Consider the following 144,179-nt stretch of genomic DNA (forward strand, 5'->3'; position numbering starts at 1 on the left):
TACTGTTTTTTTTTTACTGTACATACGGTAAAACTAGGAAATGAACAATAGAGGGTTCACATTAAGTCCACATTCGGTACTGATGGAAAGGGAAGTAATGCGATAAGTTACAAAATTAACCAGTCACGTCACCCTACACGCAGCACAGGGAGCGGAGCGCTTCCGTACCATGCCTGCAGCGAGTCCAACTGAAGTGAACCCTGCTCCATTGATTTAAAATCACCTGTGATCAGTACTCTGGACCACTCCCAGGTTTGAAAGCATCTTCCACATATTTGATTAAATGTACTGAACCCGCAGAGAAAGCCCACTCAGGTCCAGAAGTAAGGCTAGTGTGAAAATCCTATCCAGATGGGATTAGTTTCTCAAGGGGTTCTGGGGCAATTTTCTCTTTTATGGGGGTTTTTATCCTCTGTAATTTTTATATGTCCTCTGAGAAAATTACTGAACTCCGTGCTCCTCCGGTAATTTTAGTCCCGTCCGGACGCAAATCTCTGAGTTTCGTCTCCTCACGTTTAATAAAATAGCTATTTATACACTTTGGGCGCACCACAGTTTCCACGGAGATCCACGTTAAAAAAAACACAACAGCAAGTGGAAATGGAGGAGCTACTGAACGTGATGTCGTGACCGAGAAATCCTAAAAACTTACTGTACCTCCTGTTTTTTCAATTGCAGGAGTTTTATCACTGAGTAGACGTGTGAAATACTTTAATTTAGTCTTTTTTTGTATTATCTTTGTTTTTGTATTATTGATACTCTCACCCAATTCTGAAAATAAACGATTTACTTCTTGTGCTGTTTGTACTGCTTGTGTTTAGATGCTGAGTGGGGTGATAAATGTGGGCACTGTGGACTGTCAGAAGCATCACTCGCTGTGTCAGAGTGAGAACGTGCGAGCCTATCCCGAGATCCGCCTCTTTCCCCAGAACAGCAACCGCAGAGACCAGTACCAGTACGAGCACCAGTAACACATTACAGCATTTTACACAAACACCTCTTACACTTTTTACTACATCTACGGCCCATGCTGAAACGTATAGATTCACGGAGTTGAGGAATAGAAGCGGAATTCAGATATAAACAAGGAATACACACAGAATTATCAAAATTTCGCCTGGCGCTGGTGTTCTGACCTTTATAACTGAAGAGGAGAGTAATGTAGAGACATCATACACGCATCATATCAATCAGAGGAGTAACATCATACTGATATCAAAGATTAGCCAATACTTAATCTCTGAAAACAGTTACCATTCAAGCTTTAATTCTCCAAACCGTACATTGTTATATTATTCTATTATAGTTATGTCAGTGGCGTTTAATTGGTCTTAAAATGACAGTTTTTGTAATTTATTGCAATCCATCCATCCATCCATCCATCCATCCATCCATACATACTTTCATATATACATACATAATTGTTACCATGACAGGCCTAATTATCACCACTGAATGTTTCAGTTACAGGTTTTGTTTAAATTTAGGAGAACTACCGTTGTAATTTTACAAGAAACACTCAACCTACCATTATATTAAACATATTAGTTTTTACATGGAGAACTAACTTTTAAAGATTGTTACATTAATGTTTTAATATTATTATTAAACATTTGTCAGAGATTGAGGGCTTTCATTTGACGTGCTCATTAGATTATTTGATTAGTGCGTTTTTGATTGATGAACATTTTATCCTATTTGTGCTTTTTTTTAAAAATATAAAACAACTATAACTATGTTTAACTTATCATACAATATATGGACATTAGCTCAGTCATTTTAACTGACCTCAATATTGCTCATAATATGTGCTTATTCAGACCAGCCCATTAGTGTGATTGAGGTGGTATTAGGGTTGCAGCGGTAACCGGTTTCACGGTATACCGTGGTATTAAAATGCACGGTTATCATACCGTGTGTGTTTGCTTATTACCGGTAAAACGCAAGCCAGCGGAGAAAGTCACTCGCGCATGCGCAACTCTGCTCCGCTTCAGCTACTCAGCACACAGCGGTGAGAACGGCAGAAAGTGCATCAGACTAGAGCTTAGATTCTCTGCCCGAACCAGACCTGACCCGAGGACCGACCCGAAATCGGGTCCGTTCGGGCCGAGATTTCCCACCACATTCCTCGGGCCGGGTCGGGTTGGGCTCCAGAAAATAGTCTGAGATGTAGGCATCTGTTTTTTAATTATATATTTTATTTTTAAATAAAGCTCTGGTGTGATAATCACAATGTTAATGATAAGTAACCAATTATTATTGTTAATGAAAACGAACCAAATAACGAAAACTGAAACTTAACTAACTTAATTATAAGCGCTGTTTTCACTCCCGCAGTTCTACAGCGGGAGGTGTTGTGCCGATTCTGTCCGCGAAGCGGGAGTCGGATTGAGCAGGGAGTCGGATTCGGCATAACAGCGGCAGCGCGGCTGCACCTCGCGGTCCGCGGTGTTAGTTTTAAGCGCTCGCGCTAGCCGCAAAATACGACAGAAAACACTGAGAAACTGCAGAATTATGAATTGGCCTAAAATGAGCACGAGGAGATAAAAGAGAACCTTTACCTGTGAGTAGCTCATATCAGAACACGCAAATCTCTCTCTCTCTCTCTCTCTCGCACGTGAACTTCTCCGCACTGTGTTTAGCTGTTCTTAAAAGTCATTTTTATTAAATAATAGTTCTATGCTTCTATGTTAGTGTTAATTAACATAATTCTGATCATATTTCGCTCATTCAAACAGCCTGAAAACAGACTTGTAATCAACAAGCTTGTAATCAATGTGGCCGTAGTCACAGCTAAAGGAGGAAATACATCAAACCTGTTCTCCCATCTCCGAGAACACCACCCCGCTGTGCAGCGCAAAGTATGTGTTCAGTTTATAATTTTACCTAAATAACCTAAATAAAACTTCTTTGTAGTCGTGCACAACCCATGCGGTAAGCGCCCGCAAAAGCGCTGAGTTATCCGAAATTTGGGCACGCAGGTACAGGCGTGAAGTGCGTGCTACGATGGATTCACGTGTCCGTGTAAAGGTCCTGGCCGGACTGGATGTGAAAGACGCCATTCATTTACATGCGTTAATTTTCAAATTCTGACGTGCCTGTTTTTCATATGTTGAAGGTTTTAAGGTGTGAAAGCCTTAAAATAGAAATCTCTATTGTGAGGATCATGTCAGAAATAAATCCCCTCTTTCTGCAGTATCTGTTTATATACCAACTTTATATATATATATATATACACTCTTAATGCCCTTAAGAGTAGTGGAAAAACATGGTTTCCTTCACCTGATGGTGTAGTTTCTACAATAAATAGTTAATTGAACAAAAAACCTTTGTTGTAATTTCTTTAAGGGTCAGTTTAATAATATATGTAACAAACTGTGATACCGTGATACCGCGGTATTTTCCGAGACGGTTATCATACCGTGAAAATCTCATACCGTTGCAACCCTAGGTGGTATATAGTCAGTTTAAAACTGTAGTTTTAGGCTAAATTTGATAAAAATAAATGTTCCTTGTTCTTTAAAAGTATATTCATCATTATTCTATTATATTATCATGATATCTGTGGCAGTAAATGTTCAAATGTTAAATTACTGTTTTTTATCGCAACAATTTCTGAGCTAATGTACTATCCAAAAAAATATTATTGTAACAATTCTTCTATTTCAACATTGCTAAATACTTTACCTTAAAGCTCACCTTCCGCGAAAATCCGATTTTTCTTGTTTTTTGTGGAATACAGTAGGTCTCTCCGAGTTGAATGTGTACACCTGCACATTAAACTGTTTTGCAGCCCCCATTGTCTGCAGGAGCTAAGCAAAGAAATCCCCCCTCCCCCCCCTCCGAAAAACGGGTGAATTTTGAATTATCTTTCTGCCTACGTAGGCAGAAACTCACAGACCAGCCCACCTTGGCTCGAGAAACTCCCAGAGGCGGAGCTGAAGCGACGCAACATCACCGCTCATCAGTTAGGAGGTGGGAGGCAGTGAGCGGCAGAGCGGTGGAGGGGCGTCGCAGTGCTCCTAGCCAATCAGAGGAGAGATATTTGCATGCTGTTTGCATGTATGAATATTCATGAGCAAAGCTGGAATCCGGTCATTTTGGACACACCCCTAAAACAGTCCATTAAAAAAGAGCTATACAGAGACACCTGAGCACTTTTTTTTTTACAAAAACGGCTCACATGTCATTCATTCATACTAGAGACCACAACTAGACATTTTAAAATGAAAGAAAAAACGACGGAAGGTGAGCTTTAACTATGAAAAAATCCTGTGCATCAAAATGTCTTTCCAGGGAAGTAGAATATGCCATTATTATACATTTCACTCAACAAAAATAAAAAATGACTAGCTACATTAAACCACACACTTTCACTCTTTACTCAGCCACAGTAACCAGAGTGTACATTCAAAACCACTTTACATTACAACACACACTCTTCCTCCTTCAGTATTACCCAATCTACACATGTCTACACTGACCTTCAACTGTGTTTGTCTGTGCTGGCTATGAACACACTGTGTATGCAGTGTGTAATGTTACTCTTGTTATCACAGCTAAAGCATCATGCTTTTCTTTGTGTTCGTCCTACAGTAGCTATAATGGCTGGCACAGAGACGCTCAGTCCCTCAAGACCTGGGCTCTCAGGTAAGCTTCAGAAAATAAAAGGTGTACAAAAAAATCCTTTATACCTTGCCCCAGATTTCAATCAGCTAGGACATGTTTGCCGTCTTATGTTGGATTTATTTGTTTAGAGTACTGCTATGTAGTAACTTTGCCATTAATGTTTGGGTTTTGAATAAATTGTTCTTTTCGGCCCTAAATAGTTTGTAATAGCCATTAAATCCCATTCAGTAAATAAAATGTTCTAAAATTCTGAAACTGTACAAAATACACACATTTTTATTATTTATGCATGTCTACTGTATGTATAGTACAAGTGAAAAGTTTGGACACACCTTAATTTCAGTGCTTTTTCATTCTTTTAAAATTATTTGAATTGTAGATTAATACTACAAATACTACAATACTACTAAACTTGTCCAAACTATGAAGAAAAACATGTGGAATTATTAAGTAACTAAAAACAAACCGGAATATGTTATATTTTACATTCTTCAAAGTAGCTCCTCTTGTTTAGATGATCAGTTTTGAACATCTCTGCTGGATTTTCTCAGTCAGCTTTATGAGGTAGAGTCTCCTGGAATTCAGGCTTTCAGTTAACAGCTGTGCTGAACTCATCAAGAGTTAATTACTTGAATTTCTTGTCTCTTAATAAAGTGTTTGAGAGCATCAGTTACAGTAAAGTAGTGAAGAGGTAGAGTTACAGGTATACAGTGAATAGTGAATATTTGTTCTAATCCAGATTATGAGAAGCAACAACTACTCAACTAAATATAGAAAGTATCCTCAAGTGCAGACACAAAAAAGGCCATCAAAAACATTATGATGATGAAACTGGCACTCATCAGGACTGCCCCAGGAAAGGAAGAGTAAGAGTTTCCTCTGTTGCACAGGATACGTTCATCATTACCAGCACTTGAGAGCACCTAAATGCTTCTTCACAGAGTATTTCGGTTTGATTAACACTTTTAAGTTACTACATGTAGGACTCTTTGGAACAGATACAGTTGTGGTCAAAAGTTTACATACACTTGTAAAAAAACATAATGTTATGGCTGTCTTGAGTTTTCAATAAGTTCTACAACTCTTATTTTTCTGTGATAGAGTGATCGGAACACATACATGTTTGTCACAAAAAACAGTCATAAAATTTGGTTCTTTCATAAATTTATTATGGGTCTGCTGAAAATGTCACCAAATCTGCTGGGTCAAAAATATACATACAGCAACAAAATTTGTCAATTTTGGTGATGTAGCGAGTTGTGTCAATCAAATTAGCTTCATGTCATGGCCTCTTCACTTCTTGTAAGTGATTCTGATTGACTACAGCTGTTGACTTCTCATGAGCCCATTTAAATAGGGCTCATTTGACCCAGTGATTAGACTCAGCTACAAAAGCTACAATGGGAAAGTCAAAGGAACTCAGTGTGGATCTGAAAAAGCGAATTATTGACTTGAACAAGTCAGGGAAGTCACTTGGAGCCATTTCAAAGCAGCTACAGGTCCCAAGAGCAACTGTGCAGACAATTATACGCAAGTATAAAGTGCATGGAACAGTTGTGTCACTGCCACGATCAGGAAGAAAACGCAAGCTATCACATGCTGCCGAGAGGAGATTGGTCAGGATGGTCAAGAGTCAACCAAGAATCACCAAGAAGCAGGTCTGCAAGGATTTGGAAGCTGATGGAACACAGGTGTCAGTCTCCACAGTCAAGCGTGTTTTACATCGCCATGGACTGAGAGGCTGCCGTGCAAGAAAGAAGCCCTTGCTCCAGAAAAGGCACCTTAATACTCGGCTGAAGTTTGCTGCTGATCACATGGACAAAGATAAAACCTTCTGGAGGAAAGTTCTCTGGTCAGACGAAACAAAAATTGAGCTGTTTGGCCACAACACCCAGCAATATGTTTGGAGGAGAAAAGGTGAGGCCTTTAATCCCAGGAACACCATGCCTACTGTCAAGCATGGTGGTGGTAGTATTATGCTCTGGGGATGTTTTGCTGCCAGTGGAACTGGTTCTTTGCAGAAAGTAAATGGGATAATGAAGAAGGAGGATTACCTCCAAATTCTGCAGGAAAACTTAAAACCATCAGCCCGAAGGTTGGGTCTTGGGCGCAGTTGGGTGTTCCAACAAGACAATGACCCAAAACACACATCAAAAGTGGTAAAGGAATGGCTAAACCAGGCTAGAATTAAGGTTTTAGAATGGCCTTCCCAAAGTCCTGACTTAAACCCCATTGAGAACATGTGGACAGTGCTAAAGAAACGGGTTCATGCAAGAAAACCATCACATTTAGCTGAACTGCACCAATTCGGTCAAGAAAAGTGGTCAAACATTCGACCTGAAGCTTGCCAGGAACTTGTGGATGGCTACCAAAAGCGCCTAGTTGCCGTGAAAATGGCCAAGGGACATGTAACCAAATACTAATGTTGCTGTATGTATATTTTTGACCCAGCAGATTTGGTGACATTTTCAGCAGACCCATAATAAATTTATGAAAGAACCAAATTTTATGACTGTTTTTTGTGACAAACATGTATGTGTTCCGATCACTCTATCACAGAAAAATAAGAGTTGTAGAACTTATTGAAAACTCAAGACAGCCATAACATTATGTTTTTTTACAAGTGTATGTAAACTTTTGACCACAACTGTACATCTAATGTCAGGCAGGGTTAGGAACTGTGTTGTCTGGAACGATGGAGCTTCTTCCAATACTTTAAATACTGAATACATTGTGATTCTCTGTTTCCTCAGCTCTCTGCCTCGTGCCTCGGTGGATTTGACGCCTGAAGATTTTAAGAGGAAGATTCTAGAAGGGAAGGAGCACTGGGTGCTGGATTTTTATGCTCCGTGGTGTGGACCCTGTCAGCACTTTGCACCCGAGTTTGAAATCCTTGCTCGGGTACGTCTGTGTTTAACTTTACTACAACTTTACTACATCCTGTCATCATCACATGTGGGCGGTGTCTCCCTCTACATCATACTGATTGGTTTGTAGAATTGTCTATCCAGGTGTTGTGCCGAATTCTGCCTCCTTGCTGGAATCCGATTCACTTGGAGTGCAGGTTTGTCCTGCCGTAAAATGAGTGTGACAGATTCTCCTCAGATTCCTTTTATATCTGTTTGTAACGGAGGGTTATTCTACAGTTACAGTAGATACAGCAGTAGATAAAGAATACTCTTTTGTTTCTGGAATAAAAGTTTGTTCTGTGACTTTTGGCTCAGTCTGGACAGTAGCCTGACTTATAGCCTACCTTAACTTTTTGAAACTGGTCTAAAAGTCCGAACAGTTTATAAAAGAGCGTTCACTGCAAACAAACTGGACTGTGATTGAGTAGACCCGGACAGAGTCCACCACTTTTTGTCGGACCATGTTTTGTTTTTTGTTGTTTTTTTGTCTGTACTGTGGTTCATGGAACCTTTCGCGTTTGCATTTTTGCTTTGCACCAACCTGAAAAGCCAAAAAGTCCAGAAGAAACTTGGTAAAGGTGAACGAACCCCATAGCTATTTTCGACCAAAAGAACTACGTTCAGGATTATAAGAATCTTTGTGCTTTTCAGCAAACCAGTGCATGTTTGCACCAGTTTAAGTGGAACCTAGAATACTTTACAGAATACATTATCAACAGAGGGAATTGGCAAACCAAACCAAAAACATCCATCCATTCAATTTCTCTGAGTTTTGTGTCAGGAATCATATGCTTTTATGAGCTATTTGGATGCTCCTCCCACATTATGACATCACAATAAGGAAACCTTACCCTGCATAGAACCACTTTGGCTCCACCCCCTCATCCGTCAACCCCCACCAGAACCCCGCCCACTAGATCAGTTAAAGAAATGACATTTGAGTCATTTTGGTTGAGCAACAGCTTATTTGCATAAAAGTGTCAGAGCCCTTAAATGGCTCATTCTGAACCATTTTATCTTTTTGTTGGAGTGATTGTGTGTAAAGAACTTCATGAACATGTTTTGTTGTATAGCTCCAACACCTATTCTAACCTGTGTAAAAAGAGGTATATTATGTCCCCTTTAAAGGATCTGCTGTCATTCTGAAAGCATTAAATTCTGCATTCTGCAGTTTGTGAAACGGCATTGCGTCTGTTGGCCAGTGGTTACTGATTGATGGTATCAGTGTCACGTTTCCTCAGCGGCTCAGTGACTGTCAGATTGAGCAATACTGTGGGTTCAGACAGACGCCGAGGGGACAGTACTGTTTCTTCACCAAGTGCTGAAGTACTGATGCACATTCTGTTCAGACAACATTCATAATATTTACAGTCTCCTTCCAACAGATTGTAAATTTGATTTGTTATTCTGTTTTTATTTATTAAGTTATTTATTTGTTTGCCATAAAAAGAAAAAAAAAGTCAGATTAATGACATCTGAATCTTGTAATTAATCTGTATTAACCTTTAAACCTATTAAACTTTTTCTTATCCATAAGCCTAAGCTTTTCATAATGGGTGTTTTAAATGCAAAGGGAAGAATATGCTATTTTTATTAGGGGTGGCTATCACTTTAATGATTAGTTGTATTAACTGTATTAATTTTGTCATTAATCATGATTACATTGAACATTTAAATGCTTGCATTTTATCGTATTTTTAAGAAACATAGACAAAACTAATTGTGTAATGTGGTGCCTGGCAAACAGACCTTTAGTTTTTTTTTTATTATAATTATAATATCTCTGGGTAGTTTTTATGCTTTTTAAATTTGGAAATTTTAAATGTCTGTTTATAGTTGTAGATTATATTTTCTTTTTAATAGAGAATATCCATTTTAAATGCTGTGTAGTTCAGGACTAGGTCTGGGAAACTGCCACAAAAAGCTTAACAGAGATCTTTAATGCAGAAAATAAATGCAGTGTAGCTCCATATTCCACAATTTACAACTTTGAAAGAGAAACGTACCATCAGCTCTCTTTGTCTCTTTGTCTATCTTTCTTTTGTTGACTCTCTGCTTTATCCTTCAGATGCTAAAGGGAACAGTCAGGGCAGGAAAGGTGGATTGCCAGGCTCACTACCAGACCTGCCAGAGCGCGGGCATCACTGCGTATCCTACTGTCCGCTTCTACCCCTACCTGGGCACACAGCGGGTAAGGGTCCTCACACTATATTAAATATCAGGATTTAAAAAATACAGTCTAATTTGTATTTGTTTTACTGTTTAAAAGCAAAGCTTTATGGTTTTATATATTTTGGTATAATTATTTATGTTTACAGTTTATATTACAGTTTCAATGTCTGTCCAGGGACAATGGATGAAAAATAGCCTTTAGGCTAATTCTGGTGCATTTACAGTAATGTTAATTAATGTACACTGTCCCTGTTAAATAAACTATTAAATAAATAAATATGCATGTACTTAATAATACTTGAATTCTGCATTTTAGTATTTCAGTATTTTTTTAGTATTTCGGCTATATTAGTTTTTACTTTTACATTATGGAACTAATGTAATGAATGTTTCTAATTGAATGCTTGAAAATGTGATTTTTTTTTCATTAAATAAAAAATGCAAAATTTTTCTTTTTTTTGTAATATCTCTTAATAATATCTTTATCATAAAAATACCATGAAATATTTAAGGGTTTTAGAGCCATACTGGGAATATTATAAATAATTAATACACTCAATATGTATATCTCTCTCTCTCTCTGCACAGAGACAGCAGGGTGGAGAGTACATTAACAGTCGGGACTCCAATGTCATCTCTGACGTCATCCATCAGAGACTGCAGCAGCTCGCTCTAAAGAACAAATCCAAACTCAAGGTACAGATATTAAAGTTCCGTTCACACTGTATTCAGTATTTTTCATTTTTATAATAAATAATAACTACAAGAATACACAAAAATTCATGTATTTTAAAAGAAAATTTCACTTTGTGTTGGCTTGCAATTTAACGTTACTATCCTAGTCCTGTACAGCTCTTATTTTTCAGCTAGAAAACTTTGTGTAGAGGTAGTAAACTGATACCAAGCATGATTACTAAATCTAATGTTGAAGGAAAATACTGCAGTATGACCTATTATAAGATATTAGTAATTATTTGGTATTTATTTGTCCAGTTGCCCATTATTGGTTAATATTGGTTCTCCTATAAATGGTTAGGAGAGTATCTACAAGGCATCTACTATAATGGACCATCAAAATAAAGCTTTAATGTATTATTCTTTCAAAATAATTTTCTTTTTCTTCTTTCTTCTTTTCAGGATGAACTATGAGGGTGTTACGCTGCTTTTAACCCAAATATCCACTGAATCCTCCGGCCTGTAGGAATATTGAGATGGACTGGGGAGGTTGGCTCACACACAGAGGACACTGAGAAAATTTTAGATTGAGGTTCGATGCCTGTGTGGAAAAAGTTAACCTCAGATTTGTGTCAAAACATACCTGATGAAGACGTCAGAGTGGACAGTCAAACTCCAGGACTTGTAAGCACCTCCAGCATAAGCATAACTGAACTGTTTCTGATTTTTTTTTTGTTATGATATGATGATTGTATCGACTGTACAGGTTGGTTGTGAATAAGGTGTCTATTACAGCAACTCTTATTTTTTTATTCGGTTTTGTTTGTTTTTGTTGTTTATTTTTGGTTTTCGTTTCGGTAGGTTTTTGTTAATTTTGTTTTCTCTTGTTTTGTTATGATAAATGTTTTTATTTATCTGCTGGGGGCACGGTTTGGAAAGACACTTCTGTGTTTTTGACAGATTTATTTTTCCTGTGTTTCTAAGAAGCACTGTGAGTATTTTAATACAGTACAGTTTCTATGGTATTGCATATTGTAATAATACTGTAAAATTGCCTTAGCCTGATAATGAACAGACTACAAAGGGTATAATGGACTATTCTATTCAAAACTGCTGGTTAAAGTTACTTAAGATAGGGTTCATAAGGCTACACAACACTGACATTAAAGCTGACATTAGTCTACATAAGCATTTACTTGTTTTTGCAAGGAACTACAACTGTAGGATCTGTCCCATGACATTTGCCATGTGGAGTCGCTTCGAGTCTATTCACACGGACAATTCTAGCCAGACATTGCTGTCCACCACTGTCCATGTCACTCCCGGGCTTTACCATGTGCGCACTGACCAGTTTTATCAATCTCAATCTTTATCAATCTCATTCACAAGATATCAGCTCACAACTTATACAGGTGGGGGTGTTCTCAAGCCATCTCTTGAGGTAACACTTTAGGATCAATTTGCATATTTTTGTCACATGACCATTAGCATGCTAGTCTACATGTTAGCAATGTCAACAAAATCTCAATTTTTAATGGAAGTCAGTGTAAAAATGCTTTTGGATCAATTCTGTTTGTCCATTCATTGTTAAATTTGGACCCATTGTAAAGAACAACTGCTAGATACATATTTTTTATGAAAAAAAAAATGACCCAGAAACTGGACAAAGTTATGACAGCTAACTACAACTACTACTTTTTGGAATAAGCCTTTACAGAAATATGGCATGAAAGGTGCCATGTAGCCTTATGATCACTGCCCCAGTGTTACTATAATGTTTAAATTCCAGTATTGTTAAACTTGAACCTTTTTATTCAAGAGTAATCTAATTTATAAGATTCTTCAGTGTGAAAAAACACAGATTTGGCTCCTTTATGTTAAAGAGTGAGGTAAAAACTCCATGCAGTACTGGGACTGGCAGATATCTGGGTTTCCTTATGTATTCACTTCTATTCTCTCGTCCTTCATGTGCTCATGGAGTGCTGTTTTGCACAAATACTGTACCTGTTGTAGAATAAAAACTTTTTGTTTTGTTTTTTAAAGAAAACTTTTCCTTCTGACTTTGTTGTGTGTTTGTAATTCCAGTACTGTCCAGACAGCCCTTAGGAAGTTTGTGTTCTTATTACTACAATTACAAAAACTTTGATACCTTACTTAAGTATAAATGTTGATTATTTATACTTAAATAGAGTATTTATTTTTTTTTCTACTACTACTACTACTACTACTTTTTCATTTTACTTCTACATCTACTTGGTATGGCTGTAGTCTCAATAGCTCTCGTGCTACTGTAATACAGGCTTATTTTGGGTGTGCTCATCTCATTTCTGAATGTTGTCCTATTTATTTCCACAAAATTCACCAGAATCTAATTAAAGGGGCATTTTTTTAACAATTCTTATTGGGGAGCATATGTATAAACAGGCTGTTTTATATCTGGGCCCAGGGGAAAACAAATTATGTTACCCCTCCTACTATCTGCGGGGTCAGTTTGACCTCGGTCAGTGTTTAATGTTTCTAAAATATTTATTTGTGCTTCATATTTTAAGATTTTTCATAATTGAACAAGGAAGTAAACTAATGTTGGTTCACTGTTATATCAAGTCCAAAGTCATTGCAGTGTTTTCCCTTCACCTTATGCTCCCCTCTGCTGACAACCTTTAAGGAGATGTGGTTTTATATAATATTCTAGTTTTCTGAGACACTGATTTTTGGGATTTTATTGGCTGTGAGCCATAATCATCAACAATAAAAGAAGTAAAGACTTAAAACTCGGTGTAATACATCTATATAATATATGAGTTACTGAAATAAAGTAACTTTTCAATGATATCCTATTTTTTTTAGATGCACTAGTATATACATAAATATATAATCTCCCAGTTTTTTCATTATATAAAGCTGTATCTTATGGAAGCCCATTTCCGCCACCTGAAGAAAAAAAAAAACGTCCTCAACTAAGTCATAATTATGAGATAGAAAAGTCATAATTATGGGATAGTAAGTCATAATTATGAGATACTAAGTCATATTTATGAGATAAAAAGTCATCTCATAATTATGACTTTCTATCTCATGATTATGACTTTCTATCTCATGATTATGACTTTCTATCTCATAATTATGACTTACTATCTCATAATTATGACTTTTTATCTCATAATTATGACTTTTTATCTCATAATTATGACTTACTATCTCATAATTATGACTTTTCTATCTCATAATTATGACTTTTCTATCTCATAATTATGACTTAGTTGAGGACGTTTTTTTTTCTTCAGGTGGCGGAAATGGGCTTCCATAGTATCTCCTAGGGCCAGTTGTTCAAAGGTAATCTGATCGGATTTTGGTTATCGGATTGGATCAAATCTGGAAAACGGGTTGTTCAAAAGGGAAAGAAGCATTCTGAAATCGGATCAGATCACGTAATCCAATCCTAGTTTGTAAATGGATCAAACCTTCAGTTTCTGTTGTTCAAAACTTTTCAGTAGGATTTGGATAACTTTGATCCAAAAAAACAGGATTACCCTGATCCCAACAAGGGGTAGGATTTCAAGGGGGATTTCAGGAAGTAAATGTGGTTAAACTTTAAAATCAAAGTTTTAAAGTAAAAAAATATATATTTGTACAATTTAGCGTATATACATTTACTTCTATTTTGCACTTGACCTGTTTAACCGTTACAGTAATAAAGTAGACATTGGCTACCAATTAAGCCTTTTACTATAGTAACGTAAAAATAAAAACAATCTTGACCCCATTAAATAAACCCCCCAAAAGATTTCAATAACAAACAAAAATAATATATTCATTTTTTCATCTACGTCACTGTCTTTCATCACTGTATATTAATGTCAAAGAAACATTTATCAGATATGAAGCTGTCAAAAATTATTTCGAACAATTGCAAAGAACTCCAGAGTTTGTTCTGGTTCTTCAACAGGCTCAGGTGCATCGTGAACATCACAGAGAGGGACATTGCGTCTGGTAGCAACATTGGGCAGGACAATACATGTAAGTGTTATGTTGCATGCTCCCTGTGGTTCGACTCGCAAATAGTTAAGTCATGCAAAGCGTCTCTGCAGAACTCCATTTAAACGCTCAATTGCTCGTATTGTTTTGCAATAAGCAGTATCTTGTTACTGCAAGAAAAGGAGTCATCAACCCATGTTGGTTCTTCTATCTGTTTTTTACATAGCTGGTAATCCGGATTAGGTAATCCTGAAAACTGTGTTTCTGGATCAGGTTGATCCAATCCAATATTGCTTTGAAAAACTGGCTTAAAAGTAAGACAGATCACCTGATCCTGGATAGCAAAAAATCTGATTACCAAATCTGGATAATTTTGATCCGGATTACATTTTTTGAACAACTGGCCCCTAAAGCTGTATCTCTTTGGGCCAGTTGTTCAAAAAATTTACAATTTACACTAAATTTATAATTTGCCCGCACGCATGAAGAGTCTGTTAATGCAGAGTTAATAAATCCCTCATATTCAGTATAAATACCCGTTAATTAGTAGAAACTCTGGAGGATCATCTACAGTAGTGAATATATATCTATAATATATATAAGTTTCAACTTCAGGATCATAGAGAACCACTGGGTGGCACTAGATGAGCACCAGTTCTGTCTGCGGCCTATATATACTGTAAATAGACACAGCATAAGTTCAGTTTAGTATTTTCATGCTACTTGGAGGTTACCTGAATCTATTTGATTTTCAACATGGAATAATTGAGATTGTATATATTTACATATAGAAGCTGCAGAGTGTATCTCACTAGATAGACATTAGCTCCCATCAGAAACATATAAAGAACTATTTTATGTGGCAGTAAATGCAACTGAAACTAATGATTGTTTTGGTAGTCAACCACCTATTAATTCACTAATCGATAAGTCAATTGGCCAACAATTGTTTTTGCCATGCTCTCCATCTCTGCTTTCTGTGGGTCTGGCTAACTTCTAACTTTCTCTATCACTTTCAAACAATAAAATAGTTTTAGTTAAATGCCCTTCAAATGTACAGAAGAGTGTCCACATGTGGAATGTGTGGAAAGCACTGCTATTTAGTGAGGAAATGTGTAATCTGTTGTGTTTGGACACTTTTAGAGATTAGTGTAAACTGTGTGAGTGAGTCCATTACCCTTCCACACTCAACAGATCTACTAACCATATTGTGCTTGATTCTCTAGACTGAGCAAAGTCTGGTTGAGGAGTCAAGGCCCAGCAAAATCAGATGACATGAGAAGGACCCAGTAAAGTGCAGAAGAAGAACTGCGCAGGAAGGTGGACAGACAACAAGGCAGGATACAGGTAGGGTTGAAGAATTATCAAATGTGATGCCGTTTTATAATCAGGACATAAAAAACTGTATTTCATGCTTAGATACAATTGTACTTAGTGAGGTCAGGGTATTGGATTCATCTGCATCTTTTTTTTTTCAATCTACTACATTATCCAAAATATAATGCTACTTTTGTGTGATTGGCTTCAGTCTAAGATGATTGACCTGTCCGTCGCCTTTTGCTTACACCCACTGGTTCACCGGCCTGCGTTACTGGTGTTTAAACAGTCCAACTGCATTATATTATTATGAAAACAGAATGTGGACCACCTGTTCCTGCGATGCACTTTGTCAGATTTTTCCACCGCGATGCATCATGCCATGTTACACCTCTACCAATTACATCATATGATAAAATATAGTGGGATAAGTGTTGGGATTAGAAAGAAAGGAGAAGGTGATGAGATCTTCTACGTGTTACAGAGCACATAGCGATGCTGGAGTAGTGGAGGTGGTCTGAGAGCTCTGTGGCAGAAGATCAGACTCTCTCTGCCTGCTCTCTTTTTCCTCCTCTGCTTCACATGAGCGCTTCACACACACTCAGTGTGTGTCCTGGCCCGAGCGCTGGAACTGGACACACCCCATGGCCTCCACGCTGACACCGAGGGCACAGTGCTTAGTCAGGACGAGGGCTTGTTCAACAGCTCACACGCACACATGGTCTAGCTTGAGATCTCGCAGTGGTATGACCTCATTGTACCCCACTGGCCAGCTCTAACCACCTGAACGCAAGCCACACACTCCAGCGGCCTCCAAATTACACCACCACTGGCCAATAACCTTTCCGGGTCAATCTGCCCCGTAGAGAGGCTTGGGAAAAAGATCAGGAGGAGTATATGGTGTGTGTGTGTGTGTGGCTGGGCTCCAGTAGCTGTGGTTCCCTGGTAAAGGCGGTCTTCGGGGCGACTCTGAGAGATTGGTGTGTGTTTATTTTCCTGCACGCTGAGGTGGAAAACACTGACCACGTTCCAGGTCTGGCGTCAGTGGGTTGTAACACCTTGTAACCACCGTGCGGCTTTTACGAGGGGAACACTAGAGTTCACGGAAAACACACAATATACTTTTAAAAAGCGCACGTCATTTCAAACAATCATAAAAGACAAGTTTTGAAATTTATGTCGTAATTAAAGTTTTATACTTTTTTTTATTATAAGTCGCACTACAAGGCCTACTTCTGAGAGAATTGAGAGTGCGCTGCTGTGGGTGGAAAGTCAGCAGATTATATTAAAGTGATAGTTTGGCGCAAAATATAATTTATATATTTTTTTTTCCCCACTAATTTACCCTAAAGTTTTGGCCCGCAGATATTGACATCCTTTCAGCTTTTGATTTTTGGGTCTGATCATGTGGCAACCACAAGGGGGGGTAGAAGTATTGCCAGTAGAATAGGACTCTGCAGCAGACAAACGTTGCAGCTCCAACAGTGCATAGGAGTTGGCTTATGCAATCAAGTCCTCACAGCAATGCTCCAAAATCTAGACAAAACCGTTTTTTGGTCAGTAGAGACACTGCTACTCCAACAAAAAAAGGGCAAACACTTTTGTTTAGGGCGTTATATAAAGTATAATTGAATAGATTTATAATGATTATTTTTGTTGTTTTGGGTATGCACACAGACAGTAACTACTTTTTAACTACATGAACTATGTATATTGGTACTTCTATTGCCTGTGTAAAACCCAAGCAGTAACTATTTTGAGTCAAGGTTAAATTGTGTTTATTTTTATTTTACAGAAATCTATTGCTTTAAAAGTGTTGCAGAAGCAGATAAATGATGGGAAAAATCAGGGAGTGTAGGCGCAGGCAGCTCCTACTGCTCATTTCACTGCCTGCTCCCCTAAGAGCCTTATACAAAACCTAATGATTTTCCTCTGACAGGTGCTTGACTCGTAGCCTCCTTTTTAAAGGGCTGTAAAACCTCCTCGCAAACATTAAAGGGGCAGTTCACCCAAAATCCTGTCTGATCACAGTTAAGATTTATCCATAGTGTTGCAATTCTGAAGATGGAAAGAAAGTATAGAGGAGAATAAAGTGATGGCTGTTTTGTCATTGAAACATTTGAAGATTGGCAGCGACGCATCTTCAGCAGAGGCGATAGACTTGTGGTCAGTTCACTTTTGAGAGACTTTGTGCTCTCAAAAGTGTGCGTGTTTTGGAGAGTAAATTAGGATAATTTACGAACTGGCGTTTTTTAAGCAACTAACATAAAAATGATCTTAATCTGAAATAAGGGGAACTCCCTTTAAGCTCATGCTGGAGTGCTTCAGCTATAAAGTTCTTACTGCAGGAACCCTGGAGTTGTTTTCTATGGCTGTAAAGTTCCTCATTAACAGTAGCTTCTGGTTCTGGGGAAAGTCCTGCTTTTGGCTTTGGTCTGCTGGATTGTGCTGAGAGGTTCTATTTGTTGCAGTAATAATCTCTATTATGGATGCACCCAAATTATTTGTTTTGGCTCAAAACTGAACAAAATGAAATGTTAGGCTGAGAGCTGAATACCAAATACCAATATATATATATATATATATATATATATATATTTATATAGAAATTGCCTTTTTCTATCGTGACTATGGGAAGTATGACTTTCGCAATTCGAATCATATAAAAAGAATATACTACTTCTTTTAATTAATCATATTAATGTTTGTTTTGGGCATAATGCGAAATAAACCAATTGCCATTCTCAGTTTTAAAGTGTTGATAAAAACTCTGGCACATTTTATAGAAGTGTTTCTTTTGTGGTATCACTCTAAGAACAGTCAAAAGAATCTGTTTTTTTAAGAATATTATGATGTGCCCATGTTATTTTAAAACGTAAAATAAAAATCCTCCTTTTAAAATGATATGTCCAAAATTCAGACTGGTACATTATACCGTCTCTCTCTACTTCTTAATATGCAGATTGCCCTGGACGTGCCTCCAGCCCGTGCCATTAACGACCGTGCCTTCGGCCCGGAGGCCAAGCGTTTGCACAGGGGCTGAAATGTTTCTGTAAGCCCCGAGACGGCAGACCCCAGTAAACACTGTAATTAGTGCTAGGTAAACAACCAAGGCCACAGAAGCTCACTGTTTCCCCGAGTCACTCCACAGGGTCCTCCATTAGCGCCCACGCCTGTTTATCTGACTCCACGGTCTTATCTCACACACAACAAGCCTGCAACAATGCACAATACACAAAGCCTCACGGCTGGGTCCCGCTTGCAGTCAGCGAGGGTCTGAGGGAGCCCAAGCTCATTTCCAGCTAAACAATCAATTAGTACACAAAGGACAGCGCTCAGACAGAGCGATAGCTTAAAGATAAAGCCACAGGGTCAGCATTAGTGGGCCGGTGGGAGAGGGAGGAGGAGAAGGAGACGAGAGTCTGGGTCTGAGGGACCATGACCAATCATTTAGAGAAGCGGTTTGGACCTGCAGCCAGTTTGACTGTCCTGGGACAGTTCCTTACTGCGGCCCAGAGTTCAGTTACTGGCCAGCAGCATCTCACGTTGGGAAGCAGGGATTTTAGTAAAGCCAGTCTAGTTGCTGAAACGTGAATATAATGATTTTATTCTAACAGTTCTGTTTATAATGTGCAACGAACCTACAGTGCCGGTCAAGTGTTTGGACACATTGTCATTAATGTGTGTTACTTATTTCTATTGTTTACTACATTGTAGATTAATATTAAAGGTAGTGGTAGGTGGTTTGGGAGGTGGTTTTTATATAAATTTATATTTTGATCAGGTTTATTAAACAATCTAGCACTTTCCCCACCCCCAAGGTTACCATTCCACCTTAAATGCAGTGGCAGTTGCATTCAGAATGAAAGTAAATCAACCCAAACAGAAGTTGTGTAGAAGTGTGTAAGACTCTGAAGTCTTATATAAGTATATTAATGTAACTGTAATTTTGAGTTAGGTTGAATGTTCCTTGTACAATTACAATTACAATAACATTAGCTCTCTAAAAATCTCCTTCATATCTGATCTAAACCTGTAATTGTGTCTAAAAACAAAAATCCTAATTGAATTGATATCGAATTGATTCAAATTGATTCTGTGAGTCAGTGGTGATACCAAATGTGGAGGCTGCATGTGTATAGACTTTTGCGTTTGAGCTTATCAGCGATGTTGCTCAGGTGTTTTTAGGCCTGGAGCATGGTGTGTAGCCCCAACCCTGTAGGTGCGTTACTAAAAAGAGGCTTCTGTCCTCCAGAACTCAGGAAGCCCCCACTTGTCCGCCGTTCGCTAAAGGGCATGGGTGTTTCTATCTGTGGTGGAGGAGGAACAGGGGAGCATTAATGCAGCTGTACAGCTGTTCTAACACTGCAGCCTCGCTACAGTACACAGCTGGGATGGATTTCAGCCCAAAAGCACACACATACACATGCGTACACACAGCACCTGCAGAAAAGTGAACGCTCTCACACAGCTGTACATTCACTTACACACACACTCTCATATAAACACACACATTCAGTAGTCATCAGCAGCTAAGTATACTGACACGCTGACCAATTTGAGCTTGCTGGGAACAGAGAAGCTATTTTGGACTCTTGGTGTGTGTGTATATATAGTGTACAGCAGTGGCAGTGTTGTAACTGGTGCATTTTAGGCCTGCAACATGTTCCAAAAAAATAGGAAAGTAAAGTGTTTACCACTTGCAATCCCTTACAGCACTTGAATGATGCTTTGGCACAGAGGATACCAATGAAGCAATGTAGTGTTTCATGTGTTATTTTGTCAAATTCTTCCTGAAAACACATCTTAATATGTTCAATACTGTATCCCATTTGTAGTTTTAAAATTCTCTACATATTTTTCATCTTATGCAGTCATGCCTTTTGTAATGTACAGTGGCTTGCAAAAGTATTCAACTATTCAAAGTTCAAATTAAACTTTTTCCACATTTTCAGCTTATAGTCACAAACCTAAATGTATTTTATAGACCAAATGAGACTACCATAAGTGGAACGAAAATCTTCAAATAAATAAAATTTCAAATTTAAAAAATCCAGTGCGATCAGTTGCATTCAAAAGTCACTGAATTAGTTAATAGCTGTGTAATTTAGTCTTAGTATAAATACACCTGCCTCAGTAGGGACACAGCAGACATGTGGAAGACGGTTCTGTGGTCAGATTACCCCAAAGTTGAAAATTTTGTCCTAAATGCAAAGCGCTGTGTTTGACGGAAAACTGCTCATCATCCTGAACACACCATCCCCACTATGAATCGTGGTGGTGGCAGCATCATGCTGTGGGGATGCTTTTTCATCAGCAGGGACAGGGAAGCTGGTCAGAGTTGATGGGAAGACGGATGGAGATAAATACAGTACAATCCTGGAAGAAAACCTGTTGGAAGCTGCAAAAGACTTGAGACTGGGAAGAAGATTTACCTTCCGGCAAGACGATGACCCTAATCATACAGCTAGAGCTACAGTGGAATGGTTTAGATCAAATAATATTCATGTGTTAGAAGTCCGGACCTAATTCTCATTGGTCTTCTGTGGAGAGACATGAAAACTGCTTTTCACAAACGCTTTTCATCCAACCTGTCAGAGCTTCAGCTGTTTTATAAAGAAGAATGAGGGAAAAAAATCTCAGTCTCTAGATGCGCAATGCTGGTAGAGACAAATCACAAAAGACTTGCAACAAAAGGTGTCTGAATACTTTTCAGATTTTTGTTTGGTTAAAATTTTTAAAACCTTGTATCATTTCATTCCACTTTACAATTAAAGTCTAAAAGTTTGTGGTTGTAAGGAGACAAAATGTAAAAAAAGTTCAGGGGGTATAAATACTTTTGCAATCCACTGTATATACTGCATATTAACGACTTAACATGAATTAATATTTATCCAAATGTTTCCAAAAACATTTCCTAGTCCTGTAAATATGCCCAATATGCTGATTGTGTTTACAGTGCGTTGCTGTGGTGGAAAAATGAGGTCAGCTTGCCGAGCTTGACTGCTGGCTTTTCCCGCACTTTGGGCAACGCTGTGCGTGCAAAGCTTAATTAGCATGAGCTGCAGTATCTGTGCCCTCATTCACACAAACTGGAGAAACAGATGAACTAAAGACGGGAGTCCAAACTGAGCCAGAGAAGCCACTGGAGAGTTTCTTTAAAAACACAACAGTGCTGTCCAGTGTGAGAGCCTGTACGGTCCTGTGAAAGCTATGAAACGACTGGAACACCTAGAGGTGGGCAATATGATCATAATTTATTGGGATACATTTGTTCTTAACATATCAACAATATTAAGTATATCATTCATGCTTAAAGAAATCATACCCAACTGTATGTCACCATACAAATGTAGTGTAATTAGTCCGTCCTGATTAATGAATATAAATCGCTGTGCTCTGCAAGAGTGAGTTTTTATACAGCAGTTTTATGAATCTGACACTGCTGATTTGCAATAAATAGTATCATTTTCAAAAATGTCTAAATATTGTAAAAGTAAAGTTGGTCATTTAAAAAAATAAGGCATTAATAAAAAATATTTAAGGTCTTAAAACAGTAAACACAAATTTGTGTTTATTTTTGAGCGTTGCATTTCACAGTTAACAAATTTTATTTTCAATTTAGCTTACTGAAAAAAGTGAACTAAGCCAAATCAAAAGGATTGATAATGCCCCTGGGGGCATTAGTTTCAGTTACGTTTACTAGCTTTTTGTTAGAGTAGACTGTACTCTTGAGATACCCTGCCTGTCCTAACAGCAGTTTTGAACATTCAGTGGAACACCATGCCTGAAATATCATTATCAAGCAATTCTAGATTTGGGCTCTATTCAGATCCTGAACCGCAGCCCTGATTCTCATACACATCTCACCATGTGTTTCTGATCACGGGGCATATACAGAGTGGCAGGAACTGAACAGAACTGAGGAGGGAGACCCAGAGGGTCATTTTATTCCTGTCAACAGTTTTTCACGGTGTGATATATTCTTTTAAACACATTCTCAGCAACACTTTTCATTCAAATTTGCTTATACAATTATTGTATATGTGCTGACAACTGTGGGTAATACTAACCAAGGGTCATAAAGAATGAATCCGGTGCACCTTTAAACTGGCTTCAGACAATAGCTGTCAAAACCGAGAAATAATCTCTGCAAATAGCGATTATTTTAATAATCAATTAATCTGCAGATTATTTTTTCAATTAATTGATTATTAATCAAATTAAAAGTGGAAAAAAGATCAATTTGATTTCTTGCATTTTATTTATTTATGTTTATTTATGCCAGCATGCATTAGCTTCAGGTGCTCAAGTATTGATGTGCTTTACTGCCATAGCTTTGGTTGGCTTACTGCCCCACATTAGTGGTTAGCAACTGTAATTATGTATATAATAAAGTAGATCCAACTAATCGATTGTTAAATTAGTTGCCAACATTTTTAATAGCCGATTTTAATTAATTTACAGATTAAGACTCTCTCTTTTGGACCCAATATTCATTACAATAAAAAGGAGGTTAATGCTGGCCTGGTGCTGCTGTGGCATGGGCTGACCTGCATACCAGTGTTCAGAACATAACTTAAGCTGGAGATCAGCTGTGCTGTTTTTTTTTTTTATCAGAGCTGTGAACTGGAGCAAACTTTAGACACCAAACATGTCCAGGCTGATTGATTACACCGGGGGTAAGAGGTGGGGTGAAGGGAGGAAACCGTGTACATTTGTATTCCTTTAAGTGCTTACAACAGGGGTGTAGCATTACCCCCTGAACTTTAATGACCTGGTTATGCATCTTACTGCTGGCTCGATTAAGTCCTATGAAGTCAGTTAGCTTTGCTGAAGTGTAAATGTAGCGTTCATTGGCTGCATGGAGTGGTTGGATTAAAGAAAGAGAGAGAGAGAGAGAGAGAGAGAGAGAGAGAGAGAGAGAGAGAGAGTGTGTGTAACACTGATGGAAGGAATAACAGGACACTTTCTTTGCAGATGCGTCATTTGGTTTGTCCCCCAGGCCGCATAATTTGTGGAATTAGCCTTTTTAATGTGTTTTATGAAGAGTTTAGGATCCTTATCCTGCACTAGAAGCTCCTTTTTATATATATGGTGTAGTTGCATCCAGAGTTTGCTGGAATTTATTGATCTTTTATTTTTCTATTTTTCCCTCAGCCAGTAAAATGCTTTCTTTTGCCACTGGCTGCAGCACAACCCAAAGCATGATCCAACCACCCCCGTGTTTTTTACAATACATCAAAATTAGTGCACTTGTGATTAATTAAACTTTTTCTTCTTCTTCTTGAGACTGGATATTTAAATATAAATAAAAGAATCCGTGTTGGATCATATTTATATTAGTGGTGTCTGTCGAGCTTTTACTTTTTACTGAATAATAATATCTCATGGTAGTTTTACTGCTTTTTAAATTAGAATATTGTGATGTGCTTGGCTACTTGAGTTTAATTGAGAGTTTTCTGGAGAAAATACATGCTTGTGTAGCTCCATATTCCACACACAACAACCTGGAAAGAGTGTGGCTGTGTGTAAGAAAGAGAAAGAAAGAGAGTCATAAATAAAAATGTAATCTACCTTCTGAATTTAACAGTAGTGACACTGTGTTATATCACTTAATAAAACTGGTAATGTATGGCCAGGCACTGTAAACTTTGTCACTTGATTAATTCATGTTTAAACAGTATTAACCTGTTAAACGTTTACGTTGGCAATGTTGAAACACTAATGAAAAATGTGTAAATGTTCCTTTAAAAGCTTTAGAAAAGATTTTCCTAAAGACTCTTCAGTGATTGTTATATTAGTGCAGGAGTCGCTGCACAGTAGAACGGTGCTCCACCACCCTAGTAAGTGTCTGAAAAATCTTTCTGAAGGTGTTTTACAAGTACTTAAAACAGAGGTGTAGCATTACCTCCTGAACTTTAACGACCTGAAGGTGCTCTTTACTGCTGGGCGTCTGGCTGAGCGAAGTCAGTTAGCTTTTTTGCATGTAGCGTTCTTGCATGTAGAGTGACTCCTGATGGAAGGAAAAACAGGAGATTTTCTTTGCCGACGCGTCATTTGGTCTGTCCCCCCGGCCGCATAATTTTAGTGAGTTAAAAGCACGAAAGGTGGCAGGACAGATTGATGGAAGGGGCGTTTCATTCGCTGTATTGAAGCGCAGTAAAGCACAGGCTGACTGCCTTTACCAGGGGAACCGCGGGCCAAGGCAGGCGGGTCAATTTGTCCCCATAAATCCTCCGTTTTGTGTTAATTCTCCCATAAACTCCCCAGCTCATGATTGTGCTGACTCCCCTGGTGCATAAATCAGGTCAGGAGTAATTTCCGAGCTCCATCTCTCTCTGGGCAGATAAATATGAAGCGTTAAAACCACAGCTCGATGGCACTGGCGTCACACACGCTTCCACAGGTCGTGGGAAATACCGGACAAGAAGGGGTAAAAAATTAATGAAAGAAAGAAAACAGCATTTAGTGATCAGAGAAGGTAGAAAACCTTTGTTTCTTTGTTGTTTTAAAATGGGAAGGAATTTGGCGTAGTGTGTAAACATGGCTCAAATTTCAGAACTGTTCACATAGTTCATAAGGTTCAGCAAAATCAGCTTACAGCGTGTGTAATATTTAGAGTGTAACAGTAACTATTGTAAATTGATTTATATCTAATATAAATCTACAAAGTAAATCTGAAATAAATCTACAAAGTAATAATTGGAATATATTTACCTGTGTTTGTATACGTCTAAAAATAATCCAGTATGAATCTTCAGTGTGTGTAAACTTTACAGTCTAACAATGATCCAGTATGAATTTGTCCTGTGCAGATTTAGAGTAATAACTGTGGTAAAGGTTATTATACTTTTAATCCTGTATGAATCTGCAGTGTGTACATTTTTGAAAAGTCTGACCAGTAAAACTTGTGGAATGTGGAGTTTTCAAGCAATAACTGAGTGGTGATTTCAAATCCAGTATGAATCTGCAGTCTGTGAGGCTTTACAGTCTAAAAGTATTCTATAAGCAAGCTTGCTGTGTCGTTTTATTTTTTACAATGTAACATTAATGCTTGTATATTTATTTAAATCAGAGAAAAATCTACAGTTTGAAAGTAATAATTATGGAGTGTCTGTAATCTAGTATGTATCTGCATGTTGACAGTTATATTCAGTCATTTAAATCCAGTATGAATCTGGTGTGTTTACACTTTTTCAGTGAATTATTTTAATCCAGTATAAATATTAAGTGTCTGAGTCATTTTTAGGCAGTAATGTGATGTCGTTCAGTCTGAAATAATAATTTGGAAGTAATTTAAATCCACTATGAATCTGCAGTGTGTGCGTGCGTGCAGTGTTTCCAGTCTAAAAGTAATCACTGTGGAGTTACGTATATCCAGTATGTATTTGTCCTGTGCACATTTAGAGTATTAATTGTGATAAAGGTTATTAGATATCAGTTATGACTGTGAAGTGAGTTTATTCCAGTATGAATCTGCAGTGTGTGCAGTCTTTGCAGTCTAATAGTAATTATAGAGGAGTGCTAGTATAAATCTACTTATAAATCTCACATATTAAATCACACAGCCTGTTCTGGGAAAAGTAATCCATCTCTAATAGTGTTTAAGGTGCTTGATTAGTGTTATTAGGCAGACAAATGGTATTTTAATGTGGACTGTGTTACTCATAAATGTGACCCCAATGACTCTGAACTCACAGTACACACACACACACACAGTCAGCTGCGAGTCAGTCACTTAACCAGGCAGATATGTTTAATAGTGGATGTAAATGTGCTAACAGGCAGAGTGAGTAATGGTCTGAAGTGGGTTTGGAGCAGTGTTGAGTCATCTTGTACTGATCAGTCCAGTAAAAACACTGCTTTAAAACAAAACAGCTGCTGCGCAGCACGCATTCTTACATAAACAGCTTCCTAGGAATGGCTTACGATCAAGCGTATTGAACATGTGTTAAAGAGTAACAAAAAAACAGGACTACAGAAATATTATGCAGAAAAAATAACAGAGTTCCTTTTAAATGAAGATCAGCATTTGTTTTTGTTGTCCTCAATAACATTTCCCTCTCAGCGCTGGATCTTCCTCTGTTCTCTTTGTGTTTCCTGCCAAAAGATGCGCTCCCCCTCTGCTCTTCGCCTCTCCTTTGAAGAGCGTTTAATCCAGCGAAGAAAAACTCGCTGCAGCTGCGGCTGCTGACGGAGATCATTGGAACGCATTAAAGCCTGATGGAGTCAAATCCAAACACTCGGATTTCTCTTCCCACCGCGGCTGGACCACGCTTTAGAATCCGCTGCTCCCGTTAAAGCGAAAATGTGCTGAATAATCAGATTTACACAGTTTTTACACCCTGAACCCTTTTACCCCAGTTACCCTAGATACCAAATCTATGGATGATCAACCAGGACATGCCTGGTGTCTGAAGATTGCTTCTTTATACAGTTTATACTGGAGTCATGAGGATAATGTAGTTAGTTAACCTAAGTAATGGTAAAGGGGTTTATACACCACCAATTAGCAAATTATGACTACACTGACATGGCAAAAGTCATGGGACAGCAGTGCGTAAACTGTTGTAATGTAGGAAGATATAAGGAGTCACTTGAACAGCATTCTTGTGCCAAAGTCATATAATTAAGGCTGGGACAATATATCGATATCGATAGATGCATCTATTGAACCATCTAGGTGCCCTAAACTCCCTAATACTCGCCCCTCAATTAGACTTACTAAAGTTACTGCTTTATTACTCCACATGGTGGTGCTATAATGAAATGAACAGGGTTAATAATCCTGAGGTGAAGAATATTGTTTTTGAAATTAGGGGTAACTAAAACACCAATAAAACAGTTATTCTTGGTATTTGATTATTTAGGAGTATTTTATTCTCTTCAGTAATACAGATGCTGTGAAGTATCGTAGAAAATTGACTTGTGATATATCTAGTGTTAAAAGTGTTGTTTGCAATGGAAAACGTCATAGAAAGCGTTAATTATCACCCACAGTGGACACAGTTCAGTGGGTGGTAAGGATGGTGACCGGCAGTGTCTGCCTTAAATTGTCCGTGTGAACAGACGAGTGACAAGCTCAGTGCAGCACTCTTTAGCTTTAATGGGACAGGGCATATTTGATGGGAGATGATACTAGTTCTTGATGCGGACAGCAGCAGCAGCTGCGATTGGTCAGTCAAGCCTATACTTATTTATACTGCTTTATACTTCTGTGGATCCACAAGCGCATAAGTATTAATATGGGCAGATGAGTACAACAAGTGGACATGTACAGCTGTCCATGAGAGGCTACTCAAAGCATGATTTGTATTTATTGCAGTGTGGTAAAATTACACTACTTACTAACTGTAGGAGCAAAACATGCTAATCCTTGCCACCAGCTTGAGGCAAGTTTGCACAATTCAGGCACTTGCATTTCATTTATATGTCTAAATGTTTGTGGACACCTTTTCGAATGAATGCAGCATTTAGAGACTTTGAGTTGTCCTTGCTAAAAGAGTTGTGTACATGCTCAAGCTCTTGCCACTGAATGCAGTCAAATCCTCACAGAAGTTTTCCATCCAAATCTGGTAGAAATCCTATCATTGAACAGTAGAGACAGTTGCAGGTGCCCCAATACTTTTGTTCATACATTGTACTTAAAACAGTGCTAACTGATGGATTATTAGCTTTGCCTGTAGTGCAGCACATATGTCTCAGTTGTCTAAGTAAGAAAAACTGTGTAAGTTTGATTTTTCAGAACTATCGCTTTAAGCTCCCTCGTCATTGTCTCTTTAATTCCTCCACATCTCCCCTTTCAGGGAGTCTCATATGAACCCGCCCCCCCCAAACACACACACACACACACACACACACTCATCCTCACTTATCACTCACGCTCACACAGCAATGTCAATTGAACATTTTGTTCGTGCAAATAACGACAAAAAATAAAGTATATAAAAACAATGTCATAAAAGCCAAAACAAAATATAAGAAACACGTCTCTGCTACAAACTCGCCGACATTGGAGAAGAACGTACAATAGTGCAATTTCTTTCAGTTTTCTGGGGTACATCCTGGTGTCTGGAGTTTGTCCGTGTGGGAGTGTGTGTGGGGTCCGGTTAGTAGCGGCTGGGTCTTCCTGAACGATTTCCCGGACTTCTGCTGCTCTCCCAACGCTGGAAAAACAACAGCAACAAAACTGAATCACTCACAGGATCAGCACAAGGGGTAGAGCTAAAGTTTTAGAAGTGTGTACTTGTTTCTGACACTTTCCTGATGAATAGTTATTAATATTACAAACTATATATATTAAATAAGTGTAACATCGTATAAGAAAAATAAATGTAACCCAGTTGTGCACCTCTGGGGCATCCTCAAACAGAAGGTGGAGAAGCACAAGGTCTCTAACATCCACCAGCTCCATGATTTTGTTAAGGAGAGGTGGAAGAGGATTCCAGTGGAAACCTGGGAAGCTCTAGCAAATTTGATCCCCAAGAGACTTTAAGGCAGTGCTGGAAAATATTGACACTTTGGGCAAAATTTGGCCATTTTTAATTGTACTTGTTTAGATGTACTCACTTTTGTTGCCAGTGGTTTAGCTGCACAAGCTGTACACTGACTACACTGTATGAAAGTGTCTTATCTTCAATGAGGTACTCACTTTTGTGAGATATGATATATTTCAATGACCTATATATTCATACACCTACTAGATATATACACCCACTGGACACACATATTTTGCAAACATGTGAAATGTGTATCTTGGAATACCTTCACTTTGCGTCCTAACCGGTCCTTCCACTTCTGTGCAATAGAGTTATCAATGAGCAGCAACCTGTGGAGGAGTTCATAACCTTTAGAAAAGTGTTCACTTACTCACAATTCACAAAATAAATTCACAAAGGTTTTATTCTATAAACTACTGACATTTCTCCCAAATTCCAAATAAAAATATTTATTTAGAGATTTTATTTGCAGAAAATTAAAAAAACTGTCCATAAAATTAAAGATGCAATGAAAACAAGTTCATATTCATTTAGAAATAACAATACTAATTTTAAAACACTAATGTTTTTAAAAATCAATATTTGGTGCAGTAACCCTGATTTTTAACTTTAATGTATCTTGGCATCATGTTCTCCTCCACCAGTCTTACACCATGCTTTTGGGTGACCTTATGCCACTCCTGGTGCAAATATCCAAGCAGTTCAGTTTGGTGGTTTGATGGCTTGTGATCATCCATCATCCCCTTGATTATATTCCAGAGGTTTTTTAATGAGGTTCAGGTCTGAAGATTGGGCTGGGCATAAAAGGGTCTTAATCTAATTCTTTATATAATTCCTTATTCTTTCATAATTCTACTCATTAATCCATGATTGACCTAGCTGTGTAGCACAGAGCATTGTCCAGCTGAAAAAAAACAGTCCTCAGACTCAGGGAACATTGCCAGATAAGTTTGTATGTGGATAAGGATAAGTTTGTATGTGGGCTTTACATGCATTCTTTTCAAAGACAAATCTGCTGAAGCATCCCCAAATCATCACTGATCCTCCACTGTATTTGACCGTCTGACCATTAGCTGACCAGGTGTTGGGCAAAGCTGAAAGTGTTGTCAGTAGTTTAAAGAATAAAACAGAAATGCATACACCTTTTTAAATAGTAAAATCAGAGAAACTAATGTGTTAAAGTCAAAAAGTCCCGGTAGATTAAATCAGATGTTACCTGGAGCGTTCCTCGTTCTCGTAGCCCATGATGAGATATTCCTCGTTAGCGGTGAGAGGGGGGCAGGGGCAGCCTGAGCTGTAGTGCAGAGTGACCGTGTCCCGAGGAATGTTGACCAAAGATGATTTCAGGACATCTTTCACTTCCACGATGGCGCTGAGGTCATGATTACGGCTCTTTATCTCTTTCACTCGGGCTCTTATGACTTAAAAAACACAAAAACAAAGTTAATTTGCTTAAAACCACAGAACTATTCATTAATTCCTTTATATCTGCTATGAATTAAGTAAGTATTATGGATTATTCATGATCTACTATGTATTATTCAGTGAATTGCATAAGTATCTACTATGAATTATGTGAAGTGCACTATTCAGGAACTAGTATTAATAAATTATCCTCTACAAATGATGTATCTACTGTAAATTATTTAGTTTTCACTATGAACTGTTCAGTATCCAGAGTGAGATTTTCAGTATCTACTCTAAATAATTCAGTGTCTGATGTATTAGTCAGCAATTATTATTAATTATTCATATCTTCTCTGAATGACTTAAAATCTAAGAATTATTCAGTAACTATGAACAGTATATAGTACTGAATTATTCATTATACCCTATTATTTATTTAGCATATACTAGATATTCACAGTATGAATTCATTTAGATTCTCTTATAATGCCAGATATTAATCTTGCCTAATGACTTACCATAATTATAGTTGTTCTTCATGTAGGTTTTTTGGGCGGGTCTCACAGACTTGCACTTGCAACGTTCTGGAAATAAATTTAAAAAGTGCTTTTAACAAATATTAACAAACACATTGGGCCTTATTTATCAATAAATGCACTGATAAATATGTTAATAAATATAAATATGTTTGATAAATATGGGCCAGTGAATCTATATTAGTGAACAAAGTTATTTTCTAATGTCTAATATATTCAGGCACACAATAGGAAACATAATGCCTCATAATGTGTAATACATGAATATGCAATACAGTTTTTTTCATGTGTAATTAATGTCAATTTTTGATTATTCACAATTTGTATTATTTGTTATAGTTCATATTGTTAATACTTTTCTCTATAAATATATTTTCTTTAATAAATCTGTAGAGGATGAAGATCAAGCATACTATTATATACTTATTTAAAAAAAAAAGATAAAAATCTGTTTTGAAAGGTATGAAGTTAAAATAAACAGTAATGCTCTGTTGGTAAGCTGCAGTATTATACAATACTCTCGCGCCGGTGACCCGGTCAGACTCTGGGTGTGTTACATAACTCCTGCATGTACAGTACGTGTACAGTACAGCCTGAGTGCTGTGTAGATCTGGTGAGGATTGAGGAGTAGAGAGTGTGTAAGTACCACTGACTCCTTTACAGTTTCCGTTGTTGGAGTCTGAGGGGAAGTCCGGGTTCGACTCTGTAATGGATGAGAAGAGTGTTTTAGAGTTTCACCCAAAAGAACTTTGACCATTTGACACCCCACCCCCACACCCCCCTTATTCAAGACCCCGTTTATCCAGTCCCACGGGACGGAGATCGTCTTACGTTTTTAAAGCTCATGATTCATCTTCAGGCCGCATTGGTTTTGGCAAGTTTACCAACCCCCACAAACCCAACATCCACCTCCTCTTTTTCCCTGTTTCTCTTAGAAACTCAAGCCTCAATTATTAATGACCCTCATCATAAACTCACTCGATCAATCAACCTTTATTTAAACTCTGAGTACAACTGAGGGTGGACCTTGTTTACAGTGTATCAAAATAATATAGATTAATAAACATAATTCTTATCATTATAAAAGCCTTAAAAAGACAAAGAGCAAATAAAGTAAATAAAACTGTAAAATATATGTAAGCAGTAACTAAAAACAATAAAGGAAAGAACCAATGAACAGTAAAAGAAAGTTTAAAAATTTTAAAGTTTAAGTTCTCCCTGTGTCTGTGTGGGAATTTCTGGGGACTCCGGTTTCTTCCCACAGTCCAAAAACATGTCAATCAGGTGAACTGGACACTATAAATTAGCAGCAGCTAGGCATGCTGGGACTGCTTCTACAAACATTAGTGAAAAAATGGGTCTCAGGCTCTCAGGAGCTCAGTGAACTCCAGCACTGTGGTACAGTGATAGGATGCAGCACCTGTACAACAAGTCCAGTCATGAAATTTCTCTACTCACTACTAAATATTCCACAGCCAACTGTCAGTGATATTATAACACAGTGACAGAGACTGGGAACGACAGCGACTCTGTGCTCCATCAGTGTAAAATAACAGAGTGGGCCAGCGGATGCTGAGGAGCATAGTGCACAGAGTTCACCAACTTTCTGCAGAGTCACTACATCACTACGCACCTCCAAACTTCATGTAGCTTCAGAGTTCATCACTACACACCTCTAAACTTCATGTAGCTTCAGAGTTCATCACTACACACCTCTAAACTTCATGTAGCTTCAGAGTTCATCATCACTACACACCTCCAAACTTCATGTAGCTTCAGAGTTCATCACTACATACCTCCAAACTTCATGTAGCTTCAGAGTTCATCACTACACACCTCCAAACTTCATGTAGCTTCAGAGTTCATCACTACACACCTCCAAACTTCATGTAGCTTCAGAGTTCATCATCACTACACACCTCCAAACTTCATGTAGCTTCAGAGTTCATCACTACACACCTCCAAACTTCATGTAGCTTCAGAGTTCATCACTACACACCTCCAAACTTCATGTAGCTTCAGAGTTCATCACTACATACCTCCAAACTTCATGTAGCTTCAGAGTTCATCACTACACACCTCCAAACTTCATGTAGCTTCAGAGTTCATCACTACACACCTCCAAACTTCATGTAGCTTCAGATTAGTTCATCACTACACACCTCCAAACTTCATGTAGCTTCAGATTAGATCATCACTACACACTTCCAAACTTCATGTAGCTTCAGAGTTCATCACTACACACCTCCAAACTTCATGTAGCTTCAGATTAGATCATCACTACACACCTCCAAACTTCATGTAGCTTCAGATTAGATCATCACTACACACCTCCAAACTTCATGTAGCTTCAGAGTTCATCACTACACACCTCCAAACTTCATGTAGCTTCAGAGTTCATCACTACACGCCTCCAAACTTCATGTAGCTTCAGAGTTCATCACTACACGCCTCCAAACTTCATGTAGCTTCAGAGTTCATCATTACACACCTCCAAACTTCATGTAGCTTCAGATTAGATCAACAACAGTGTAGAGGACTCATGGAATGGAGAGAGCTGAGCTGCTCCATCCAAATCTCACATGACTAAACACGGCAGTGAAGACCAGTGGAGGACACTTTTGGCAATATAGTTTATTAAAATACTAAAACATACCAAAATGCTAAAACATAAACTGACCAGCAGAACAACCCAACCCAACTCGGCACAATACTGGGGCCAAATATAAACTGAATACGGGGGGAAAAGCTGTTCTCTTACCGGGGTTGCATTTGGATGGGTCTTGATTGTAGGGATTATCTTTAGAATAAAGACAGGTTTTAATTAAATCAACAATTTAATCAACGATTAAGCATAACATTATGACCCTTTACCTATTTGTTTCCACACATTAACAGCATATCTGTTTTGCACTGATTTTGCTATTTACTTTTAATTGCTTGTTTTTGTTACATTTTTATTTTGTTGCACCATTATTAATTACATGGTAAATTACTGTTTGTGTTACTTTAAATTGGAGAAAGTAGATTTATTTGTTGCTACTGAATATATGAATCTGTTCATTTTAGACGAAATAAAATTTTTACATTTTAATTTTGTTGCAGTAGTTTACTCCTAAAATTAACTTTCAAGAATTCAGTGTTTTTTATTCAGGCACGAATATCATTAACACAAAAATATTTGTAGTATTTGTAATCTATTCCTTTACAAGTACCTGTACCTGTACAATGCAGTAATACACAGAAGTGAAGTCAAATAAATGTCAATTATAACAGTTTCATACATCCAGTAGGAACAAATACATCTATAAATGTTTGTCAATCACAGAAAAATCTACACAAAAGTGCAGCATATTTGGATGCTATTTGATGTAGCATATAAACTGCAATGATTTAATGAATTTGCTTTCAAGTGTCCTGCTGCTATCGCTATATGGAGTATTTTTGGAGATATTATAGAGTACAATATATCATAGTACTCTACAATACTTTACGACATCTTTGTTACTTTGAGTAAAAGTACAAGTGCTCTATCAAAGTGACTTGAGTGGAAGATGAAGTGTTCTTTAAGCACCACACTTGAGTAGAAGTACTGAAGTGTTTTGGTACTTAAGTGCTGCAAGTTTATTTTAAAATGTAATACTAAAGTAGTGAAAGTAAATGTACAGTACTCTGTTGTGAAGTTAATTACCGTAAGCAGTGGAAAGTTCTCAGAGTGAAAGGCAGAAGCTTGATTTACTCAGTGATGAGCAGCTTAATCAAACCTGGTGACAGTGCAGAGCATCTACAGCTTTGGCTTTAGTGATAATGTGGGTTTGGAATGATTCCTAACATTTTTGTAATTGTAACGAGTAATGATGCAGCACATAAAAAAGTATCAAAAAGTAAAAGAATTAAATTAATTCAAAATATGTAGTGAAGTAAAAAAAAAAAAAAATACTCCAGTAGATACTGATACAGCATTTTAGTACTTAAGTGTACAGTATGTAGTGAAGTACTTCTACTTCTAGTTTAGAGTTAAGGGTTTAGAGTGACAGTGACTGGCTGTACATACCTGGTCCCTCCACCTTGACTATGGCCTCAGGTGAGATGCAGACCCCGCGGTCATACACAGGCAGCTCCTCGCACGCCAGGCTCTCGGGCCAAGTGTGGTTGTAGCGTTTCATGACTGGCTCGCAGCCGCACTTGGCACGCTCGCACACGGCCTTGCAGGGCTTGATGGGGTCGTGCTGGAAGTCGATGGTGCAGATGGGCGCGTACATGGCGCACAGGAAGAACAGCAGCTCGGGGCTGCAGCGCGTGCCCAGCAGACCCTCGAACTGCTCGATGGCCAGCACGGCGTTGGCCTGCGTGCTGTGGTGCAGGTGGTTGGGCATCTTGGTCATGTTCCAGGGCATGGACTTGCACATGGGGATGCGCACGGGCTCGCAGGATGCGGCAGCTGCGCGTCGGGCGCCACACAGCACGCTCACCACGGCCAGCAGGCGCACGAGGGTCTCGTGAGGTGACGAAGACGACGGCGACAACATGGTGAAAGACGAAGAACACAGGAGCACGCACTCACAGTCCAGGTGATCAGAATGCCAATAGGTTGGATGGGTGATGGAGAGAGTCTCTTTATAGAGCGTGCATGAAGCAACCGTGCCAAACACAACCCAACCAACTGGACCTTCTCCAACTGTGTGTCTATCTATCTACCTATCTATCTACACGCTTGTGCGTCATGGAGAGCACGGAGAGACGGTGTCATCGCCTTCACTCCTCATCGACACAGTGACGGAATGCACACACACACACACAGAGTGAGAGAGAGAGAAAGAGAGAGAGAGAGAGGGAGGAATAGAGGACACACAGATCCAACCGGTGACGCACAACAGCCTCGCGCCTCTCCACACTCCAGGACTGCGCTCCTCTCCGCTGCCTCGCGCCGAGGAAAGTGAGATCACCGCGCGCTCCACCTCCAGCAGAAAAGGCAGGAGGGGCCGTGGCCGGTGGGGGGTTTGAGGGAGGGATGGAGGGGGGTGGGTTTGGAGGGTGGGGTGGTTAGAGCTGGAGGGGAACGGGAAAGAATGGGGGAGGGGGGTGAAAGAAGCACAGGGACCTTGTGCGTAAAAACGGTACACACTACCCTACTCACTACTCAGCCCAGAACCCAGAGCTGCTGCACTTATTGCATATAGACTCTAAATTACACCTACAAATCAAGACAGACTCATGCTCATGTGTAATAATCTGGAATATACAGTACCAGTCATGAGGTTTGACAAACCTTCTCATATTTAAATTATCTTCTACATTGTAGATTAATATTGAATACATGAAAAATGATTAAGGGACACATATCGTCACTGTCCAATGAAAAACACTCATCTCCATTTTTGTCGATTTTTAGTTTACTACATAATTTAAACAACTGTCCCTCACACTGTGCCATAATTTCTTGATGAAAGGACCAATAGAAACTCTTCAAAATTACCTAAAATAAATCCTTTTTACATTGACTACTATTGAGAAAGTTTACAAGTTTTTTTTCTCTCTCCTGTAAAGTTGCTGTTTTGGAAAGAAGTGTTTTTCATTGGACAGCGACGATATGGAGTTGCGTAGTTAACAGTAAAAAAAAGTTTTTTTTTTGTTAGTCCTCCACAATCCCCTGAACAAAACCCACCTAGGATGGCTGATTTGGGATGAGCAGGAAGGAAAAGCAGCAACTATTGTTCAGCACCTCCAGGAACTTTATTCCAGGTGACTCTACCTCCTGAGAAAAATTAGAAAATACCAAGAGTTTGCAGATCTGTCCTCAAAGATAAATGTGTCACTAACAAGAATTTTAAGTATAAAACATATTCTGGAAGTAAAATCCAGTAAACCTAAATGATACAAAAGTTAACAGTAAACTACAAGTGCTTTTAATCAACAAATTAACTAAAAGTATTGTTTGAAGATGCTCAGAAAAACACAAATCCACCCAAACTCTATCTATGGATGTTGGTATAAAGATTTATATAGTATAGTGAGTATAACTAGTTAGTTCATAATTACATTTCTAATTTGTTCTGTTTGTGAACAGTACTGCATGTGTCTGTGTTTATCTGCTGTGGTTCCCTAGAGAACGAGGCCTGCGGTTCAGCGAGACTCGACTCCTAAAGATGAATAAATCCTGTAGGACAAACCTGAGGTTAGCTGTGAAACATCAGGTCAACAAAGCTGTAGGCCAATACACATGTTCATTTAAAGCAACCACCATGACAGCTGCTCTAATTACCGTCAATTAGTGGCAGTCGGCTTTAATGGGGTGTTAACTGTTTGCTGAGGGGGGTTTTGGCTCGTGAGAAAACCAAAGCGGAGGCCTAGAGATCACACAGTCAGGACTAACAGGAACTCAAATACACTGAAATTATACAAAAAACACTCAACCTTCCATTATTAAAACTTTTAAAGTTGACTAGATCTGGGGTTTGGTAACAGATGGACGGTGCTAGGATGGTCAGATTAGTAGGTTCTGGGCTTTGATATGAATGACGTGGATTATGGCTATATTTTATTCCAGTTTTTAGTTATTAAACTCAGAACACTGGAATACAGCTGGCAGCTTAATACTAGATGGTTTAACAGACTGATGGTATCAATGAAAATGGCTAACAGATACTGAATTAATGGCTGATGTTTTATATTATAATGATGATACTGTGCTGAGTAGATAAAGTAAGTTCTGCTGTTTGATATGATGTGTGAATCTGTACATTACTCTCTGGTCTTCAGTTATAAATGTCCAAACACCAGCATGTAGTTACAGCCTCAGTGCAGCTTTTGGGCAGGTTCTGAGTGATTGACGTTGTTGAAATATTTTGTATGGCGATAAATATTGATATCCAATGTGTCCAGCCATATGTGTAAAAAAAATATATTTAGAGTAAATCTTGAAAAATTGTTGTTTGAAAAGACAATTGCTATTAACCCATTAAATGTTAAAATTGGCTTATTCTGGACATGAATCAATCTGTATATGCTCGAGTTGCTGATGGCGGTGAACACTCAGGCAGGCCGTGCCTAACTCTGGTATGTGAGGTATGAACGTAACGGGCACCGGGTCCTCTCCTCCATTATTCAGGAGTGTAAATTTCTGTCCACACTGACAAATACAACCTGCTGGAGCTTTGAACTGAAGCAGATTTGGTGTAAATCTTCCAACTGCAGCTCAGCCAAGCACCACCATGAGGCTGTTTTCTGGGTTGTGCTTTGTTTCAAATGAGTTGTATTTTATCTGCGGTGAAGAGTATTGGTTGTTAAATTCTGTGAAACTGACACCAATAAATCCATAATTGCTGGTATTTCCTTATTTAGTATTTTACTAGTATCTTCAGTATCACAGATGCTGTGAAGTATTGTAGAGTATTGTCTTGTTATCTATCGAGTATCCCAGAAGCACAGAATTGTGATATTACCTTTATCATGAGCAACATATCGTGATTATATTGTACCGTGAGATCGCCTTGTGTGATTCACACTCCTAATGTACAAATACATTAATACCTTACTTAAGTAGAAATTAGTTTATCCTGCTTACTCTCTACTGTCCAGAGAATTTGAACAGAGAAGATTATCTTTTAGATTTAGGAGCACTGCTGTGAGGATTTGATTGTATTGTGTAATACAGAGTTATGGATTTTACAACTAACATTGTACTTGAGGCTGAATCAAGGTTAATGTTTGTTCTATATTCTACAATTACAGTAGGTACAGACTCACCAGCATAATCTATGCTGTGACGCACCTTATTGGGAGTCAGATTTAGGCACAACACCGCTTCCTTTCCTTTTCTACTACTATTGTTTAATGGGTGATTATAGCCTGGCTAAAGTTCCTGTAATTGGTCTGAAACATCTAGAAAAATGTTTCACACTGCAGACAAGCTGGACCATGGTTCAGTAGATCTTGTCGCTGAATGCAATCAAATCTTTGCAGAAATTTTCTAAAATAAAATCTAGATGAAGTTAATTCCTTCGAGCTGCAGAAACGATGAATGAACAGGTGTTCCAATAATTCTGTTGATAATTATAACACAAGACCACACACTGTGCATATGACCCGATGTTTATTTAATGTTATGGAAGATACATGGTCATTTCCAAAAATTCAAAACATATAAAATTGATACGGGGTCAAAGAGGGGGAGAACAACTTATAAACATTCAATAAATATGTAAGAATGTTTATCATCATCATCATCATCATCATCATCATCATCATACCACACAGAAAGTTACAATGGAACCTAAATGCCCACGGGCATCATGAAAGTTAGTTAAAAAATTATACTATGCTTTATACAAACAACACTATAGGTTGCTTTTATAACATGTAGTTACCCCACAATTCTGCTGTTTCAAATGAGATGCTATATCATATCATTATTTTGGCAAATGTGTCAAAGGAACACAAAAAGGTGTGATCATAAAAAAAAGCAAAAGAATTCACAGAGCTAGAGAAAGAATGCACGCGGTAACCCACAAAGATTAGAGCTAGAACGACATCGAAAAGAAGAACCACTGTGTTTCATAGAGGCATCTGTTATGTTAACGAGCATTTTAGAGTCATGTAGTTATCTCTGTAATACTTCCCCCCATCCCACCCTCCCCTCTACCCGACCCCATTCCATCAAACCAACACACACAGCCAAGTACTTTAGTGTTTCTTTTTTTTTTTCTTGTTGTTCTTCTTCTTTTTCCCCAAAATCATCACAAATCACACCCACCCTTCCCTCCCCCCTAAAGAAAATAAACAAAACGATCCCGAACCAAAAAAGAAAACACAAAATCTGGTCAAAATTATACTTAGTGTTACTCGTCCCTGACAACCAAACTTAGTGTATTATAACTGCTCAATAAACAACCGTCTCTCTCTCTCCTCTCTCTGTAACTTTCTCCTCCACCTCTCTTCTCTTTCTCTCTCTTTTCTATTTAGTGTCTTACAGTTTTGAAGAAGGTTTGATCCCAAATGAAGTCTTGCACTGGTCAGGCTGCAGGACCGGCGGGTCCCGGAGGAGTGTGTGGAATGAAGCTGGTCCCACGTGCCCCTGGTCGAGACGCCGCTCACGCGGACGCGGAAACGGACTGCTTGTACACGGCGTGGTAGGCGTTTCGGAGCAGCACGTAAGGGAAACAGGACTCCAGAAGGTCCATGGTGAGGAATGGGGACTCCTGAACGATCTACAGCAAAAAAAATAAATAACAGAAAGCAACATTAGGTGAAATCAGATCATTCTCTCAAGCTGTTTTCACCAGAACTTCCCAGAATTCAGCCAGTGATGTTCTTTGTTAGGTTCATTTTAACGTTCACCCCCAGCATTTCGAAATGCAGTACTTTTAGCCGATGCTCCCAACAAGCTTACCATGCTAGCTAATAGGGACATAGCATTACCCATGCAAATAAATCACTCAAAGTTCTGAGGTTCCTGTAATTTAAAACGAGGCACTGAGAACGTAGATATTGCATAGATTAATAACAGTTCATTAAAAACACTGTTTATACACACAGTACCTTCCGCTAGTTTATTAAAAACACTGTTTATACACACAAAGTACCTTTAAAAAGTTTTCCGGAAATTAAGTTACGATAATTTGACTGACGAGCACAAACATATGAAAGGTATGATATGGAAACAAACTGCAAAATGAATTCTGTGGAAATGCATGATTTCTAGTTGTTATCTAGTTGTTATTGTTGCTGAAAATATCTCTATAATATTAATGCATTTACATTGATTTCATTTTGCAATCTGTTCCCCTCTCCTAAGTTGTAAAAGTCATAATACTGACAATAGTTGTAATACTTTAATAATAGCTGTAAAAGATTGAGAATAGTTGTACTACTGAGAATAAAGTTGTAACAGTTAGAGAATAAAGTCGTAATATTATGAGAAAAGTCCTATTATTATTTGAAAAGAAAGTCTTAATATTTTAAGAATGTTTCCCTCTCCTATGCCTCTATCGCAAGCATTGTAAGCCTGTTTGAAACATTGGCTAAAAGCACTGTATTTGGGAATGCTGGGGGTGAACAGATGTGTACTGTTCGACAAAAGTTGAATTACAGTATCACTCTATATTGCAATAAGTTGAGTCGTAACCCCTGTATAAACTGCAAGAAGTACAGAAAGAGTAGCACACAATGTGAATTCTCCAGAGAATTGCCAGCTCTATTCAACAGAACAACAAAACACTGCAATGTCAGTTGTTTTCCAGTATTGTGCAGCCCAAATTGGATGCAAATTCTTTATTAAAGTGACTGATTGCCTGATTGTCCTCACCAGATGCTAAGCCTTCACTATAGAGGCACGCAATACGTGCAAACCTGAATAACATCATTATCTTGCATAACCTAAGAACAGAAAGCTGTTGAAAAGAAGAGACGGCGCACACACACACTTGTACAGGCATTCATTCGCAGTCCCACAGGCCCACCCATCTCATGCAAAAGCTGTGAGAACAGATTTTGGGGCTTTACTGGTGGCTTTGCCAGTCTGCTGCGGGGCAGAGTGTGGGTCTGGCACTGGGTGGAGGACACACACATGTTGTCAGCCTGATAAAGACATTTGTCACTTTCCATTACACAATAGCAGCAGTCTGCCTGCAGATTACACTTCAAAGAGAGGCTAATCCACCAGTCAAATCCCACTCCAGCTCTTCTGATCAAACGACAGCGGATACATATGCATGACTGCAGACGCACCGTCAAATACAAATCCTTTAAACAGCCTGGAGTATCACAGCACCGCACCGCAGTGCCAGACCAGCGCTTTCTCCTTCAAACAACAGCTACGACTCATGTCTTTATATTCTTCCACTCACTGATCAGATAAAGATGTTCAGCTCAAGATTCCATCGACTCTTTAAACTAAGGGGTTACATGCACACTACAGCACCTAAACTACCACTCAACAGTTTGGGATCACTTGGCATCAAATTTTCCTTTTTACCAAAGAAAAACACAAAACTAATTTTCATGCAATTCACAAACAATTTGTTCCATTACACAATTCACTTAAATGTACAAGATGATTTTAAAGAATAGAAAGTTTGAATTAATCCCCTGGTAAGGCTGCCAATCCAAATAAGAATTTCAATTAAGACTAATTGATTGTTAGGAAACCCTTTTTCAATTTTGTTACACAGTTGTAAAGCATTATACGAATAATAAGGGAGCATAAAAGGGAGCTCGGCACTGTAGATTAGTTTAGTATCTGAATCAGCAGAAGTTGTTGGCTTTGACCAAAATGGTCAAAGATAAAAAGAAAAGAATCTGAAATTGTCTTACCATGCTGTTAACTATTATTCCCTTCAGAAAATAACACAAATTGGCTCTAACAAGGACATAAAGAGGAGTGGGAGGCCCCGATGCACAACTGTGCAATAAGATAAATATCACAGTGTGTGCAGTTTGAGACAATGCGTCTCACTTTAATAGATTTTACATGCTAAATAATTCAGAGTATGTTATAATGATTAATTTGCAGTTTATCTGCTGTCAGGTCAGTTGTGACTCCTGGTGGCGATGTGGGCAACATTTCTAAACACTCTGAATTTAAGCTGAGGTCTGAATAAAGAGCCTAAAGATCAGCAGTTTACTGAGTGAGGTGACGGCGGAGGGAGACTCACCATGTCCAGCAGAAGGTAAACAGACTCGCGGTTCCTGGTGGTCGTCTTGTCCGTCTCCTGGCCAATCTTCAGCAAGCTGGAGGAGGCAAGCTGCAGCAAGGAGACAGTGAAAAGGGTGAGTGGAAAAAGTGTATTTTTAATATCATTCCATACGTTAAATATACAGATAATGATTATAATATGTGCAGAAATATGTCATATAAAAGTGTTTTCCTTGTAGAGAATGGGGCCACGTATTTAAAGGTGTGCTTAAAGTAATATGGTGTTTAAGGGCCACTGTTTGTTTAAACAGAATTCAGAGAAGTCAGAATAAATTCGTAATATTTTGAGGAATGTCATAATTTACCTTGAGAAGAAAGTTGTAATACTTTGAGAATAGTTGTAATATTTTAATAATAATTGTACTACTGAGAACAAAGTTGTAACAGTTTGAGAATAAAGTCGCAATATTATGAGAAAAGTCATAATATTTGAAAAGTTGTAATATTTAGAGAATATGCGTAGTAATTTGAGAAAAAAAAGTCATAAGTCATAATATTTAAAGAATGGATTAGCGGCACCACTTGAAGTAATAAAGCAGTAACTTTAGCATGTGTAATAGGAGTTTAGCCCATGTTTTAATAAAAAAATATCCATATTTGACGCTTTATATTGATGCAATAAAAAGAAAATATGATAAATCACTATATGTCCCACCCCAAGTCTTTTATTATTGTAACAGTGGGCCTAAAGCAGCTTCGTAGCTAACAGAGTTAGTCCAGTTAGTATTTCTCTGCTCTAACACTCCAGCTGAAGTAGAGCTGTGTAATAAACACAAGCTGAATTGGGAGTGTTACTGCAGTGAAACCCTGGACTGTGCCTCAGGCTGAAGCCAGCAGGGCTAAAGCTGTTGAATTTGGAGAGGTTAATCAGCAGCACGGTGTCTGCAGAAGTGTGGAACTCACAGCGAGGAACTCCTTCAGACGATCCTCAATGCTGCCCTTGTGGATGGTGAAAAGTGCAGCAGCAATCTGGTTAATGGCCTTAGCCAGACAGTGGATGTTGTTGCAGTGGCCTAAAATAAAGTTTGCAGAGAGTCAACAGTTATACAGTCAACACAGTTATACAGTCAAGAGTGAGCTTACACAACCAGAAATAGCACAGCATGAAAAAATTCTCCTTTAAGCACAAGGCTAATGCAGCTAACAATAAATGAAAGCTTTATAGCCCATTAGATTAACCTCAGTATGGCTGCAGCTACTGCAGTCTTTGGCTGTGTTAAGACAGGAGGTAAATGTGGCCCAAATCCGATATTTTACATCAAATATGACACAGCTGCCTCGTTTTTTTGGAAGTGTAAACAGCAAAAACACATTAAACCTGATATTTTTAATATATTATGCTGGAAAATCCTCCAATGTGTCTGAATAAAAAGAATTCTGTAAAGAAGAGTGGAACAAAATTCCTCCACAGAGATGTGAAAGACTCGTTGCCAGTTATTGGTAAAGCTTGATTAAGGTTGTTGCATCCAAGGGTAGAACAACCAAAATATTAGGTTTAGGGGTCAAATACATTTTCACACAGACTTTGGAATAGATTTATCTACCTCAGGTTATCTTTGTCTGTTTGTCAATCTGAAAAAATGTAAATATGATAAAAAAGCCAAAACAAGAGAAATCCGTTATGGACAAATACTGTTTTTTTTCACACTGTAAGGCGCACCGGATCATAAGGCACATTATGCAACACCAGTAAGGCACAGGGGTGTCACCATGTTTCCCTTCTAATTCAGCAGTAATGTATAATCTAATCTAAGGTAATTTAGGTCAAACAAGTGCTAGATGTTAATCTGCACAGATTTTTCTCCTGAAAACTGTTCCTTTGGATGTATAATGCGCTTCAGTTTATTTACAGTAAGCTTAGATTTCCAGATTTACACTAAGGCTGTGTGCAGCAACATTATCATACTAGCTAACCACGGTAAGCGGCTAATGCTGCCCGACAGCACTAAACTGAGAAACCCTGAGAGCTCCAGTAAGCCAGGGTTATATTAGCCAGGGTTAGCAGCAGGCTACAGGCTGATAATACTCACTTCTGAACGGCAGAAGAGCTAGTGCTAAGCGTGGTTAGCAGCTAATGCTAATACTGCTGGAGAACTAAACTGAAACTCTTGTATAACTCTGTACTTCAGCATTTATATAGTGGCTTTACTGCTCCTTAATACCTGACTGGTAGAATTCATACATAAGAAGCACCAGATTATAAAGCGCACTGTCGGTTTTTTGGGGTAAATGAAAGGATTATAAGTGCTTCTTATAGTGTAAAAAATACAGTACTTTTTCCCACAGCATTGTACATTGATATATTGAGGCTAAAACAATAATACATTGTGCAGCTCTACTCGCTACTGGCCAGGCCTTAGAAGAGGTCGACTGTGGGTGTGTGATATCAGCCGGTTACCTTCGATAGCAGGGCTGTACTGGGACATCACATTGCTGGCCAGGGTTGGCAGGGAGACGGCCACAAACACCATCAGCAGGCAGGCGATCTTGTACTCCTCCTCTGGGCTGATGTTCTCTGTTATCAGACACGGGCGATAGATAGGGAGTTAGAGTTACTCCACTGCTCCTCTCACACACACACCTTTATTTTGGCTCTGTGAGTAACGGCGCTAAACCTCGGAGAGGAACGGGCCCTCTCCCCAGGCACCGTCCGAGCGCTCGGCCCGAGGGCCAAGATAAATGCTGCTAATGCCCAACAATTAACTGGTATTTGTATTAGCGCTCTGGGAGCGATTTGGGGTGAGGTGACGCACTGTTTTGACAGTAAATAGCAGAGGTCTGTGTTAAAACACAGGCAGAATCAACACAAACTCAGAGATCGGCCAAACGAGCAGCCTGTGGCCAATCTGCTCAGGACTACTTTCACTTTTTATAGTTTTATACACTGCTGTACAGTTTCTACTACTAGCTTTAGTGCAGTGGTTCCTTTAAAATGGATAGTATTGGTATAGTGGCCATGGTTGTTGCCCTCTGGCTTGTGTGAGAAAGCCATCTTTCTTTAGTGAGTTAGTACAGGCACCGTAGAAGCATCATCTGTAATTACTCTTAAGGTTTGTTGTGAAAATAGTTGTTAAAATAGATCACTGTGTGTGTGATACATCTATATACCTGTTTTTAATGTTGTGTATTTTTTTCATGTTTTATTTAATGCTTATTTTGCACTTTGTAAGGTGTCCTTGAGTGATAGAAAGGCACCTGAAATAAAATGTATTATTATTATTATTATTATTATTATTATTATTATATAAATAGTCTTACAACTGAATTACTGAAATAAAGTAACGTTTTAATGATGCTCTAATTTTTTGAGATGCACTAGTATACTGCATATATATATGTTTAAATTCTACTCTGTAGAACTGGACTGCGGTATATTTAGTTGCGTATCAATGCTTACCGGACTTCTGGGAGGACAGGGCCACCACAAGAGCTGGATCAATCTCACAGGGCAACCCTGCAGCCGAGGACAGCTCATACACGTTCATTGCCACCTGAGAGACAAAGGGGGAAAGAAAAGCATGAGTTTTTTCTAGCAACATCCTCTATCGCCTGTGATTGGCTAACAGCACTGTGACGCTCCCTCTACAGCTCTGCAGTGTGCGGTCACCAACCAAGATGGGTGTGGCCATGAATCTTAAATTACAGGTTGAGGTCAGTATGGAGGCTTTTCCTGAGTCACTTTTTTCTTTTATTGGTTAATCCAGGCAATGGGGGTAGAAGTACAGTTTTATGTGCAGCATGCATATATATATGCAGCTTGGATTTAACTATTCTATTTCAAACAGGACAAGTACTAATTGCTTTCTAGTGAAATGACATCTTCTCAGAAACACCATCCAAATAAAGCAAATAATCACCAAATTAACTGTTCACGTTTCAGCCTATCAGCTATCAGAAAATACTAGAGTCTTAGATACACAGGTTCAGATAGATCTAATTAAATTTTAAACTTTCATTTGCAATAGTTGTATATACATATTATGGAAAAATAACTCAGATTTGTAAAATTTAAATCCAAATCTTGTTGGCACAAACTTTATTTCATAAGAGACTTTATTTCATGAATAAGGGATGCACTGATTTTATGTCCATCAGAATTATTGTGAAAATTATAGCATAATAATTGAAGAAAAAAATAACATACTGAATAGTCACTAATTTACTTTTGTTAAAAACAGGGTTAAAAAAAAAAAAGTGTATTACTACTCATAATTGAAGCCAATTACTATGCAGTATATCAGATTAGTCAGACTGTTCTTCAACCACATAAAAACAACAGTTCACCAGTATGTTTTATTTGATCATATTTCCGCTGTGATGTGTTTCTGTGCAGCCCAGCAGCAGGATGTTTACCTTCATGTCTGTTTCGCGAGGAATGTGGTCCTTGAAGTCTTCCACCGAACTGACCAGGAACGGGATGTGGCAGGACAGCACCTGCAGAGGACAAGAACAAGCCGGCGGTCAGAACACCTGCGGGCGGGCGGCCGGAGCGGCCCAAAGCACCCAGTCAAGCATCAAACGCAAAGCAAACAGCACCGCAGAGACCAACGGCATCCTTCAGCACAGCCCAGAGCTGTCCAAACACTCGCTTCTGCTGAGTCATGAGGAGCGGAGGTGAGGGGGCGGGACCACTTACATCTCGCAGGGCCTCCTGGGCCAGAGAGCGGAAGGACAGGATGACTCCGATGATGGTCATCCTCTTCAGCACACTGTCCACCGCTAGAGAGAGACACAAAAATAACGATAATTAGAAAAGATATCAAAAGATTAGGCCTGTCACGATAAGATATTTTGGTGGACGATATATTGTCCTAGAAATTATTGCGATACACAATATTTATGTATTTTTAAAACTATTAAATATCACTGACATAATGATAACAGAATAGCATACACTTTTTAAAGACAACAAAATTTGCATTAATCATTTATTATAATTAGTTTGGGAATTATATACTTATTTCTTTACCTACTTTAGTCCACACTGTGTGTATGGACTGTTATTGAAGCATGACTGGCTAAAATACAGTTCACTGTTATATCTGTGAACAAACATACTAATAAACACAATAGACGATATCACGAGTATCAAAAATGACTGAGGTCATGTTCATTTACTGTACGATAAATCGATATTGCAATTTTTGTGACAGGCCTGCAAAAGATTTTTTTTTATTAATAATAAGAATTAAAAACTAATAAACCAAAATATGCCATCATTTATATGTTTACAAATGATAAACTACTGGAAATGGTTTGTTTTAAATATTTTAGCTTGATTAAGAAAACGCTAAAAGTGATTAAATAAAACACATTATTTATAGAAATATTTTCCAGGCTTTTGGGAATTTTGTAATTGCAGTAGTCAAATCATAAAGCACCTGAAAATTGGAATAATCTGAATGTGTCTATAAACTTTATACCAAAATTTTCAATTCTTATCAGATCACATTTTGTGTGTTTCTCGGTTGTTGCTTTGCTGTTCCCCAACATCTAACAAGGCCTTAACCACCACCATAACACCACCCTAGCAACCAACTAAGCTAAAGTCTTGGTGATATTAATGCAAACAATACGATATAGCACACTCCGATTACCAACTAACACGTATTTAACAGTAAGATTGCTTGTTGAGCAGCAATAAAAATACACATTATTATTATTATTATTATTACTACTTATATTAAAACGTCCATGAATTTTCCCTATGCAGCTGCAGCCCTTGCCCTGGCACATGGTGATAATAAAGGCAGATATATGTATTAATTTGCTCGACACGTTTATTAAAGCAACCCACGGCGAGCGCGGCGTTAGCGCTGCAGGAGCCGGCTGCAGCTGAAGTGCTTCACTCTGCAGTTAAAGTGCCTTGCTCAATGATGTGAATGGCATGAGGCATGAACCTGAGCCAAACCCATGATCTCTTGAGCTCCGGCCAAGTTCTCTGGCAAGTTCTCTGGAGTTATTAGAACCCCCAGTTGGATACTCACACGTAAGTCTTTTGAACAGGGCTGCCATGTGATCAGGCTTGTCAAAGCTGGTCCTCATCTGGGTCAGAACCTCCACATTCTCCACCACCAGTTTCTGCACAGGGAAAGAGAGAGCGCTGTAATCCGGACCAGAACACAGTTTTAAACACAGACCACCCAAACCTGGTCCAGGAGCCTGATCTGATATCATCTAATATCAGTGTTGGGCACGTTACTTTGAAAAAGTAATTAGTTATAGTTACTCGTTACTTCTCCAAAAAAGTAACTGAGTTACTAACGGAGTTACTCCACTATAAAAGTAACTAGTTACCAGTAAAAGTAACTATCGCGTTACTTTTTATTATTCGCCCGTCAAAAAAAGGAAATCAATTATGCATTATTATTATTATTAGAAAAATAACAAAAAATAACAAACGAAAATAAACCCAAAATGTTGACAAAAATATAATCTAACGAATTTCAAAAAAATAAAACGAAATTCTCCACACAACCAAAGAAAATTACTAAAACTTGTAATACTGAAAAAAGCGGAAAAACGCGTCTGGGGATGAAATTTAACAAACCAAGCCACACTCAAAAGAAATATGTATATATAAAACAAAATAATGGACAAAAACAACAATTTAATGCCCGTTAAAATGGTATTAATATAACAGCTTCACCAAAAGAGAATAGAGCTTAGATCGTGCCCAAAAAATCCGACCCAGCCGGAGCCCGTGCACATTCTGCCCAAGCCCGAACCATGAACTGTCATCATGAGCCCGAGCCAACCCAAACCATAAACTGTCTGTTTTCGGGCTGAATGAATGAGCGAAATATAATCAGAATTATGTTAATTAACACTGTAACATAGAAGCATAGAACTATTATTTAATTTAAATGATTTTTAAGAACAGCTACATACAATGCTGCAAGTCAAACGCGGAGGTGTTCACGTGCGCCCAGAGCTACGTGATTTAATTTTATTTTGTTTTTATTTTTTCTGTTCAGTAAGCTTTTAGGGTGGGCTTGCTAGCGCGAGCGCTTTACACAAGAACTAAAGGACCACGAGGTGCAACACCGCCCGCTGTACAACTCCGCTGTACAACAGCGCTTATAAATAAATTAAACACGAAAATGAGGGTATTCTATCAGTAATTTCAGTTTTATAAACACAAAATACAGTTCGAGATAGTTATGTTTTTCCTTTTAATTACCGTTTTTATTAGATTCAGTTAACACAAATGTTTTTCACTTTCAGTTTTCGCTATTTCGTTCGCTGTAGTGAACAATAATAATTGGTTACTTAGCAACATTGTGATTATCACACCAGAGCTTTATATAAAATAAAAATAGGAGCCTGATTTCGGGTCGGTCCTCAGGTCAGGTGGGATTCGGGCAGAGAATCTAAGCTCTAAAATAGAAAGCAGCAGCACCACAAAAACCGGAGCAGCTAAAAAGAGCTTAACGTCCTTAATTCGGAACTTGGGCTGTCCACGGCAATCACTGAATTAATTAGAGCACGCAAATCGTCACAATTGTGCCTCACTTCACTACGCCAAACCACAGGCACAGCGGCCAGAAGCTCAAGTTCACCGGAAAGAGGAGGGGTTAACCAGGGCAAAGCGAAGTAAAAAAAAAAAAGTTCATAGAGCGGCTAAAGTAACGTGCAGTAACGGGGTGTCGGAAATGGTAACGGCGTTATAGTTACAGTCATAGTAATTAGTTAGATTACTCGTTACTGAAAAAAAGTAACAGCGTTAGTTTTAGCGCCGTTACTCCCAACACTAATAACTCTGCCTCTTTTTGAACTGATGCTGATGCATCATTGCCTGAGTCCGATTAGTTCTGATACATCAGCTCACAGACGCCTTATACTGATCCACATCACCCTAGGAGTGATGAGGGGAAAGAGCGAGCACCATCTACTGTACTGTACCCACCCAGAGAGAGCAAGACCAATTGTGCTCCCTCAGGGCTCCGGCAGCTGATGGCAAGCTACATAAACAGGATTCGAACCGGTGATCTGATCATAGTGGGAATCCCAGGGCACCTCAAGATATTAAATTTTTATCACAATACGTTACCCGTGATAATGATACTGCGATTAGGAAATACTTGAAAGAGGATAAAATACTCCTAAATAATCAAATACCAGGAATTATGGATTTATTGGTGTTTCAGTTTTCACACAATTTAACAACCAATAATCTTCACTGCAGGTTTATTAACACTACTCACTTGATTGTAGTGCCACCATGTAGAGTAATCAAGCAGTAACTGAAGTAAGTCTAATTAGGGGCGGAGTCCTAGGGAGTTTAGAGCTCCTATGTTTAAATACATATATCTATATTTGATGCCACGTGTCGATATAATATATCGCAATATCGATATATTGTCCCATCCCTGGCACTCACTTTACTAAACAATCACAACCCAAATCTGCTTAACCCTACAACAATACTAACTTATTATAAACTGTTTTAGGGTTTAGTAACATCTTAACTAAGTATTAATTAAGTCAAGATATTATTAAACATTACTTTATTTTAATGCTTAAAAATGAAATAAATTATAAAGAATTGAAACATTTGTGGAAAAAAATCAGTGAAAATGATTAATAATTAGGGATGCACCAATGTGGGAAATGGGAGAATTATGGGCCAATGCGGATATACACATTTATAACTTGCAGAGAGATGTATAGACAGGTATAACTTTATAAACTGCTAACAAACTCTATAGAAAACAGAAAAAAAAGAAGAAAAAAAAGAAAGATTTCTCTTGTGAAATTATTTTTCACATTTTCTGGTCCTTTCATAGACTGGTCATCACAGTAAATCTGAAGTTTTCTAATAAAAATCTCTTTTTATATCTGAAAAAGTCCTGATTAAGTCCTGAATTAAGCTTTAAGATACGAAAATGGAACTGACAGTAAAAAATAATGCGGTTAGGCCTCTTCTGTTTGTAGTATTCTCCCTAAATTCAGAAGGAAAACACATTCCTTGGAAACATAACATGGCATTATTTTCAGGTGTGGAAGAATGCAGAGATTTCGAGAGGTCATCATAAATTTAATCTATCACACTTCCACAGGCAGTGGGAGAAAACACAACACAATGGTTTTGGCAGCTTTCAATGACGTTTCGTAAAACATTGCTTCTCCGTGTGTTTAGAACATTTCAGCCCTGTTCCGCACTGATAACGACCCCCGGCTACACAACTTACTGCAGCCCGACTATTCTTATTACCACACAACACACTGTATTATTACCGTATATAAACAAGAAATACCACGGCCAGCTCTGACGAGTGTGTTTGACAGTTCCCATGAGTTTCCCAATAAGCAAGAAGCAGAAAGAAAAAGCCTCACGCTACCCAAACAGAGTTACCGGTAAGTCCGGCTGGCTCCGGGAATCACCTCATTAAGGAATAATGAGGAGAGTTTCTAATTGCTCCCAGGCAGTTTCCAGGAGAACACTGGAATGCTGGAACGCTCTGAGCAGCTAGAGCAGCCAGCGGAGAGAAGCAGGCCAGCCTGCACTGTACCTTTCCTTATCTCTGGGCTCCTGCCCTTGACCTGACGCTCCCGAGATACCTTCAACCCCATAAGGTCACTATGGGCCCTATCTTACACCCATTGCTATTTTACACCACACCACACCAAGAGTCAATTTTCACATCTTCCACCTCCATCGTTTAAATAGCGACATTTTTCTTCTGAATATATCTACACTGATGGGTGTGATGGTTTGGTAAATTTCTGGCGTATCGCTATCTTGGCAACGGAAAACTCAGGTGCTGCACTGACTGAATGCAACCTAAACAACAGTGTACATGCGCACACTCCTGCTTGTTACAAAAACACATTATTTAAGAGAATTAGTACATGCCTCTTGCACATTTTGACCAGTGCAAGGCATACTTTTCCCGTCACTATGACGTGCCCTAAATCAAGCTGCATAATTGCGATATATCATGTCATGATTTTTTTTATTGAAACATAAGCGCTCTAAACTCCCTAAAGGCCAATGTATACTTCTGTGTTGAGCTGAAAATGTAACAATGCGCCACGCTACACATACAGCCACAGCTGTGATTGATCCGCCGGGCCTCGAGCCGCTGATACACGCACGCAGACGTATAAACACGTTCCTCTTCCAGCGTACTCTCGCTGGATATGCATAGGCTACGCCGTAGGTTCAATGCAGAGGTATGTATATATTGGGCTTAAGACATTTAAGACTCGCCCCCAATTAGACTTACTAAAGTTACTGCTTCATTTTTTCACGTGGTGGTGCTATAATCAAATAAATATGCTTAATAAAACTGCACTGGTAGTTAAATTATGTGAAACTGAAACGCCAATAAACCCTTAACTTCTGTTTTTTGATTATTATATTATTTAAGGAATATTTTATCCTCTTAAGTAACACAGATGTTGTGAAGTGTCGTAAAGAACTGTCTTGTGATATATCGAGTATCACAGAATCACATTATCGTAATATCGTTATCCTGAGATTGTTTTAATACCCAGAGAACCTCTAAGCTCTGCATGTATCCTCACCTTTAGCTCAGCCACCTGGGAGGAGATGTGCCACATCAGGCTCTCGCTGAGGAACTTCATCCCATACGGCCCCAGCAGCTCCGAGAGAGAGCGCATTTCTGATTCACAGAAAGAGAGAAAAGACAGATGTTTCAGATTCTTACAGCAGAGAAAACCGCAGAGAGCAGTTCCAAACCAATCAAACACTTCAGCCAAAGCAGTGAACGATAAACAAACAAATGAAAGACAGAACAAACACTTCATACTCTCACAGCAAGAAAAATATCAATCATGTAATTTCAGCAATTATAACAGTAGATGCAGGAGAGAGGTCTTATCTAGACTAGGGCTGGAACATACAGCCAAAACATTTCTTTTGTTTGATATATAATAATTTTGATATCAATAAAGAAGAACTCCGGTTTGCACCATACAGTATCTCTTCTCTATTATTATCCAGCATCACTACTGTAGTGTTAGCATTGATCTTATAAAAGCTTTTTAAGAAATTACCTGAGATATCTGAATACTCCTCAGCGTTGAAGGTCAGCTCGTTCTCTGTGGGCAAGTTGACGAAAGCCTTCATGGCAGGGAAGTACGCTATGTGGCCGTTGCTCACCTGCCGAAGCAAAGTCTCCAGATACCTGTAAGAACAGACATAATCCTCTCAGGTGAGTTCACAAGATAATACAACTAAAAAATCTACAATACAGCAGATTGGTCAGTGTACTGTTATCAGTTTGGCTTTCTGACTATTTGGCAGTCACCCCAATTCTCAAGTTTTAAATTTTTGCCCACCATGATAAGAATTTTAGAAAAATTAAGAAAATAAAGATTTTTATTCTGTTTTATGATTTTTGCATTTTTTGACAGACATGTGACGATATAACTTAACTTCTGTCGCACAATAAAAAAATTGCCAAAAATCTAAAAAAAAAAAAGTACAAAGAATTTTACTTCTAATTTTAGACATTTCTATTTTTAAATATTTTCTTACATCCTTATTAATAAGCATATCACCATTACTGAAATAGTTTTGATCAAAACAATTACTGCCTGGATTAAACGTTAATATTTGGTCAGAAAATTAAACTGGTACACAATACACTGACCATGAATACATTTTTACCAAGTGATGTAATGAGTGCTGCAGGGGATACAACAATGTCTCTGAAGAGTTTTTAAACTCGAGGTTTCGCTGTTTTTATTGCTTTGAAGCTAGAACTAAGAGCTGTACCCAAAAGATTGCAAAGATTAAGGGCATGGCAGAAATAATCTATAATTGATCGAATAATCTGAAAAATAATCAACAGATTAGTCAACTAAAAGAACAATCATTAGTTGCAGCTCTAATATAGGACCTAATATAGAGCCCTGGGGTACACTGATAACGTAATGTGCTTGATGTTGTTTATGTTAGTGTAAATTTCTCACCAGTTGGTGTAGAGGCTGGTGATGGTGGGTTCTCCGTGGCTGTCCAGATGTTGGGTCTGCTGCAGGAGCACGTTGTTAAACACTCTGGTGATGTCGATCTGCACATAGTTCTCGATGGACTGCAGAACGGTCATATAGGCGCGAACGCTGGTCAGAAGCTCAGAGGGCTTCGCTATCTCCTGCGTGGCCTGGTTGTACATGGTCATTCCCACTATGGACCTGAGGGAACAAAGTCAAGGCACTCAGTAAAAGCTAGTTATCTAATAGCAAACATTATTTTGTGATCAAACAAAGCAAAACTACAATAAACAATAGCTTCACAATCTAAGAGTGCATTTTAAATTCTAACTTATGGTACATAAAATAAGCTAAATAAAGTTAGTAAAGTCCAAACACACAGCATTTACTTTTAAATATAATATATAAGTATTCATACTTCTTGAACTTTTTGTCACTTTACACATTTTGTCACCTTACAACCACAAACTTAAATGTATTTTATTGAGATTTTAAGTTAATGTAATTTATTCTCTCTATGTGGCGGAAAAGTAACACTGCTCATCACCCTGAACACACCATCCCCACTGTGAAACATGGTGGTGGAGGCATCATGCTTTTCTTCAGCAGGGACAGAGAAGCTAGTCAGAGTTGATGGGAAGATCCTGAAAGAAAACCTGTTGGAGGCTGTAAGAGACTTGACTCTATAGGAGTTTCACCTTCCGGCAAGACGATGACCCTAAACATACAGCCAGAGCTACAGTGGAATGATTTAGATCAGAGAATATTCATGTGTTAGAATGAAACAGTCAAAATCCTAAAGACCTAAATCTCATTGATCTATTGTGGAGAGACATGAAAACTGCTGTTCACAGACCAACGCTCTCCATCCAACCTGACTGATCTTGAGCTGCTATTTGTGTTGATGTATCGCTAAAAAAACTCAACGAAAAAACTCTTTGTGGTTGCAAGGGGTTATGAATAATTTTGCATTAAAAGAGATTAAATGAAAAAAGAAAGTTTAAGATAAGTTAAAAGCCTGAGAATAAAGATATGCTTTAAAAGTTAACATCACCTGTGGATGACATCCTTATATAAAGGCTTAAGTAACAGCAGAGTGAGCACTTTCTGAACAATGGCTGTATTGTAGTTTGGGCTTTTCCACATTGGTAAATAATTTGGCATGCTCAGCGGTGTGGAGCGAGCAAATATGGCGGCGCTAAAACGATGATAAAACTTATTACGTTTGTTTTGTTTGTGTTTTTTCACACTCCGGCCGACCGTAATGACCGCGTACACACCACAGGCAGCTTATTGAGGTCCATCATAAGAAGGCTGGGAAAGTAACACGCAATAAAACGCTTTATCCAGTCTGACCCGCGGGGAGGCTGGACGAGGGTGTAGCGGCGAACAGCGCTAATAGGGCCTCTCATCGCCGAGAAGCGCAACCATTTCAGGGGTTCACAGCCCGGGAGAGCGGGGCCGGCCAGCGTACCCGCGTCAGAGCCTTTGAATCCCACAGTGGAAAATGCCTGTTATTCCTCAGCTCGTGTTTATGTGGTTGGACAGGGCTCGGATTTGGAGCCGCGTCAAAATCACTCTAACCCAAACTCCGTCGACTGGACCAATAAATCACACAAATCGAACAGTAAAGCCGAGAGGGGCCCTTCACGCTCGTTTTTCAATTCTCCACTTAATTAACGGGGGAGAAGAAGTGAACAATGTGTTCCTCTGAAATAAAACGCAGCAGTAACTCCCCCCGAGAGGAAAATTAATAACAACCAGTCAGCTCAGAAACGCATTAACAGAACACAGGGCCAGACTGTGGCTACGGACAGCAGGTTAGATAAGATGCGAGAGTGTCTGAGTGTGTTTTATGTTTGTGTAGTCTGTTTAGTTAATAGAAAAGTGAAGGAAAGTGATACGTTTTGTAGTTTTGTAGCGCCTGTATCCATTCCCAATTTTGAGGTGGTATAGCGGGTCTTGAGGGGGTATAGTAGGGTTTGTTAAGGGTTTAAGGGGGTATAACTGAGTTTGAGGAGGGTTTGAGGGGGTATAGCTGGGTTTAAAGGATTTAATTGGGTTTGAGGGAGTATAGATGGGATTTGAGCGGTATAGCTGGGGTTTGAGGTGGTATAGCTGGTGTTTAAGGAGGGTCTGAGGGGGTGTAGGTGGGTTTGTGGAGAAATTGAGGGGGTATAGCTGGGTTTGATGAGAGTTTGACGTGGTATAGCAGGTCTTAAGAGGGTATAGCTGGGCTTGAGGGTTTATGAAGGGTTTGCGATGGTATTGCTGGGTTTGTGGAGAAATTAAGGTGGTACAGCTGAAGTTTGAGGTGGTATAGTTGGGGTATAACTGGGTATGAGGGGGGTATACCTAGGTTTGAGGAGAGTTTGAGGCGGTACAGCTGGGCTTGAGGGGTATAGCTGGGGTATAACTGGGTGTAAGGGAGTATAGCTAGGTTTGTGGAGAAATTAAGGGGGTATAGCTAGGTTTTTGAAGAGTTTGAGGTGGTATAGCAAGTGTTTGAGGGGTATAGTTGGGTTTGTGGAGAGTTTAAGGATGGATCTGAGATGCTGGATTTATGGAGGGTCTGACCAGAGATTTACAGAGTTTTAGATGATACTGCTTGGTTTGAGAAAACAAAAATTGGTTTAAAGTGGTATGGTTTAGATTTCAGAAACATCTGAGTGGGGTATTTGACTGAGTTTGAGGTAATTATTTCTTTGTTTTGGAAGGTAATAAGTGTAGCTTGAATAAGAGATAAAAGACTCACTTGGTGAAGCGGATCTCCAGGTGTGAGGTGAGGTACTCGCGTGGGGTGAAGGTGTGTTCCCACACCACCATGTTGGGCACGTAGTTGATGGAGAAGCAAAGCTCCGACAGCGCTGTGTGCAGTTTATCCAAGCTAGAAACACAAAAACCTTCATGTCAGACAGCAGCTCGCATTAAAATCTAATTTCCTTCAGATTATACGGCCAAATCGGCCACAGAGCACACAGCTTAACCTCCAATATAACAGCTAATACTGAACATTACAGCCAGGGATAGAGATCTATCCTCCTCACTGTGTGTGTGTTAAGGAACTGATATTGCAGCAGAGACCTCCAGCAGGGTTGGATAAGCTGAACTGGTATCTGTGGAAGCTGCTGGAAAGATGCCTGGGGGCTAGATTTAAGTGTTTTATGTACTTTTACATTTAAGCATAAAACGATGTATATGTAATAATAACTTTCTCAACTTAACCTCTGCAGCCAAAAATAAACAGCTATGTGCTTTAACGAAAGAAAATGGAAGCTTATATAAAAATGTAAAGTGTTTATAATGTGTGTGGAGCTTGGTGTCCCCCATGTATGGTGCGGGTGTGTCCCCCGAGTGTGGTGGGTGGTGTCCCCCATTACTGACGCTTGGTGTCCCCCTGTGTGGGGAGAGTTCTGTCCCCCGCATGCAGCGAGTAATGTCCTCTGTGTGCAGTGAGTTCTGTCCCCTGATAGTGGCGGGTAGTGTCCCCCGTGTGCGGCGAGTAATGTTCGCTGTGTGTGGTGAATTCTGTCCCTTGTGTGGTGCTTGGTGTCCCCCCCTATATGGCACAGGTGTGTCCCCGTGTGTGGTGCTTAGTGTCCACCGTGTAAGGCAGGTGGTGTCCCCTAGTGTGGCGGGTGTCCCTGCTTACTTGGTGACGAGGAGTCTGTTTTTCCTCATGCTCTCCACTCCGGGCTTCTCCCTCTCCGGCTCGCCCTTCTTCCCCGTTTGCTTCTTCGACTTCTTGTTCACGGCCTGACTGATGGTTTTGGCGCAGTGTTTTGGCAGTAGCTGTACGGGTGGGAGAAGAACAGGAAAAGTCCCCCGCTTTAACATACATAAACCCGAGCGGCGCGGAGACGCGAGCAGCATGCTCAGAAAGAGTTATGAGGCCGTGTCCTGTTTGCTTATGTTATTACAAAAACAAGACAAGCACAGATTTCCCTGAGCATTAACTGGGTCATTAGCTGAAGAGGAAGATGAGGAGGAGGAGGAGGTGATGATGCCCCATGGACGGGCAGAGGAGGAAAACATCTGGGGAAGTTTTGCTTTCCTAAATCTACACACACTCTTTTTCTCCCTCTCAGACAGAAAAACAGGGGCTGGGGGCTGTGGATTTGTTTCACATCAGGCTGGAGGAACCCTGCAGGCCCGAAGAAGTGAACATCCCTCAGCTCCTGGGACGGTGCCAGTTAATTAGATGAAAGCTGGCGTATCTCTGTGGTCAGTGCTTGGCAGATCTGTGTGTGTGTGTGTGTGTGTGTGTTGGGTGTTCAGTAAGGGACTATGGAGGACTGTAGTATGGCATAATAATGATGAGGGTTGGGTTGAGGGCTTGGGTTGGGTCAGGACACTGGGTGAGGGTTGAGGAGAGGGGAAGTGGAGTTATGGATGTGGGAGTTATGATTAGGGTCAGGGTGAGGACGCTGGTTTATGGTGGAGTCTGAGTGTTCTGAGTGTGGGTTTGATGGAGTATGGTTTAATTTTTAAATTATATATAAGCACGGGATCTCATTCCAATATTAAGCCAATGATTTATAGTCTGGACTGGTTAGCCAGTGTGTGTTTTTGGGCGTTTTACACCAGCACTATTTGGTTTGGTTAAAACAGACTCTGATTTGTTTGTACTCTTGGTGCGGTTTGAAATCTGTAATTTAGACCAAAACCACCACCAATTAAGACCCACGAGAGGAGCAATTCTGTTTGTGGGGAGGACGTGATCCTTTCTCAATTTGACCCAACTGTCAAACATACTGCTCAGGTTTGCACTTAACAGCTGTTCAGGTGCAGTTTAACCTGATTTATTACCCAGATAAATATATTACTACAGCTGTAAACTAACACGGTCTCTGCTGATACATGCTTAGCTATTTTCACACTGAACTCTGTGCATATATGAATATATGCAATGTTCACAGTATTTTGGCGCAGTTCGGTTTGTGTCTGTGTGAAAACAAACCAATCCAAGTATAAAAATCCTCAACTAATCTGGACCAGAGAAACGCTATGCCTCTACCGCTAGCATTGTAAGCCTGTTGGAAGCATTGGCTAAAAGTGCTGTATTTCAGAATGCAAGGGGGAAAACGGGGTGAGCTATTCTGTAGGGTATTAATCAGGTTAAGGTGGTACAGCTGGTTTTGAGGGGGTTTTATGTCTGAGGTGGAACAGCTGGGTTAAAGTGGTGGCGATGTTTAATGTAGTTGATTTTGCAGGGCGGAAGCATTATAAATGGTTATGATGTGTTTTTTTCTGGGGTTAAGGTGGTACACAGCTGGGTCTGAGAGAGGTCTGGAGTGTGTTTGAAAGTAAATGTGGTATAGCTGGATTTTACTCCTGAGCAAATTAATTTGCATTCTGTCTGATGGGTTTATGGTCCTGTACATGAGTGGTTTTGTTAGGCATTACTTGGTTTGAGATGGTAAAGATGGGTTTGAGTGGGGAATTTATTGGGTATTTCTCGACTCGAGATGGTATAGATGGGTTTGTGGAGGGTTTTGTTGGTTATTACTTGATCTGAGATGGTATAGATGGGTTTGAGGGGGATTTCATTTGGCATTACTTGATCTAAGATGGTATAGATAGGTTTGTAGAGGGTTTTATTGGGTATTGTTTGATCTAAGATGGTATAGATAGGTTTGTAGAGGGGTTTATTGGGTATTGTTTGATCTAAGATGGTATAGATAGGTTTGTAGAGGGTTTTATTGGGTATTGTTTGATCTAAGATGGTATAGATAGGTTTGTAGAGGGTTTTATTGGGTATTGTTTGATCTAAGATGGTATAGATAGGTTTGTGGAGGGTTTTATTGGGTATTGTTTGATCTAAGATGGTATAGATAGGTTTGTAGAGGGTTTTATTGGGTATTGTTTGATCTAAGATGGTATAGATAGGTTTGTAGAGGGTTTTATTGGGTATTCTTTGATCTAAGATGGTATAGATAGGTTTGTCAGTGTTTTACTTGGTATTTTTTTATTTGAAGTGGCATAGATTGGTTTTGGAGGGTTTTATTGAGTATTACTTGATTTGAGATGGTATAGAAAGGTTTGTAGAAGGTTTTATTAGGTATTGCTTGATCTAAGATGGTATAGATGCATTTGGGAAGGGCTTTATTGGATATTTCTTGATTTAAGATTGCATAGATGGGTTTTCTGGGTTTGTGGAGGGTTTTGGGGGAGTTAGTGGGTTTGAGTGTTTTTGTTTCTGGTGGTTTGAGGTGGAACAGATGAGTTTTGGAGTTTGTGGTTGTATTAATGTGTTTAAAGGGGTTGAAGCATTAGGTGGTAAAGCTGAATTTTACTGTTTCAGTAAATTATTGTGCATTATTTCATATTTAACAAAAATAACAAATTAAAACAAAGAAGAAATGTATCTGGTGAAGAGCGTGGATGAAGGGTGAAACTGGGTGAGGTCAGTTGAAAGACGAAGGCTGTACCCAGCAGACCAGCAGGCAAATTGCTGCTCTTAACTGCGTCCTTGGGAGCGGTTTGATCCTGATCCGGTCTGGGGATGTGGTTGGAATTGGGGTGGGTAGGAATTACGGTCAGGGGAAGAAAACAGCTTGTGGTCGGGGTGATGTTACTGACCTGGTCACTAAGAGTGCATTGCTCTGTGCAGATGTCTGTGATGAGGTTGCGAGCCTGCTTGGCCATCTCGTCCAGGAACATGTTACAGAGAGACAGGCTGCGGTCCCCGATATGGTGCCTCTGCAGGGATAAACAACACAGAACCACAGTGTTTAGTTTAGAGCTGCACTCGCCATTAGCGTGAATACACCTGTGCCTTCAAAGAAACCATACACTTACACTGTGAGCTTTAATCTTTACAGCCAAAATAAACATTAAACATGAATTATGATATGTATGACTGTTCTCATTAGTCAGAGAAGCTTTATATTGGACACATAAAAGGGTTAGATAAAGTATTTTACAACCTACATAGTCAAAATAGACAGATTTAAGTCGGTTAAAAGCATTTTTTGGTCCAAACCCTAAAACAAAAAAGCAAAAGGAAAGTATACATTTACTCAAGTAGAAATATGGATTGAGTTTTTGGTAGTATCTGTTCAGAAGTAGCAAAGATATATAAAATATCAGATCTAGACGCACCTAAGAAGTTGAATTTGTGAAATTGCCTTGTTTGTAGATATACAAGAAGTTGTATTTTTTAAATAATTATAATTATAGGTTTATTGACTTTTACAGAGATCAACTTTTACAGTTGTATCTGAACAAATTGAAAATCTCTCACCACATCAGTATCAGAGGGTGGTTAACATACTATATGAACTTAATCAATAGAAAATAAAGAATAAAAAAACAAATAGGGCAGGTAAATACTAATTTTAAGAAAACATTTTAAGACTTTGATTAAAAAAAATTGTTGCTTTTGGTCAAGAATTAGCCAGAGAACCAATTAAACATTGTATCCTATAAAAGAATAAGAGAGATTTTGATCTTAGATCTTAGACTGACGTTCAGGGAGACACATCAAACAGCACAGGGTCACGGCACCACTTTTGGTTTCTCCCGTCACTCAAACTGCAGGTAAAATCCCGCCCACACGGATCTGATGGATCTACTACTGCAGGTACATGCTCGGGTACAGGCTCAGGTGATGCAGCCGACTGAAAATAACCCTGGAAAACCCAAAGCGACGGAGACCCGGACCCTCACAGAAGCTTCCTGATCTGTTAGTGTTGCTATAAACCGCCTTGAAAAAAAAAAGCTTCTGTGTTAGGAGTGGAAATATTCCTGGAAACTTTTTAGTGCTTTTCCAACATAAACAAAGGCTGCAGCTGTCCAAAGCTGTGCGAAAGTGGACATAGGAAGAGGCACATTTCGGAGCCGTGCTGAGAGAGGGACTTTCGTGTTTGAACAAGGGAAACCCAAGCCTTCTATGCCTCAATAAATCTCTTTTATTCCTCTAAAAGCTCGGCCGCCGCGGCCCCCGTGCTCCTCCGCTCGCTTGCACGGCGTGAGCACGCTTGTTTTCACGCTCGTCCTGCTGAAGCTTCGGCAACCAATTAGGAGCAGAAGCTCACGGCTGTTTACCACATCGGCCTCGGGTTCCGCGGGGCAGCCGTGTTTAACAGGAACAAACGCAGCAGCCGGGGAACAGGGGGACGTGTTGTGCTGCGTGTGTGTGTGTGTGTGTGTGTGTGTGTGTGAGGGGACCGAGGTCCCGAGGGAACACCGCTAACTGCTCTAGCGTACGGTTCAATTAGACGTTTAATAAATCAGGCTTTTCAGCACTCGTTTTCTTTTCCACGCTGGATCCCACTTTCCTCACTCTCAGTATGACGCCTTCCTGTTCCATAATGCAGAGAGAGAGATTAAGAGCAAGGGACAGCAAAAAAGAGAAAGAAAGAGAGAGAGACATATAGAAAGAGAAAGAAAGGAAACAAGAAGGGGAAAAGTGAGGGGACGGAGGCAGGTAGAAAGATATCAAAACAAAAATAGGACAGAAGTAAAAAGAATGAAAGAGATACAGACAGAGAAAGAAAGAAAGAAAGAAAGAAAGAAAGAAAGAAAGAAAGAAAGAAAAAGAAAAACATTGAGGTAGAAAGAGAGGGCACAACAGGGAGAAAAGCAAAGAGACAGAGACAGAAGAAAAGAGAATGAAAGAGTAAGAGGCTAAAAGAAAGAGGTAGAAAGACACACACACACCAACACACACACACTCCAACACACACACACTCCAACACACACACACTCCAACACACACACACTCCAACACACACACACACACTCCAACACACACACTCCACGACTGAGCAAACAGCAAACAGCATTTCCATGTAACTCTGCGGCGTATTAATCAGATCACTTGCCGGTGGGCTGCAGTGTGTTTATGACAGGCTGGCTATTTGTCTTTTGTCTACTAATTACGCAAACGAGCCCAAAATAATAAAAAACACCAAATACTGAATAATTCAGTTTTCTACTTTATTCAGAATCCATTTCTCCCAAACACATTTTATCATAATGAACTCCAGAAAGATCCAGAGTAAGTGTTTGGTGTGGTTTTCTGATGGGACATTCAGAACATGTTCCCCACATGGACTGTCCAAACTCTCCACACTGAAACATCATTAATATTGTCTGTATAGAGAACAGCGCTTAGATATTATTCATTTTCATTGGTAATTTGAAATGATATTCCATGCCCTGATCAACAGGCTTAAATTTTATACTCCGTCATTGAGGAGTTACATATTAGATATCTAAATGTTTGTAGAAACTGTTGATCAGTCCTACTGCACACTGTCTTGGAAAACTTTTAGCCCATTCCTCCGTACAGAACATATTCAACTTTGGGATGTTAGTGGGTTTCTGCACATTATCTGCTGACTTCAATAGATTAACCTCAGGGCCTTTACTTGCCCCCATTTCAAAACACTAACTTTATTCTTCTTGAACCATTCTTTGCCAGAATGAATTTAGTTTAGCACTTAGTGTCATTGTCTTGTTGCATGGCCCATGTTCTCTTGTGATTCATTTCATAGACAAACGTCTTGAAATTTTCCTTTAGAACTGCAGATGAGCAGCAACGCAAACCCTGTCAAGATTTACACTAACTAATGTGAGAGAGGCCTTCCGTTGCCTAGAAGTTATACTGGGGGTCCTTTCTGACCAGGCTGACTATTACATACCTTGCTCTTGAAGTGATCTTTGTTGGTCAAGCACTCCTTTGGAGGGAAACAATTGTCCTGAATTTCCTCCATTTCTACACTGTAATCTGTAGATTACAGTGGATTGTGGATTCTTGGAGTCCGAACTTTTTAGAGATGGTTTTGTACCATTTGCTGCCTGATGAACTTGAAAACTCTGTTTCTGAGGTCCTGTTCTTACCATGATACACTTCCACAAACGTGGTGGCTTGGGGCTTAAGGGTGCCTTAAGGAGCTTGGTGATGAATTAATACAGTATGTGTCTTATAGTTGGGCAGTGCAACCATGAGGTCTCTTGGAACCAACTATCTGAATACTGGACGTGACTTCCACTCCTTTACTCACCATGACTGTGTAGTCTTTCTCCTTAGGCTACCATCTACTATGTGTATATATATATATAAATAAAATATATAAATTGTGCTTGCCTGTGCTTGTCTTCAGTGTTAGAGGCTATAATAACAAGTTACCACTTCTTCTGCTGCTGAGAGTGTGGCTTTATGTTGGATAAATGCTACATGGAGCGCTCCTGCATTAATTCAGAATTACTCCGTATCACTTATCACTTGTGAAGGTGATAAATCTATTATAGTTCAGTTGAAATACGAGGTTCTTTTGTGGCTTGAGTCAAAAAAAACAATTGTAAAAATATAATATATTTTTCAAGTGTAAATACTGGCTTGTCCACTGGGAATGAATGTTTGTAAAGTGTGTCCAGTGTGGAGGCATTTCTGGGATTTTTACATCTTGTTTACACCCTTTTCAGACCTACATAAGCACATTTTAAGACACAAATGTAATATTTCCTGTAATAATTCAGAATGGCTGATAAATCTATTTCAGTACAGTTCAGAATATAACAATGTCATGTTGTTTGAGCTAATTATAAATAACTATACTATACTTTAAATGAATGAATAGCTTTAAATTGATACTAAAAAGTCGTTGGAATATGAAGTTCTTCTGTGGCATCACTCAAAGAACTTTATTTTTTAAGTGTAAATGCTGGCTTTTCTCCAGGAGAGTGCTGATAATGTATGTTTTTGGGGTTTATGGATTATTTATATCTTGTTAACACCCTCTTTAGACCTACATAAATACATTTTAAGGCACAATATCGATACAGGAGCTTCTCGGAGCTTGTGTAACAGGGCTCACCTCTTCAGGACAGAGCTCATGGGTGCAGCTCATGAAGTGTGTGCAGAGCAGAGGGAAGCAGATGGAGTAACGGGACTGAGAGGGCAACTCCAAACACTGCTGGAACATCTTCTCAAACGCCCGACTGTAGAAACTATCAGAGACGAGAGAGAGAGAGAGAGAGAGAGGAGAGAACACGGAGTACAAAAGATCAAAAAAGAGAAAAAGGGGGACAACACAGTTTGAGTTTCCATCTCCTTCTGGTACAGCCATATCTACAACACCCCCCGCTGCCCCACCCACCACGCCGCAGGAAAAACATCCAAACACTACCCCAACACAGCGTCGCCCCTAGCAACTGCAGAGGAGATACAGACGTTTTACAGAGGAGATGGAGGGTCCTCTGTGGGACGTTAAAGCAGACAGCTTTATCTGACCCGTGGGGGGTTGAGTGTGGGGGCGAGAGAGGTTGAGCCGTACCAGAAAATCGAGAGGTCTGAGGTTTCCACCAGCATTTCCACCAGAGAGTCCACCATCTTGGTGTGAAAGATGATGGTGTTCATCATCTTCCCCAGCTCACGGTGGTCCGAGATACCCAGGGAAGCCTTGGAGACGCTGGTGTAGGCCTGCACACAAGATAGAAACGTACAGAGAGTGAGTTATTTCTATGATATAAAAAATTCTATTATAATTTAGTACACTGTATTATTAGTATCCTCTTTTCACCCTGTTCTTCTTCAGTACTCAGGACCACCCTAGAGTGTAGTAGCATGATTAGCATGGTGGCAGTATAGGAAGTGTTAGTATATTGTGCTGGTAAAGTGATTTGAACACATACAGCAGTGCTGCTGGAGTTTTTAAACACTCAATCCTGAGTTTAAACTCAGTTTAAACGCTTACAGTGAAAATGATTCACTAGTTCACTAGAGCTTCACAGGTTGTCTCCTTGGCAAAATCACAGAGCTGATTGTGGATGTTAGAGACCTTGCACTCCTTTACCGATTGTTTGAGGATGCCCCACAGATGCTCAAAAATATATATTTTTTTGGGTCTGGAGAAATGCATGATCATACTTGTGCTGTATTCACTGTAGGCTGTAGGTTATGTGAGTTATTTTGAGGGCACAGCAAATTTACACTGTTATATTGTAGCTGTACACAGACTACTTTACATTAGATCAAAGTGTACTCACTTTTTCGGAGATACTGGACCTTTTTCTAGTTATTTTAGAATTCTAGTTAAAGCACAATAACCACTTATTGAACATCTATTTCACCTTATTAAACTTCAAGACAGAATCGTACTATGATCATCATAGAGTAGAGCAGGGCGCTAAATCGTTGATTTTTATAAAAAATAGCTTTTTTCTCAGTTTAAACTTATGCTACCTACTCCCTTCTGGGCTCCCATAGTTCAGTGACCCTCCTCCCAACACAGCGATCAGGAAAAAAATAAAAAATAAAAGTAAGCCTTGCTTTCAACCATTTCTTTGTCATCTGTAGTTAGATTTTTAAAATGGGTTAAAAAAATAAATTAATTAAAAAAAAATAGAATTTTTTTTTTTTTTAGGCCCTATCGCCCAGCTCTACTATAAAGATGTTTTAAATTCACCAATTATATTGTGTACATTATGATATGGCACACCCCAACTCCTCAGCATCCGTAACTCAACCAGTTCAACTTAATTCATCACTCCGGCAAACATGAGCACAAAAAACTACAACAAAAACAATTAAATTAAAATCACCCCAGACGCCGGGGTAACGGCCGGCTGTGTTTCCGTGAGTAATAACCGCAGGCGGCTCAGCGGAGGAGCGGAACCGGGCGAAAGCGGCGGCGCAGGAGGCTGGAAAACGTGCGGTTCGATGCTTTACCATATCATTAACTTCTGAGGAGGATTTCTGGGAAATATTCATGTTAACTTGATACTGCTGAATCAGACAATGGGCCAACCAACACAATTTCCTCCCGAGCACATGGGATCAACTGAAGAGAGTATGCAAAACAGACAGAACCGGCAGGAGAACACGAGCCTTTGATCTCAGAACCGCTAGCGTCTCCTGGATCAGATTGCGGGACCCAAAACCTCAGCGTTTTACGTTTTTCCCAGACAGATTTGAGCAAAACAGCTGTGAGAGCATGCACACACACACACACACACACACACAGAGACACACACACTTACTCTTCAAAGTGGGGAAAAATTTTAAAGTCAGTTGCGTTTTAAGCCACTAGTGAGAAAACCATGCACATAAATCCCAACAACAATTTCCAATGATGATGCTTCTTTTGAAACCTAAATGAAACTAAATGCATCACAAAATCTACAATTCTAATAAAAGTGTTTTCATACTGAAGTCTGAAACAACCCTAATGTTTGTGTTTCATTGTATTCTGTACATTTAGTTTCAGTTTCACACTGCAGTATGTTGAATGAGCGCACCAAAAAACAACAGCATCTCTGAGGTGGGCGGAGTCTCCCCATACTCAACACTGATTGGTTTGAAGAATATTTTCAGATCGGTGAGTTGACTTTTCAACCACAGAATTCTGCCTCCCAGACAAAATCTGACCGCAGATAAAAGAGGCCCTAAATCCAGTGAAATAGATCGCAACACAGCAGAGCTTCACGTTAAGTTTCACTTTAATCCCAGTCTGAGTTGATTTCAGACTGCAGCTGAGCTCATCACATAGAATTCTCTCCAGCTTACTGAAAAGGGACACGTTATTCGCCAACACATGGCTGCGCTGCGAGACAAGCCTTGCAATATTATTGGAAGAAACACATCATTCAAATATTTTTTATGAGCTCTTATCTCGTTTTTCCACCACTGAAGCCCTCACTTACTGTTGCTCTCCTTTTTTTCCGTCTACTCTTACTTATTTTCTACTATACTCACTGTCTATTTTTATTCTGTTTAATCTAAAAACTTCCAAACTGGTCTCTCAGCAAGTGCAGACAGTGTCACATATAATGTAAACGACCGAATTGAGGACGCCTTTACTTGTGTGAGCAATTTTGTGACTGAAAAAGACAAGATTCAAATAATTATTCAAGTTCACTCTGACTGCACAGGTGTGATCTGAGAAGTTTTTACTGCAGATTTTTTGGACCATATAATTTGATATAATAACAAATTCTACATTCCGAATCGGACGCAGCTGAATCGTCAGCTTCTGATCTACAGATCAGTGCATTTTAACTCCTCTAATAAAACACAGCTGAAGCCAAGAAGAACGAACGCAGACACCCGGGCAGGTTTTCACCAGCGCCGCCAGCCCCAGCCCGAGCCCGAGCCCAGAGTCAGCGGGCAGGTGCCGTGTGAGCGTGTGCCCGCGGTTACACGGAGCAGGACGGCACAATAAACACTCCGCTCCTATTTAAAGCAGGAAAAGGGAAAGTTATAAAAACGAGATGATTATTTTTAGAGCTCTTTTACAGACTGCTGCTGCTGCTGCTGCTGCTGGTGGCTTTAATCGGCCATGGCAGCAAAAAAGCTCTGCAGCTTCAGAAACTCGGGAGCAGCAGACGGAGTGAACTGACTGAACTCCAATGATGCTCACACACACACTCAGAACACACACACACACACACACACTCAAACTCAAAAATACACACGGTTACTTTGGTCATTTTTAGAGATGAAGATAAAAAACGTATAACGATACACGTTAATGTGAACATCCCAATCCTTCATTCAATCCATTGGGTTTAACATGACGTCTGCCCACACTTTACAGCTTTTAACATCAACTCTTCAAGGAAAGGCTTTCCACAAGGTTTAAAAGTGAGTTTATGGGAATATTTGAGGTCAGACAATAATGTTGCAGGAGAAGTGATGGATCAGAGTTTTTACTCTAATTTATCTCACCTCATCAAGGTGTTCTATCAGGTTGAGGTCTGGACTCCGTGCAGGCCAGTCAAGTTCTTCTGCCAAACCAAACTCTCAAACTCTCATCCTCTCATCCATGTCTTTATCGAGCTTGTTTTGTGGTCTGGTGTTTAGTATTCATGTTGGAAAAGAAAGGAGTCGTCCTCCAACTGTTCTCACAAAGTTGACAGCATGAAATTGTCCAGAATCTCTTGGTTTCCTGAAGCGTTAAGGGTTTATTTCACTGAAGTTGGGGAAATATGGCTCAAAGGTGGTAGCTTTCACCACTTTAGTGGCTACTTTTAAAAATTGGGTGATTTTAGAAACAATTCTATACACTTTGGTAGGCTGTAAGTGGTAGATTTCATAGTATTTGGCAACCTGTTTTGACCTATATAGACAAGATGGACTCTGTGGATTAGGAAACTATTTAATATTCAATTTTATACTGTAATTTACATTTGTGAATTTATTTATAAACTTTTTTTCTTTTTGCCTTTTCTTTGAACTGAAAGAATGTACTTACATATTCGTGGTTATATTTATATTTTATCTGTTTACTTAGTGAAAAGACAAATTCAAGACTTTTTAAGATTTTTCTTTTTTTTGGCGGGATCGGTTGCGGTTTTGTCTATTCTACTTTTTTTCTCAAATGTTTGGGTATATTATATAATGCAAAATCAATAAAAAGACAGTTGTTTAAATCTCCACTGGAACTAAGAGGCTAAGCCCAACTCTTGCATAATCTTGCATAACTCTTGCACACCATAATCATAATTATCCCCCCTCTACCAAACTTTACACTCAATGGCACAATGACAAGCTCTCTCTCAAGTTCTCCTGTCAACTGCCAAACCCAGACTTATCTATCAGATTTTTAGAAGAAGTGTGATGATTCGTCCCTCCAGAGGTGTCGTGCTTTACACCACTGCATTCAATGCATTGCATTGCATCGTTTGGTGATGTGAGGCTTGGATGGATTTAAACTTCTTGGCCATGGAAACTCTTCATTCCAAGAAGCTCTTTATGCTGTTCTGTTCTTGAGCTAATCTGAAGCTACATGAAACCACACCCACACCTCAAACTGGACCATCAGCTCCACAGTGCTGGGTTCAGCCAGCCAGAGGCAGACGGCCAGGCCAGGACAGCAGAGGAGAGTTCAGGGCTTCTCTGGAAACAAAACGGGAGGTTTATGACAGCGCTGGCAACCCCTTCACAGTCATGATTGCTTCCAGCGATTCTGAGGGAGACCACTTTTGTGGAGCTCTGAAACCTGAGAGAGCTTGTGTAACAAACACATGGAGGCACTGCGGATCAGCCCAGCGGCCTTTAAACTACACTACACTCTGAAATCGTAATTCACGGCTCTGTCACTCCTAAATAATAATAAATTACAGTGATATGAAACAAAATAACAATGCTTGGGTTCAAGTATGGAGGCCTTATGGTGAGTGCTTAAATCCTTCTTTTGCTCTGGAGCGAAACACTGCACCAACACAGTTAAAACTATCGCATATACTTGTATTAACGTCTCCTTCTTCACCAACAACAAAATGAATATCATATTAGAGAGACGAGAGACGTTTGTTAGCAGCTCATATGTGGAGCATCTTTTGCTGGAGTGGAGAGTAAACAGCTGCTCTGAAGTTCATGCTCAGGCCCAGGAGGTGAAAAAAGGACAGGTGGTTTGCTTTTGCTGTTTTTTTTTTTGCAGCTACAGCTGCACAGCTGCACCAAGAGATACAGTGTGGGTACGAGAGAGAAGCATGTAGCGCTAATGCTAATGCGTAAAAGCAAAAAGACGTATTAATTCAGATTTGACCTTTCACATGCATGTCGCATGTCCGTGGATGGGATTTGACGAAAAAAAAATCGGATTTGGCATGTTCCCACAGTTAATTAAGATTTGAGCCACATTGAGCAAAAAATCTGATGTGGTAATGTGAACAGCTGTAACAGCTACATTTGTTGCTGCCTCTCCAGATTTATCACCAATCCAGCATTGATTATGGAGCAGCTGGGACGCTACAGCTTCAGCTTCAACCTACAAGTGAAGAGCTACAGGATCTACAGGCCCAGCTTTAGCAACATCTGTGGGTAAATGTGTTGCAGGATCCATACAGAACCTTTAGAACCTCCAAACCCAACCCTCTCAATCCTGTATCATCTTATATCCATATAAGAGGAACCAACAGGGTCTAAACTAGAACCTCCTTTTGATTACAGTACAGTTTTCCCCAATAAACTCGTTTATTATTATCCTTTCACTGTAAAATTATTACAAATTACTTATATATACTTATACACCATCCATTGCATTTGATTACAGATGGCACGGTGCATCAAAATTGGGTTTATATCAGTAGAACAGAATATCAAACAGCTGCTTCAGCTTCAACTTCAGGTCCAGCCCAAACCACAACAAATACATTTATTTAATAAATAAAAACATATGGGACAGATCTAAACCAATCTTAAGTGTTGAAGACAGAAATATTCAAACTATATGCAAATATGTGTGTGAATATGCGCACACATGAAAATCTCTGAGATATTTAAGGTCTTCTGACTGATGTCTGAATAATTTGACCAGTCTCGTGCTTCATTCCTCGCAGAATGCAGAAAAACATGTTTCCCAACTGTTTCAAATTATGAACAAATAACAGAATAACACATTTCCACCTGCAGACGTTTATCAGCTCTGATGATTCAGAACAAACTACGCCATTCACTCCCCCTCTTTACCCATAAACAATCCTGTGCTGCTTCTCAGAAAACCACAGCGCCTGCAGCTCAGCGGTGCCACATCATTTATTTGTTTGATAGATTTGGTTGCCATTGCCCCTACTGAGAACTACCAAGTGTTGACTGGTTGGTATTGCTCTTACTGAAAATTGGCATTGTACCTAATGAGAACTACTGATTACTGACTGGTCGGCATTGCTCCTACTGAAGAATACTGAGTGCTAACTGGTTGGCATTGCTCCTACTGAAGAATACTGAGTGCTGACTGGTTGGCATTGCTCCTACTGAAGAATACTGAGTGCTAACTGGTTGGCATTGCTCCTACTGAAGAATACTGAGTGCTAACTGGTTGGCATTGCTCCTACTGAAGAATACTGAGTGCTAACTGGTTGGCATTGCTTCTACTGAAGAATACTGAGTGCTAACTGGTTGGCATTGCTTCTACTAAATAATAATGAGTGCTGACAGGTTGGCATTGCTCCTACTGAAGAATATTGAGTGCTAACTGGTTGGCATTGCTCCTACTGAAGAATACTGAGTGCTGACAGGTTGGCATTGCTCCTACTGAATAATACTGAGTGCTGACTGGTTGGCATTGCTCCTACTGAAGAATACTGAGTGCTAACTGGTTGGCATTGCTTCTACTAAATAATAATGAGTGCTGACAGGTTGGCATTGCTCCTACTGAAGAATATTGAGTGCTAACTGGTTGGCATTGCTCCTACTGAAGAATACTGAGTGCTGACTGGTTGGCATTGCTCCTACTGAAGAATACTGAGTGCTGACTGGTTGGCATTGCTCCTACTGAAGAATACTGAGTGCTGACTGGTTGGCATTGCTCCTACTGAAGAATACTGAGTGCTGACTGGTTGGCATTGCTCCTACTGAGTGCTGACTGGTCGGCATTGCTCCTACTGAAGAATACTGAGTGCTAACTGGTTGGCATTGCTCCTACTGAAGAATACTGAGTGCTGACTGGTTGACATTGCTCCTACTGAAGAATACTGAGTGCTGACTGGTTGGCATTGCTCATACTGAAGAATACTGAGTGCTGACAGGTTGGCATTGCTCCTACTGAATAATACTGAGTGCTGACTGGTTGGCATTGCTCCTACTGAAGAATACTGAGTGCTGACTGGTCGGCATTGCTCCTACTGAAGAATACTGAGTGCTGACAGGTTGGCATTGCTCCTACTGAATAATACTGAGTGCTGACTGGTTGGCATTGCTCCTACTGAAGAATACTGAGTGCTAACTGGTTGGCATTGCTCCTACTGAAGAATACTGAGTGCTGACTGGTTGGCATTGCTCCTACTGAAGAATACTGAGTGCTGACTGGTTGACATTGCTCCTACTGAAGAATACTGAGTGCTGACTGGTTGGCATTGCTCCTACTGAAGAATACTGAGTGCTAACTGGTTGGCATTGCTCCTACTGAAGAATACTGAGTGCTGACTGGTTGGCATTGCTCCTACTGAAGAATACTGAGTGCTGACTGGTTGGCATTGCTCCTACTGAAGAATACTGAGTGCTAACTGGTTGGCATTGCTCCTACTGAAGAATACTGAGTGCTGACTGGTTGGCATTGCTCCTACTGAAGAATACTGAGTGCTGACTGGTTGACATTGCTCCTACTGAAGAATACTGAGTGCTGACTGGTTGGCATTGCTCCTACTGAGTGCTGACTGATAGGCATTACGCTTACTGAAGAATACTGAGTGCTAACTGGTCGGCATTGCTCCTACTGAGTGCTGACTGGTTGGCATCATCCCTACTGAGTGCTGACTGATAGGCATTACGCTTACTGAAGAATACTGATTGTTGACTGGTTGGTACTGCCTCCTATTGAGAACTACTGTGTTGACTGGTTGTTTAAAATCATAGTCAGAAACTGCTATAATTTAAAGTTAGACAGCATTAAAAAACATAATTTCCGTGTTTAAATATTATGTAATTCAGTATAAAAAAAAAAGTTTTTGAATTAAAAAAAGTAAGTGACAAATTTGTGACTTAACATCCAGATGCTCCCAATATTTTTACATGCTCTCACCAGCGCCATCTAGTGTGTAATAAAACCTGGAGGAAGCGTAGTGTGGCGGTTCTGTTCTCAGGCACTTAAATCTGACAGTTTGATTAGTTATGCCTGACGGGTCTCCAGTGATGAGGAGATGATGAGACTCTGGTTTCTGAATGGGATTAAATGTTACTGATAGCGCTGAGATGAAGAGCTGTACTCCAGTTTAACTGCTCTATTCATTACGCCTGAGCCTGAGGGATCAGCAACACTATCTCCTCTCCTCAGCTGGAGGCTTCAGGATCAGCTTACTGCTGCTCCCGCTCCAAAACTCACCTGCAGACGGAACCAGTCCAGCCTCATCCCTCTGAAATCAAACACCTCGCCATCCTCCACTGAGAGAGAGACAGAGAGAGAGACAGTTTATATTTATAGTTAATGCAATTTTTATATTATTGTACACTTCTATCATTTCTAATGATTTTTTATTTTAAATCATATGCATATTTTAGTTTTAGTTTTTTTCTTTCTTTGCTTTTTTATTACATTTACATTTACTAAGAGAAAGTGAGAGAGAGAGAGGGACTACAACAAAGTCTCAAAGTACTGGAGGACTTTTGTCACACATGGGCTTTGAAAATAAACCACCAAAAAACCAAAATCATGGTGTTTCAAAAAGGGACAAAAAGTCAGGGGAATTTTAATTTTAAAATTAATAACACAAATATTGAATATACTAAAACATACACATATTTGGGTGTAACGTTCAGTTATACTGGAAGTTTTGGCTTGGCTGTGAAGGAGCTCAAAGAAAAAGCGAGAAGAGCTATTTTTGCCATTAAAAAATCTTTTAAATTTGAAATTCCCATTAAAATCTGGCTAAAATTATTTAAATCAATAATAGAACCCATTGCATTGTATGGTAGTGAGGTTTGGGGACCCCTCACTCAAAATGATTTTTTAAACTGGGACAAACACCCAGTTGAAACTCTGCACACAGAGTTCTGCAGGAATCTCCTCAGTGTGCAGAGGAAGACCCCGAACACGGCCTGCAGAGCAGAATTAGGACAGTACCCTCTAATAATTAACATTCAAAAAAGAGCCATAAACTTCTGGAAGCACATTAAATCTAGTGACCCCCACTCACTCCACTATAAAGCACTGACCTGCCAAGAGCTGAACATCCAGAGGAGTCCCCTAACCCAGCTGATCCTGAATCTCACTGACCTAACACACACTGACATCACACACACCACCCAGCCCCACTACACACTCGCCCAAAACATTAAACCCAACCAAATTATTACCCAACAAAAACAGAAATACATCACACACTGGACTGAGACAGTAAAACAGCAGCACAGACTGCAGTGCTATTCGGCTCTGAACCGAGAATACACTCTGGCAGATTACCTGACAGAAATTAAAGATAGAAAACTGAGAAAGATGTTGAGCAGGTACAGACTCAGTGAGCACAGCCTGGCCGTGGAGACCGGCCGGCGCAGGCAGAACTGGACACCCAGAGAGGCCAGACTGTGCTCTCACTGTGAGCTGGCAGTGGTGGAGACAGAGCTGCACTTCCTCACAGAGTGTCCAAAATACCACTCCATCAGGAGTTTATATTATAGGAAATTTAGCAGCGTCGCCCCCGAGTTCCTACACTGCACTAATACACACAAACTGCCCTACATACTGGGAGAGAGCAGAGAGCTGATCACACTCGCTGCCCAATACATTACAGCCTGTCACAACCTGAGAGACAACCAGTGAGACCGTCCACCAATCACTAATATCTGTACTTATATCTGTAATATGTTATATTGATATTAATATATTAATGTTACCTCTTTTACTTCTATTAATCTAACTTTAACATGCTTTATTACTACTTTTACTTCTTTTCTTTATTAATAACTCAACCTTTTTAATATTACTGTTTTTTTTTTTCTCTCTAATCTGTAGATTTACTTATGTATTTTATTTTTGTTATTATTGTTAGTATTTATTTATTATTATTTTTATTATTTTATAACGTCTGTTTACTTGTATTATTAATTGCTTTGGCAATAGTGTATGTAATTACATTCATGCTAATAAAGCACCTCTGAACTGAACTGAACTGAGAGGGAGACAGAGATAGTAAGAGAGAGAGAGACAGATAGAGAGAAAGAGATATTAAGAGAGAGAGAAAGAGAGAGACAGAGACAGATAGAGAGAGATAAAGAGAAAGATAGTAAGAGAGAGACACAGATAGTAAGAGAGAGAGAAAGAGACAGAAAGAGAGAGAGAGAAAGAGATATTAAGAGAGAGGGAGAGAGAGAAAGAGAGAGATAGAGACAGAGATAGTAAGAGAGAGAGAAAGAGAGAGAGAGATAAAGAGAAAGATAGTAAGAGAGAGACACAGATAGTAAGAGAGAGAGAGACAGAGAGAGAGAAAGAGATATTAAGAGAGAGGGGAAGAGAGAGAGAGAGAGAGAGGGGTAGTAAGAAAGAGAGAGAAAGGGATAGAGAGAGAGAGAGAAAGGGATAGTAAGAGAGAGAGAAAGGGAAAGTAAGAGAGACAGAGAGAAAGAGATATTAAGAGAGACAGAGATAATAAGAGAGAGAGAGAGAGACAGAGACAGATAGAGAGAGATAAAGAGAAAGATAGTAAGAGAGAGACACAGATAGTAAGAGAGAGAGAAAGAGACAGAAAGAGAGAGAGAGAGAGAGAGAGAGAGAAAGAGATATTAAGACAGAGAGAAAGAGAGAGAGAGAGACGGATAGAGAGAGAGATAAAGAGAAAGATAGTAAGAGAGAGACACAGATAGTAAGAGAGAGAGAAAGAGACAGAAAGAGAGAGAGAGAGAAAGAGATATTAAGAGAGAGGGAGAGAGAGAAAGAGAGAGATAGAGACAGAGATAGTAAGAGAGAGAGAGAGAGAGAGAAAGAGATATTAAGAGAGAGGGAGAGAGAGAAAGAGAGAGATAGAGACAGAGATAGTAAGAGAGAGAGAGAGAGAGAGAAAGAGATATTAAGAGAGAGGGAGAAAGAGAGAGAGAGAGACGGATAGAGAGAGAGTGATAAAGAGCAAGATAGTAAGAGAGAGAGAATATTTGTGTAATGTTAAATGTAATGTCGTGAAAAAGCCATTAATAGTCATATATGTATTAAATTCCACAGACAAAACTTACTGGAAAAAGTAAGATAAACATACTTTAAACAGATAAAAGTAGCCACGAAATACATTATTAAATACTGTCATATATGATCAATACTCTTAAGATAATTAAACATAGTTCTTAACTAATATTTTTAACTAAAATAGTATGAACATCAATATTAAAAATTGAAATTCTGTGTTTTTTTATTATTTTTAAAATGTTCTGCATTGTAAATTAATACTAAACTCATCCAATCTATGAACTTACCAGCTTCAGAAACCGCAAGTTAACAGCTCCCCAGGTAACAACACCTCTTATAAAACGTATTTTTTAAAGTTAAATGAAGCTTTATAAATTATTGTCTTAATTTTCCTTTAAAACTAATTATTGTAAGTATAAATATGGGTGTACTGTCCTGGTATAAAGAATAAAACACCTTTAATAACTGACTGAACTATTAAAAGAGAAACCCTGCAGTACCTTGTTTAACACTGAGAGAAGTCATCGTGTTCACGAAAGACGACATGATGATAGACTCATCCTCCGGACACACGGACAGGTTCTGAAAATCAAACACATCAAACAAATCTACAATTATCTCCCAGATAAAAACAAACTACAGAATCAGTTTCTACTGAAACTCTAAAGGGGAAGAAGAATATCTAACAGTTTGTCTCCATCTGGTGGTCAGATCTGATAATTCTCCTAAAATTTAAAAAATAATTTCAGATCATTCTCAAATTACAGCATCACTGTCAGCATGTGTTCACTGGGTTCTCCATCACTATTACACATTTATAAACTTGGCTCTGAGTTGCTCAAATAGGATTTTATTAAATGTTGGTATAAAGATGACACCACAGTACCATTATCACTCTTTACTGAAAGATTTTACTGAAAGAGTTAAAGAGGAGGAGAAAATAGGATCTATTTGATTATAAAAACTCCGCCACTTAAAATAGTTCCATTGCTGCTCTGTTTGTAGCTGCGCTGTTTGGTTTGTAAGCGCTGCATTGTTGCTAGGTTACCTGTATGTGGTGTATGTGGAGTTATACATGGAAAGCTTCGGTTACAGTGCATTACCGGCTGATAATGGCACTCATTTAATGTCTCTCAGCCAATCACATTGAAGGTCGTAACTAACTGTGGTATAATGAACTGTAATAAATGTGTTACTGGGATAAATGATACGCATTTGAGGATAAAGGGGCTGGACTGGCAAAGCATGTCCTCAGACCTAAACCCGATTGAGCATCTGTGGGGCATCCTCAAACGGAAGATGGAGGAGTGCAAGGTCTCTAACATCCAACAGCTCCATGACGCGCATACAAAATATTGATAGTTTGAGCACAATTTGATCAATTTCACTTAGTTGTGTACTCATTTTTGTTGGCAGTGGCTGTGTGTTGAGTTATTTTGTATAACAGTAAATTTACACTGTTATACAGTTACATATATTATACTGTTATACTGTATATATTTTTTAAGAATCTGCCTCTAGTAATGCATTTTATCTGTGTGTGAAAACATGTACATAAATATGTATCATCATTTTTTTTTTAATATTTCGAAACAGTAGCCTGTAAGTGGAGGTCTGAGCGAGGCTCACCTGTACGAGCTCATTCAGCACGACGGCATCAAAGCCAGACAGGTACTGGACGTAGTACCTCTGCATGACCGGACCGTACTTCCTCACGTGAGCCCTCAGCTCCTCCATGTAGAAGATCAGCTCCGCAATGTGCCTAAAACAAAAAAGCAATGATTAAATCTAATAAATCACTTATTTTTGAAGCATTTTGTTATATATTTTTATTTGTGATGAAAAAAACGATATACACAGTGGGGTAAAATCTGTCCGACTTAAAAATGAGCAACAATTATCTATTTTAGAGTATTAATTTGTATGTTCTGAAATGCTAACACACTAACATAATGAACCTAATCAAATGATTTAACAAAACCAGGTGTTGTATCAACTATTATAGAATGGTTAATGATCTCAAGGGAGCTGGGAGACAAGCCACCAAGAAAACCATTAGTAGAGAGGGAAAGAGGGAGAGAGAGAGAAGATTCAGAGAAGGCTTTAGCAGCAACTCGACTCGCCACCATTGGAGAAATGCTGGATATAACCCTACAAACATTATCGCAACTGTCTAAACCTAGAGGTGGAAACATTCTGGTTGTTTCTCTACATAAAGTGGCTGATTAAGAGGGCCACGTAACATAAAAAACTTGAATAAGAACCTCCTAGCCTTATAGCCAGAACACTGAAGATAGGTCGTGGATGGGTCTTCCAGCATGACAATGACCCAAAACATAGAGACAAGGCAACAAAGAAGTGGCTTAAGAAAAAACACATCAAGATACTGGAGTGTAGGGGTGGGCAATATTATATCGTATACAATATATCGTGACACAGAAATATCATGATATTAAAAATCCATATCGTGATAATAGGGCTGTTCTGTCTTAAAAGTAGTCTATTATTTACTGTGAAGCTTTAGGTGTATTTATTGTATAATTGTTTTAGTTTGCAGTTTATGTGCATGCACTAAATATTCTGCAATATTATTTGCTGCATTTTATTATTTTATGCTATATTATTTATTTTGCCACATTATGATTATTCTGTTATACTATTATACTATATTCCTGAAATGAATGAATTATTTTAGTTTTTCTATATCGCCAAGTATATAATTATCACAAAAATACCCTGAAATATCGTGATATTATTTTAGAGCCATATCGCTCACCCCTACTGGAGTGGCCTATCCAGTCTCCACCAAATACTGAAGTCAGGTTTTGCTTGAGGATCAAACACTCATTTTAGTTAATCAAAAATAAACCAAATTTAATTTATAACCTTTTTTTATTTTATTTTTTTCATACTTTGAAATTCTGTCTCTCTCAGTTAAAAATATAAATAAAAACTATAGACTGTTCATGTCTGTGTGTTTGTCCATGCTCGAGACTGACAGTATGAGGGGGTGTGTGTGTGAGCTGCTGATTTACTTGTCGATGAAGTCGTCTGTGCTTTTCTTCTGGATGTTGTCGGCGTGTCTGAGCAGCCAGATGATCTCGTCTCGAGCGAAAGAGAGCGCCATGAACACGAACAGAGCCTGAAAAACAGCACAACATCTAATATCAGTCTCCCAGCCTTCACTCTCTCAGCTGCAGGAATCTGAGAACACGCCCGAGGGTTCCAGGGTTCAGAGGGTAAAGGTCAGAGGTCAGTATGCAGTACCTTCGGGCCCAGTAAGCCTGGCTGGTCGGCCAGAACGGTGGCCAGTTCCTTCAGGGCTGAACGCAGGAACTTGCGCCTCTCCCTGTGCATGGAGCCTCTGCAGAGAACCGAAGAGATACAGTAAGATCTTAAAATTAACACAGAAAAATACAAGATAATAACAATTATCCCACCGATTTAGCTGCTAATCAGCTGTATATGCCTCTATCACTAGTGAAGACTAGAACATGCCTCCTCTGACACATGTGAAGTCAGACTCCGCCTCTTTTTGAACCAAGTAGCGAGTAGCATCACAGCGCTAACGCTCGAAGGAAAGCGCAGCGACTCTGTGGTTCTGATACATCGGCTCACAGATGCAGCCTTGTGCTGATCCACATCACCCTAGGAGTGATAAATAGGGGAAAGAGAGAGCGCCATCTACTGTACTGTACCCACCCAGAGAGAAACAGCAAGGACAACTGTGCTCTCTCAGGGCTCCGGTAGCATGATGATGGCAAGCTGCATGACCGGGATTCGAACCAGCAATCTCCTGATTATAGTGGCAGCGCTGGATCACTTGAAATTTAGAAGGTGGGGATCTAACAAGATGGGAACTGTTGGTAGACCTGTCACCATAACTACATTATAAAATTTATCGTACAATACAAGGACTTGAAGCTAGTGAACCCTGTTAAGATTTTGTGGATGGTTATGGATTTTTATGGATGACCTGGGTGAGGAATGTACTCACGCGTGTGAGAGCGCTGATTCTTTGCATTCGCGGATGTCGTTGACTCGCTTATTATAGCTGTAACAGAAGCAAAAGACTAAGTAAGCATCTCAGAGTATCTCACTGTTAAACATTCATTTATTAAACTTAACAAATTAAGATAATCCTATATTTATCCCACAGCTGGGAAATCGTATACAAACAAAATATAAAACATATGCATACAAACAATATGGTTCTAGGAAACTACGACTTATAGGAAACATGGTTCTCCAGTATGTGCAGATTTTGTTAAGCAATACAGCTCTGGAAAAAAATAAGAGGCCACATAAAAACGATGAGTTTCTTTGATTTTACCAAATTAAAAACCTCTGGAATATAATCAAGAGGAAGATGGATGATCACAAACCATCAAACCACCAAACTGAACTGCTTGATTTTTTACACCAGGAGTAAAGCAGCATAAAGTTATCCAAAAGCAGTGTGTAAGACTGGTGGAGGAGAACATGATGCCAAGATGCATGAAATTAAAACTGTGATTAAAAACCAACCAGGGTTATTCCACCAAATATTGATTATTTCTGAACTCTTAAAACTTTGAAACTTTATGAATATGAACTTGTTTTCTTTGCATTATTTGAGGTCTGAAAGCTCTGCATCTTTTCTCATTTTCTGTAAATAAATGCTCTAAATGAGAATATTTTTATTTGGAATTTGGGAGAAATATTGTCTGTAGTTTATAGAATAAAACAACAATGTTCATTTTACTCAAACATAAACCTATAAATCAGAGAAATTGATTCAGAAAATAAAGTGCTCTCTTCATTATTCCAAATCTGTAGGTTAGCAGTAAATAAATAATCTTTTTGCACATAGTAATAGTAAATAGATCTGTTTTGTCCCAATTTTACAGTACCGGTGAACACAGGTGTTCAGTATGAGTTAATGTTCGAGTGTGAGCTGCGCTGTGATTGGCTGACCCGCGGATGTTGACGAAGAGGTCCTCAGCAGCTTTGTGGATGTGGAAGACCTCGTCTCTGAAGAGGCAGAGACAGGAGCTGCTCTGCAGAGCCAACTTCCACAGACTGAGAGCGGCGGGGTCACTGTTCAGAGCGGCGTGGCACAGGATGAACCCAACTACACACACACACAATATATCGTGACACAGAAATATCATGATATTAAAAATCCATATCGTGATAATAGGGCTGTTCTGTGTTAAAAGTAGTCTATTATTTACTGTGAAGCTTTAGGTGTATTTATTGTATAATTGTTTTAGTTTGCAGTTTATATGCATGCACTAAATATTCTGCAATATTTTTTGCTGCATTTTATTATTTTATGCTGTATTATTTATTTTGCCACATTATGATTATACTGTTATACTATTATACTATATTCCTGAAATGAATTTATTATTTTATTGTTTTCCTATATCGCCAAGTATATCATTATCACAAAAATACCCTGAAATATCGTGATATTATTTTAGAGCCATATCGCCCACCCCTAGTGTACACCCATACCCACTGATTTATACCAAAAGTATCTCTTTTCATTACTCTGTAGGTAAAGGTATAGATACTAGAGTTTAATAAAATACTTCTGTAGAAGTTATAAAGAAGTATCAACTCAAGCTTTTTACTCTTTAAGTAAGTGTTTTTAAAAAAGTACTGGATTCAAAACTACTTAAAGTATAGAAGTAAAAGTAATGTAGGGAAAAAAAAATAAAACTATTAAGAACAAAAGCTTAGGCCACGCCCACAGAGTCCTATAGTGCACTATTACCCCCCCCCCCCCCCTCTCCCCAAAACACATTTTACTAAAAGCTATAATGACTATAATGATAAAATATTAAAATGGTAACGTTAATAATATAATTTAGGATGCACTAGGCTGCTCCCTATAGTGTTTCAGCTGCATATATGCCCCATGTGCAGGTGTGATGGATCACAGTATAAACCAATAGGGAGTGGGAATGGTATATGTTTATACTTCTCTACATCCAATCACAATCAGATTCACTCTATCTGGATGGAGAGATTTATCTGGATAGGGGTTTTATTGAACGATGAGAAGCCGGAATAAAAACCAGCTGAAATTAAATAAATAGGAGTAACGAGGCTGTTTTTATTAAAATGTAAGAAGGAGAAAGTTCAGAAAACTGTGTGAAAATGTAAAAATAATTACTGCAGCAGAGTAGAGATAACCTACATTTATACTATATAAGTAAGGTAATGAAGTATTTGTACTTCGTTACTCGACACCTCTGGTTTTTACTCATACGTTTAAATGCATTTGGTTACAGTGCCACACTTACACACTATCCACTTCTCCATAGTGTCCAAAGACAGGTATTCACAGGGCATCTGGGGAAGAATTGGACATACCATTAGAGCTGGACAATATATCGATATTTTATCTTATCGTGATAAATTTTCTAAAACAAATCGACAATAAGCATATGGAAGAAATCATCTGTACTCAGCTGTACATTTATTTAAAGAAAGTCTAAGAAAACCTTGTTTAATTGGATGATGTGCAGCAGAAAATAAATAAGAATCACTGTACTATATATGAAAGAGAATTTGAATTGCAGAATATCAAAATCTGCCACTGTTGGTACTTTTTGTGATATATTATAATAACATTTCTACCATATGACCCAACTCTATAAGTGTGTGATTAAATACTCTAAGGGTGGTGACTTTTATACTGCTAAAACCGATTTTGTTAAATGTATTGTTTCGTCCAAAATTAAGAAATTAATCCTATAGATTTTTGCCATATCATCTATCCCTAAATACCATCATTAAAAATCCACTAATCATTTGTAAAATGTCCTTAGATACTGACCGACCTCTTTAGACTCTCTTTTAGATTCTACATGCTGCAAAACAAGATTTTACAGTATTTTAATGGATGTTAATCCACACAGATTTCTCTCCTGAAAAATGTTTATTTGAGTGAATAAAGCACTTCTGTTTATTTACAGTATTAAAAATTCCAGATTTACACTAAGGCTGGGTGCAGCAGCATTAGCATTAGCATTAGCATTACGGAGTTTTCCTGTAACTCAGGGGCGATATCAGCTAGAGGTTCGTACCACGTTTCTTGTTTTAATGTGGCAAAAACGGAGACTACAGTTCAATATACTATCACTGTGGTTAGCAGCTAATGCTAACACTGCTCCAGTCTGGTCTTTACTCAAGTCTTTACTGAAACTCATCTATAACTCTGTACTTCAGTGGGGTGGGTTTACTGCTACTTAATACCTGACTGGTTGAATTCATACATAAGGAGCACTGTCGATTTTTGAGTAATTAAAGGATTAAGTGCACTGAAAAATATGGTATTAATGTGTTTAAAGCTAAGATATAAGTCTTAAAGCTGACCACAGTGTATAAATCACAATGTCACAATGTTATTATTATACAAACACCTAAATTAAAGAGGTAATAACAAATATTGAACAAAAACGCGTGTTTTAAATATATTACGTACCGTATCAGACTGTGCTGGGTTCAGCATGGTGCTGGGAGCGCTGATCAGACTCAGGAGCTGAGCGTTTCTCCACTGATCAGCAGACAGGTTACGGCGAGGATACACCATCTGCAGAGAGACCAGCGCGTCCGACAGGGACTACGCCACCAAAACCAGGGGAAAATCATCATCAGTACTTGTCTTACATAAAATTTAATGACAAAAGTTCTATATCTATTATTAAAGAAAGAAAATAGTTTTAATTACACTTAAAAATGCTATATTAACTGTTTTTAATAGTTTTGCTGATGTACTTTCTTAAAGCTGCAGTCTGTAAGTTCTGGATATTTAGCGACCTCTCTGGTGAGAATGTGTAATTGCAACCAGCACATAAAAAAGTACTTTTATCACCTTTCAGAACGGATAAATCTGCTGATTTATTTAGCAAGGTTATGCTCTCTTTTATCCTGCCAGCTCTCCTCAGTTCTAACTGACTGCTAACATTTATTAGAATTAAAGCAGCAGTCCCTAAGGTCCTTTCTTATAAACTTAAAGTTTAATAGTATTATTCCTGACATATTCTAATACGACAGCTGCCCAAAAAAAATCAATACCGACACTTAAACGATACTTTGACAAAAACCTAAAACATCAGAAATTATTGTAATAATAGAATATCAAACATGGAACTATTTTTTTTGTTCTTTAATAAAAATAATAATAACAATTAAAAATAATGATGTTTATTCTTCACTTCAAGAAAGAACATAAGGTTATATAATTTCTATGATAGTTAACTTTGTCTGAGGGCCTCTCCCAACCAGAAATGAGCCAAAATATGCTGATATTTCTTGTTTGAACGCTTTAAGGAATGGGTTGAGTTTAGAGCTGACTCGTTAAATAAATCAGTGCAGGAACCGAGTGCAAATTGGAATCAATGATTCAAGACATTGTTAACACGCCTGTTTGTTGATATGAGGGTCTGAGTTGGTGTAAATGTTAACACAGCGCAGGAAAACTCCTCAGACACTAGATTATACTTATGAATAAAGCTGTAAACCAGAGCCATGACTGGTAGCATGACTTTCTAGATCTTTTTAGACATATACGCTTTATGCTGATGTGTTCTGATAAGGTATTGTTGATTTATTAAGCTGAGAAAACGACAAGGAGAGATTTTTGTGTAAAGGTGACACCCGGTGCTGATTGGGTTAAAGTACCGGTACTGAATAAATGGGTTATTGTATACTTCTTAATTACGAAGTATTGAGATACTTTTCTAGTATCGGTATACCTTGCAATAGTAATTCTAATTAATGGTATTAGTATTTAGGCATGAGAGTCCTTGCAGAATCTAATATATTAATTCTAAAAACAGAAGATCTCTAAATTAATTTTTACATAAAACTGCAATGACACATTTTCACCAGAGAGGTCTCCAAATACCCAAATTCACAATAACTTACAGACTATCGCTTTAACCCATTTGTACTATAAATGTTCACCTTTCCATGGGGCACAAACTCCTCCATCATCTTTTTCAGGGGGTTCTCATAATCCACGATCATCTGCCCAAGCCTGGGGTATTCTCGATCACTGCAGAAGGAAAAAAAACATCATTAATAATATTAATCTTTACATTTTTAACAGGTTTTCTGTAACTAAGATAACTTCACGCTGATAGGTTTGGATATCCTTAAGTCCTAAATGGCTCCCTACACCCTAAGAAAGCGCACAAAACAGATGAGAAAAGTGAAAGTAGTTTTATTTACAGTTAAATAATGAAGTGTGTGCCTCTTTTAAAGACTGTGTAAAAACTTGATTGGTTTTTATGACGTTTCTACTGTTTTAGATAACCGGAATTAAATAAGCTGGTCTATAGGGGATGATACCTGGCGCCGTGGGTCATCTCGTGTGCATAGTTGTACAGGCCGATGATGGCTTTACGCTCTTCGATCCGAGACAGCAGCATCATCAGTGTAGTGTAGGTCACAACCAGGTCAAGGTAGTTTTTCGTGAGGTCAAAATTTACAGTCTGGAGGAAAATATGGAAAAGGTTTTAATTTACAGTGAATTAATCTTTTAATGTTAATAAACAGTACCAGGTTAGCACTAGTAGTGTGCAATATCGTATCATATGTAATAACACTGGAAAAAAAAATACACGATTAAAAAAATCTATGTGGTAATAACAGTGAAATAAATAATAGATATATTCTCTAACTGTTCGGTAGATTTTTTTTATTCTTTATTCGTTACATTTTTTATTTTGTTACAGTATTATTATTATTATTATTATTATTATTATATTAATCAATCACCATTTATTTTCACTTGGTAATACGTTACCAATAAACAAAGCGTTTGCAACTTAAATGGACTGAAAAATACATTTTAATTTTAATTAAAAATGAGTATTTAATCAGGTGAGCAAAAATAAAACGGTAAGAGCATTAGAAAACACAAAAAACAAATAAGATTTAATAAAGAAGAAATAAAAGAATTCAGAATAAAATAATAAATGGACAGGCTAAAATGTAAATCAATAAAATAAAAAGATAAATAATTAAAACAAAAATAACAAACACAAATAAAGAAACAAAGGACTAAAAAATAAAAGTAGCTAAAATAACACTAAAAATAACACTAAAATAAGATTATGAAGAAAGTAATAAAACTTTGCTCTGTTAATAATTTAATTATTTAATGACCATTAGCAACATCTACTGCACTGCTCCGTTTACAGATATATCTTCCCTTGTATAGTAAGTTTTTTATAGCCTTATATATTTTCTATTCTTCTTTGTTTTAATTTATGTTTGAATATGTTTCTTATTGTATTCTGTTGTTGCTGCTGGATGCCTAAATTTCCTTCGGGATGAATAAAGTATCTGTCTGTCTGTCTGTCTGTCTACCAACAGAAGATATAATAAATAAAAAGACAAAATAAATAAAATAAAACTGGTCATAAAATAAATTAAAATAAGAAGTGATTAAAAGAAATAGAATAAATAAAAGGCTAAAAGGTAAATAGAACATTAGATCAATAAAAACAAATCTATATACAAAATCTTGCTAATCTACTGCAGATAATCATTTTAAGAATGTACACATTCATTCATACAATGATCTGTCATACGGTCAATATTACTGTTATCGCAAAATGTCTTGAAATATTGTGATATTATTTTAGGACGATATCACCTGCCCACAGCTAGCAATGTCTTTTTTGTAAGGAACTTTACACAGCTATTAAAGATTCTGTGACACACTGTGGGTTAAATTCTTCAGTAAAAACTTACAATGTCGAAGAAAACTTGGCAAGCGTCAATAGTGTTTAGCAGTTCACAAACATGATCCTGAAGAAGAGAGAGAACAAGAGGAATAAAACAACCATTCAGAGAGTCTGCTGCTTTCAGATCAGAGATAAACACTGTTATTATCACAGCCTCCATCTCTTACCTTAAATTCCATAACATCCACAAACGTGAAGTAATATAAAGCTAGATTCTTTAGTATTTCAGACTTTTCCTTTTGGAGCTGTGCGAGCTGTTGCTGTAATTATAAAAGAAGAAAAGGACATTATAAAATATAAAAATATACACATTATATATCAGCACTGCACTGTTATTCACTGTTATCAGACCGATCAGCAGGGTTCAAAGTGTCTAGACAATAAATATAATTCAGAAATTCTGATATTCCATTATTCCAGTTATAAATCACAGAAAATATTAATAATATTAATAATAAAACTGAGGCTTTTTAGTGAGCGGGAGTTTACACAGTGCCGTCAAAGTGTTTCCAGCTACTTTCACACTCTGTATTTCTCAATGAAAGATAATTATTATTTATTCATTTTTATACATTAATTTTTAATAAATCAGTCGGCTTTGGTAGGCCTGAAGCAGTCAGCCTTGATGCTAACTGTTTGCTTCGGTTGGCTTGAAGAGATTAGCCTTAATGCTAACCGACAGCTTCACCAATGTTGTAGGGGTTAGCAACATTGCTAAAAAAAAACAGCTTTTTTGGGATTGGAGCAGTTAGCTTTGATGCTAACAGTTGGCTTTTGTAGGGTTGGAGCAGTTAGCCTTGATGCTAACAGGCAGCTTTGGTAGGGTTGGAGCAGTTAGCCTTGTTGCTAACAGACTGCTTCACCAGTGTTGTAGGGGTTAGCCACATTGCTAAGAACCAGCTTTGGTGGGATCGGAGCAGTTAGTGCAGCTTTGGCAGGCCTGGAGCAGTTAGCCTTGATGCTAACAGTTGGCTTTGGTGGGGTTGAAGCAGTTAGACTTGATACTTACAATCGGCTTTGGCAGGCCTGGAGCAGTTGGCCTTGATGCTAACTGTCAGCTTTGGTAGGTTTGTAGGGGTTAGCCACATTGCTGCAATCCCACCAATGCTGATTCTTAGCAGTTAGCGCTGATGCTGACAATCGGTTTGGAAGGCCTGAAGCAGTTAGCCTTGATGCTAACATACAGTTGGATTAAGTAGGCCTTGAGTGGTTAGCCTAGATGCTAATGGTTGACTTTGGTAAGCTTGAAGAGGTTAGCCTTAATGCTAATTGACCACGTCACCAGTGTTGTATGGGTTAGCCACATTGCTAAGAACCAGCTTTGGTAGGCCTGGAACAGTTAGCCTTGATGCTAACAGTCAGCTTCACCAGTATTGTAGGGGTTAGCCACATTGCTAAGAACCAGCTTTGGTGGTATTGTAGCGGTTAGCCACTAATGCTAATGTTCCAGCCTTAGTGCTGTAGAATTTTAGGAATCTAAGCTTACTGTAAAGAAAGGAAGCACTTTATTCACCTAAATAAACAGTTTTAAGGACAGGAATTTGGGTAGATTAACATCCAGCACTCGTTTGACTTTACAAGAAAGTCTTTTTTTTTTTCATTACAGTTTTGTTTATGTAGCTTAGCTTTACTTATCTTAGTCAGCTAACCCCCACTTCCTTTATAATTATGTGCCTTATAATCCATTGCGCCTTATAGTGTGAAAAATACAGTAACTTTAGTAAGTCTTAATCGGTGGCGAGTCTTAGGAAGTTTAGAGCTCCTGTGTTTTTAATAAATAAATTCATATTTGTCGCCACTCATCGATAAAGTATCGCAAACGAAAACGAGGTGATAGTTTGAAGATGAGCTCAGATGATGGTGTCATTCATGAGGAAATCCACATGATAGTAAAAGAGCAGCACTACTGTAATAACAGCTGACGGACGGCATTCCTGCGTTCCTGCCGTAGCAGATCAGAATGAAGTTAATGACTGGAATTTTTCTGATGTTTAACCAGCGTGTGAAAGATCAGAAACTGATTATTACTGATATAGTTTTCAAAGAAAAGAAAAGGCACTCTCTACACTCTGTTTAACAGTTGGGACATGCCAGATCTTGTGTCCTGGTTTCAGCAGTGGAATGAGGCTAGAGACTGAACCCTGCATCAGGTCTGAACACGTCGAGCTGCCCCTCTGAGGGAAAGCCCAGCTTTAATACACCGGTGACTCCAGAGCAATTCTGCACTGCTAAACAGCTTCCAGAACAGTTCCTACACCAATCGTACCATCTTATCAGCTCCACTGATCAGATACAGCTCTGGAAAAAAAATAAGATACCACTTTGATTTTACCAAATTGAAAAGATGGATGATCACAAGCCATCAAACCAAGCTGAACTGCTTGAGTTTTTGCACCAGGAGTAAAGCAGCATAAAGTTATCCAAAAGCAGTGTGTAAGACTGGTGGAGGAGAACATGATGCCAAGATGCATGAAAACAAAAACTTTCTGAATATGAACTTGTTCATGCTTCTTTGCATTATTTGAGGTCTGAAAGCTCTGCATCTTTTTTTTGTTGTTGTTATTTCAGCCATGTCTCATGTTCTTAAATGCTTTAAATGACAATATTTTATTTGGGAGAATTTGGGAGAAATGTTGTCTGTAGTTTTTAGAATAAAACAACATTTTTGTTAATTTTACTCAAACATAAACCTATAAATAGCAAAATCAGATAATCTGATTCAGAAACTGAAGCGGTCTCTTAGTTTTTTTCCAGAGCTGTACATTTCACTCTGTAAAAGAATGGAAAATTTGTGTTTGGTATATTATTTCTTTGTTGTTTAAATGGGTTCATATTTGTAAAGAACATTAATTTGTGGGATGAGCAGCAGAAAAATTTGCCAGATATTCTCTGCCAATGCCAAACAACTGTATATCCCCAATCACCCGTAAACGCCCCAACACCAGGAGGGTGAAGAAGACTAGCACATGCCTCCTCCGACACATGTGAAGTCAGACTCCGCCTCTTTTTGAACTGCTGCTGATGCTGTAGCATTGCCAAGTAGCATCACAGTGCTAAAGCACGGAGGAAAGCGCAGCGACTCGGTTCTGATACATCAGCTCACAGACGCAGCCTTGTGCTGATCCACATCACCCTAGGAGTGATGAGGGGAAAGATGGAGCGCCATCTACTGTACTGTACCCACCCAGAGAGAGCAAGACCAACAACTGTGCTCTCTCAGGGCTCTGGCAGCTGATGGCAAGCTGCAAGACTGGGATTCGAATATCCAGAGATCTCCCGATCATAGTGGCAGTGTTTTTGACCACTAGACAAATGGCAATAACAATAGAAGAATCAGCTGTTTGGCAATGGAAGTGAAGATTTGGAAATATTTTAATGGGCACAATCCACATACTCAGCACTGCTGCTCAACCCACAAATACATGTTACTTACAAAAGTGGCTCTATTAAAAAAGAAATTAACAGTATTTCCAACGGTATAAGATTCATTACCTAGAAGCAATGAAGATATAATAATCTACTGAACACTTTTTGTGTTATGTTAGAAATACAAAAGGTCCGACCAATGATCAGTGGAGCTTAAATTGTTAAATACACATCACCAATTGTCATTAAAACCATTTTTATTAGACAGAAAAGTAAATGTAAAAGTAATTTTGAACTGGACAGGGCAAATATGCTCTGGAGTCAAGTTAGTAGTAATAAGAGTCTGATGTTTATCATGGTTATCAGTTAAGCATGTTTTATACAGTTGGCAGCATTAATGATGTTCTAGACATCACTGTGCAAAAACCCTTTAGACAACATCAGAGACTTTCTAAAATAATGATAAAATAGAAGAAAATACACATAAAATAAGAGTATTATAAAAGTTATGGCCAAATACTTGCCACTGGCCATAACCAAATACCAAATACAACCATTAATTATATGTATCGGCATGACAGTAGCATTTCCTTTACACTATTCTACCACTTCTCCACCATTCACTCCTTAAACACCATTAAAATGCTTCTGTGAGCAGCATTTTAATTATATTAACCCCTTTACACCATCATGAAAATAGCAAGGATGAAGATCTAAAATGAACACAGACATTATATAGTGCGAGGATTATGACTATTGTTACTAATGGTTTTAAAGAATGAAGAATTGTTTTAAGGGAAATTCCACTGATTTTAAAAATCTAAGAGTTGGACCCATCTGACGCTTCTGTGCACCAAGGGATTGAGTCCGATTTCTTCAGAACCAGTTCTATTTCGTCTTCTACTGTTTAATAATTTGTGCAGCTGGTGTGAAAGTCTGAACCATCTAGAAAAGTAAAAAAATAAAAAATAAATAAATAATGCACTGGACCATGTTTCAGTAGATCCGGACCGAGTCCACCATTACAGTGATAGGATGCAGCACCTGTGAAGCAAGTCCAGTCGTGAAATTTCACTATACTCACTACTAAATATTCCACAGCCAACTGTCAGTGATATTATAACACAGTGGAAGAGACTGGGAAAGACAGCGACTCCTCCAAACTTCATGTAGCTTCAGAGTTCATCACCACTACACACCTCCACCCACATGGTTGGGCACGTGCTTGTAAAAGCTTGTGTGGAAAGCTGTGCTCCTCAGTCCAGCACAGTTTAGTGCAGATATTTCCAGTTACAGTTGATTTACGCTTTTAATCCCAGAAAAAAATGCTCTTATTTACCTTTTAAAAAGCCATTTAAATGGCTGATTAAAGGGCCGATTACTGATGTTTTGCTGGTTCCTTTGGTTTTGAGAGCTCGGCTCGGCTGTTCCCTATTTGCACAGTAACTAAACCTCACTTTCAAACATTCAGTGGAATTACACTTTAAAACTTGATTTTGAATAAATTAGCTTTTGAATGTACATCATCCTTGTTATTTTCTAGTAAAATTCTACTGTTGCAGTTGTGTGTTTGTGGGCCTTTTAATTAATATATATTGGGTTTAAAATGGATACAAATCTAAAAGCAAGCATGTAACCATGCAGCTGCAGACCAACAAACCTCAGGATACGCTGATCTACAACAGGATGCAAATATATCCGCTAATATTCTTTTAATTTAATTTAATGTATTATTTTGTTTTATTATTTAATGCATCTCAGAGATGATCTGTAATCCTGAGGTTCCTTTAGTCCAGTTTAGCTACGTAAGAATATACATGTATGTAAATGTAACAGAAAGGTTAGAAGAAGCTACATGGAAATATGTGCAAGCTCTAAACAAAGCAAATGGGACCCGGACAGGGTCCGAACTTACCAAAAGAACAATCCAGAAAATAGCCATGTTAAGCATGCAAAAAATGCAAAAAACACAAAAAAAGAACAAAAACATATATAAAAAACCAACACAAAACTAAACTGAAAAACACAGTTAAACATGACGCAGCTCCACATCATTCCAAAAGCAGTTAAACATCGGACAGAAACCAGAGCTGAGCAGAGCTTTAGTTAACGCTAAAAAAAAGAAAAAATAAAGCAGCATCTGAAAAATATACAAAACACACTTTATATATAAAAAAAAGACAACAGCGCCGTCAGTTATTACCGAGAGGAACACAAGAGAAATCATAATTTCCAAAAACACACACGGACATGACACACTGCAGATAATAAAGCATGTATACATCAGAACACAGATGAGCAAATTAAACCAAATTAAAAAAGCAGTTTATTTCAATCACAACATAAAGCGGTTAGTTTCAGCTTCAGTGTTTGTTTTCTTTATCTCTTGTATGATTTAGCAAAAATATACTGTATTGTTAGGCTAAAGTTGACCTTTTGGTCTCATATGGAAACACTCTAGAACCATCTAGAGGTTACATGACAACATAATGCTCAATTGATTAAAATCAAGATGGTGGGAATCCCAGTCAAAAGTTTCTACAGCCAGTCCAAGTAAAAAATTCTCATTGAATTTCATGTTTGAAACTTATTACGTTTATTTATAGAAAGCTATTTTATTTTTGGAATAATTCAGTCCTTCTGATCCCAGATGGCATGGGATAATTTTAAAATGCAAACCAAGCAAATGTCCGGGAATCTCAGGAGGATATAAAAGATAGTATTTAAAATCCAACCACTGTTCTATTCTAAAAAAAATCATGAATCACTGCAGTCAGTTCTTATTGTGGTTGTACATTCAGCCTGAATTTAAGCCAGTAGCTTCAGTATTGCTTCATCACGGTGAAAGACTGGACCTGCTGTGATGGATTTGTAAGCATTGTGAGTTTTTATATGGAGATATAGATGCTCTCACTCAGAACAAACGGATCAGAACAGAACTGGAGGTTCTGTTTCAGTCCAAAAGATGAATATTGAATATTAAAGGCTGTTTGTTCTATTAGCTCTGGTCCATTTCAATATAAACACGGCCAAATCCTCCTGCTGGACCACTCCACAGCCCGGGCCCAGTACATCGTGGGTTAGGGTTTCCATGGTGCTCGAGCTTTTCCTGGCAGACTCCATCAAACGTCATTGTTTATGAACTAGAACAGCAGCAGGTGGTCTTTTTACTGACCAACAGTGACGAATCTAGATATTATTATGTGTTATCAACAACAAAACATTTTATTTTAACTAAAGAAGTATAATTGATATAATTATAAACTATTATATGTTGCTAATTATGTCTTTTATCATAAATATAGACATAAAATAATCTATTCTTCAAAGAGACACAACGATATGTGCCAAGCAGGGTTTAGTTTTAACCCTTGAGTTTTATTAATGCTGCTTTAATGGTCATATCTGCCACATTTGGTTTGTAAGTTCCTCTCTGAGATCTTCTGAGCTCAAATCTGAAGAAACCAACGATAATTTGATTTAATAAAAATATGTGCTCAAATAACACTGACCACCATGTACATTTTATTGCATAAAGTCTAAAAACAAAAAAATAAATCCAGTTTAATTGAATGATGTGCAGCAAAAGTTGAAGAAAAATCACTGTTCTATAAACAATACCAGTCAAAGGTTAGAATTCAGTTTAAACCTTAAAATTCAGTGGTTTTTTATTATTTTAAAATGACCTGCATTGTATATTAATACTATTTTAAAAAATTCGTACAATCAACCTGTGAAGAAAAAACATGTTAAGCAAACCAGAATATGTTTTATATTTTAAATTCTTCTTCAAAGTATCTCCTCTTGTTTAGATGATCAGTTTTGAACATCTCTGCTGGATTTTCTCAGTCAGTTTTATGAGGTAGAGTCTCCTGGAATTCAGGCTTTCAGTTAACAGCTGTGCTGAACTCATCAAGAGTTAATTACTGGAATTTCTTGTCTCTTAATAAAGTGTTTGAGAGCATCAGTTAAAGTAAAGTAGTGAAGAGGTAGAGTTACAGGTATACAGTGAATACAGTGAAATGCTATGATGAAACTGGCTCTCATCAGGACCGCCATTTAGCTGATGCTTACAACTGGTTTACGAGGTTATTCCTATTACAGAGGTGATCCAATGGTTGGTGTAGCACAGCAGTCAGTCACCCAGAACGGGAATTGAACCGCAGTCTCACACATGAAGTGGTAGCTCCATGGCAGGTTGTGGTGTTATCCACTGCACCACACCAGTCGGATTTATCGGAATTATATTGCATAGACTGAAATGAGCAAATATATTAATATTAATTTTACTCATATTATTCAGCTCTACATATAACTAGAGAACTAGAGAGTGTTGGGCTTGAGCTAAAACTACAGAAATTTTGGTTGGGGCGGAGCTGAGGGACGTTCCTATTGGACGATCCTCAGCATTGGACAGTGTAATGGAGAAACACTGTATTGTGAAACAACACCCACTTAGTGTAGTGAGTCTGTGTTTGTGTCTGTGGTGAGTGTGTGTGTGGAAACAGGGAGGGAGAGGAATGTGGGCGTGTCTCTCACACACCCACGCATTAGTGGCTGATCTGCACTTAGCAGGGCATTATTACACATGTTGTAAAGTAACATATGACATTGTAAAGACTGTTATTAGTGTAAAAATGTCTTTATTTTAAAGCGTTTCTAACTGTTGTTCATCTCGCTGCCTCCTGGTGTCGCAGTGCTGTAAGCCAATCAGAGGCGATATGTTTGCATGTATGAATATTCATGAGCAAGAGCCGAGCTTTGAATTGAAAAACCAATATTTGCTCAAGGTGTTCATTCATACCACAATCTCTGCTTGGACATGATGACTATAGTCTTATAAGGAACTTAAAGTCTTAATACTGTTAACTTGTGGTTTCTGATGTTGGTAATTTATCTTTCTATTCTGGAGCAGGCCTAATGAGAGCCAGTTTCATCATTATAATATTTTTGATGGACACTTTCAAAGCTGAACTTGGAATAATTTGGACTTTATTAAGAGACAAGAAATTCAAGTAATTAACTCTTGATGAGTTCAGCACAGCTGTTAACTGAAGCTCCAAAATCACTAATCTAGACTTCCATAGACAGTATAGAAAGTTAGCCCAGTAAAAGCAGAATAAACATAATTTTAGAATAAACAATGATTTGTATGTCTGCTTTTTGGACGTTTTAGCAGGGGGTTGAATGCGGCTAAACGATTTTTAGAGTTTAACTCTAAAAATCAACCAAAAATTGTAAAAAACTTTGGATATCCTACCGTATATAGCCCATAATATAAAAATATTTAGAAAATCTAGAGAAATCCCTGTGAAAGGAACAAGACTAAAAGTCAGTAATAGATGCTGGTGATCTTCTGGCCCTCAGGTTGCACTGCATTAAATACAGGCTGTACTGATTCTGTACTGTTCTGGGGGCTAGTAGGGCTTTAAGTAAGAATTCAGAATATAATATTTGGTAAAGCTCCATCAGATAAGATCTAAATGAGTGAGTTTAAAATTATATAATCATCTGATTTTCTGACGTTGTGGTGCTGAGCTTTTCCACCAGTTTGCAGTAGCCTTTAGCTGTCTGTAGTAGTCTTTCTTTGGACTAAATAAATAAGAAACATCTATATTGCCCTGATATACAGCCCTGCCCACTTAGAAATAATTATAAATAAACCAAGATGCACAATAACCAAGAAGCTCTTTTGTAACTGGTGAAAAAAGTGCAATTTGTCAGTGATTACAATCAAATCAACAACACAGGTTATCTTCATTGTGTATATCAAATAACTACTTACGTTATTGTTGCGGGTTTCCACTGCCGGAAACTTCCTCACGATGAACTTCACGGCCGACTCCAGGTTTTTGTCGATCAGGTAGGAGGGCTTAGCTTTGGGGTCTCCGCAGGCCTGGAGAGAACGAAGGAGAAGAGAGGAGACAAAAAAGGAAAAAACTCAAAACTCAAGTTTCAGACTGACTCAAATACAGAAACGTGAGATACTGACTTCCAGAGATCACAGAAGGAACAAGTAGAACAGTTAAAGACACGTGAGAGGATGAGGCAGAAGTGCAGGGAATTGGTCACAGCTAGAAAATGCAATGAGAGAAAAAGAGAGATAGAGCGTGGTAGAGACAAAGAGAGAGAGAGCATTTGCATGCACTCAAAAATGAGTTCGTAATCAGATTACTGCAGTTACCTCAACATACTCTTGATCAGTTTAAATCAGTGTAAGTTAATAAATCTGATAAAGAAACCTGATTAAGAGAGAGCTGGATTGGTGTTTAGCGGTCAGATTAGTTTTTAGTGCATGAATAATTTTAAAATATTGAACCATACATCATATGATTCTATTTTGGCTCAGTGTGTTAAAGGATCTGTGATTTACAATTGGTTGGCATTAGGCTGTTTTATACTTCTGTGTCGAGTTAATGTGTTGTTTAGGGAGTAGACTGTGCGAGTGCCCTATGCTGCTGAGAGTGTTTATATTTGTGCGTGTCTGCAACTCAATGTGTGGGCGGGAAGAAGAGGTTTGGTGGACCAATCACAGCTGCTGCTGTCTGTGTCACATGGCGCATTGTTACATTTCTGGAGAGGTGTGTTTTAGGCTTCACCATAGAGTACATGAGTACATGTAGCCTTCCTGACATATTGTGAGAGCATCCTGACAAATGTTCTGCAGTAATCGGATTACTGAGTGCATTTAAACTCACAGAGAGAAACAGACAGACAGCAGAAAGTGAAACAGCAGTGTATGACAGCAGACTCACCCCTAGAGAGAGAGAGAGAGAGATGAAGAGAGAGAGGTAGAGAGGTATAGATCGAGAGAGCAAGAAAGAGTGGTAGAGAAAGAGTGGTAGAGAGAGTGTGGTAGAGAAAGAGTGGTAGAGAAAGAGTGGTAGAGAGAGTGTAGAAAGAGAGGTATAGAACGAGAAAGCATGGTAAGGAGATTGGTAGAGTTATAAAACAAGAGAGTGCAATGGAGAGAGAGAGAAAAAGAGTGGAAAAGAGATATATAAACAATGGACAGTGTGAAAGTGTGTGATAGTGAGCGAGAGAAGTAGAAAGAGCATGGAAGAGAGGTATCGTGTGAAAGAGAGTGATAGCGAGAGGTAAAGAGAGTGGTAGAAAGTAGTAGAGAACGAGAGCGAGAGGTATAAAGAGAGCGAAAGAGAGAAGATATAGAGAGAACGAGAGTGACAGAGAGATATAGGGAAAGAAAGAAAGAGAGAATGGTAAAGAGCGGCACACAGGTAGAGAGCGGCATACAGAGAGCAAGAGTGGTAGAGAGAGGTTTAGAAAAAGAGAGTGTGAGAGAGAGAGAGTAATGGAGAGCCTAATAGAGAGCAGTAGAGAATGGTGTAGAACGAAAGAGCAAGAGTTGTAGAGAGAGGTACAGAGAGAGAGAGAGAGAGTAATAGAGAGCAGTAGAGAATGGTATAGAATGAGAGAGCGAGAGAGAGAGTTATAAAGAGCGGTAGACAATGGTATAGAACGAGAAAGCGAGAGTTGTAGAGAGGCTACAGAGAGAGAGAGAAAGTACAGAGGTACAGAGAGAGAGAGAGAGAAAGTAATAGAGAGTGTAATAGAGAAGTAGAGAAAGGTATAGAATGAGAGAGAGTGAGAGAGAGAGTTATAAAGAGCGGAAGACAATGGTATAGAACGAGAGAGCGAGAGAGAGAGGTATAAAGAGCGGTAGATAATGGTATAGAACGAAAAAGCGAGAGTTGTAGAGAGAGAGGTACAGAGAGAGAGAAAGTAATAGAGTAATAGAGAGAAGTAGAGAAAGGTATAGAATGAGAGAGAGAGAGAGAGAGAGAGAGAGAGAGTGATAGAGAGAGGTATAGAGAGCAGTAGAGAATGGTATAGAACGAGAGAGCGAGAATTGTACAGAGGTACAGAGAGAGAGAAAAAGTAATAGAGAGAGGTATAAAGAGGTAAAGCACGAGAGGAGGTGTGTGTAGCTGGCTGGACAGTGTGTCTGGCTGATTGGCTGCTCTGTAAGTGATGGGCGTGGCTTACAGAGATGAGGGGCTGCAATAGGTCAGCAGGCGTGCATCTGAGGTAGGGCGGTGTGTGTATGGAGGTCACATGATCAACATGACTCTGGACATGCAACTGAGCCTGACTGGACCTTCTGCAAGCGTCACCATAACCTAAACCCAGAGCACTCGGACCGATCCCACCGCGGGCCAGAACCTTCTCAGAACATGTTTAAAAGCTGATTTTTATTATTTTTACTGCGTTAATAACTGCATTCTGAAAAGCTAATCCCGGTGGGTTAGTGTATCGACAACTGAATGATCTAAAAACAAAATATCAGCCAGACTGTCCTAGAATGTTCTCCCTCTATGGCCACTTGTTTACACTGGTGTCAAACCAAACCAATCCCAATGTTCACTAATCACCTGGAATTTCACATTTACGGCATTTATCTGAAGCTCTTATCCAGAGCGACTTACAAGGTTATTCCTGTTACAGAGTTGGGCCAATGTAGTGTTAAGAGTCTTGCCCAAAGACTCTTATTGGTGTATCACTGTATCGTCACCCAGACTGGGAATTGAACCCCAACCACACCAACCAACCAAATCTTATACTGTGATATCACATCGTTTTCATTTGCAATACATTATCGATATTTGGCATGAAATATGGGCATATTTACTGAAATATTAGCACTCTAAACTTCCTAAAACTCGCCCCCAATTTGACCTACTCCTCTAATATGCTACAAAACCCAGGAATGGTTGGGTTTGACACCATTTTTACCACCATTCAATGAGGACTGACCCAGCGACACTGTGCTAGAATATTTTTTCTCATTGATCACTGGTCTAGTATGGTGTCAAACCCAACCATTCCCAGTGTTCAACCCAATTTACACTGTTCTACTATTCAGTTCTTTTTCTTATTCAGACTTAAATTTGGTTCTTCCCATGGTTCTGGAATGAAGTCTAGTCTAGTCATATGTTACTGTAAAAACATGGCTTTCCAGCAACAACTGGCTGATCTTTGTTGGAAAACGATTTGTTGGTGTTGGCGTGACGGTGCCTTTAATCAACAAAACTACATGTCTTACATACATTATTTAATAAACCAATTAATAAATAAAGATTAAAAAGGCAATGCTCTGATGCAGCAGTCGCATGTAGAGAAACATTACTTAAAATATCTGTTGAACCGATAAAACCTGGAGAAACACTTGGTCCAGTCCTTTACAAGTTCTGCACACATGAGCCAAAACTTCAACACCCTGGCTGATATATCAATTTCTCTTATCAATATCAGGTTTACATAGACCTACTGACGCCAGAGGAATAATAATAATAATAAACTACTACTAATAATAATATTAAAGCACCATAATCATCCAGAAACATTTTTGTGGGCTCTTAAACTAATGAGGGTTAAGTTTGACCGGTAGCTAATCAGATGTGGTGACGAATCAAATGAATAAAAAATATATATACCAAAAACAAAATGTGAAATAAAGCCATGCATTTGCTGACAAGCCTTTTCTCCACCGGTCCAGTCTGACGGCAAAACAGCCTGATCTGTGGGCCCAAACCAATCCAGCTCATGCACATTACATATTTATAGTGTTAACACCACAAAAACCCCAGATACGATGGAAAAAAGGCAAAGAAAACGATGTAACACACACTGAAATGAAGAAAAAATGAAGACAAAAGGAAGAAAAAAAGCAAAAGGAAACAAATACAAAGACTCCTGATTCTACTGCAGTTTGGGAACAGGCGTTTCTTCCCACCAGGGCGCTGTGTGAGTTGCATACGGAGAGAGATCATGGGACATGAAACTGGCAGGAGAAGCAGGAAAGGGGGATAGGGAGGGAGGGAGGGAGCGAGGGAACGAGATTTGGGGAAGGTGGAAAAGCTGTGCAAACCTTCCAAACTTGTCCTTGCTGAGGGAAGCATTGTAACAGAAAAAGAGAGAATTACACATAAACACAACTTTCCAATCTCTACCATGCAGATCTATGGCAAAACAAATTAGCTTTGGGAACTAAACGCGATTCGCTCTGGTCGCGTTCTGATTGGTCGCTTGGCTTTGCTTCGGCTGGCCTAAGGAGGGACGCAGGGGCGGCCGTACGGGTCGGACTGAGCGTCGAGATTGAGGAGCTTTCGTTCCCAGAGCTAAACACTCACACACCCCATGCAGAGCTCTCCTCCACCATCAGGGAGACTGCAGTCCCAGCCAGGATTCCAGTCCATGTGTTTGAGAGGAAGACCAGGAGGCAATGTGATTAAAGTCAAAGGAAACCAAGACGTGCAAGTAAAGAAATCAAGAAGAACAATGCAAGGCCATGGCCAAACATATTCACAACGCAAAGAAAGAAAAAAAAAAAAAAAAAAAAAGAAAACAAATGAGAAATCAGAACTCCCAACTGAGGAAAAAGGAAAAGATCAGAAAACATCATGAGGAAAAAGAGAACAAACAAATAGAAGAATGTAATTCAGTTATGATTCGATAGGAAAAGACTGCACCTCACATGCACAGAACCAGAGATCAAGAACTGCATTAAAACCTTCACACAAACACTGTGGATTCATTGTGTGTGTGGTGTGTGTGTAGACATTTGTAGTCTTTGGCACCAGTGCATTTAAATTCTAAAACAATAAAGTGACATTAACACAGCATTGACTATTAACAGTTTGTGTATTAAGCCCCTTAAACCCCAAATGCGTAGGCCCACACCTTAATTTCCTCTAACTCTCTAAAACTACAATACTAGAGCTGTAAAAATTGCAAGACGTAAAAAGCAATATGTCTGTAATAATTCAATATAGAGTTAAGTCACTAGATGGAACCGTCAGACTGGTGTGATTCAAACTCAAAACATATTTGCAGAATGTGTAAAACTAACGCACCTCATGGAGGACTTATTAGACTAACTGGACAGCTGGACTATCTCTTTAAAGAATTTTATCAGTGAAGATGGCTCCATAGGTAGCTTGCTGAATTAGCTTTTCTGCTAACTGATTCCAAATTAGCATCAATAAACAGCACAAGTGCAAGTGGCCACAAAGGCACTCACAACAAACAAATCTTGGATGACATGAGTTAAATGCGAGATCAAAAGTAAAGTGCACAACATTAACCAGATACCTCTCTCAAAAGAGTCCATCACTCAGTCCAGTACAGTGCGTATCAGAACACTAACCACATAACCCTTGAGAGTACATCACTCAGCCCAATAAAATAAGTATAAGAACACTAACCGGATACCCGACTCAAGAAAGAGTGTCCATCACTCAGTCCACTGCAGTGTGCATATCAGAACACTAACCAGATACCCATCTCGAGAGTACATCTCTCAGTCCAGTTTAGTGAGTATCATTAGAACACTAACCAGATATCCCTCTCAAGAGAGTCCATCACTATGCTCAATACAATAATTGTTAGAACATTAACCGGACACCCCTCTTGCCTGTGTTCTACAGCCCAAATAACTTGGACAAACGAATATATCTTTTTAAATACACACCTAAAAAGTCTATTAAAATGCTAAAAAAATAATAAAAGAAAACATTACTACGGAATGGAATGCACATTAAATTGATTAATATATACAGTTAGCCATAATGCAATTATGTAGGATTCTGTTTATCAAATAAACAGCAAATTTGCCTATTTCTATCCAGTTTCAGATTAATTATCTGTGCTCTGATTATGAGATATGAACACACAGATCAGAATCTGACTAATCACATTAGTCCGACAGGACCTGCCCATGTAAAACAGATAAACAGTTACTCCACATCTGAGACTCGAGTCAGGCTGAATAAACTGTGGTATTTTGGAAGTGGTACGCTTTGGAGATAAGAGTTCACTTCCTGAGCTTCTGCGTTTATAGGGAGGGATCAGCTCTGCTGTCGTTTCCTGTTGCATTTCGCTGGCTAGTCTAACTGTGCTTAGAACTAAATAAAACACACTGATACACATGTAAACTCACAATATTATCAAAAACACATGAATGCAGTTTTTTAGACTATTAATCATTTAGTAACTTAAGTGTTAAACAAAACAAAATACTCTGTAAAGAAGCATTTAGGTGCTCTTATCTGGGGAGCTGTTTGTTAACTTGAGGTTTCTGAGGCTGATAATTCCTGGGGCGGTCCTGATGAGTGCCAGTTTCATCCTAACGTTTTGATGAATGCAAAAATGTTCTTGAAATTGACTTTCGGATTGCCTGACCTTCATTTCTTAAAGTTTCATATTTCTTTCTTTACTTAGTTGAGTAGTTCTTGCCATAATATGGATTGATTTTGGAATTAATATGGCAATATGGCAATATATAATACTAATATATTATATCACTGTATTTAAAGGTAATCATATGATACATTTTTATTGTATTTGTTTATTTATTGTACATCCTAAAAAAGCCCTATTGTAATACTCTTACTCTTAATGCATAATACAGTGATTTACATACAGCTAAAAAAAGAGATCACTTAAAAATGAAAAAAAAATCTTTAATTTTACCAAATTGAAAACCTCTGGAATATAATCAAGAGGAAGATGGATGATCACAAACCATCAAACCACCAAACTGAACTGCTTGAATTTTTACACCAGGAGTAAAGCAGCATAAAGTTATCCAAAAGCAGTGTGTAAGACTGGTGGAGGAGAACATGATGCCAAGATGAATTTATGAATATGAACTTGTTTTCTTTGCATCATTTTCTGCAATTTGTTATTTGGAATTTGGGAGAAATGTTGTCTGTAGTTTATAGAATAAAACTACAATGTTCATTTTACCCAAACATAAACCTATAAATAGCAAAAACTGATTCAGAAACTGAAGTGATCTCTTCATTTTTTCCCAGAGCTGTAGTATTTTTGCTGCACATCATTCAAATTAACAGCATTTTTGTACACTCTCTGTAAGTAAATGTACATTTTAGCCAGGCATATAGTCGATACATTAGGAAAATGTATCACAATGTAATCAATATATTGTCCAGATCTAGTGTAAAATATGGATCCAACCACAGGTTTAAGCTTAGTCCTGGAATGCACTGCATTCTGGGTGGAGATTTTTTATTTGTATAATTTTATTACTATTATTAAGAGAAAATATAGTCTACAGCTAGGCGTAATCCTGAGACATGAGAAATGACTAGTCCTCTTCAGCACATTACACACACAAACACACACATACAGAGCACACGAAATGGACGAGTATTCACCCAAAACATACATACACACGTACGTCTCTCACACACACGTACGCTGTGAGGATTCCCATCCTGCAGGAATTAAATCATGCGTTTATATATGTGACGGAGGTATTAAATATCCTTTATTACAGTGGGGTGGGTTTATAAACACACAGCTTCAGCTGGGAACGGTTCATTTCTGTTTTTAAACATCAAAATGAAATATATCCATACGACTACTGCAGCTCTCAGACATCAGCAGAAAAAATAAAAAAACACAGGTTTTACCATGGTGATGTCAGCGCCGAGCAGTTGCTAAGCAACAGGATTTCTAAAAGCGAGCAGCCGAATGCCTACTCTAGTGGAAGAGCACGTCTGAAGTACGGTAACGGTGGAAAGGGGGGGGGGTTGGATGTGACATGGCAAAGAAATGTGCTACAGGACCTGATACTGTTTTATGCAATGCTGTGTTATTAAAGGGCATTCTGACCAATGAGATCACAAAGCAACTAGGGGTGGGACAAAGTATCTTCATTGCGATAAATCGTATCATATTTTTTTCACTTGCGATACATCGGTATCCTGCATCTCATATATGGACATTTTTATTGAAACATAGGCGCTCGAAACTCTACTAAAAAATTGTTAATGCTTTATTACACACCACACCATGGTGACCCTATAATCTAATACACAGGGTTAATAAACCTGTGGTAAATAATATTGGTTGTTAAATTGTGTGAAACTATGTGAGGTCTGAAGTCCATCACTGAAACCAGTACAGTGCACATCAGAAGATTAACCAGATACCCCTCTCAAAAGTACGTTACTCAATACCAAAACAAGTGTTAAAGCACCCTAATTGCAAAAATCTGATTTCATGTAAGAGGCCCCTCATGATAATTACATTATCAATCATTATTATACATGTTTATAAACGTCCATGATCTAAAAAATATTTGATATGAAATATGTTCTATTGTGTTTATTTGCATGTTTGTTCACATATATAAAACAGTGAATAGTATTTTAGTCAGTCATGCTAAATGACTAATCAGTGCTTCAATAACTGTGACTCCATACACAGTGTGGATTTAATGGTCTTAAAATGACAATAACATTGTTTATTGCAATTTCTGGGATAATTATGGTTAATTATGTGGTTATTATGTAAACACCAATTCTGGATACAATCTACATACACTGAATATTTAAAATTTTAAGCTTTGTAATTGGCAAACCAGCAAATTAAATATTCCTTAGTTAGTAAAACCTTACGATTAATTATGAAATGTTCGTTGCTCTTTAAATTTAAAGGGTGTAACTGAATTAATATGCTATATTTTCAATATTATATCAGTGAAATTCCCAACTAATATTTAATCAGTACTAATTGAGTCTGACTAATAATTGGGATGAATACAACTACATATTTTAATACAAGACAAGACAAGACAACCCAACCATAATCACATACTGGACACAACAGATGGAAGGTTGCCATTATAGTGGTACCCGGGAAGCAGTGAGGGTTAAGAGTCCTGCTTTAGGCCCAAAAAACAGCAGCTTTCTGAACCCGGGTATCGAACCCACAACCGTGCGATTATTAGCCTGGAGCTCTAACCACTAAACCACCACTGCCCCATTTGAAAATGAAAGGGTGAAGGAGAACGAGTGAGCATGTGTGAGTGTGTGTGAGAGAATGAGAGAGAGAGAGAGAGAGAGAGAGGATAAATGAGGATAATTGGAAAGAAGTGTGTGAGAGTGAGACAGATAGAGACAGAATGGATGAAGCCCCTGCCCCACATCCCTCTGGCTTTTATACAGAGATCTGGACCGACTCCCGCTCAGCTCCAACAGAGCCAAGCCTGTCAGAGCGGCCTAAGAACCCTAACACACACACACACACACACACACACACACACTATTCTCACAGTAATGTACTTAAAGCTGAGCTCTTCAGCACTGGTGTGAAGATCGTTTTAGAGCCGAGATAAAGAACTAATTCTCAACTGCACTGAGATTCCCCCTCAGAACATTCTGTAGTAACGGGTAAAACATCACCACTGCCGAGTACGGGTAGAAACGGGTACGATCAGGGAGGATATGGAGGAGTATGGGGTAGGCATGGGTGAGAACAGAGTGGGCACAAGTGGGTAGGGATGACTAGGCAAAAGTATGGATGGGTAGGGATAGAGTAGGCATGGGAAGATTATTAGTAAGAATGGATGAATACGTGTTGGGAAGGGGTGAGTATATAGACAAGCATGGACGTGTGGGCAAAGGGTGGGTATGGATGAGTATGCAGGGCATGGATGAGTATGGAGTTAGAAGGGATGAGTATGAGGTGGGCAGGGAAGAGTATGGATTAGTACGGGTTGGGAAGGCATGAGTATGGGGTTGGAAGTGATGAGTACGGATGAGTATGCAGACCATGGATGAGTGGAGTGAGCTGGGATGAGTACGGAGTGAGATGGGATGATTATGAATTAGTACAGGCTGAGAAGGATTGAGTATGGATTAGTATGGGATGGGAAGGGATGAGTATGGATTAGTTTTGGATGGGCACAGATGAGTATAGAGGAGTATGGGCTGGGAAGGAATGAGTATGGATTAGTACAGGCTCGGTAGGGATGAGTATGGATTAGTGTAGGCTAAGAAGGGATGAGAATGGGCTGGGAAGGAATGCGTATGAATTAGGACGGTGCTAGGAAGGTATGAGTATAGAGGAGTATGGTCTGGGAAGGGATAAGTATGGATTAGTACAGGCTGGGAAGGGATGATTATGGATGAGTTCGGGCTGAGAAGGGATGAGTAAAGATATGTGTGGGCTGAGTATAGATGAGTATGGGCTGAGAAGGGATGAGTATGGGCTGGGAAGTGATGAATATGGATTAGTACAGGCTGGGAAGGGATGAGTATATAGGAGTATGGGGTGGGAAGATGAGTATAGGGCTGTATGGAGTATGGAGGGATTAGTATTTTAATAATTTAACTTGATCAATCAAATTTAATCTGACAATATAGATCCAAATATTTGTAGAAAAGTACTGCCAATACAATATGGCCCTCTGGAGAAGATAAACATAACCATCACTAATGCTCCCTCACGGAATACAATCAAATCCTCACAGCCGTGTGGTGTACAAATGTACACCTAAATGTAGAAGGTTTGTGCTTAAGTGCTTAAGCCTAAGTCAGCAGTCATATTTAGAAGCTCATACTTTCTGCTGACTTGCCACAGGCAGTAAGTACAGATCCCTTCCTCAGACGAAGTCTGCTGGTTAATCCTGATGTGTACTGTCTGAGGTTCTCAACCAGCAGACCAGAATATCACAAAACTCTTCCAGATGACTGGGATGTTTTTTTTTATTTCTGATTTTTTAAAACTACTTTAAAGTTGCACACATTGCTAAAACAGATATGCAAATGCACACACACAGCTTGTCCAGTCCTTGTAGAGACTATTATATTGTACTGCCAAAAGAATAAGACTCTGTAAAGAAGATAACCATGAATCTACTGCTACCATGCAAAATATCCTGATAAGATAAACACAACAGGCAATACTGAAGCTATTAAAACTTATTGAGGTTTACATGTTGTACAATTAGCCAGTAACATAAGTATTAATACAGGCCTACTAATCATTATAATACTGGAGAACACTAAACTCACATTTCTTCATGTTATACTCAAAATCCTTACATATTCACATACTGCATTATTACATCAGACATTAAACTGTACACATCTCACCTCTACTACAATATTTCTTACATTTTTTTTTGTTTTATAGTCAGACAGTCATCAAAGTATCTGACTACTAGTTGGATTACTGTGAATTACTGTATTAATTTGACAAATAAACTCCGATATGATGCTATAATACAGTTTTCTCAGTATACTGGAGATAATATATACACTGACAACATTTGTGCCTTATTGACGCAGCATTTTCCGACCATATATCATCAGTAACTCAATCAAATACTGAAAAACACACCTTATAGCATCACAATGTCCAACCTGACCGTATGTACTTCATTCATACTTCAGAATCAGAACTAAATTACAGCAGCTTACAATAATCTTAGTTCTCAGACGACAAAGATGGACGAAACTGAGAGAGGCATATACTGAATAATTATACAACATTCATTAAATGCAATAATTGCAACTCATTATGATTGGTGTCCACTAGCTACCGTTCATACCACACACTTAAAAACAACAAAAACTCTATAATCATTTCAGATTACTATAAAATGACAAACCCCCACAAAAATCAATCATGGCATGGGTAATAGTAGGTATGAGTGATTAGGGGTACAGTTGGGTTAGCATCAAGAAATAGGGGTGGGCATGGAGAGGGTATGTGTAATTGGGGAGTGTATGAATGATTTAGGTGACTAGTAGTGGGAAAGGTATAAGTAAACACAAGGGAGCAGGGATGAGTAAGAGTATAGTAAGTTTAATAATGTGTTTAATATTGTGCAGCCCTAGTATGATGAGTGGGTGTGGATTAACAGACATGGTGGGAAGGTGTAGTAAATATATATATATAAGGTATACATGCTTAGGGGTACCGTTGAGTTGGTATGGAGGAAATGGTGTGTGCTTGGGGAAGGTATTACTGATTAGAGGATGATATGGATAATTGCAGTAATTAGTAGAAGGGTTTTGTATGAATGGACACAGAGGAGTAGGGATGAGTATAGCGAGCGGACACAGAGGAGTAGGGATGAGTATAGCGAGCGGACACAAAGGAGTAGGGATAAATGTGTGTATAGTGAGTGGCACAGAGGAGTAAGGATGTATATGAGAGGGTGTGGAGGAGTAGGGATAAGTATGAGTTGGTGTGGAAAAGTAGTGATGAGTATGAGTAGACACAGAATAGAGGAGTATGGATGAGTGAGTAAAATGAGTGGGTGTGGAGGAGAAGGGATGAGTATGAGATTAGTGAGTGGACACAGAGGAGTAGGGATGAGTATGAGTGAATGTGGAGGTGTAGGGAGGGGTATGAGTAAAGTTAGTGCGTGTGGAGGAGCAGGGATGAGTATAGCGAGCGGACACAGAGGAGTAGGGATGAGTATAGCGAGCGGACACAGAGGAGTAGGGATGAATGTGTGTATAGTGAGTGGCACAGAGGAGTAAGGATGAGTATGAGAGGGTGTGGAGGAGTAGGGATGAGTATGAGTGGACACAGAATAGAGGAGTAGGGATGAGTGAGCATAATTAGTGGGTGTGGAGGAGTAGGGATGAGTATGATTGAATGTGGAGGAGTAGGGATGGGTATGAGTATAGTTAGTGGGTGTGGAGGAGCAGGGATGAGTATGACTGGACATAGAGGAGTAGGGATAAGTATAGTGAGTGGGTGTGGAAGGATGAGTGGACACTGGAGTATGGATGTTTGCGAGTATAGTGAGTGGACACAGAGAAGCAGGAATGAGTATGAGTGGGTGTGGAGGAGTAGGAATGAGTAGGAGTATAAAAAGTGGGTGTGGTAGACGAGTAACAACAACAAATCAACGTCTCTAGGTGTTTGATATCATTATGAAGAAAAACCACGCGGACTATCATTTAAATAAAACCACATTCCCCAATAAACGACACTAAAAGCATATTCCATTAACAATTTAAGCTTATAAACAAACAAATATAAAACATAACCCGTAAACTACACCACACGCCTTCACCAGCGGCCAGATACTAGCTAAATAGATAGCAAACCATTAAAGCGAGTGTTAGCGAAACTGACACCATTAGCGTTAGATACAAACATACATCTAAAATGAGCCATAACCTGTTTTTAGACCCACTGTCCGTTTAAAAAACGTTATTAAAATAAAGCTAAACGTAAAATAATTATGGTAAAATAAATAATAAATCACATAGCTAGCTAGCTACATAATATTGACTAGCTGACGTTAACGTTAGCTAACTAGCTTACACAACGTCAGCTAGTAACGCTATTATGATTTTCGCTAGTTTTTAAAGCAGATTTATGGACAAAAACACTACATTCAGCACGAAATTGTAACGTTAACTATAGCAATAGCTAGCTAATCATTAATTTTAGCTAGTTAGCTTAGCTAATAACAGCGCACTGAGCTCGGCCTCCCCGCAGATTCTTCGTTAGCTATGCTAAGCTATGCTAAGCTAATCGTTAGCTATCGTTCTGTTGAACGGCTGAATGGACCTGAGCGGCTCGGCTATAGCTGCGTGTATGAAGCTGTAGCCGGACCCGGGTCCGGTTTAACCGGGTTAAATCAGTGCACCGCCCCGCTGTCGCTCACCTTCTTGATGTTGTAGATGCGGGTGAGCATGCCGAGGCCCCGGTCGTTGAGGATGGTGAGTTTCTCGGCCAGCTTCTGCTGACTGGGCTGCAGTACTGCCCGCGACATGGCGCCGACACAAAGCTCCGCACCGCGCTGAATAAAGCCTCTCTCGGTCCGTCACCGCGCGCTCTGTAGTGTTAGGGAACCGGGCTTGCGGCTGGTGCTGTTGTTTAGTGTTCAGACAGGCCCATACTCCGGGGCGGACCGCTCCCTCGGCTCGGCTCGGCTCGGTTCTAGGTGTTGCCCTGCCTGTCGTCCTGTTTCCTGCAACAGCAGCGCTGCAGGGAGGAGCACGCACGAAGGCTCGCCCACGATCCGAGCCGGACTTTACCGAACGCTGCCGATTAGCCTAGCCGAGTGTTTCCGGAAATTGCCGAGCTGTATTAAAGGGCCTATATACATGTAAATGTAATATACAACCCTGGCATGGGCGGATCTATCGGGGTGGCACAGGGTGGCAGCTGCCACCCCAGATTTGAAAGAAAAGTTATTATGGCCAATTTGAAATTTACAAGAGCAGATTTCCTGCAGTAACTGCAGTAACATTAAAATTAAAGCCCAGTGCTAGTCTAGTTGTAATGCTGATTTTGAGCTTATAAAATCTTATATTTTTATAACATATATTGTTTGCTAGGTACAGAGATGTCAGTTACTTAGTAACACATATTCTAATCTGTCCATTATTCTAGTAACGAGTAATCTAAAGTGTTACTATTTCCAATCCAATAATCAGATTAAAGTTAAATATCCAAGTAACTGTGCGTTACTATTTTTTATAATTTTCCTTAATAAAAAAATATTTTAGCGTCCGGCTGGTCACATTGAAAGGATGGACGAGAAAGATGTTTACAGTCGTTGCTTTTTTGCTTAAATTTACGATGGTTGCTATCGGCTGCAACCACGCCAACATAACAACAGGCTAGCGATCTAACAACCTAACAGGCTAAAACTAGCACTCGGGCTGCACACAGACCTCTGACATATGTCCGCCCCTGAGCCCTGGAAAAAGTTTCTTTGATTTTTACCAAATTAAAAAACCTCCGGAATATAATCCAACGAAAGATGGATGATCACAAGCCATCAAACAAAGCTGAACTGCTCTAATTTTTGCACCAGGAGTAAAGCAGCATAAAGTTATCCAAAAGCAGTGTGTAAGACTGGTGGAGGAGAACATGATGCCAAGATGAATAAAAAAAAACTGTGATTAAAAACCACCAGGGTTATTCCACCAAATGTTGATTTCTGATCTCTTAAAACTTTATGAACTTGAACTTGTTTTCTTTGAATTATTTGAGGTCTGTAAGCTCTGCAACTTTTTTCAATGTTCATTTTACTCAAACGTATACCTATACTATACCTAAATCAGAAAAAACTGATTCAGAAACTGAAGTAGTCTCTTAATTCTTTTGCAGAGCTGTGTGCATATATATATATATATATATATATATATATATATGGTTCTTGCATGCATGCTTCTTTTCACTCACTGAACGCATCCTGTCCAGCAGGGGTAAAAAAAACTGCCCGCCCACACTAAAAAACTGATTGGCTGACTCACAGACTCTTTGCAGAGAACAGGTCAATTAGAAGCCTCTCTGTTTTGCATCCGATTTGATTTTTGTATTATTTGTATTTGTATTATTTTTGTAATATTTGATTGGTTACGATTAGTCACAGAATTCGGTTGTAAAAAATTATATTATAGCATAAAATCCTTATTCCATCTGTGAAACACGGTGGTGGGAGCATCATGCCTTGGCCCGTTTTGCTACATCTTGGCATGGATGACTTGCCATCGTTGATGGAAAACTGAATTCTACAGTCAGTTCTATCCTACAGGTGGCAGCACTGCTCTGAAGCGCTCAGGTGTTCATCATGCCCAGGTAAGGATGACCCTTCTCAGTTTTCAGGCTGTAAAGGAGGCCAGCAGAGCGAGGTGGAGCAGAACGAGGGACAGGCCTGCTGCGGAGACACCGGGACGTTATATTCTGCTTTACTGAGGAACATCTACACACACATGTGATGCAGTCGCTCGCCCAAGAGATCAAATCCTTCTCCAAGACCAACCTGAGGAAACAATGCACCCGGGTGACCACCCTGAGCGGCAGGAGGATTATTGAGACATGGAAGGGGTCCACGGTGCATGTGGTGGAGGACACGGTGCAGCCGGAGAGCGCCTGCGGATACGTACAGGACAACACCTGGGACCTGCAAGTGGGACTCATCAGACCCCATTTACTGCTCGGTGAGGGGGGTAAACATAGCCTATCTGACTTCAGCTGGTTTATTTATAACTGAATAAACCAGAAAAACTTAATTTACACCTGTCTTATTTAATTTATTTAGTTTAATAAGATATACAGATGATTTTGTGGGTCATGCAATAGTTACTACTACTATATTAATCTGTAATAGTCCTGTTACAATCATTAAATGTTTATTATACAATATACTGACTCATAAATTATTATATTTATGACAAACATAATAATAATATAATGATAATAAAACTGTAGCTTGTGATTATTATCTATATTCAGGCATTACATGGAGGGTCTTACACTGTGACAGATTTCAATTTATGCCACATATAATAATAAGCTAATCAATAAATAATAGTAAATAGTAAAAAGAGAAGAGACCTTGAGATTAAGAAATTCATTAAATAATGTAGATAAATAAGTAAAACAAATAATAAGAAATAGGCTGCATTACAATAGTAATAGTAGTAAAGAATAAACACACATTTTTATTGTAATTTTATGACCAATTATTTCACTTCTATAATGATATACTGAAAATATAATAGCATGATAATGCAATTATACAGCTTTTATTAAGGATATTAATAATCAGAAAAAAATATTCATAAAAAAAGTTTAAATATCTTTTTAATTTAATATGCAAGACATATAAAAGAGAGAAAAAAACTAAAAAACCAAGCTTATTCGCATTAACATGCTCTCCTCATTAAATAAATACAACGACCAAAAGGCCTCTCACTATAACTAGTTTTAATTTAATGATAAATTATTGGAATATAAGATATTACTGTCAGTTTCAGATTGTTTTGAGATACAGGTATTAAATAAATAAATAGAACTATATATAACATATAGCCAAAAACATTGAAAACTGGATATTTTACATGTCAATATAACTATCTATAATTTTCTATAGGATAATATATAATGTCCCAATTTTTTATTTAAATGAATGATTAATGAATATATATTTTGTTATATTTTGAATATTTTCTAAATATTTTAAATAAAACTAATAAAAATGTGACATACCAGCTCATTCACATTAATGTGCTCTTCTCATAATAAATAAACACAATATAAATCCAGCAATTATTGTTACAGGCCTAATTTCTACTACACAGTATATGCTACATGTATTTACTAAATTAACTATTAACTATATTAAATAATATATGTGTCCTCATGGCGTGGCGTTTAAATTGCAGGCTCACAAGATGCTGCCCACGACTTCGCCACTCTGAGAAAATACAAGGTACCATATTTACTGTGTATTTTCTCTTATTATTTAGCATTATTAAGTGTTATATTTGTATTTTTTATCTTAAAAATATATATTTTTGTGTTAATTTCAGGTCACACACATACTGAACGTAGCGTACGGTGTGGAGAACGCCTTCCCCGACCTCTTCATCTATAAAACACTCAGCATACTGGATCTGCCAGACGCTGACATCATCTCCCACCTGCAGGAGTGCACACAGTTCATAGAGCAGGCCAAGGCTGAGGTACAGGATGACCTGAAACATATATGCAGTTATACACACTCACCAATACACACCTATACACATATACACACCTATACACACATTTACACACATGCAGGGCTTGTTAGGGCAATGACTTCCAGTTTCCAGTCGTTGTTAGGCAAGGTCAAGTGATGCAAATTTTAGAGCTTTATAAATATTTACTAGTTTTTGTCTGCTTTAGAAAACTGAAAACATTTGGGTTTTTATGTTAAAATATGAATATAAGACACAACATATCAACATATCAACATTTTAGCTTTTATTTCCAGGTATTTACACCTGCATCTGATACACGGTTAAAGGTCTCAATCCATCGTTTTTTAATTAACTTTATTTATTTATTGTTTTAAAAATGTCTAGTTGTGTGTCTCTAGTATGAATGAAAGTGCTCCGGTGATCCGGTATAACACTGCTTTAGTCCTGTGGAGGAGTGGAGGTGATGTTGGCTCTTGCTCATGAATATTCATTTATGCAAACATATCGCCTCTGATTGGCTAACAGCACTGCAAAACCAGGAGGGAGCAAGCAAGATGGACAACAGTTAAAATAGAGACATTTTTATGCTAATAACAGTCTTTGTAATGTTATATGTTACTTTACAACATGTGTAATAATGCCCTGCTAAGTGCAGTTCAGCCACTGATCTAGACTTAGAGTCTCTGTAAAACACCAAATCCACTGGAGATCCTATTTAAACCTATAGTTACTTACAGACAGAGGTGGGTAGTCCAGGTCCAGAAAGTAAAAATCCACCCCGGATTGCATTTCAGAAATTCAGATCAAATGCAGGCAATTTGTCAGCTTCGACAAAATCGAGCCAAAATCAGGCTAAATTAGTCTGATCCGGGCATTAGAGAAGAAACCAACATGAAATCAGAGCCATTGGAGCACAAATATTGGTCATAGCCAGTACAACTGTTTGAAATGACCTGAAGAAGAAAGTCGTCATTGGTGTACTGAGTAACAGGTAGATGTCGAACAGGAAGATCAAGGAAAACCACAGCAGTTGATGACAGAAACATTGTGAATTATGTGAAAAGAAAGACCCTAAAACAAATGTTAGTGACATTATCAATGACCTCCAGAGTGATGTGGTATCTCAATCCACTGTTCCCAGAAAACTTGATAAACAGAAGTACCAAGGCTTCACCAGAAGATCAAAAAAACACTATTCAGCAAAATGAATGGAAAGCTGGAAATGTTCAAGACGTACATGAGCTTCTCATGATCTTAAATATACCAGCTCATCTGTGAAACACAGTGGAGGTAGTGTCATGGCTTGGGCTTGCAAAAAAGCATTAAAAGCCTTCAAAAGCATCACAAAAAAAATGTTTAGAGATGTTATCAGAAGATGTTATCTTCTGATCTGTGCATCAGATCTAGATGTAAATACCTCAAAATAAAAGCTGAAATGTTGATCTTTCGTCTTATATTTGTGTTTTAATGTCAAAATATTTTTAGTGTACAGCAGAAATAATGGGATCGGCTCACTGTTCTAATACTTCTAATACATCTAATACACCAACATATAGATTAAACTAAGTGTAACATATCAACGCTTTTCTTTAAGTACACAACAGGTTAGTTAGTTGGCTGATTTGTCATAAAGAAAAAGCTGATATTTACCGTCATAAAAAACAGCCTTTTATCTGTTTGAAAGGAGACCAAAATATGAAACATTGAAGGTTTAATTACCATTTTAGAAACATATTTTACATCGCTTTTAAAATCTGATAAAAGACTCATAAACAGTTTTCAGTATTTAACTTAATAATGCACAAAAAACGCTTAATTTTTCGACTTGTTACGGCTACTTCGCCTGCGCAGATCTCCACACTGAAGAGAGACTATTATGCTAAACCTCCAAAACTCTCGGCACAATCAGCAATCTGATTGGCTCTTTTTGTTTTGAGGCGGGACTTTATCCTTGACTAAACTTCATGAATTGCATTATAAGAGCTCTGATTAAAGGGATATCCACAAATATATAGACAATATATTTAATTTGAGTTTTTACTTTTAGCCCTTATGGTCCATTCATTCAGTACTTGCTCATGATTTAAAGTCATACTATGATATAATGGGCAGTATATTAATATTTAGTGTACTTACATGCCAATATCATATTATAAAGATTAGTATACAGTTAAAATAAAATTAATTCCAATTCTAATTGTAATTTTAGAGCATTGATCCATCTATTAAAAAAAAATAAAACAACCAAAAAGTTGCCAAAAAGTCAGCAACAACCAAAATCTATAAATATATATTTATTTGTCCAAATAGTGATGATTATTAAAAGAGTTACAATTTTAAGACAATTTTAAGAATATTTTTCCCTTTTAAATGAAATTATTATTATTATAGACTTTTCACTTCCATCTCTGTCTGTGTGTAAGAATAGTTTTTAAGAAAGTTTTTGAGACTTTTAAAATGATAAAAAAAAAGCATCTGATACTCTGTATAGTGGATAATAAAATATAAAAATATTTTTGTCTGGATATAAAATGCATTCACTGCCTATTATATATCATTTTTTTGTATTTCTTAAATTTTCTGAAAGTAATTTCCTGAGTGTTGGATCTGATACGGGCCGGTCAGCCAGTGGCTAACGTCTCTTACACTAGGCAACCAGGCGATGAATAATGGATGCTGAGTTTTCACCATGCATTATTCAGCACGTTGTAGAAAGATCATATCACTGCCAGGCCATTGTTTGTCATACAACCTCTTTACCAAATAGTACCGCCAGTCACCCTTAACCTGACACTGTCACATGATGCAAATTCGCAAGGGTCAATGATTACAATGGCTATTGGAAATAAGTTTCCAATGCTCTGTAAAATGAGTATGCTGTCTCCTGCTGGCCAGCGGCCTATGTAACCCGTGATACCTGGGGTTCGGCGGCGGTGAGCAGAGGCGGGTGGGTGGAGGCGGGTGGGTGTAGGGGTTGTGCCAGCTAATCAGACGTTAGCTTGTTCCCCTTAGCATGGCGGACTTTCATTCTCTCACCTTACAACTTGTAATTTTGCCGTTCGTGTGTGATTAGCATAGTATTTGTTACATGAAGAACGCTGAAGCATATTCTGGCGCCGTAATCGATATGCCTGCACACCGGAAAGATGAGTCCTGCTCTTCTGTCCTGCTCCGTTTTTCCACATCCAGGTTTTTGGGAAAAGAAAATGATGACAGTAATGATGTTTTCGATGGATGGATGGATGGATGGATGGATAGACAGATAGATACATGGGCGGACTTACCGGGGTGGCATGGGGTGGCAACTGCCACCCTAAAGGAAAGCCTTGCCACCCCTGCTGCCACCCCAGAATTAAAAGAAAAGTTATAATGAGCAATTTTGACATTTACAAGAGCAAATCTCTGATGTCAGACTGCAACAAATTATAATTAAATAAATGATAATGAAAGATTGCTGCTAGTATAGTTGCAATGCTAATGCTCCTCTTGCCTCTCATTAAAGATGGATGGATGGATGGATGGATGGATGGATGGATGGATGGATGGATGGATGGATGGATGGATAGATAGATAGATAGATAGATAGATAGATAGATAGATAGATAGATAGATACATAGATAGATAGATACATAGATAGGTAGGGGTGATACAATATAATAAAAAAGAAGAGGTAAAGGTGCAGTAAGAAAATTAAAACTATTATGAGATATATACAAGAATATATAGAATATACAAAAACTATATAAAACTATACCTGACCGTAAATAGGATGTATTGCAGCAATACAAAATAAATAAGGTAAAAGAAAAAAGCAGGTATCAGCAGCTACAGCTATACTGAAAAATAAAAACCTGTACAAGTATCGTACTGTATTTAGTAGAATGTAAAAGTGCTCAGGAGTGTAAAAATTACAGGTTGTACAGTAAAGTGTCAATAGTGTTCATTAGTGTTCAGTTTTGTGTCATTTGGCTGAACATAAATAGGATATGATACATTCACACATTTTTAAATCATGTATATTTAGCAAAATCATCATTTCTACAGGACAGAGACAGCAGGTCCATTCCCAGCTGCCAGAAAACTTATAAGAACATTTAGCAACGTTTTGATAAGGTTGCAGGAAGGTTAGCCTGTAGCATTAGAGAAATAGTATTCCAGAAGTGTGTGACACATTATTACTGGTTTGCATCACAGTGTTATTAGAACCAGTACAACCGTTTGGAAGGTCTTGAAGAAGAAAGTCGTCACTGGTGTACTAAGTAAAAGATTCCAAGCTAGATGAATACTAACATTATGGAAACGTTAAAATGAACATTTCCAAATTTCTTAAAAATATACAGTAAACAATAACACAAGTGATGTTATCAGAACATTAAGAAACAATCTAAGAACATTTAGAAAACAATTTTAAAAACATTAATTGTAACATACCGGTACATTTTCCAATCCATTATTTTAAGAATATAATTAAATTATTTGTAGATTCTTGCGTTCCAATATTTTCTCTATAATACATTTTATACTATTTATTTATTGAGTTAGATTAAGATACAGTACCAATTCTTCCATTATTGTACAATTTCTGCTTGTTTAATTGAGTTAGATTGTATTTTGTACCTTGCTTTCACTATAGTACAGTTTCTGCTCTGTTAATCAAGATTCTTTTCTTTCATTTGAGTTAGATGGCGATACATACCCATACCTTCATCAAAGTACAGTTTTCAATTGCTCTTTATATTTGTGTGTCTACATGTAATGATGTATATAATTTAACCTCTGTATTTTGTGCTTGTGTTGTGCAGAAAGGCGTGGTGTTGGTCCACTGTAACGTTGGGGTTTCTCGCTCGGTCTCGGTGGTGATTGGATACCTGATGTCGAGGGAAGGCCAGTCGTTCGAGGAGGCATTTTCCTTCGTGAAGTCGGCGAGGCCGGCGTCGTGTCCGAACCCGGGATTCCTGGAACAGTTAAAAAACTACAAGCCTCAGAGCAGCACACAAGCTAACGGCCTGAGTCACGCCTGAACAGAGATCAGTAATTCCTCCATTATTTATTAATGTCTATTATTAAAGCCAGCAGTGCTTCCCTAAGAGCTCTCTGTAGAGATGGCTTTGATTGGACCGGTGGTAGCCTTATTTACATCTGGAGCTTAACCTGCTCAGTGCAGGGAAAATGAAAATTTCCTTCATAATTTAAGAGTTTTTACTGTTCAGGGGTGAATATTGGGGTGGGGTTGGGTTTGGAGGGGGTGGGATTATTATACAATACATAGTGCTTCCCAGTGCTTCCTCCAAATCAGTGGTTCTCAAACGTCTAAAGCAATGTATCTTCCACAATCAAACCAAAACGTTTAACTACCACTAAATTATTGATTATTGTTTATTGTATATCGTTGTTGTCCAATGAAAAACACTTATCTTCAAAATAGCAACTTTACAGGAGAGAGAAAACAACCTTGTTAACTTTCAATGGAAGTCAATGTAAAAAGAGTTTATTTCAGGTCATTTTAAAGAGTTTCTATTGGTCCGTTCATCAAGAAATGTTGGCACAGTGTAAGAGACAGTTTGTCTGTTCAAATTATGTAGTAAACTAAAAATCGACAGACAGACAGACCCAGAGGGAAATACTGGACATCCAGTAGCAGATATACTGTAGTACACAGACGTTACAAAAGAAGGATAAGATAAAATGTTACATATAAAAATAAAATACAAATATAAAGTATAAAAGTAGTAGTTAGTGGGTGTGTAATGAAGGTAGTGCAGTTAAAAACAGTAAAACAACAATGAACACCAGTTGCTGGTGTTACAAAACCTATTGTAAATGTAAGTGGAGTTCCACAGGGTTCAGTGGTAGGGCCTATAAAATTGTAAAGAACTGAAGTGTAAGCTCACACACAGGGTCTAATTTTGTTCATCATCTTGTGCACCACCCTGAAACGCTTTGCGTACCAGAGTTTGAGACCCACTGCTCCAAATTATTTAATTAATAGTTGTTAAATCTTATTGCTAAACTTTAGGTAAATTGAATTGCTTTTAAAACACATTTATTTTATGCCAATTTCAGGAGTATAGCTGTAGTAGAATTTAGTATAAAAAGTTGAATTAGCTTTTTACCAGCAATTATTTAATCTGTTCATTTTACTGCTCTTTTTTGTTAATAGTGACACCTTGTGGTCATCTTGCTTTTGTCAGTTAATTGTTAAAATTACTGTCATCTTTATTATCTCTTTATTAAAGTTACATTTATTAACAATACCTCTCTCAATCTCTCAGTAAAGTGAGGGAGTTAATGTAGCTGAGGGCATTTGAAATGTTAACTTGTTTGGTAGGATACCTCATAGCAAGCACATGATACCATAGGGACCACTTAGCAATGTTAAAACAACAACCTGGGTTACCATAGCAACTGCTTAGCAACACTATAGCAACTGCATGGGATACTATACCAACCATCAACCATCATGTTATAACAATCACATCCTTGAACACCATAGCAACCATCTATCAACAACTCAGCAACACCATAGCAACCTCCTGACACCATAGCAACCAATTGGCAATGTTAAAACAAGCACCTGGTGGAAGATTTGTCTGTGTTGTAGTGTTTTAAGCTGTGTGATGCAGCCGCCCTTAGCACCCATGCTAAACGATTCTGTCTGTGTACTGTATAATTTTTGTGTAATGTTAGTTTATACTAAATAAATTTAGAGAGGTGATTTTTGTGATTTAGAACAATGCTTTGTTTTGATTTTTGAATACACACATGTGTGGAATGCATTTTGTTCAATAAAAAAAACACAAATATGAGCATGCAGATGTGGAACTTTCTGTCTGGGGTGAGATATTGTGGATATTTTAGGGTATAAATGTAACTATAATAATAAATATGTTATAATATACAGCACTATGTAAAGGTTATAGGCACCCAAGAACATTACTCATTTAGCGACACCATAGCAACCGAATGGGATGTTAATAGTTACCAGTTATTTAAGGCATAATTAGCTTTTATTATACATTATTAGTTATGTATGTTGTTAAACGTGTTTATATCAATGGTTATTAGTTATTTTTTTGTATGTATTAGTAGTTTATTAGGCTTTATTAGAAGTTGAATATCTGATAGAAGATGTTATTAGTTATGTATGTTGTTAAATGTGTTTGTATCAGTAGTTATGAGTTATTTATTCTATTTGTTAGATGTTTATGTGGTGAAATGAGTTTGTCTTAGTAGTTATATGTTATTTGTTGTATGTATTAGTTGTTTATTAGGCTTTATTAGTATTTTATTATCTGATATCAGACAATTTTCATAATGTATGATGTTAAATGTGTTGTATTAATAGTTATCAGTTATTTAAGGTAATTATTAGTTTGTATTATACATTATTAGTTATGTTTGGTGTATAATGTATTTGCATTAGCAATTATCAGTTATTCATTGTATGTATTATGTTGTTTATTAGGCTTTATTAGTATTTTATTATCTAATAGAAGACATTATTAGTTATGTATGGTGTTTGTATTAGTAGTTATTAATTATGTGATATATGTTTTAGTAGTTTATTAGGCTTTATTAGCAGTTTATTATCTGACATCAGACATTGTTTATGGTGTTAAATGTGTTTGTATTAATATTTATCAGTAATGTAGGGTATTATTAGCTTTTATTATGCTTTATTAGTTTTGTATGGTGTTAAATATATTTGTATTAGTAGTTATCAGTTATTTCTTCTATTTTTTAGTTGTTTATGTCCTTAAATGTGTTTGTAGTAGTATCAGCTATTTATTATCAGTTATTTATTGTATGTATTAGTAGTTTATTAGTCTTTATTAGTAGTTTAATGTCTGATAAAATACATTGTTAGTTGTTTATGGTGTTAAATATGTTTATATTAGTACTTATCAGTTATGTATTGTGTGTATTAGTAGTTTATTATCTGATAGCAGTGATTATTACCCCTGTACTCGGGCTGTTCTTGGTGTGGAGAGCGCGGTGCAGCGCCCCCTGTGGCCGGTGGGTGCAGCGCCTCTCCGGCAGCGCGGCTCTGTGTGTGTTTGGTGGTTGATGGTTGGTACCGGGAGCGGAGCGCGTGCGGCTGCTGCTCGGTGTTCTGAGTGTTCGGGGTCGGTGTGAGGGCGCGGGGAGGTCGCGGGGGGTCGCTGTGGGTCAGGGGGGTCCCGGGGGTCTCCCATGCGGTTGGGGGGATCGCGGGACTGCGGGGGAGCGGCGGAGCCTCATGGGGTCCGTGTCCAGCGCGCTGACCCGGAGGAAGATCGCAGCGGCGAGCGTCAGAGCGCAGGAGCCGGAGAGCAGCACCCAGACCCGGCATCCCGCTGCCGCTCCGCCCGCCACCCCCGGAGACTCCGCGGAGGACTCCGAGGCAGGTGAGTGCCGGGGTGGGGGGTGTGGGGTTGGGATGTGAGGGAAGTTAGTTTCAGGAGTTTTGACTGTTTCTGTGAACTTGCAGGTGTGTGTTTGTTGTGTGTTTTATTATCTTATTTCTTACTTTTACTTTGTTTTCTTACATTTATTTATTATTTCATCACTTTTTCGGTTGTTAACTTTCTGTATTGCTAATTAATCCAAATCTATAAAAAAGTTTTTATTGATTCTATTATTTGAGATATTTAAACACAGAAGCTCAGAAAGTAAGAAAACTTGTGTTTGGTAGTTTGGTGATTTATTTCTTTGGTAATAAAATTAATGGAACCACATTTGTGAAAAATGAAAAAAATGCCCAAATCATGCCAAAGTCTTATATGGTTTTATCTTTACTGAAAAACTTCTGATGAAAATGGTTAATTTTAGGTAATTGGTATTTTTTCCATATCTGCTGGCTTTAATTGTATTTAAGAGTTAGTTTGTTTGTTCACTGATTACCTGCATTTATTATTTCACTGCTGTTTAGTTTGTTCATTGTTTTACAAATCTCCTCCTGGCACAAACAAAATTCCTCCCGACACAAACAAATCTCCTCCCGGCACAAACAGAATATCCTCCCGGCACAAACAAAAATTTGTTCGGCACAAACAGAACTTTTCCTGGCAAAAACAAACAAAATTCCTTCCGGCAAACAAAACAGAACTTCTCCCCGCACAAACAAATCTCTTCCTGGCACAAACAGAACTCCTCCCGGCACAAAAAGGACTCTTTCCGGCATACACATAACTTTTCCCGACACAAGCAGAACTCCTCCCGGCACAAACAAAAATTCTTTCGGCACAAACAGAACTTCTCCTTGCACAAACAAACAGAACTCCTCCCGGTACAAACACATCTCTTCCCGGCACAAACAGAACATCACAATTTACAATTCAGGGGGACGATTTTTTTTATCATAATTAAAATTAAAAAGTATTTTATCAAGTTAAGCTAAAATAAGGAACTTTGTGAAAAAAACAATAAAAATTAAATGTCAAAATCAATTAGGATTTAATTAAGAAGAAATAAAAAATAAATCATAGTGTAAGGATAAGTGGACAGACTAAAAATTAAAGCAGTCAAATAAAGAGATAAATAATTACAATGATCGAAAATAATGAACGCTAATAAAAAATAATAGAAGTCTAAAGAAGAAAGTAGCAAGAAATAACACCATATATCACTTAAAAAAAGAAAATGGGAGAAATAAAATAATAATAATAAAAAAAAATATATATATATAAATCCTACAGTGCTAGGGGGGTCTGAGATAAACAGGTGTACCTGCAGACTCCGCCCCCTTACCTGAGATTCCCTCTTGGTTTATATGTTTTATATAAACTCCCAGCAGAGCTCAGACTGATCCTGCAGGAGAACCTCAGTCTCAGTAATAAACATCACTCTCAGATCATACAGATCTTATATAAACTCAATCTGTATAAATACACTATATACACTCTAAAAACAGGATTTACTGAACCCGGCTCGACCTAATCAGACCCTAAATCCATGATGCTCCTTAATTATCCAGACAATAGGAGTCATTAGCTCAGTAAACATCTCAGCATGTTCCCAGCCTCCTCCCAGGAGCTCAGATCTCCAGGGTTTAGCCATCAGCAGATATATATATATATATATATATATATATACTGTTTACAGTTTTAATGATACAGAACTGAAAACTGTGTGGTGAAAAAAGTGAAAATGTGTTTAGTGTAAATCTGTTATTAGCTGATCACCTGATGTAAATATATAAAATAAATATGCTTCAGATACTGTAGATAAAAATGATGATAAATGTAATTATTGCAATACACAATATACTGTACAGTTCTGATTCAAAATTGAGCATTTCTATTTTCCAATACTGAACTTTTTCAGATTTTGCATAATATAACAAAATAAAAAAGGAAAAAAGGAAAAAATGTCACACAACAGTTTAGTGGCATCACAAGAGGACACCAGGCCTTGTAGAGCAAAATTTAATATGTGGTCTAGACAACCCAAAATGTGATGTCCACAAATGTGGATGCCAGGTCCTAGGAGGAGAGAAGTTGGGTCATGCAGCAGGACAATGACCCCAAGCACAAAATTCGATCTACCAAAGAATGCTTAAATAAGAATAGCTAAGCTAATGTTTTGGAATGGATCTGAAGTGATCAGTTAATGTGAGGAAACCCCATAAACCACCAACATCCCAGAGTTGAAGCTGTTCTTTACGGAGCTGAGCAGATACTGCAGATACAAATGATGATAAATGTAATTATTGCAATACACAATTTACTCTACTGTTCTGATGCGAAATTGAGCAATTCTGTTTTTCAGTACTGAACTTTTTTAGATTTTACATAATATATCAGAATACGAAAGTAAGATAATTTAGTTTGAAATGAAGTTTTTGGTACTTTTCTATTTTGCTGTAAATAATTGCACTCACACTCAGACACAAAATAAACTGCCTTAAATAAATCAGTAACTGATTAAATCAATAACTGAAAGGATATTTAAATTACACTAATTAATTATAAACAACAGATTTCTCATACAAATAAATGTATGTTGTATATAAATTTTTCTTAAAAACCCGGCCCTAACAGGAAAATGTGGAAATATTTTGTAAACAATATAAATTGTTTGTTTTTTTCAATGTACATTTTTTTCTTCCTTTTTTTTTTTTACAATATTCAATTTGTTAAATTTTTAATTTTTTTTTGCAATATACTTTTTATTTTTGTTTTTTCCCTAAAGGTCCTGGCAGCTTACTAATTTTTTTCTGATTTTTAAGTTTCAATTCTATTCCTTACTAAAGAATAAACAGTGCTGTATTAATAACTTTAGTCACTCAGAGTGACGTTAATAAGTGTGTACTTTCGTACATGTCATAGGTCATTTCAGGTCAGGATCTCGTCACTGGCCTCGTCATGGCAACCGTCTCGCGGTGGTTAGCGTCCGTCGCGCTTTCTGCTGTCGCAGCTTTAAGAGAAAGCATCATAATCACTGAATCTTAGTCGTATTTCAGGGCTGGGGAGCGTAGCGGGTCGAGTGGGCAGAACAAAGCCGCTGGAATTCATTACTCGGCTCTCGGCTGCCGCCGCCGCTGATTGGTGCCTAATTTCCGAGCGCCGGGCACAGCCGGTTGCTAACCGCGCTGGACGGCTGCGAGGAAAGCAATTAAAGATTTTGTCTCATAGCCAAATGGAGTGCAATTAAGGAGGAATGAAATTCGGCCTCTTTATTTCACAATCACGCTGAAGAGCTGTTAGCCGTTAGATTAGCATAAGTGTTGCCAGGGTCATTTGTGCTGGGTTTTTCCAGACTTCTGCCGCTGCTGCGTATACCCTCTGTACACATGCTAACACCAGAACAACTCTAAATCAGACAGTTACTGAGTTACTGCAGAGCAGAGTTTTTGAGTTAACTCAAACTTTTTTTGCAGGACTGATCAACAGTTAACAAAAACGTTTAGTTATAGCAGTTTTTGCTGCAAAGGAGGGAAATCATACCAGATACAGAAGAGGTTCACATACTTTTGCCACTTAAAAATATGTAAAATTGGATCATTTTCCTTAATAAATATATGAGCAGGTATAATAATTTTGTCCAGAACAACTCTAAAGTTCTCCTGTTCTCCAAATGGGATTAAACAGTAGGGCTGTGTGATACTGCAAAATATTGCATCGATCCAATACCAAATAAATACAGAGCCAGCATTGCCGATACCGATACTTTTTACTACAGTACTACCATCTACTTTTGTGTAGAGTAGAGCAATGTATCATAATCTATTAAGTGAATGCGTCATTACTATGCAAATTTGAATTAAAACTTCATGATTTTCATGATTATTTAATTATTTTGTAAGTTTTCCATGTTTTTCATGAGCTTCGATTACAGTGCATTACCGGCTGATAACGGCACTCATAGAACTCCTCTCAGCCAATCACATTACAGGGTCGGAACTAACTGTGGTATAATTATAAACAACTGATTCTTCAAATAAATGTTTATTTATTTATTTGTTTTATTTCAAAAAGCCTAAAAATAAGAAACACATAAAGAATACAGAGTGCATTCAGGAAAAAAGTTAATCTAAAGTGATTAAGATAAAATAAAAATTGCTAATTTTCCTGATTTTAATGTTTTCTCTCTGTTTTAAGTCTCTGAACAGCTGATTAAGTGTAAATATCTCTTTATTAAAGTTTCAGCAGAGTTTTTTTAGTTTTATCTTTATCCAGGCTGCAGCACGAGGAGGCGTGTCGGTCTCGGGCGGCGCTGTATAAATCGCGGGGTAATCGGCGCAGGCCGGTGATGTATATTTGATAGTGTATTAGTCTCGAGTTCGCTCAGTAATGACACCTAAAAGCCTGGTGTGGTGATGAGCTGGCGCGTAATGAGGAGGCTCTCTCTGAGCGCCGGCGCTCTGCGGCTCGGTGTCTGATTTACAGTTATTACTCTGTGGTGTCAGGCCTGCACACGCTTTTCCTAAACAGCGCTGCTAATGATCCGGCCGAGCCGTGACGTCGGGAGCGGCTACAGCTGGAACAACCATATTTCCATGCCGGGTCATGTGATCACTGGTCAGATTACATCAACAGAGCAATATATACCACATTTTTTACACTATAAGCAGGGTTCATACGGTCATGAAAAAAAAAAAAAGTCATGGATTTAAATTCCAGGCCTGGAAAAGTTTTGGAAAAATAAAAATGCTCAGAAAGTTTTGGAAAATTTGGAAATTTGCTCCGTTTGTCAACTGAGAAAAGCTGTTTTGGTGTAAAAAATAATGTAATGTTTGGGTAAATCCATCGCGTCACCTTGCGTTAGCTAGCTGGCTGCGCGGGTCCTCCTCTGAAAAGAGCTTCAGCTGCACTGTAACTCTAATTCACTCAGTGAGAAACATGCTGATTTAATGCTGTCCGGCTTCATTCAGACTAATAAAAGGCAGAGACGCGAGGAGCCGAACTGCAGAAAATACAGAAATGTGACATTTGTACACAGGAGAAGCAGCACAAAGCTAGATAGCATTAGCTAACTAAACATAGGGCTGCTGTTGCTGCTTTTTTAGGCTGTAATGACCATCTTCTTCTCTCTTTCCTTGAAAAGCAGGTTTAGAAACCCCAGCCAACATGTTCTCTGACAACCAGATATCTGCCAAATTACATTAATTAAAAATTGATTCAAAGTTTTTAACTAAAGACTTATTATTACAATTGAAGTTTGTCAGCATTGCTTAAAAAATGTCTTTTTTTATTATTTGATTCCATTTGAAGTAAGATATAGGCCTACTATAATAAGTTTTGACATGGATTTTTAGTTTTATTGTTTATGTCTACACTAATATTTAAGGATTGTATGGTCATGAAAATTAGGCTTGGAAATATATTGGTTAAAAAGTGTATGAACCCTGTATCAGGTGCACTTAAAATCCTTTAAATTTCCCCAAAATCGTCAATGCGCCTTATAATTTGGTGCACATTATGAATGAATTCTACCAGTCAGGTATTAAAGAGCAGTAAAGCCACTAAACAGGAGTTTCTTTTTATTTCTCCGGCATCAAGGCTGGAGCAGTATTAGCATTACCCGCTAAACACTAGCTCTTTTGCCGTTCAGAGGTGAGTATTTTTGGCCTGTAGCCTGCTGCTGCTAACCACAGCTTGCACTGCTGGAGCAGCATTAGCTGTAGCTGCTAACCGTGCTAAGTGCTATCTTATCACTAGTATATCTGACTAAGTGTGATGAACCTCTATCTTATATCTCCCAGGTTTACCGAAACACTCAGGATTCTTCAGTGTAGTGCTGTTGGACAGCATTAACCGTGTCTAGCGCTAGTGGTTAGCTGCTAATGCTAATGCTGCTGCATCTAGCCTTACTGCTTACAGCTTACTGTAAATAAACAGAAGCGCTTTACTCACCCAAATAAACGAAAACTTTTCAGGAGAGAAATCTGTGTAGATTAACATCCAGCTCTCGCTTGACGTTAAAATAAACTTTTGTTTTCTTAGCTTAGCTCTGCTTAACTTAGTTACCCCACCACCACCAACCAGCGGCGAGACCTGCTGAATTAGAAGAAAAAAAAAACATGGCGACACCCCTGTTCCTTACTAGTGTGTATAGTGCAGGAAATAGGTATATCTGTCCCCAAATCGTGCCCTGAAGTAATACTTCTGTCCCATGACTTTTGGCATGTCAGTATAATAAAAGTTCAGGGTACTGTTACCCTTTTTGTTGGACACTGAAATGTGCAGTGTATATGGCTTTACAGCTCTAGAGTGGAGTGACTGTCTAACTGCAGTGGCTCAATACATTACAATCATAAAAAAATCATAAAAAGAAAGAGGTGTGTCCAGTTTTTGACTGGTACTGTGCATTTTTTGCAGTGTAAATCTGTAAATTTGAATACTGTGTGGAGAAATAGTGCATTATTTCTTCCTACCTATGAGACTGCACGGCTGCGAGTGTGAATAAACGTGCCGGAGAGTGCGCACTTCAGCTCAACTCAGCTCAGAACTTCCTCTCAGTGGAGAACTCTTAGCCTTTAGAGGAGCTGTAATGATTTCCGAGAATTAGAAAATATATTTCTGCTGTGGCGTCGCTCAGAGAACCATGTGTTGCGGCGTTTTCTCCTGTCTGTATTATTGGTGCATTCTATTTAAACTCTTACCATTAGCATTTACATCAGAGTTACATTTGGGAAATGTTAACTGGAACGTTACACACTAGGGGTGGGACAATACAGTATATCCGTATTGCAATATATATTGTAAAAAAAAAAAAAAAAATTATAGGGAATTATATGAAGTAATACTAAAGGTAGCGATAAGACAGGACTTTAAAGGAACTAAAAGCTAAAAAAAAAGTATATTTAATAAAAATGTATATTTAAAAAAAAAAGGAAAAAAGAAAAATAATGTGCTGTGAAGAATAAATGTAAAAAATATATATTGTGGAAAAAAGGGGACCAATCTGTGTTGTTAAACAATAACTGAAAAAAAATATTTTGTGAAAAAAAGATAAAATGTATATTGTAGAATTGTAATAAACACAGAAACAGTTCATTAGTTACCAGCTTACAGCTAAAAAGTAGCATGGAAATTAAGTGAGCTTTGGAAATTGATTTGAAAAAAATTGAACTTTGTCAATTGTCTCCATTACTGCATTTACAAACAGTGCATCACTCAGTGCTGGCTATGATTTTATTGTGTCACCAAAAATGTCATTGTTAAAAGAGAGAGAGAGCAAGAGAAAAAAGAAAGAGAATAGAAAGAAAGGAAAAATAAATATATAGAGAAAGAAAGAAAGTGCTGAGCAGTTTGGGTGATTCTCTCCTGTGGGATGTAGCTGTAGTTTTATACTTAAATGTCTTTAAATTGGTCACTCTTCGCTTAACCTTGCCTAAATATCTCGTTATAGACGGCTCTGAAAAGTGGCAACATTGCGTGTAACCGCTGTCACTGTGGTGCTGCAGTGCATGATGGGAATTGTAGTGCAGCGGATCGTGAAACAGGCCAGTATTAATAGAATACCGCAGTATTTTAACCAGGTCAGACTGGATTTAGTTTTACACACAGGCTGTAAACAAACTCAACCCTGCTGCTCTTCATGTCTGAATCCGCCGGCGATTACGGGATGACCTTGATCGCGTCGAAGACGATTTCATCAGACCAATTTACATGTTCATGTGTAATGAGCGCGCTCATTAGAATTGTAAACACAGCACAAGTGAGGACAGAGGCGAAAATATTAATAAGAGCCACCTACCCTCGCTCTTGTTATGGTAAGGAGTGCCCTTTCAGACAATGGGCACAGTGATTGTGCAGCTCTTCTGTTCACTGCCAGTCACGCAGACCAGGGAACAGCATGAAGAGTCGGCCTGAGATCAGCTGAGACTCAGCATTGGTCCTGTGGAACTTGGTTAAATGTGGTTTACACTGTATTCAGCAAGAGGCTGTTTAAACAAGAGGCTGGGGTTGATTCCCATATTATACTCAGCAACCGGGGTGTTGTCAAAAATGTCTTAGGTCGAATATTAGATTTTGATAGTTTTATTATTCTGAATATTGCTATAAGCACACGTTTGCATTTTTAAAGAGTAGGTATAGTTGTAAAAAAAAACGAATGTCTAGTTTTAGGTGTTAGAGCTTGGGGTTTGGTAATAATGGCTAGGGATTAGTGTTTCCTAAATTTCCTAAATTTCCTTTGGGATAAATAAAGTATCTATCTATCTATCTATCTATCTATCTATCTATCTATCTATCTATCTATCTATCTATCTATCTATCTATCTATCTATCTATCTATCTATCTATCTATCTATCTATCTATCTATCTATCTATCTATCTATCTATCTATCTATCTATCTATCTATCTATCTATCTATCTATCTATCTATCTATCTATCTATCTATCTATCTATCTATCTATCTATCTATCTATCTATCTATCTATCTATCTATCTATCTATCTATCTATCTATCTATCTATCTATCTATCTATCTATCTATCTATCTATCTATCTATCTATCTATCTATCTATCTATCTATCTATCTATCTATCTATCTATCTATCTATCTATCTATCTATCTATCTATCTATCTATCTATCTATCTATCTATCTATCTATCTATCTATCTATCTATCTATCCTGATTGGGATTAGGTCTTAGATTTTGGGGTTTTGGTTTAGAGCAGGGGTGTCCAAATTTTGTTTGTCGGGGGCCAGAAGCAGAAATATATGTGCAGTCACTGGCCACAGACTTTGTAATAAAAATTAAATAATGAAATATACCACTTATAATGATACATTTTCTTGATTACTTTCATTTACACACCATTTTACTTACTATTAAGTTACTATCTTTATCTATCTTTGACAGTGTTGTGTAAACTAAGATTTTTCAAGTTGATGTTTCGTTTCATAATGTCTCTTAATATTATACACCTTCAATATGGCAACTGATTCCTGACAAATTAAACATACACATTTCCCTCTGAACTCAGTTAAAAAATAGTAATTTTCTAACTGTGCCCGAATGTTTCTGCATTTGCTGTCAAATTTTCGTTTCTTTGGAGTTATCATGTTCTCCCAAAAGCTAAGGAACATTAAAGCGGCAGTGGAGAAATATAAATATAAAATATTTTGTTTAATGGTGTCAGTGTGCTGGAACGACCATCCCTGCCAAGCCTAATATATTAATTCTAAAAACTCGCTTTTCGTGGGAGTTCTTCTGGCCACCTCATGTGTCTTTACGTACTTACTTAAGTCACTGTACCGACTCTAAAAGGCAACTCTACTAGGCAACCGGGGTGTTTACAGAAAAGATTCAGGCCGGTTCCCATATTATACTCTGCAGCTGGGCTGTTGACACAAGTGGCTCAGACTGATTCTCATATTATACTTGGCAACCGGGGTATATTGCACAAGTAGCTCGGGCAGATTTCCATATTATACTCGGCAACAGTGGAATTGTAAAAAGTGTCTCAGCTGATGTACGGCAGCATCGTCTGAGACTCAACATTGGTCCTGTGGATATTGGTTAAATTGGGGTTTATCCTGTATTTGGCAACCGGGGTGTTTACACAAGCGTGGAATTGGACCAATTCCCATATTATACACAGCACCCGGGGTGTTGGCACAAGTGGCTAAGGCGGATCCTCATATACTTGGCAACCAGAGTGTTTGCACAAGCTTCTCGGGCTGATGACTTGGCAACCAGGGTAAGGTTAAAAGTGGCTTAGGCCGAATACCATATTATACTTTCCCTCATAAAGATGCTGAGATTAAAATACCAAGAGTGTGCTGATCTGTACTCAAAGATAAATGTGATTAGAGGAATCAAAATAATTCAGCATTTCAATATAAATGTATAGCTTTCAATATAAATATTCATAAAAAGAAAAACATGTTAATAAAGAGGTGTGTCCAAACTTTTGACTAGTATTGTATTTACATTAACAAATAATGTAGCTTATATACCGTGCTCTTAATAAATTGTTCGGTACCACTTTAAAATAATAATACCTTTATAAAGGGTTTATAAATGGTTTACAATTAGTTTATTAATGGTTACTAAGTAGGTTGTAAATGCCTTAAAAAAATAATTAATAATCAGTTATAACACATACGTAGAAAGTGCAACAATATAGATGGCTGTGGGTTCACTATTTGGCAAACAACAGGTAATTGTTGCCCTTTCTACGTATGTGTTATAACTGATTATTAATGATTTTTAAGGCATTTACAACCTAATTAATAACCATTAATAAACTAATTGTAAACCATTTATAAACCCTTTATGAAGGTAGTCTTATTTGAAAGTGGTACCAATTGTTCTATATAGTGTTTAAAATGAATTAAATCATAACAGTGGTTGAATCCTTTTTTGGATTTTATCACTGAGGAAATTCACTAATTTTGTTATGCATGGTGCTGATAAAGAAATCTTAAAGAACCCTCTATTTTTACATTGTACACGATGATGTGACTGTTGCAGCATCTTCATTTCAGTAGTTAAAGTGGAACTGTCTCCAGCAGGTGGCGCTGTTCCACCACGAGTCTGCTTCACCGTGCTGTAGGAGAGGCGCTGTTGCTGGTTTACTCTGTATATTCTGGGTATATAATAATATTAATAATACGGGGTTGACTGATTAGGATAATTAGGATAATTATTCCTAAAAAGGCAAAATAATCTGACGCACAGTGCTTAGTAAGACAAAAATTATTAACAGAGAAGAAAATAATTGTCTTTATTGACTTAAAATTACTAAGATTTCGTTTTTTTGCAGAATACTTTTACTACCTGTATAATACCTATTTTATTACACTAATATAAAATAACTAAATTAATAGATAATGAATAAATGAATGGTATAAAGTCAGGTTTTTTATTTAATAGACAAAGTTAACAGATTATTTTAGTTTCTGTCAAATATTTGAAACTAATACATTTATACTAAATAATACTAATTTATTTTCTTGCAATAGTATATTCTTGAATATCGGGGGGTCCAGAAATGAATGTTTAGCAAATTACTAAAGAGGCTAATTCACTTTTAATTATTTAGTGAAATCAGCTTCATTTTTTAAACTGTTTTTAGCAAAAACAGAACTATATAGGCCTCAAACATTTACCACCAGCTGCAAATACACAAGTTATGCAATATACAGTATATATATATATATACAACTCTGGAAAAAAATTAAGAGAGTCTGAATCAGTTTCTCTGATTTTGCTATTTATAGGTTTATGTTTGAGTAAAATGAACATTGTTGTTTTATTCTATAAACTACAGACAACATTTCTCCCAAATTCCAAATAAAAATATTCTCATTTAGAGCATTTATTTACAGAAAATGAGAAATGACTGAAATAACAAAAAAAAGATGCAGAGCTTTCAGACCTCAAATAATGCAAAGAAAACAAGTTCATATTCATAAAGTTTTAAGAGTTCAGAAATAATCAATATTTGGTGGAATAATCCTGGTTGGTTTTTAATCACAGTTTTTTTCATGCATCTTGGCATCATGTTCTCCTCCTCCACCAGTCTTACACACTGCTTTTGGATAACTTTATGCTGCTTTACTCCTGGTGCAAAAATTCAAGCAGTTCAGTTTGGTGGTTTGATGGTTTGTGATCATCCATCTTCCTCTTGATTATATTCCAGAGGTTTTCAATTTGGTAAAATCAAAGAAACTCATCATTTTAAGCGCTCTAATTTTTTCACAGAGCTGTATTTATAGCAAAAATACAGTATAAAATTGTCTCGCGGTGATGAAAGCGATGGTCTGTGGGGGCGTGGCCAGTCCTGAACAGCAGCTGAATGAAGTGTTTGACATTACGGCTTTATTTGATCTGAGAGATTTCTCCACTCTCACTCATTTCCTCTTTAATCAAACATTAATTATCTCTGCTTATTAAGTTTTCCTCCTACGTTTCGGCTGACATTTGTCACATACGTGTTTTTCGCAGCGCCGCGGCGTCAGATTAGCCTGGTTTCAGAGGGTTTTTCTTTTCGGCGGTGTGTGTTAATAACAGGTTTAGTAATCTTTCTACAATAGATCTACTTTAGTCTTCTTTTCTTACTAAATTAACTCATTTTAAACAGAGATGTCTATACCGAATGATTTACTAATTTACTGACAGATTTTTTTAATTAATCTCTATTGTCTATGGGGTTAGAACCTTCAACATTTTGGAGCCTTGGCCAACTGTAGCTTAGTGGACCTGGGTATTGAACCTAGAACTTTGCTTAAACTTTGTCCATCAGTGTCAGTTTAGCACACTTTGGGTATTGAACCTACAACCATGTTTAAGGGTTTAACAGGGTTATCTTAGCAAATTTAGGTAATGAACCTACAACCTTGCTTAAAGTCCCAACATTGTCATCATAGCACACTTTGGGTATTGAACCTACAACCAAGCTCAAGGGCTACTTTTCGGTAATGAACCTACGACTTTGTTCAAGGGCCCATCAGTGTCAGATTAGTAGACCTGGGTATTGAACCTAGAGCTTTACTTAATAACAGGGTTACAATTAGCAAACTCTAGGTATTGAACCTACAACCTTCCACAAGGGCTCAAAAGTGTCATCTTAACACACTTGAGTATTGAACCTAAAACCTTGCTCAAGGCTCGAACAGTGTCAGATTAGCACACTTTGGGTATTGAACCTGCAACCTTGTTCAAGGGCCCATCAGTGTCAGTGCCCATAGTAGACCTGGGTATTCAACCTACAACCATGCTCAAGAGCCCAACAAGGTTATCTTAGCAAACTCTAGGTATTGAACCTACAACCTTGCTTAAAGGTCCAACAGTGTCAGATTAGTATACCTGGATATTGAACCTGCAACCTTGCACAAGGGCCCAATAGTGGCAGCTTAGCAGAAACAGGTATTGAACCTTGAACCTTACTCAAAAGTCTAATAGTGTCAGATTAGAAGACCTGGGTATTGAACATACAACTTTGTTTAAGGGCTCAACTGTGGCATCTTAGCAGACCAGGGTACTGAAACTAGAACCGCTCACCATGGTCCAACAGTGTTAGATTAGTATGCCTGGGTATTAAGCCTACAACCATGCCCAAGAGTCCAACAAGGTTATCTTTTAAGGTTAGCAAACTCTAGGTATTGAACCTACAACCTTGCTTAAAGGTCCAACAGTGTCAGATTAGTATACCTGGATATTGAACCTGCAACCTTGCACAAGGGCCCAATAGTGGCAGCTTAGCAGAAACAGGTATTGAACCTAGAACCTTACTCAAAAGTCTAATAGTGTCAGATTAGAAGACCTGGGTATTGAACATACAACTTTGTTTAAGGGCTCAACTGTGGCATCTTAGCAGACCAGGGTACTGAAACTAGAACCGCTCACCATGGTCCAACAGTGTTAGATTAGTATGCCTGGGTATTAAGCCTACAACCATGCCCAAGAGTCCAACAAGGTTATCTTTTAAGGTTAGCAAACTCTAGGTATTGAACCTACAACCTTGCTTAAAGGTCCAACAGTGTCAGATTAGTATACATGTATATTAACCCTACAACCTTGCACAAGGGCCTATCAGTTGCAGCACAGCAGACCCAGGTATTGAACCTAGAACCTTACTCAAAAGTCAGGTGTCAGATAAGAAGACCAAGGCATTGAACCTAGAACCTTGTGCCATACTCCAGAAGTGTCAGATTAGCAAACTTTGGATATTGAACCTACAACCTTCCACAAGGCCCCAACAGTGGCAGCTTTTTGAATCCAGGTATTGGACCTAGAACCTTACACCAAGCTCCAGCAGTGTTAGATTAGCAAATATTGGATATTAAACATACAACCTTATTCAAGGGCCCATTAGTAGCATCTTAGCAGACCTAAGTATTGAACCTAGAACCTTACTTAAAGCTCCAGTACTGTCAGATTAGTAGACATGGGTATTGAACCTACAACCTTGCACAAGGACCCAACAATGGCAGCTTTTTTGGTCCCCAGTTTTAAACCTAGAATCTTACTCAAAGGTCTAGCAGTGTCAGATTAGTAGACCCAACAGTGGCAGTTAAGCTGACCAGGGTTTAGAACCTACAACCCAACATCGGCAAATTAGTAAACTCTGATATTGAACCTACACCATTAGTCAAGCACTCACTCAGGCACTATTCTTAAGCTAACAGTGTGCTACAATGCTTTATGGTGAAGCAAACCTTGATTTGTTTGTTCATAGTAAAGAAACCAGTAGGTTGTTTGTTCTAAAAATCCAGCACTCGCCTGATTGGTAACCGCTGCAGTAATTTGGGAAATGATTGTTCATCAGCTGTCAGCTACTAAAGAGACGGTTGTCAGTTTCGTTCTCTGAGATGGACGTAAGAAGGCAGCTGAAACGTATCGCTTCACATCACTCACCTCCACACAGGTGTGTGAACATTATCAAAGCTGCTCAGTCTTTGGGAACGTTGAGGGAAAGTTGGTTATATAAGCGTTATGTAATGTTCTGCACAATTTTATATAATTGTGGCACTTGATCCCGGAGTCAGTGTTCACACGCAGCACGCTGTTTTTTTCGCTCTTTATATCTTTTTGAACCACTTTACGTTGTACTTCTTCATGTTCTCTACTTTAGAAGTCATGGTCACTGACCTGTACTCTACGCTGTAATGTTTTGCAGCTGGAAATATAATAATGCATATATATGTATATATATATATACATATATATATGTGTGTGCAGGTAGGGCTTCGGGTTTCAGAAGCGGTGAACGTGCCGTGAATAAGAACTAAAACAGAGTCAGAGTTCAAGGCGAGCTTTTTCACTAAAGTAGTGATAATGGTAGCCAGTTGCATCTCATTTTTATACAGTACCAGAATACTTTTCTCTTTTTTCCTATATAGTAAATGAATAGTAAAGTGATTCAGACTATGAAGGAACACATAAGGAACACTATCAATACGTCTGTTTTCTGGTCTGTTTTCATACAGAAGGTGCACCGGATTATAAGGCGCATTTTAAGCGGCACTAGTAAGGAACAGGGGTGTCGCCATGTTTTAAGTTAAGGAAAGCTGGGTATTGAACTGGACCTGGGTATTGAACCTAGAACTTTGCTTAAAGGTCCATCAGTGTCAGTTTAGCACACTTTGGGTATTGAACCTACAACCAAGCTCAAGGGGCTCAATAGGGTTATTTTAGCTAATTTTCGGTAATGAACCTACGACCTTGTTCAAGGGCCCATCATTGTCAGATTAGTAGACCTGGGTATTGAACCTAGAGCTTTACTTAATAACAGGGTTACAATTAGCAAACTCTAGGTATTGAACTTACAACCTTCCACAAGGCCTCAAAAGTGTCATCTTAACACACTTGGATATTGAACCTAAAACCTTGCTCAGAGCCAACAGTGTCAGATTAGCACTTTTTGGGTATTGTACCTAAAATCTTGTTCAAGGGCCCATCAGAATAAGAACTAAAACAGAGTCAGAGTTCAAGGCGAGCTTTTTCACTAAAGTAGTGATAATGGTAGCCAGTTGCATCTCACATTTTTATACAGTACCGGTATTTTTCTTTCTTTTTTTCTACATAGAAAAATAATGAATAGTGAAGTGATCTATCAGACTATGAAGGAACACATAAGGAATCATGCAGTAACTTAAAAACAGTGTTGAACAAACCAAAAATGCTTCTGCTCTGTGAAGCATTTATGTGGGCAGTCCTGATGAGTACCAGTTCCATCATTATACACTTTTTATAAGGTATTTCCAGTGACTGCACTTAAGATACTTTCAAAGTTCTTGAAATTCTTCTTTTCGGATTCACTGACCTTCATTTCTCTTCAAAGTCATTTTTTCTTTACTTAGTTGAGTAGATCTTGCCTTAATATGGATTTAATATTCATATTTATAAATCGAATATTCACTATTCACTGTATACCTGTAACTCTACCTCTTCACTACTTTACAACTGATGCTCTCAAACACTTTATTAAGAGACAAGAAATTGAAGTATTTAACTCTTGACTATACTTTACAAATCAACTGTGACTAATCAAAAAAATAATAAATGAACAAATGGTAACTCAGGACATATTATTCCTCTTTTAACACAAGTTAGAATAGGTATTTTGTTCTATACAAAACAATTCCAATCACTCTCACATAAAGATACAGTATAAAGATCTCAGGAGCTCTATTCTTGCTAGTTTTAGTCCTTTTGTAATTAGCCGTTTAAGAGCTCTGTCACTTTTATGCAAATATGCTGTTTTATAAGATGAAAAGATGAACATTTACCACATGTTTAGTGTTAGCTTGTGCTAAAATATCTAACTTTTAGAGTTTTAGAAGCACAAAAACTCACTATTTGAAAGTTCTTACATCTCTACACCTTCATCTGCTGACTTGCTAAAGACAGTAGGTACAGATCCCTCCCTCAGAAGAAGTCTGCTGTGTTAATCCTGCTGTGTACTGTCTGTACTGTAAGTTCTCAACCAGCACACTGAAATGCAAATTCCTTATTGTGACGGCTCATAGAAACAAATGATTCCTGAAACTCTTTCAGCTGATTCACAGAAAACAGATGGATTGAAGTAAAAAAGCACATAAAAGTGACTTTTGTTTAAAATGTCTCCTTTAATTTAACCAACACAAGCCTGCGTTTCTGCGTGTCTCCAGCTCTGAGTAAGTATTAGTGAAAGCAGGCGTTTCAGTGCTACGTTTGGCGTTAGAGATTGATGGTGCAGCACCTGGGCAGGTGGATCTAAATGTGGAAGGAAGGCGCGTGACGTGACAGTGATGCATGGTGGGAGGAAGAATGTGTCACTGAGAAATGAGTCCCCTGCTCACGCTGACAATATATGGCCTCCTCAATTAGTCGCCTATTTTTACCCAGGCAGAAGTGAGATATTACCCCCCCTAATGTGTCATAACTTATTCACCACCTAGATCAGCTCTGAAGGACCTCGAGCTTCAGCTCGGCTTCGGCTCCAGAGCGGATACCATTTATCAGGGCTCATTTGGCAGCGCCTCGTATATTTAGACAATTTTATTACAGCGTGTTTCGCCTGGTCTTCGTCACTGCAGGTCTGAGGTCTCGCGGGGGGGGGGGGGACAGGGACAGGGACAGAGAGAGGGACATGACTGTGTGTCTCTGCGGTGCTCTAATCGTAGATATTTTCAGGCTACATAATATGATAGCTTCATTTGCAACAGTTTGGTCTCCACAAAAAAAAAAAGTTCTTTTTAACCTTCCTGTTTTGTTCTGGGTCAATTTGACTCGTTTTAAAATTTAAGGATCTAGGAAAAACAGTTAAAATATTTTTTTTTTCTAACTTCTTCTGCTTGCTTAATTAATTAGTGTAATCAACATATAATATAAAAATGGTTCATCTCACATATTTGCAACCACCCCCTGCAAAAACTACAAAAAAATAAAATTAAATTAAAACTAAAAAATGTTATGTTTCAATGTTATGTAAAACTATTGTTTTATATGTTGATCTTTAAAAAAATAAATGTTTTAACATGTATTTTTTTATGAAAAACAAATGAAAAAATGATCCTAATGAAACCATTACCTGTTAGAGGTAAGAAACACCATGGCACTACACTAAACATCATAGAATGATTAGTAATGGAGTTAGTAATAAAATATTTACACTGCTTGTAAGGATTTATTTGGGGGTTTTAGACATATTTTGGATAATTAAAACATACACCGGTTCAAAATGACCCCGGAACACTATTGCTGTTCCTGACAAATGTACATAATAACAGGAGAGTTAAAACACAGGCCTCTACAAAACACAACCCAGTTAAACCCTGCAGAAACTTGTATATATTTTGGTAAAGTTACTGTATTTTTGCACTATAAGGTGCCCCGGATTATAAGGAGCACAATCAATAAACGTCGATTTTCTGGTCTGTTTTCATACATAAATTGCACTGGATTATAAGGCATATTTTAAGCGGCACTAGTAAGGAACAGGGGTGTTGCCATGTTTTAATATTTAAGGAAAGCTAAGCAATGCAAAGAAAACCAAACTCAATCAAATGAGCGCTGAATGTTAATCTGCAGAGATTTCTCTCCTGAAAACGTGAGATTATTTAATTGCAGTAATCTTGGATTTCCAGATTTGCACTAAGGCTGGGTGCAGCAGCAGTAGCATTAGCATTATGATTAGCGCTAGTAAATTCCACAAGACAGCACTACAATAAGGAGCCCTGAGTGTTCCAATAAGCCAGGGTGATATTAGCTAGTGGTCCGTCTTATGTAGCTTGTTTTAAAACAGTAAACATGCAGACTACAGTCCAATATACTCACCTCTGAATGGAGAAAAAACTAGCTCTTAGCGTGGTTAGTGGCTAGTGCTAATGCTTATGCTGCTCCAGCAGTGGTAGCTGGGGTTAGTGGCAGACTACAGGCTGATAATACTCACCTGTAAACGGCCAACAAGCTAGCGCTTAGCGCTTAGCATGGTTAGTGGCTAATGCTAATACTGCTGGAGAACTTCTATATAACGCTGTACTTCAGTGGAGTGTCTTTATTGCTTCTTATAACCTAACTGTTAGAATTTATACATAAGGAGCACAGGGTTATAAGGAGCTCTGATGCAATTTTGGGGAAAATTAAAGGATTTTAAGTGCGTCTTATATATTGTTATATAAACCCAATAAAAAAGGTTAAGAACCCCAAAGAACCCTTGAATCACCTCTATGTTTAAGAGTCTTCAGTTAATATTATCTATAATACTGACAGCTCTGTCTGACGTGTCTTTTGTTTGGTTTTGACGTCTTCAGTCTTTATTGTGTTGTCCATCATTCCACAGTGCTGGTCTAGACAGCCACAAAAAAAAACAAAAACGAGTGTTGTTACTCGTTTAAATACACAAAGAGCGAATAACCATCATCCATTACAGTTACAACAAACCAGACAGCAGTCGGATTACAGACACCTTTGAAAAATGGTGTGGTTATGTCTGGGATTACATTCAGATCCTTCAGCCAGAGAAAAAAGAGGAGAGGAATTTTCGAGCTGAGGAACAAACGTCCTCTGAATACCAGAAAATGTAAACAGAAGAAAATGGAATAAAGAATAGAGGACGGAGACGTGCTGACGATAAACATGAGCCGCGAATAGAAGGCTGTTGTTGGACAGGACGGGTCTTTTCACTACAGCATTACAGGGTTTTATTTTGTGCTTTGGTTTGTGTTTTTTATTATTATGCTGTAAAATACAGAAAGTCGTCATCAGCTCTCAGTTTAGCATCCGCCAGCAACCGTCTAACAACCATAAAAACGCTATTAAATAAGATTACTTTAACACTAGCCCACTGCAAAACATGACAACCAATAAACATGGCCTCTTAAAAACCTTATAAAACAGGGACCCTATAAAATACAAATACAAACACTCCCTATTAAATCTACCAATATCCCTACTGAACAAGGTCTCTGCTGAACATAGACCATATCTAATATGACCCCAACTAAACAAGTCCACTGTCCAACAAGGTCCCTACATGAGATCTCATTAGATCATTAATGAGTGATCGTAGATATTTTCAGGCTACACAATGTGATAGCTTCTTTTTCTAATGAGCTTTGGACCAATCATCACCATATATAGTCTCCACTAAACAAGTGCTCTTTAAAACAAGGTCTCTACAAAACACAACCCATTTAGACCCTGCAGAAAGTCCCACACTGCCTAAAAGCTATTCCTCTCGTATATGTTTTGGTAAAGGTACTGCAATTTTCACACTATAAGGAGCACTATCAATAACGTCTGGTTTCTGGTCTATTTTAATACATAAGGTGCGCCGGATTAAAAGGCGCATTATGCAACACTAGTAAGGAACAGGGGTGTTGCCATGTTTTAAGTTAAGGAGACCTAAGCAAAGTAAACAAAACTCAAACTCAAACGAGAAACGTTTATTGGGGTGACTAAAGTGCTTCCATTTATTTACAGTAAGCTTAGATTTCTAGATCTCCCTAATAAACAAGGCTTGTGTGAATCAAGACCCCTACAGAATCGATAAAAATCACTTCGAAACCAAAAGCTCTGGGCCTCTAAAAATTAAGGATCCTGCTAATTTGGCTTCTATTAAACACAATCTCTGGTAAGTAATAAGGCTCTAAATAAACAAGACTACTAATAGACAAGCGCAGTGTGAAGCGTGACCCTACAAACAATCTAGATCAGGGGTGTCCAGGGTTTTTGGTTGGGGGCCAAACAAATAATGAAATATACCACTTTAAATAATACATTTTCCTGATTACTTTCATTTACACACCATTTTACTTGACTCACTATCTTTATCTTTGACAGTGTTGTGATTTTTCAAATTGATGTTTCATTTCATGATGTCTCTTAATATTAAACTCCTTAATTACGGCAACTTTTAGACTCTGGCCCGTTTTCTGTACTAAAACTGCGCACCCTCTCGGCTTTTAGACTCTTTAGCCCGTTTTTCTGCGCTAAAACTGCGCACTCTCTCCGTTTTTAGACTCTTTGGCCCGTTTTTCTGCGCTAAAACTGCGCACCCTCTCCGCTTTTAGACTCTTTAGCCCGTTTTTCTGAGCTAAAACTGCGCACTCTCTACGTTTTTAGACTCTTTGGCCCGTTTTTCTGCGCTAGAAATGCGCACCCTCTCCGCTTTTAGACTCTTTAGCCCGCTTTTCTGCGCTAAAACTGCGCACTCTATACGTTTTTAGACTCTTTGGCCCGTTTTTCTGCGCTAGAAATGCGCACCCTCTCCGCTTTTAGACTCTTTAGCCCGTTTTTCTGCGCTAAAACTGCGCACTCTCTCCGCTTTTAGACCCTTTGGCCTGTTTTCTGCGCTAGAAATGCGCACCCTCTCCGCTTTTTGGCCCGTTTCTGACACCTAGCGTTCAAACTTTGAATCTCACATTATGAAAACCTGCTTAACAGCGGGCCAACTTTCATTCTATTTCTAAAATACCTCGCGGGCCGCTCCAAAAAAGGAAACGGGCCTCAAATGGCCTGCGGGCCGTAGTTTGGACACCCCTGATCTAGACCCTGCAGAAAGTGCGCTAG

The 144,179-nt window shown here is 38.3% G+C and overlaps 5 protein-coding genes and 1 long non-coding RNA gene across 14 annotated transcripts in view; 3 read left to right on the forward strand and 3 right to left on the reverse strand.

Annotated features, from left to right (window-relative positions):
* dnajc10 (DnaJ (Hsp40) homolog, subfamily C, member 10) overlaps positions 1 to 12,432 on the forward strand; it is a 29,029-nt gene extending 16,597 nt beyond the window's left edge. The window contains exons 18-23 of the mRNA XM_022663916.2: positions 822 to 955; positions 4,597 to 4,650; positions 7,383 to 7,530; positions 9,607 to 9,729; positions 10,299 to 10,406; positions 10,848 to 12,432. Of these exons, the coding sequence (XP_022519637.2) occupies positions 822 to 955; positions 4,597 to 4,650; positions 7,383 to 7,530; positions 9,607 to 9,729; positions 10,299 to 10,406; positions 10,848 to 10,859 (579 nt within the window). The 3' untranslated portion in view covers positions 10,860 to 12,432. The remainder of the gene's footprint in view (positions 1 to 821; positions 956 to 4,596; positions 4,651 to 7,382; positions 7,531 to 9,606; positions 9,730 to 10,298; positions 10,407 to 10,847) is intronic.
* A 13,986-nt stretch (positions 12,433 to 26,418) lies between these two features.
* Positions 26,419 to 36,062, reverse strand: frzb (frizzled related protein). Its single transcript, XM_007244362.4, has 7 exons — positions 35,177 to 36,062; positions 33,884 to 33,922; positions 31,769 to 31,825; positions 31,105 to 31,170; positions 30,396 to 30,600; positions 29,445 to 29,508; positions 26,419 to 28,846 (listed from the first exon to the last, which is right to left on the reverse strand). Exons 1-7 carry the CDS (start codon positions 35,649 to 35,651, stop codon positions 28,790 to 28,792), a joined length of 963 nt encoding a protein of 320 aa, XP_007244424.1. The 5' UTR covers positions 35,652 to 36,062; the 3' UTR covers positions 26,419 to 28,789.
* Positions 31,835 to 33,875, reverse strand: LOC125804939 (uncharacterized). 6 transcript variants are annotated; one of them, XR_007441156.1, is made up of 4 exons: positions 33,411 to 33,875; positions 33,162 to 33,241; positions 32,879 to 33,121; positions 31,835 to 32,835 (listed from the first exon to the last, which is right to left on the reverse strand). It is a non-coding gene; the product is annotated as an uncharacterized LOC125804939 (long non-coding RNA). The 6 variants fall into 6 exon arrangements; XR_007441154.1 differs by having other exon boundaries at positions 32,959 to 33,121; positions 33,368 to 33,875; XR_007441153.1 differs by having other exon boundaries at positions 32,919 to 33,121; positions 33,368 to 33,875.
* A 3,133-nt stretch (positions 36,063 to 39,195) lies between the features above and the next one.
* nckap1 (NCK-associated protein 1) lies at positions 39,196 to 111,253 on the reverse strand. Of its 4 annotated transcripts, none has more exons than XM_049484840.1 (32): positions 110,926 to 111,253; positions 101,347 to 101,364; positions 97,243 to 97,353; positions 88,259 to 88,345; positions 88,099 to 88,155; positions 86,689 to 86,831; positions 86,302 to 86,392; positions 84,818 to 84,955; positions 83,634 to 83,682; positions 82,294 to 82,450; positions 81,335 to 81,391; positions 80,605 to 80,701; positions 80,373 to 80,479; positions 78,967 to 79,099; positions 77,838 to 77,919; positions 74,551 to 74,609; positions 66,064 to 66,209; positions 65,605 to 65,737; positions 61,361 to 61,480; positions 58,431 to 58,570; positions 57,534 to 57,665; positions 54,761 to 54,979; positions 53,840 to 53,970; positions 53,348 to 53,445; positions 48,802 to 48,895; positions 47,451 to 47,533; positions 47,168 to 47,248; positions 46,212 to 46,305; positions 45,213 to 45,329; positions 43,718 to 43,827; positions 42,774 to 42,863; positions 39,196 to 40,328 (listed from the first exon to the last, which is right to left on the reverse strand). In XM_049484840.1, exons 1-32 carry the CDS (start codon positions 111,031 to 111,033, stop codon positions 40,212 to 40,214), a joined length of 3,399 nt encoding a protein of 1,132 aa, XP_049340797.1. In that variant the 5' UTR covers positions 111,034 to 111,253; the 3' UTR covers positions 39,196 to 40,211. The 4 variants fall into 4 exon arrangements, with proteins under 4 accessions (XP_049340797.1, XP_049340796.1, XP_049340799.1 ...); XM_049484839.1 differs by having other exon boundaries at positions 88,259 to 88,351; XM_049484842.1 differs by lacking the exon at positions 101,347 to 101,364 and having other exon boundaries at positions 110,926 to 111,252.
* Positions 111,254 to 112,763: 1,510 nt separating this feature from the next.
* Positions 112,764 to 119,954, forward strand: dusp19a (dual specificity phosphatase 19a). The gene is made up of 4 exons (XM_022663918.2): positions 112,764 to 113,212; positions 114,440 to 114,486; positions 114,587 to 114,739; positions 119,540 to 119,954. Exons 1-4 carry the CDS (start codon positions 112,990 to 112,992, stop codon positions 119,756 to 119,758), a joined length of 642 nt encoding a protein of 213 aa, XP_022519639.2. The 5' UTR covers positions 112,764 to 112,989; the 3' UTR covers positions 119,759 to 119,954.
* A 3,036-nt stretch (positions 119,955 to 122,990) lies between these two features.
* The window catches only part of pde1a (phosphodiesterase 1A, calmodulin-dependent), a 146,237-nt gene continuing 125,048 nt past the window's right edge, over positions 122,991 to 144,179 (forward strand). The window contains exon 1 of the mRNA XM_049484844.1: positions 122,991 to 123,124. The gene's annotated coding sequence lies outside the window, so the exon portion shown is untranslated. The remainder of the gene's footprint in view (positions 123,125 to 144,179) is intronic.

This window comes from Astyanax mexicanus, chromosome 11 (genome assembly GCF_023375975.1).
Source record: "Astyanax mexicanus isolate ESR-SI-001 chromosome 11, AstMex3_surface, whole genome shotgun sequence".
Classification (NCBI taxonomy): Eukaryota; Metazoa; Chordata; class Actinopteri; order Characiformes; family Acestrorhamphidae; genus Astyanax; species Astyanax mexicanus.

Coding starts and splice junctions, on each gene's coding strand:
- nckap1 (XM_049484839.1), bottom strand. CDS start 111,033: ATGTCGCGGGCAGTACTGCAGCCCAGTCAGCAGAAGCTGGCCGAGAAA. Junction 74,610..77,837: donor TTCTCTCAGTGTTAAACAAG/GTACTGCAGGGT, acceptor TCTCTCTCTCAG/TGGAGGATGGCGAGGTGTTT. Junction 45,330..46,211: donor CCTGTCCTCCCAGAAGTCCG/GTAAGCATTGAT, acceptor GTCTGATAACAG/AGAACATCAGCCCAGAGGAG.
- frzb (XM_007244362.4), bottom strand. CDS start 35,651: ATGTTGTCGCCGTCGTCTTCGTCACCTCACGAGACCCTCGTGCGCCTG. Junction 31,826..33,883: donor CCCATCCAAATGCAACCCCG/GTAAGAGAACAG, acceptor CATCCATTACAG/AGTCGAACCCGGACTTCCCC. Junction 30,601..31,104: donor GAAGAACAACTATAATTATG/GTAAGTCATTAG, acceptor GTGTTTTTTAAG/TCATAAGAGCCCGAGTGAAA.
- dusp19a (XM_022663918.2), top strand. CDS start 112,990: ATGCAGTCGCTCGCCCAAGAGATCAAATCCTTCTCCAAGACCAACCTG. Junction 113,213..114,439: donor CAGACCCCATTTACTGCTCG/GTGAGGGGGGTA, acceptor TTTAAATTGCAG/GCTCACAAGATGCTGCCCAC. Junction 114,487..114,586: donor CCACTCTGAGAAAATACAAG/GTACCATATTTA, acceptor TGTTAATTTCAG/GTCACACACATACTGAACGT.